At 35.5% G+C, this 123,229-nt stretch overlaps 8 protein-coding genes across 9 annotated transcripts; 4 read left to right on the forward strand and 4 right to left on the reverse strand.

Moving 5' to 3' along the window:
* Positions 1-18: 18 nt before the first annotated feature.
* LOC144450165 (RNA polymerase II-associated factor 1 homolog) lies at positions 19-13,503 on the forward strand. 2 transcript variants are annotated; one of them, XM_078140743.1, is made up of 14 exons: positions 19-190; positions 3,598-3,621; positions 4,058-4,272; positions 4,808-4,874; positions 5,397-5,498; positions 5,917-5,965; positions 6,573-6,629; positions 7,195-7,263; positions 7,584-7,687; positions 8,097-8,213; positions 8,854-8,979; positions 9,297-9,399; positions 11,404-11,587; positions 12,277-13,503. In XM_078140743.1, exons 1-14 carry the CDS (start codon positions 144-146, stop codon positions 12,549-12,551), a joined length of 1,539 nt encoding a protein of 512 aa, XP_077996869.1. In that variant the 5' UTR covers positions 19-143; the 3' UTR covers positions 12,552-13,503. The 2 variants fall into 2 exon arrangements, with proteins under 2 accessions (XP_077996869.1, XP_077996878.1); XM_078140752.1 differs by having other exon boundaries at positions 12,283-13,503.
* Positions 13,504-25,010: 11,507 nt separating this feature from the next.
* On the reverse strand, positions 25,011-29,153 carry LOC144453827 (beta-1,4-glucuronyltransferase 1-like). Its single transcript, XM_078145194.1, has 3 exons — positions 28,176-29,153; positions 26,297-26,440; positions 25,011-25,202 (listed from the first exon to the last, which is right to left on the reverse strand). Exons 1-3 carry the CDS (start codon positions 29,151-29,153, stop codon positions 25,011-25,013), a joined length of 1,314 nt encoding a protein of 437 aa, XP_078001320.1.
* A 1,185-nt stretch (positions 29,154-30,338) lies between these two features.
* On the reverse strand, positions 30,339-34,444 carry LOC144453485 (beta-1,4-glucuronyltransferase 1-like). The gene is made up of 3 exons (XM_078144795.1): positions 33,404-34,444; positions 32,143-32,280; positions 30,339-31,739 (listed from the first exon to the last, which is right to left on the reverse strand). Exons 1-3 carry the CDS (start codon positions 34,286-34,288, stop codon positions 31,566-31,568), a joined length of 1,197 nt encoding a protein of 398 aa, XP_078000921.1. The 5' UTR covers positions 34,289-34,444; the 3' UTR covers positions 30,339-31,565.
* Positions 34,445-34,747: 303 nt separating this feature from the next.
* Positions 34,748-54,302, forward strand: LOC144450223 (uncharacterized). The gene is made up of 9 exons (XM_078140818.1): positions 34,748-35,016; positions 40,816-41,031; positions 42,296-42,502; positions 42,882-43,064; positions 44,263-44,463; positions 44,783-45,016; positions 45,672-45,848; positions 46,984-47,907; positions 48,807-54,302. Exons 1-9 carry the CDS (start codon positions 34,923-34,925, stop codon positions 48,917-48,919), a joined length of 2,349 nt encoding a protein of 782 aa, XP_077996944.1. The 5' UTR covers positions 34,748-34,922; the 3' UTR covers positions 48,920-54,302.
* Positions 54,303-59,421: 5,119 nt separating this feature from the next.
* LOC144453516 (monocarboxylate transporter 2-like) lies at positions 59,422-70,267 on the reverse strand. The gene is made up of 6 exons (XM_078144829.1): positions 70,084-70,267; positions 64,920-65,216; positions 63,690-64,036; positions 61,616-61,841; positions 60,979-61,122; positions 59,422-60,384 (listed from the first exon to the last, which is right to left on the reverse strand). The coding sequence occupies exons 1-6, from the start codon at positions 70,226-70,228 to the stop codon at positions 60,161-60,163; spliced, it is 1,383 nt and encodes a 460-aa protein (XP_078000955.1). The 5' UTR covers positions 70,229-70,267; the 3' UTR covers positions 59,422-60,160.
* A 6,457-nt stretch (positions 70,268-76,724) lies between these two features.
* Positions 76,725-104,828, forward strand: LOC144446990 (RNA helicase aquarius-like). The gene is made up of 41 exons (XM_078136871.1): positions 76,725-76,841; positions 77,534-77,623; positions 77,961-78,020; positions 78,698-78,738; positions 79,179-79,260; positions 80,033-80,107; positions 80,420-80,557; positions 81,076-81,144; positions 81,448-81,548; positions 81,831-81,907; positions 83,552-83,616; positions 84,032-84,145; positions 85,073-85,186; positions 87,299-87,402; positions 88,086-88,303; positions 88,725-88,817; positions 89,233-89,281; positions 89,668-89,719; positions 90,137-90,163; positions 90,678-90,777; positions 91,159-91,326; positions 91,526-91,692; positions 92,052-92,161; positions 92,488-92,619; positions 93,384-93,527; positions 93,958-94,027; positions 94,559-94,669; positions 95,170-95,279; positions 95,928-96,063; positions 96,371-96,478; positions 96,838-96,927; positions 97,309-97,446; positions 98,139-98,210; positions 98,796-98,983; positions 99,426-99,597; positions 100,378-100,548; positions 101,181-101,266; positions 102,091-102,202; positions 102,619-102,681; positions 103,414-103,527; positions 104,009-104,828. The coding sequence occupies exons 2-41, from the start codon at positions 77,558-77,560 to the stop codon at positions 104,078-104,080; spliced, it is 4,179 nt and encodes a 1,392-aa protein (XP_077992997.1). The 5' UTR covers positions 76,725-76,841; positions 77,534-77,557; the 3' UTR covers positions 104,081-104,828.
* A 1,243-nt stretch (positions 104,829-106,071) lies between these two features.
* Positions 106,072-109,769, forward strand: LOC144446635 (holothin acyltransferase-like). The gene is made up of 4 exons (XM_078136448.1): positions 106,072-106,175; positions 106,907-107,067; positions 108,476-109,185; positions 109,659-109,769. Exons 1-4 carry the CDS (start codon positions 106,102-106,104, stop codon positions 109,767-109,769), a joined length of 1,056 nt encoding a protein of 351 aa, XP_077992574.1. The 5' UTR covers positions 106,072-106,101.
* A 2,368-nt stretch (positions 109,770-112,137) lies between these two features.
* LOC144447470 (actin, cytoplasmic-like) lies at positions 112,138-114,947 on the reverse strand. Its single transcript, XM_078137507.1, has 5 exons — positions 114,822-114,947; positions 113,768-114,007; positions 113,288-113,534; positions 112,602-112,793; positions 112,138-112,463 (listed from the first exon to the last, which is right to left on the reverse strand). The coding sequence occupies exons 1-5, from the start codon at positions 114,945-114,947 to the stop codon at positions 112,138-112,140; spliced, it is 1,131 nt and encodes a 376-aa protein (XP_077993633.1).
* Positions 114,948-123,229: the final 8,282 nt, after the last annotated feature.

A 123,229-nucleotide genomic window follows, 5' to 3' on the forward strand; every position in this document is an offset into this window, starting at 1 on the left:
AGAGTCGCCATATTGAGATTGCGCATCGTACACGCTGTGTTGTTTTCGGTTCTTATTTTTGCGGAAAACGTAGCCTTCAGACAAATTATACCAACAAACCAGCTATCTGCGCTATTTACTAGGTAGCGATCATCGGAAGAAACATGCCGCCAACAATACAAAGCGGCGATAGAAGTGATCGTGATCGGAAGTAAGTACCGTGTACCGTTTTTCGACTTTTACTTTTAAGTTTTACATGATGTGTGTCATTCGGCGAAGTCTCATCTTAAAACCCTACTTGTATGGATGTACTTTACACTTCACACAAAAGTGAGAATCGAGTCACGGACACACGCACGCCATGCACGCCATAAATAGCGCCATCTCGAGTGTCTTATTGTAAATGTACATGCATGTAGTTGTACACATTGTTTTAGTTTCATTTATTTTAATCATAGACAGGCTCCTCTGCACTGAGGGTGGATGATTTAATACAATAGGTAGATTTCTGAAAATGAAACGTTTACTTTACACTTCCTCTGTGTTTTTAAGTATGTGTAGCTTTGTATGCGTGCGTGCGTGCGCGCGCGCGCGTGTGTGTGTGTGTATATCTGTGTGTGTATGTGTGTGTGTCTCTGTGTGTGTGTGTGTATATCTGTGTGTGTGTCTGTGTGTGTGTGTATCTGTGTGTGTGTGTATCTGTGTCTGTCTGTCTGTGTGTGTGTGTGTGTGTGTGTGTGTGTGTGTGTGTGTGTAGATTAAGGAACACAATGTACAACGTTTTAGTAAAATTATAATCCATATCATATGCTGATATGAACCAATGCTAATTACTAAGTTCATCAATGTTTGTTCATGAGCTATACATAATCTTGAGTCAAAATTGCATACTACATGTAATCATGATGTAATTCAACACAAAACCAGCTATGGAAGCTGTTTTACGGGGGGTAGGACCAACTCGGCCCATTGCCAACTCGTCCCATCGCCAACTCGGCCCACGTTATTGCCAACTCGGCCCATTCACATGCCAACTCGGCCCATTTACATGCCAACTCGGCCCATTCACATGCCAACTCGGCCCATTTACATGCCAACTCGGCCCACGCACGTCATGACGAAAATGTTTGTGTCATTTAAAGCCAAGGTCTTGAGTCGATGACGTGATAATATCAAATACTAGTAATATTCATATAATCAGAGAAAAAATCCTTTGCTCCAAGCACCGACATCGGTATACTACTACTACTTGTAAAGACACTATGGATTGACATACTAGTACATATACAATGTAGATCGCATGAATTTACTGAAGGGGTTGAGGAACACAGGACTTATATCGATCAAATGAAACAGGAAAACATTAATTCTGTGTTCACTATACACGATGCATGCCATTTCCTAGTCGCGCTTGCATACAGTTTGTCGTCCCTTCGGTGTTGAGGGTACAGTAACGTAGACCCATTCACCGTCGGCAGGACGGGCTACCATTACCTATCTACATGTATTTCAATATAACAACGTGTCCGTTTGACGCACCGTTCACACCACTGATATTAACGCGATTTGACTCGCCCCTTTTTTCAACTCTCCCTAATCATGGATGTATTATCTTACTAATACATCCATGCCCCGACACGGGCTCACCCGAACATCACTATGAGAGATCGAAATTTACATGATTTTTCGCTGGTGGTGCTCCTGAGATATGTGACTGATCACAACTGCTTACGGGTTTGGAGGCGTGGTTCCGGGGTAGTCTAGTTCCATGCCCCCTTTCTGCCGGGGATAGGCGTGTCGCGCTGTTTACAGGATGTGGTACATGTGTGTCATGAAATCTTTTATGAATTGACTGTAAGATACCATTGACCTTCCGAAATGTACTACACCGTACTACCTTTTCATCTAATATGCTGAGATGAATTATCTTGTAACTGATCACAATACTGATATTCAACCAAAAAACTACACTGTTATATTGTTATTTGGGAACGGAAATAAATGTAATAGTAGTGTTTTCAGTCACGGGATTTTCTTGTCTGTGGTACAGGGAGGTGTCTACATTTCCTGTTTATTTGTGTAATTGAGAGGACGATGAGCGACGCTAATTGAGTAGGTGTTAAGTGCCAGTTGTCAAACGCCTTCATAAAACGATATACTAGTACTGTATTTTCAAGTGATGATCAAAAATTTGAAATGGGCAGACTTTTCAGTTTTCACAAACTATTATCGAGAGAAAGAACGGAAAGTGGACGAATATCATACATATGGTATTAAAAGTTTTTTTTATGTTTAAAATTGACTTCCTACGAACAAGTTATTGGCGTTTTAATAGGTTGCCGCATTTCTTATTCGGATCCGGTTCGATCCGCCGTCAATTTGTCAAGATTGTTCAATACATAAGGGAAAAGATCAATATTTCATTGTCTGAAAAAAACGAGAACAACAAAGTTCATTTAGTATGGCGGGGGGGGGGGTGTTAATTTTATATTGAAATTGTGTCAGTTTATTTTAATGCATACAGATGACTCGACCGAAGCCTGTCAATCATCCGTAGATTAGTCGGCACACCGGACAGTTCGTTTGCCTTTTGACACCATTTGCAAATGGTCAAAGTTATTCAACAACTTGACACTTTAAAGAAAAAATAAATTAACTTTACCACCAATGTTATATGAATAGTTATAAACCTTTATTTATTTTCTACGAGATAAAAGCATATTGAAATGTCTCCATCAAACAAACCGAAACAACATAATTCCAAAATAATCTGACACACTACGCTTGATCGTTTCTCATTCAACATGTAGCTACCCGATACGGGGGTCTGCTATAACAGCCTACGCGTGTCGATCGTTGCTAACTTTTAATAGTTCCAACAAACCATGGAAGTAAAAGCGCCTTGTACTTCCATGGACAGGCCAAGTTTCACGAAATACTTTAATTTCAACAGTCGTCTTCCCAACGATTAATAAAAAAAAGATCAACCCATTTTAGAGTGCATGTCGTGTCGAAGTGGGCGATACGTTAGTAATAAACGCAATCGTTTATTTCAAAGTGTTTCGGTTTTGAAGTTACAATCACATCGAGTTGTACATCTTGACTACTTAGTATTTACGAATTGACGAATAGGGGACAAAATATCTATAGTCAAGTTGGCAGAGAGTGGGCCGAGTTGGCAGAGAGTGGGCCGAGTTGGTGGGCCGAGTTGGCAGACGGTGGGCCGAGTTGGTGGGCCGAGTTGGTAGACGGTGGGCCGAGTTGGTGGGCCGAGTTGGAAATGGGCCGAGTTGGACGTGCACCGTTTTACGGTTGCCATACAAAAATAGAATGAAAGAATGAAGACAAATAAATACAGTTTAGACATATTAAAAATCATGACAAGCAAAAACATACAAACAAAAATAATTTGTTTAAATATGTGCACACTCTTTTTTTAAAATTAATATTTAGGTGAAGTAAGAAACATGTAATAAAAAATTATAATGTAATTTATGGCAATCATAAAGTTGACATTTTTAAAATTAGCTTTCAAGTTCATTGGGTGTAAAATTGATACTGTATTTTTACTCACTTCTTGAACTGAATTGTGATTTTTTTCTTACTTCTGTACGGTAGGTCCAGATTAACAGGTCCAGCAAGGTAAGACATGATACTCATATCGATGATATAAGTAAAGAATTGAAATATTGATGAAATGAGAAATGAAAAGTCATATTTATTTATGTATCCATACATTGTGTCTGTCTTAGATATTAAAACATTAATGAAATACAGAATATGCTTTTGCACTAACTGAGAAGAGTATGTCTAAGATCAAAGACATTACTTGAGTAACTCATCAACTTTGCTGATTGAAGATGAGAATAATCTGACATGATGTATTTTGAGAATGTTACATCAAATCTTTTGTACCAACTTTGTATGTAGGTATTCAGAAGACTGATATACACTTTAATTGATCAGGAACACACATATGTGTAATATTTAGAGCAAATTTGAAAAAAAGTATACTATCTCTTGGTTACATCAGTGTTCTGTTCCATTTTACATTTGATCCTAAATGTTCATATTTCAGATCTGATTTGGTATGTCGAGTGAAGTATTGTAACAACCTGCCAGATATTCCCTTTGATCCAAAATTTATCACATATCCTTTTGAACCAAACCGTTTTGTACAGTACAACGCCACATCACTGGAAAGAGCCTACAAACATGAATTATTAACAGAACATGATCTAGGAGTGACTATAGATCTGATTAATCCACTGACATATATGATAGATCCAAATGGTAAGTCTGCAAACACTACATTCATATCATCACAGCAGAACTGCTGCAACATAAAAACTCTTGAGATTCAAGTATTTCATAGCACAAAGACTTTACTACACTATCTGGCTGGGCAGTATTCTTTGACTCAGAATATTCTGGCCAAACAGTATTTCCAAGCCTGATAGCCCAATCTCTTAGCTATGTAGTTCAACATGTCATGTAAGGAAACCTGCTATTGAAAATATCCCTCTTCTCAATTAGCAACTCAACTTGAATGTCACATTTTGTAGAATTATATCTGTTTATTGACCATTTACTACTCGTTGGTTTATGACACAAGAAGTTTTCAAAATGTGTGGGCATGTGCAGAAAAGTGTGCTAGTTGCATATGACATGAATGCCTAGGACTTAGAAGATGAGATGAAAGAATTGTATTTTTACAGTGAGAAATGGCAAGTCTAGTCAGTGTTTTGAAAAGTGGTGATAAATTTAGAAGATGCCGTAATGTTTCCCATGTCCCATCTGCTCTAACTTTGTATGTTTTATGTTGTAGCTGTCCTTGATCCAGCAGATGAAAAACTTTTAGAGGAAGAAATTTCAACACCAGGAGATTCAAAAAGGTATTATGTAGTATTATATGATGATTTTACATGAATTTTGATGTTCTGTGAGGAAGTTATGAAAGAAGTCAAGCTATAGTCTTATAATTACCGGCAGATAATAAACTGTTTGGCATGACAAACGTATCAAAGCTCCATAATTCTATTGATCTGTTCCACTGACTCATTTTGTAAAGCTGATCATAAGTAAAATTTGCTACATGACTAGCTGTGTGTTGATGTAAGTGGAAATTTGGAAATTTGAAGTTTGTTGAGTGGCTTTGTGCAGAGCAATATTAAAGTTTGTCAACTCTACTAGGTTCTCAAGATATTTTAATTCCCAACAAAGTTATGGTACAAATTAACATAACAGTACACTGTGTGGAAACTATTTACCTGAATTCCTTCTTTCTATTACTGGTGTTGCCAAACCTAAGGAAAAGTATGCCCACATAAAAAAGCCGTCCTAAAAGGACCCTTCTGGCATTCAGTGTCCAGAGTGAGTGATATCAATAAGTCTTGACTCATGGTCTTTTGTTTCAGGTCAAGACAACATGCAAAGACTGTATCCTGGCTCAGGAAAACTGAATACATCTCAACAGAGTACAATAGATTTACACACAGCAGTGAGAAAGCAGAAACAAAGTAAGTGAGACACTACTATGAATCAATGACAACATATACACCCCACAGTATTAATGAGTTCCAGGTCAACTCGCAGTCATTTTGGATAATATATATATACCTGTACATAATGGTGCTATTCAGTTCTACTATTTGTAATTGCTTCTAACTTACAGACCTCAAGTCATTACCATTAATTGATTTCATATATATAGAAGAAAAATTTGCCATTGAAGCACTAAGAATAATCCATAATGAGTGATTTCTTTAAATGAGGGGGTTGGGATGCTAGCTTATCTCTTTGAAACATGGTGTGCAGCGGTCAGAATAGTTTTGAACTGATTGTCAGGTAATCTGTAAGTGTACACTTCATGTTATGTATCTATCTGTAAGTGTAGTACAGTACACTTCATGATATGTATCTATCCATATGTTACAGAGTTGGCGCTAGTTTACGGAAACAATTTGCAGATGAAGATCTTTACAGGGTGAGATATCTACATGTATTACACTCAACTTTGTGATTTGGGTATTGTAATAACACTCAACTTTGTGATTTGGGTATTGTAATAACATTCAGCTTTGTGATTTGGGTATTGTAATAACACTCAGCTTTGTGATTTGGGTATTGTAATAACACTCAGCTTTGTGATTTGGGTATTGTAATAACACTCAGCTTTGTGATTTGGGTATTGTAATAACACTCAGCTTTGTGATTTGGGTATTGTAATAACACTCAGCTTTGTGATTTGGGTATTGTAATGACACTGTTCAAAGAAAGAGTTCTGGCACTCACTCTTCTCGGATCGTATTTTGCTATTTCAAGAATTGATTGAAAGTCTTTGTACAAAAAGATTTATACTACAAATTTATCAGAGTGTATAGGAAATGCCATCAATAATTGCCAAATAAGTCACATTTTGCTATACTAGATGTTGCTTGGTATTTTCCAAGAACAAGTTAGATAAAAACACTTCCATATTAAATTCCCATAGCACACCATACCAAACTAATTTTAGATAGGTGATTGGATATATGACATGCATTTCGACAAGTTTAACTTGAATCTAACATTTTCCCTACTCCCACTTTCAGGATCGTGACAGCCAGATAGCTGCCATTGAAAAGACTTTTGATTTGGCCAAAGAACCTGTGAGTTACTTTTAAAGTTTTCATTTCCTGTATAGTAAGGATAAACTTTAATGTAAAATATTTTTTGTTGATGTACATCAGTTCTATTGATAGTTGTTTCATACTCAACCCAGTAATTAAAATTATGTGTAATGTTTTGTAAGCAATTTGTGAAATTCAACATGGAATAACAACCTATTTTTGGACAGTTGATGTAAACTGTGGTCACACATATTTAGGGGTTTCTTACTTTACAAGAGACACACAATACTTCTATCAACTGTATCCCTGTTTACACTTTCATAAAACACTTACTAAATATTGCTACTTAAGGTAGGAATTAGGTGGTTTGCTTTTGGCATAGAAATAGGAAGGTGTCCAGAAACTTGCTTGCAGCAGTCCCAATAAAGAACACCTACATACACTACATGAGGTCTCTTGAAAACATGCTTTCTATGTTGCTCCTAATGTTACATTCTGATACACCTGATGTTAGTTTTTTTCTGTGTGTAACCTGGAGTGCTACCGTAGTTATTCTGATCAACTAATTTATATATTTTACTTTTCATTTTATTTTAATTCTTAGATTCTACAACATTACAGTAAACCTAATGTGACACCAGTTGAAACATTCCCAGTATTCCCAGACTTTGACGTAAGTACAGTACTCGCAGAAAATTTGTCAAAATCAGATTCTCAAGAGGAAATATAGACCTTGTTGTATTCACATCATCAGAAGAGTATACTAAAATATTAAGATCATCACAATGTTCTATCAAATTTTAGAAATTATATCTGCACAAGTTCTGATAATATCATTTCCCAATATTGTCCTCTGCCAGATAGGAATGCATGAGGGATATTGGCTTTCTCATTGTGTCAAATATATTTCTCACATGTAGCTGACCAAAGAAAGGTATTCAAAAATATTGACTCATAACATCATAACTCTGAACATCAATGTTTTATCTGTAGAACTGGATCCATCCATGTGCTCAGGTTATTTTTGACAATGACCCAGCAGTCAAGGATAAGTCTGTTCACCATCAGCTAGAAGAAATGTCACAAGCAATGATTAGGTATGTCCTTGTCCTTGTTAGATGATTTTGTCAAGATTTCAATAGATCTTCTGGTCTGTTCTGAATCACATGATTGTCATGTGACTTAGCCTGTTGGCCAATCATCAAACTGCAGAGTGCAGAGTGGATTTTTTTTTGTGCATGGTCTTCTCTGTTGATATACCTTTTACTGGTAAATGTTACTGCATTATTTACATAAATTTTGATATGTATTGGTAGTGATTTTATTTATAAAATAGTCATTGTGTGTACAACTCCAGGGTGTAAAGGTGGTTTCATGCTCATTTATAACTATATATCCAAAAAGCATTCACTTTCAAGTTTTACCACTGGACATAGAGATAACTGATACAGTCACTTGCTGCAGTGTTACTAATACCATGATGTTGTAATCACTGTTTGTTTTCAGGGGTATGGTGGATGAAAGTGGGGAACAGTTTGTGGGTTATTTCTTACCAAATGATGAGACTAAGAGGAAGAGGAAGAGAGACTTTGAAGAGGATATAGAGTATATGCCAGAGGAAGAGTAAGTTGAACTCTCCAAGTTACAGAGTATGTGTATGGTAAAGTGTGTGTCTAATGTATCATGATTGTGTTGATTGTATGCATGTGTCCTGTGTGTATTTGTGTGCATATGCATGTGACCAATGGTGTGTGTGTGTGTGTGTGTGTGTGTGTGTGTGTGTGTGTGTGTGGATATGTGCATTCATGTGCTTGTGTCCTCTGTGTGTTTTAAATGTTCTTTGTGTGTATGGCTTTGTCTGTGTGTGTGTGTTACATTACAGTAATATAAATTGAGCCAGCAGGTACATTTATTTGTATCTCCCAGTGTGGCCAAGGCATTGTTCTGTATAAGTATGAGTATGCCCATGTATTTATCTCATTATGTTACATGTTTTCAGGGTACATTGCAAAATCACCAGTCTATAGGTTTATACATTAGTGAGTTTATCTCTGTGTTTGTCTGCCAAGTGTCTATGTACTAGTATTGATGTAATGTCTGTAGTGAGCTTTGATAGTTCTCATAACTGTACAATACAGTATGTATAGTTATATTTAGATGTAATATGTCCCATATATGTATCAATATATGGCAAGACGAGTGAGACTTGGCCCAGACAGGAAATAACTGGCTCTAATACACTACATGATTGCTTTCATCATAGGTACGAGTACAAGATGGTCCGGGAATACAATTGGAATGTGAAAAATAAAGCAACCAAAGGTTATGAAGAAAATTACTTCTTTGTGATCAGACCTGATGGTGTGTATTACAATGAATTAGAAACAAGGTAAGACTGACTATATGTATTAGCTGTCCACTTTTCTGTCAGAATATTAATTATACCATATTTGTATATGTCATTTACATGTCAGCTATGTATAATTTGACAACGTTCATATGCAAATTTTAGTGTTGGGTAAATTTAAAAATTATTTTTACTTCATATTTATTTAGAAATTTTAAAATCATGTGTGAAAGAAATTGTTTTTAAGAAGTACAGAATGTATTTGTCACATTTTAATAAGTGCGCCCTCATGTGGCAGAATTTGCAAGAACCTATTGTTTTCTTTTCCAACATATTCTTTGTCATCCCTTTTGTAACAGAGTACGACTCAGCAAGAGAAGAGCAAAGGGTACAGTAGTTGCAAGTAATTCATTGCTTGTGGTCAAACATCGTGATTTGAGTGAACAGGAAACAGGTCAACAGGTGAGTAATGCCTGCTAATCATCTACCAACTGTGACAATTGATATGCAGAGTTACTCATTACCCACAGTGTAAACAGATACTTACCAGTTACTCATTACCAACAGTGTAAACAGATACTTACCAGAGTACCTCATTGCCCACACTGTAAACAGACACTTACCAGAGTACATCATTGCCCCAGTGTAAACAGATACTTACCAGAGTACCTCATTGCCCACAGTGTAAACAGATACTTACCAGAGTACCTCATTGCCCACAGTGTACACAGATACTTACCGGAGTACCTCATTGCCCACAGTGTAAACAGATACTTACCAGAGTACCTCATTGCCCACAGTGTACACAGATACTTACCAGAGTACCTCATTGCCCACAGTGTAAACAGACACTTACCAGAGTACCTCATTGACCAGTGTAAACAGATACTTACCAGAGTACCTCATTGACCAGTGTAAACAGACACTTACCAGAGTACCTCATTGACCAGTGTAAACAGACACTTACCAGAGTACCTCATTGACCAGTGTAAACAGATACTTACCGGAGTACCTCATTGACCAGTGTAAACAGATACTTACCAGAGTACCTTATTGACCAGTGTAAACAGACACTTACCAGAGTACCTCATTGACCAGTGTAAACAGACACTTACCAGAGTACCTCATTGACCAGTGTAAACAGATACTTACCAGAGTACCTCATTGCCCACAGTGTAAACAGATACTTACCAGAGTACCTCATTGACCAGTGTAAACAGATACTTACCAGAGTACATCATTGACCACAGTGTAAACAGATACTTACCAGAGTACATCATTGACCACAGTGTAAACAGATACTTACCAGAGTACATCATTGCCCACAGTGTAAACAGATACTTACCGGAGTACCTCATTGCCCACAGTGTACACAGATACTTACCAAAGTACATCATTGCCCACAGTGTACACAGATACTTACCAGAGTACCTCATTGACCAGTGTAAACAGATACTTACCAGAGTACCTCATTGCCCACAGTGTAAACAGATACTTACCAGAGTACATCATTGCCCACAGTGTAAACAGATACTTACCAGAGTACCTCATTGCCCACAGTGTACACAGATACTTACCAAAGTACATCATTGCCCCAGTGTAAACAGACACTTACCAGAGTACCTCATTGCCCACAGTGTACACAGATACTTACCAGAGTACCTCATTGACCAGTGTAAACAGATACTTACCAGAGTACCTCATTGCCCACAGTGTACACAGATACTTACCGGAGTACCTCATTGCCCACAGTGTACACAGATACTTACCGGAGTACCTCATTGCCCACAGTGTAAACAGATACTTACCAGAGTACCTCATTGACCAGTGTAAACAGACACTTACCAGAGTACCTCATTGACCAGTGTAAACAGATACTTACCGGAGTACCTCATTGACCAGTGTAAACAGACACTTACCAGAGTACCTCATTGACCAGTGTAAACAGATACTTACCGGAGTACCTCATTGACCAGTGTAAACAGATACTTACCGGAGTACCTTATTGACCAGTTTAAACAGACACTTACCAGAGTACCTCATTGACCAGTGTAAACAGACACTTACCAGAGTACCTCATTGACCAGTGTAAACAGACACTTACCAGAGTACCTCATTGACCAGTGTACACAGATACTTACCAGAGTACCTCATTGCCCACAGTGTAAACAGATACTTACCAGAGTACCTCATTGCCCACAGTGTAAACAGATACTTACCAGAGTACCTCATTGCCCACAGTGTAAACAGATACTTACCAGAGTACCTCATTGCCCACAGTGTACACAGATACTTACCAGAGTACCTCATTGACCAGTGTAAACAGATACTTACCAGAGTACCTCATTGACCACAGTGTACACAGATACTTACCAGAGTACCTCATTGACCACAGTTTAAACAGTTATGTACCTCATTGACCACTATACTATCATCATGTCTCTATTGTATCTATTTCCTCATCAGGATGCAAGACTTACTCAGTTAGAACCAGCTGTACAAGAAGAAGAAGAACCAGAGGCAGAGGAGGAGGAGGAAGAAGGGATGGAGGAAGAAGCGGCAGCTGAAGATGAGGAGAAGGAAGGAAAAGAGGAGGAGGAGGAGGAGGCAGAAGAGGAGGAGAAGGAGAATGCTAGTGATGAGAATGAAGGTAAATAAGAGGGATTGTTTGATAGGATAAAACTAAGTTTTTAACACCATCTAAGTACTTGAGTCTGACAAAAAGCAATATAGATGATTAAATGAACTTAGCAGTTTTCAGGTCTGCTAAGCAGCATTGTTAATCCATCTATGTTGTCTTTGTCAATAATTCTATCATGCTGAGACTGGAAGTAAACCTATGAGATGTGTTGTACATATTCTACAGAAATATGTGATGCACACTACATAAACGCCATAGTTCAACTTTTTTTGCATTGTATCCTCTAATTCCAGCCTAATATATGAAGAGTAATTACAATAAGAAATGTTGAAATCCATTTGCATGCTGGGATAAAACAAACAAGTAAAAATCTTGTTGTTTCTACTGTACAATTCTAAATTTGTTTTTTAATTCTGAAGGATGAAAATGGATGTATATAGAGAATATTTATTGCTTAGTCAAGATTACTTCACACTTGGAGAAGAAACAAAACATAAAATAAATAAAGTAATACATAACAAAATGAAAGTCAGTTTTTAGAGGTTTGCTCGTCTTTTTTATCTGTCAAATATAGCACATTCATGTATGCCTTCAGTACAAACCAAGTATTATGAACCTCTCAAACGTATTTATTTGTGCATCAACATTTATACCAGCAATAAGTAACAATTGTTTTCCTTCTATTACTTGAACACCAGTTGCAGAAAGTGGAAGTGAAAAGGAAGGGTCTGGAGCAGAGGAAGAAAGAGAAAGTGGTCAAGAGGCCAATGAAGCTGGCAGTGAGAATGAGAATGAAGAAGGCAGTGGAAGTGAGAAGGGTGAAAGTAGTAGCAGTAGTAGTAGTAGTAGTAGTGGTGAGAGTGATAGTGAAAGTGAAGAGGAAAGAAGAAATGAAGAAGAAATCTTTGGAAGTGCTAGTGAAAGTGAAGATGATGATGGAGATGCCAAGAGTGAATCCGAGGATAGCGATTGAATGTAAAACATATTTATGACAGTGTGGTTCTGAAGAGAGTGATTAAATGTAAAACATATATACTGTAAGAACTTCATAGTTCATTCGTGATTCCAGTACACTCAGTATTATGGAATATTTTTAAAGATAATACTGTCAACCGAATGGTGATTTTTAATTCCATAAACTACATGTATCAAAACTGATCCTGTTTACATGTGATGAAACTGCTGTGAGTGCTGTCTACACAGTACACCACAGCCAGTAGTAAATCTGGCATGTTAGTTACCAACTTTGATGGAAATTTGGATTCAGATTCTGATTCTGATTCTGATGTAGATGGAAGATTTATTTACGCATTCATATTCAGATTCATATTGCATGTACAAATTCTGATTCAAATTGTCTGTAGTTATGCTAAGGTTCACAGTTTGCATTCCATTGCCAAGAATACATGACATTAGAGAAACTGATGTGTCACCATTGGAAGTTACAAATATAATTTATTTTATGTTCATTGTGTGGTATACAGTTCTCCCCATAGTCTGTTACTGATTAAGGTGAACAGAAATAGATATTGTCCTTTTAAATGATGACACTTGGCATACATGAAAACACTGTTTGAAGACTAATAATCCTGGGGAGAATCACAGTGTAAGATGGTGAAAGTATACTCTTCCGGTAGGTAATATATAGGACACATTTATCATATACATTGCTGTAACAGTTTACCATATTTCTATAAGCTGAATCTTACAGTCAAATTCACATAGGGAAGACTTCAGTATTTGTCTCATATCAGTAAATTGTAATCATTTTGATTAACAGAAATGTGTATATGTTTTCAAACAACATAATATATATATACTGCCGGTGTTACGTAGTACTTTATGAATGTTAGATTTGTCGTAGAATGGTGTATGATCTGTACAAAGTTTCTTACTTTCTAAATTTTCTTTTGTTGTCCAAAGATTTGTCATTCAAAACTTAAAATAAATAACTTTTGAGGAAAATATTTTCATACTCTTGTGATTTGAGTGGTTTGGATGGTTGGACTATGAAAAGATTTGTTGTGGCTGGTACTCCTGTATAACCCATACACAACAACACATATTGAAGTCAAAGGATGACAATGAGTCATACAAGATTTATTACACCATGCATGAGCCAAGTTGAACAAAAAATATGGAATATATATTCTGATCAATCTAAATCATGACAAAAAATATGGAATATATACTCTGATCAGTCTACATCATCACAAAAAATATGGAATATATACTCTGGTCAATCTACATCATGACAAAAAATATGGAATATATACTCTGGTCAATCTACATCATGACCATGCATTTCTACATCACTGGTTCTGCTGTGTTTGAAATATGAGTCAAAACGTTCAGAAATTGCCATTACTTTCCCTGATTTTGCTAGATATTACTGATGGTGGTATAATTATGTTTGCCAATATTTTTCTTTATTCAGCAAGAAAATATTCGTGACCTTATCACTACGAGTTGCTAGACAAGTAGTAACAAATGTCCCTTCGGTCATTCGTATTTTCCTTGGCTGAATGAAGAAAAATATTGGGGAATAACATCTAATTATAAGCACTGTTTTACATTCAGAATTAGTAGAGCATACAACTTCAAAATCCACATATAAACCTGTCAAAACATGTTTTCATGATAAATGGTTGGATTTATGAGGTTTATGAATTCAGGGTTTGATCACTGGATGATTACTGATCCTGTAGAAAATAAGAATATTATATCACCAAAATTATAAGCATTGTCTTTATGAGCCCTACATTGATCTTGTCAGTTTACAGATATCACTATCAATGGCTTGGATGAAATATGTTGAGGTTTCACTTCAATCAAACTAAATTGCAGTGAAAAGCTGGGGAAATTAAACTTTCTGTTTTTGGTCTGAAGACAAACAAGTATGTAAATTTATGAAAGACTTTTTTTTTTATTTTTTTTTTTTCATAGAAATATGTAATGGATGAGGCACATATATATGACATATTTTCTACTTGAGTAAGTAAGGAAGTAAATAACTGTTCTTGCATGTAGTACCTGGCCACTCTGTGAACCAAGTCATGAAAACATTTCTCCTATGGGACATGGTTAAAGACAGCTTGGTGCCACTGTAGCAGTGAAGATAACAGTAAAACATTTTGGCCAATATTGTCATCACTTGTCTATGTGGTTGGCAATACTAATAAAGCAATCAAAAAGATAAGAGTGCACTGAGACAAATTTACTGTCAGTTTCTTTGAAATATACATTGGTTATAGCGAGTACAAAAATAACTCTCATTATCACTGAAGTCTGAGTAAGTGGAACTAACAATTAAATGTCAATATTTTATTGAAAGTTCTTGTCATCATTTATTATGGATCATGCAAGGATTGAACAATTTTTCTAAAAAAAATGTTTTTGATGTACCGCTGGTAGAATTAGTCTACATATTTGTATACAGTCACAACCTGTATAATTAATGGCTGTCCATTAGTAAGTATATAATGAACAACAAATGAAAGTGAGATTACTGTGAAATGATAATGATGTTGATAGGTCTCATGAGAATTGATTAGTTGAATGGGAGCTAGTCAGCAGATAACAAGCCAAACAATAGATAGGGCTACTTTAGTAGATTGGCAGGGAAGTAGAGGGTGACAGCTGTGTAAAGAATATTCCAACATCAGTCAATTTGGTCAGCTGTGTAACTTAACTGATTAAATCTTGCAAATTTCTTTCAGGAAGAAAACTACTAAATGTAAATTGATGTAAAATAGCAGCCACTGATACCATCGATTGATATATTTGAAATTCAGCCACTCCTGGGTTTTAGACTGTATTTTATTACATGTCTGCCTTATCTTTGGATATTGGTCTCCCAGGAATCTGCTGACATTTCTGACATTTCAGACTAGATTGTAAAGGTGTATAATGAAGTAGTTTGAGTATGGAGCATTCATGCTAATTTATGCTAATTTTCAGATTGTAATTGACATATAAATAATCATAAAACATATGTTTCATATCACATACAATAGTACTTCAATAATATGTAACAAACCCTTTTATGTTCTGCTCCCCTTCCCTCCAACATTTTTAGAAAAGCCCCCCTCCCACCGAGAGTGAATCGTGATTTGTAGAAAATGAAATGAATTATATATATAATTGATATTTCATTGGTATATTAATGACTCAAATAGTACTAGTACTTTAATTATTAAAATCATGATTAAATTCAAAATATGAAGCCGACTTCCAGATATTCCTTGCTAGAATTGGCTACAATCTCAAATAGAAAGTTACAGAGCTGTATTTGATGAAAGACTGGTAATGGTATCCCAATTAACATATCTACCGGTTTTTTATAATCTCTCATCACACTGCAACACAAAATTGCACTAAATGAGAGGTATACATAGGTTCCATACAGTGGTCACTAAATGAGAGGTGTACATAGTTTCCATACAGTGGTCACTAAATGAGAGTTGTACATAGTTTCCATACAGTGGTCACTAAATGAGAGTTGTACATAGGTTCCATACAGTGGTCACTAAATGAGAGTTGTACATAGTTTCCATACAGTGGTCACTAAATGAGAGGTGTACATAGTTTCCATACAGTGGTCACTAAATGAGAGTTGTATATAGTTTCCATACAGTGGTCACTAAATGAGAGGTGTACATAGTTTCCATACAGTGGTCACTAAATGAGAGGTGTACATAGTTTCCATACAGTGGTCACTAAATGAGAGGTGTACATAGGTTCCATACAGTGGTCACTAAGTGAGAGGTGTACATAGTTTCCATACAGTGGTCACTAAATGAGAGGTGTACATAGTTCCCATACAGTGGTCACTAAGTGAGAGGTGTACATAGTTTCCACACAGTGGTCACTAAATGAGAGGTGTACATAGTTTCCATACAGTGGTCACTAAATGAGAGGTGCACATATAGTTTCCATACAGTGGTCACTAAATGAGAGGTGTACATAGGTTCCATACAGTGGTCACTAAATGAGAGTTGTACATAGTTTCCATACAGTGGTCACTAAATGAGAGGTGTACATAGTTTCCATACAGTGGTCACTAAATGAGAGGTGTACATAGTTTCCATACAGTGGTCACTAAATGAGAGGTGTACATAGTTTCCATACAGTGGTCACTAAATGAGAGGTGTACATAGTTCCCATACAGTGGTCACTAAATGAGAGGTGTACATAGTTTCCACACAGTGGTCACTAAATGAGAGGTGTACATAGGTTCCATACAGTGGTCACTAAATGAGAGGTGCACATATATAGTTTCCATACAGTGGTCACTAAATGAGAGGTGTACATAGGTTCCATACAGTGGTCACTAAATGAGAGGTGCTGTACATAGTTTCCATACAGTGGTCACTAAATGAGAGGTGTACATAGGTTCAATACAGTGGTCACTAATAGAGAGGTGTACATAGGTTCCATACAGTGGTCACTAAATGAGAGGTGCACATAGGTTCCATACAGTAGTCACTAAATGAGAGGTGTACATAGGTTCCATACAGTGTTCACTAAATGAGAGATGTACATAGTTTCCATACAGTGGTCACTAAATGAGAGGTGTACATAGTTTCCACACAGTGGTCACTAAATGAGAGGTGTACATAGGTTTCATACAGTGGTCACGAATTCAAAGTATCAAATTGTTGAGATTTAATTTCAAATATAAGAGTAAAAATGCTGTAAACAGAAAATTGTTAAATTTCAGGTTGATAATAATTATTGTGAACCCGGCTGTGAAACATTGGAAATCTAACAAACTTTGAAAGGAGAAAGCAGTTGTACAAAATATACTATTGGCAATGTGATATAGACCAAACTGGCAGAGCAATTGCTCCAGGAACAGAAATTACACATTATAATGATGTGCAAGATATTTGTTATGAAAGAAAAATAACAACCCTGACGATAGACATGTGAACATTTATTAGTTTGATGACGCAGGTGTTCATAGTTTGTTAATGGCTGCATTACAAGGTGCAATGGTGCAAGTCCATACATAGTGCATGGCATGATGTGATAATTTGTGTTATCAATATCCCCTAGAGTTAGAGAATGTAGTCATATACATCAAACTTAACTCAAAAACAAGATAAAAAATATTTGTTGTTCATAATTCAAAGAATGCCAATTGTGTTGTAGCACAACTGATTACACTAAAAGTAATCAAGTCCATGTCTCAATACTGTCTGAGAAGCATTTACTCACCTACACTGGTCAAGTTGTGATTTTGATCAAATTTATTTGTAATGTTTTTATCAGTTTGCGAGGAAAAAGTCTGAAATCTTGCATGACTGTGAAATCTGATTAAAGTTATATTATGTGAGATTTCTCAGTCAAGAGATTTCTGTCTTTTCAGTTGCAAATCCAGAAAAAAAACCATCACAAATAAATCAATCAATAAAAACCCTTGACTTAACCTGTCTATTACTCACCTTGCTGTAGTGATAACTATCATGGTTGCTAGGGATTTCCTAAATTTGGAGTGTACCCATAATTGTACTAAATTTGGCCAAAAACACTGAAATTAAACTGTTGCTATGGACATGATTATGGTTGCCAAGGTTTCTATTGATTTTTAGGAATGTCTGCAGTCCTGACTATGTATTTTCAGACACCCTTGAGAACATCCTATCGAATATTGTACCAATCTGTCTCAGTTTTTTGAGTTTTTGATCAAAAAATCACAATGAACTAAAAAAAGATATTGGATACTGGGGATGTGAATGCTTCTTAGTCTCAAAACTTAAAGGAATATCTGGCCAAAATATTTACACAAATCTGTCAAGCAGTTTCAGAGTCTTGTGACCTCAGATCACATCTCTCTAAGCCACTAGATGTCACTTTTATCTCTTTATCTTGAACAGTTGCTATGGGCATGGTCATGGTTGTTACGATATGTTGTTCTTTATCTTTAACAGTTGCTATGGGCATGGTCATGGTTGTTACGATATGTTGTTCTTTATCTTGAACAGTTGCTATGGGCATGGTCATGGTTGTTACAGTATTGCTGTTATTTATCTCAACTTAATGCACACACACACACATGCATACACACACACACATACACACACACACACACACCCACACACACACACACACACACACACACACACACACACACATATGCACACACACACACACACACATACATACACTTACACATCGAGAAACGATATGCCATGACATGTATCTCTACTCAACCGTAAGTTCAGTTAACTTATGGAAAACTGTGACATGTTCTTCTAAATTTTTAGCAAACCAATTTATTACGGATGATTCTCAGATTTATTCAATATTTGCAATATTTAACATCATATTGGTTTAATATCGGTGAAAAAATTCATCAGTTCTTATCGATATTTCAAATTTCAATAAATCTTGATTTTGAATAATTTAATGAACCGATATGAATCTTACAAATCTGACCTTTGACCTCAACTTAGAAAGGTTACTGCACATTGTCATGACAACCAGCTCTAGCAGTAATTATCTTTCATCTATTGAAATGACATATTTATGTTTGCATTATTAAACATGGGTGTCCAGTAACTGTGACAGCAATGCATTCATCAAAGTGTATTTGTCTCGTTACAAAAGTGATTACTACGACAATTCAGGCACCATTCACATACTCAATACGTACCGGAAATTTCATTTATGCTTGTAGCGACCTGTGTGTGTGTGATGAAATAGCTTTAATGGGAATACTGACAAGTCCTGAAAGAAATGCTGACAATAGTCAAATATATTTGGTCTTTGTCAGGAAATCAAGAAGAGTATAATCTCAGATAATTTGTAGAGGGCACAGTTGTCAATTTGCATAACTTTGAAAATATTTGTGTAAATTTAGTTATTTTGTTTAATGCTTAACACTCTGTTAAGAGTGTAACTAGAAAACCCACATTTACAGTGGATGGGGGGGGGGGGTGTCTTTATACTAAAGAATTGTTAAGTTTGACATCTACTTACATATAGTTGGTATATAGTGTCTCTCGTGATTAATTTCACTACCCTGTATGTAATGATTTCATTTATTTATTTACTGGCACTCACTTTAAGATCATCATTAATAATATAATTATTACACTTTGTCATCTTGAAGTATGTCATGGAATTGAAGAAAATTGCATACATTACAAAACTGACACGACCATACAATGCTAGACTTAAATTAAAACATTTTTTTATTCAGATGAAAAATCAAATAAGCTGAGTACATACAAATGTATTGTCATTGAGTCCTCTAATGGTATATGGTGTACATGACTGTATATGTAGCCCTTATCTAGAGGCTAGCCATGGCTTCCAATATCAAGATCTCTCTTTACCCCAAGAGATTGGAAGCCATGGATAATACCTAGAATAGTGCAGTCCAAGATTTAACATTATACTTTGTAATAAGATATAGTAGACAAGCCATACACTCTTCAGCCTCTACTCTGTGCCATCATTGTTTTCAATATGTATAATCAAGATCACTTTCCGGTATGGATACACAATAGGAAATAAATAGTGCAATTTGAAGTTTGCATACATGTACATATTGATTTAGAGATAGATTTTTATTAAATGTATTCAATAAAACCAATCAATTAATTGGCAATTACTAAATACTGATGACATATATGTCCGGATCTGAATATTAAAAAACCTCTCATTTAAGATATAGGACATAATTATTGTATATTTATTAGGAATACAACTTTGACTAGAGAGAGGTAGGAAAGTTTTGTCCAATAAAAAATCTTACTATATTTAACATACAAATGACAGATAAAATCAAGGCCAGAATTTAGTTACTAAAGTGCAAATCTACCATACTAAAAATGGCAAACCTGACTTGGTTTGAGTAAAATGATAAATTATCCGTAATATTAAAACTAAAGCTAAATTGTACATTCGGGTAAGAAAGAACAAAATATTATATTATTATCAGTCATACAAACACAGTGAAACAAATAAACATACCAAAATATTCAAGCAAGTACATTCCTAGATCCTTTGTATTCAACCTTTCAATATCCCTGAAAGGAACTTGTGTAGTTAACTGTGTAATCAGAAAACCATAGATATAAAATAATCTATTTTCAATACAAATCTCTTCAGCTAAAAACACAAAGTATGTTTGTCTGTAAAAGGATATTTTTATAAAATATCTCTTACAACTAAAACCTGAAAGGAAACGCAAATGATTTGTACAAAGAAGCAACCAACATACTGGCTAAGATTTGTATATTTTCCACATAGTAAAACATGGGTACAAATTCAGCATTTGTCTGTAAATTGCATAAATAGACACTCAGATGTTTTTGATAAATTTTACATATTATATCGCAAAGGCAGGTTCATATACAAAATAATGGGTCAATAAGTTTCATGATGTGATTGGTTTTTATAAAATTGTGTTTCTATATAGTATATTTGTCTGTGTATAACCCCTTAGGGATGACAAAAACCAAAACATATGGTAAATACAGATATACCTAACACAGCCAACAGAAAAACCTGTACCTTATGTTTTATTTTAAAATATTTATTTAAATATACTTTTACATCCTAATTTCAATCAGGAAGTGAAACTACATTACGATCATATCAATGGAAGTATTTTTCTCTGTGAAAGTGTCTTTTGAAAATGTAGTACTCTTTTGTGTGAGTATGGCTGGCAAGAAATGTACATATACTTATGTACTGCAAAACGAGTTGTAACAAGTAATTGATGATATCAAATTTCTGACCAAATCATAAATCTTAATTTACAACTCACAAAAGAGTAACCAATACAAGGCATTCATTTGTAAGTATTCACAGCAACTAAAAATGTGAATTGTTGTTTCAGAGAATTGAAAACAAACCCTACAGACATAAATACCAGAGTTAGTCTAGATGTTTCATCTCTTCATCCAAAGACATATTTTGAGATTCAATGCAAGGATAGCACTAGACTATTTCTGACTTGACACACTGGATGTATGGCTTGCAAAGAACACAGTCAAGCCAGACAACCAAGTCTCTGGACTAGCTTGTGATAAACAAATCCCGAGTTGCACCACAGACAAAATTTCTTACTTGTCTGTGGTTGCACAGGGCAGTAAGGATAAAGGTTTCATTAAAAAGCTGCAATCATCGGACACAATCATATTGTCTGATTAGCTTTTGCTGTACAATGGCTGTTTTTAATTTCCTGAACAAAATCAATACTTCTATTACAATCTGTATCAAGTTTTCAAATCAGGACACTGCACAACTGGAATAATATAAGATAAATAGAATATTTCTTCAAAGCCGACTATTTATGTCTGTGATTTAGATTAGATGACAGATGTGACTCTACACAGTGACATTATTATATCATGAGACACTGTACAACAAATTAGTTCTGAATACACAGTGGGCAGCAAGTCACATAGTTTCCACTGTCAACTATTTTTCTATAGTAACACCCATCTTGTGAAAACTAAGCTTTCATAGTATATGTGTGAATGGTTGTCTCAAGTTGTTATGCACGTCTGAACTTTTAACAAAGAAAACTTAGATGAGATATTCCTTGGTAGAGAAGGCAAACATAACATGGTTGAACTGCTGTAGATGCTATCTTTGATTTAGTTGGTATTGTGAACACTGTAGTATCTGGACACCAGAGCAGGGGCAAACACATTTTAGTAGCATATGGTGACATTTCATTTTGTGGTTTCCATGTCTCTGTTTTTAAAGACTAGGTGCATGTTTATCTTCATTTTTGGAATACTGTTACGAATGACATTAATTATGGATGAACTGTGTCCATTATTTTGATATCAATAGCAACTTCTAATCTTCCTCTCCCTACTCCCTACTAAATTATTCAAGTAGATCTAATGACAACTCGGTTAAAAAAGACAAATATTTACAAGAGGTCCTCTTCACCATGTTCATTCCCTGTCTTTCAAAATCAGATCAAATTCTTTAGACCTTAATCCTCTCTCTACCAGGGAATATTTGTTTGTACACAAATAACTACAAGCTGGGAAAACAGGATTAATCTGGACAGGCAAACTACACAGGGAATGGAAAAGTAAGAAATGTCCTGTGAACTGAAAAATACTTAATAATTTCATTATTAAATGTCAGTTATTTACAATGAAGAGAAATCTAAAACTGAATTGAGTTGTTTAAATGAACGTCTGTTGGGAGTTCAGTTTTCAGAGCTTTATTCAGGGAGGTTCTATTTTTAGGTTTAATCTAGTTTTTAGCAATATTTTGAGGAATATAGAGGATAAAAATGTATCAGTTTTATCAAGTGTACCTTGGGATAAAATGTATCATAAAGAGTTTCAAAAAGAAGTAAGAATTATATCTATTATTTGTTTTATCATATTCAGTATCTGTCATGTACATCTTATCATTTTTCTTTGACATTAGACAGTAAATAAACATTATCATTATTATTATTGGACTGCTACAAAAACATGGTACACGTAATTTGATCTGTCTGTGTGCACAGGTATTCTTATATCAACAACTGTGTTCCTGGGACTTGATGAATTGTCATAATTAAGTAATTAGAATAACAAGACCTAATGCAATTTACAAAATTATAACACAACAAAGTTCTCATTCATCATATTGCACTTTGGAAATCTCTTACATGTAATTTTGACATTCTATCCATTAAGGAATGAACCATTTTACTACAGGGGAGTCCATCTTTCATCTTGAGGTCTACATGACTTAATATAGGGGAGTCAATTCTAAGCCTTTTCATTGCACTCTTTGATCTATAACAATAACATAAAATTTTAGAGATGTCTCAAAATGATCAAAATGAAAAACAAAACATGATAATGAATAAAATATTAGCAGAAATTTCTATTTGACAAATATCACTGTATATTTCAACTTGCTAAACGATATCATATTTCATATTTTTGGTGTTGTAGAAGGGGGGAAGGGGATGATACCACATTTCAATGTTGTAATACCCTACAGTAAATTCAATATTGACATGTTTTAACTTTTTCTTAATGGAAAGGTGATTCATCGATTTGAAATAAAATCCTGTATACCTTTGAAAAGAAGAACTAATGGAGTCCACAAAAGACAGATGTTTTTATATCTTGTCAACTGATATCTGAAGACAAGCAGTATCAAGTCAAATAGCTGTAGGACTGAATGTACCATTTATGTGATGGGTGTAGAGGGAAGGACAGTGAGGGGTACAATAATAACATGTAAATTATTCATATGTAAAACAATCATCTAGCAATATTCTAAAACTATACTGACAAATAAACTGAACTAAACTTGTCAACTGAATTCAGTTTTATTCATAGTACTGATGTAGTAAATTTTGAGTGTTTTCTTTCCTTCCACAGAGAACAGGACAGTATGGCTTCTGGTTTACTTCAATGACAATGAGTTTCAATATTTTATTCCTTTTAACCAGCTGAGTATATCTAGACTTGAGGTCAATTTAACAGGTCAAAGAAATATAACAATGACAGCAAAATATATAAAGACAAAAGTCATTTCATGATTTTACATCACATACACATTTACTGGGACACGCAGAGTTGAAACTTGTTAATCATTCATTGTTCAATAGAGGTCCTTGCTATGAAGTGAGCACACATGCATATGTAAAACTAGGATATAGATATTTGATGACTGTTTATTTGAAGGTACAGTAATAAGCACTCAGAGGAACTTATAATCTGCTTGTATGCGATGTAAAATCTTCAGCACCCAAGTTTACAAATATGTCTTTATTTTCTGCAGTGCCATTCAACATGTTCAGTTTAAAGTAGTCTGAATAATATATCCTAATGTTTAAAAACTATTGATAGTACTCCTCAGCTATTATTTAAAACAGTCTGTAATTTGAGTATAAAATAGCAACTAAATATCAAGTTTGAAAACATGCATTGAAATAAAATAATGGTTAAAGTGTACCTGACCTTGCATTAACCATTGCCATCAACCTTACAACTTATAATTACTTTAAATCCTATGGGGCAAACTATCTTTCCCTTTGTTGGATAGAGCAGTCTAAAAAATACCAAATGGACCAACAGGCTTTTTTTTTTACCTACTGATCCTCACCATATACCACTTGTAATGCTTGTATTGAAATAGATGTTTAAAGTGATACAGGCTTATACTCAAGGAGGGATTGAAGTTTTGGCTTATATAAATGATTACACAACAGTTAAGGTATGATGAAAGACAGTCTAATCACAATACCTGTACAATGTGAGTTACTCAAGCATATAAATGTACACGCACTTCATTTTATCTCACGAATTGAGTACAAAATCATGAAAAACAGCAATACAAAACTATGTATAACTGTGATAACTTACAAACTGAGTGAGTTTCGGTTAGACTTTCTTCAGATATCGACATTTTCTAGTACTAGATAAACATGTTTGTTTTGCTAGCATCTCCTCAAGGATTCCGGATATTTGGTCTGTAATTCTTCTTTAAACTGTCTGAATAGAATTCTATTCCTTTCATTGTCTTTGTCTTTCTGTACATGAAACCCACCTGGGTTCTTGAATCCCTTGTGAAGTACAAATCCATTATCTACAATTGCAAAGTTATATCCAGCAATATGAACTTCACACACCTGGGTAAGGAAGTACAGAAAACAAATCAAATCAGTTTTGTAAAGGCTTGTGATTCAATCTTATCAGTGGCGCCATAAGTATGAGATAAAGACATTCTTTTGTTCAGAGCCAAATTTTTTCTATAGCTGTACCAGACAATCATTTTTCATTCTTCAAGTTGAATTCTTATCATAACTGGGCCTGTAACACATAGTAGTCTACACAGTAGGTTTTATTAACTAATAACTTGAAGTAGTGTGAAAAAAATTACCTACCACGTCCTCAACAAATGATCGTAGTTTAATATTTTGATTTGATTTGAAAACATATATTGCATGGAAAGAGTTGTGTACTTTTAATAGTCTTTTCTACCATAGAGATATAATACATAAATAAACCACCCAGCAAAGAAAGATTGCCATGGCTTGATAAAACCATAGACCCTCCACCAAGGTGATAAAACCAATGTATTAATACAATGAAGTCATTGTCAAAGTGTACATGCAGCCTATCTTCAAAATACAGGGATGGCTATTGAGATCAAATATGGTCCTAGAGACAAGAAAATGTTTGTAAATAACCTTGTCATTGCACAGTGTACCATCTGTATTGCAGTGTTCATTGACTTGGGCTCCGATTATTTTTGAACTTACATATTTGTTACACTGTGTCACCAAATCATTTCCATTTTGCTTACAAGATCTGTCTTTCTTATAAAGGTATGATTAAATTGATTGGACAGATTTATGTGCCATTCAAGGTTCTTTCTTGTGAAAATGAAAAAAAAAATTGCAACTTCATCTGTGAGTGCAAATACACACCAAAATCGATTTTAAAATCAAACATGCATCTATAGTTTAAAATGTCACACTTTCTCCAGACAATTCACTACCATACACAATAGTATATCTTCACACCACAATTCCCTACAGTTACTAAGTTGTCAATTGGTTAAAGATAAACAATACATTGTCCATACTTTTCTTTTTGCATAATGTTTGTTTAACTTCAAAGCTTGAAGGTGAATCTAACATCTACACAAGTACATAACATTATATTGACAATAACCAATAATGTATAAATTTGAAAATACAAAATAAAAACATTACACTACCTGACTTATTCTGTTAAAACCATACTGTTTAAATCTCTCATCATATTTTGGAATGTTTCTGTTTGCAATGTAGAATGGTTCCCATGGATCTTTCCACTCCACTTCATAGGCAATGTTTAGCTTTCTCCCTGACACAGCCGGCACCTGAAAGAAAGAAATCAGTAAAAAAATTTGATGTTAAATCAAACATCAAATACATCATTGTGATCAAAATTACTTGACTGAGGTTGACATTTGTGTATGTGGTTTTTAAAAAAGAAAGTTATTGATAAAATTCTTCCAAGAAAATAAATTCATTGTTTGAAATAGCTGACTAACATATGTGTATACCATTTCCATGTGTTTGTGTCAGTCATGTTTTGGGGAATTCGGTGATGCTCAACGGTGGTCAAACATTTTAGAGCCCTTTTTCAACTCAGATTATTGCAGACAATGTTTATATACATCACAGAAATTGTATCCTCTGAATCTAGCAAAATTGCTTCTATTAGTTGACAATTCACAGAATTTACTAATTGTGTATTCATTCTTGTACAAGGAGTCCAACTTGAAAATTCAGCTTTGCTTCTTAGCATATTATATGTATGTTGACAAGCAGTGATTGAAATGAAATTTAGTTTTCTTAATTACAAAATTGACATGCTTGAACAAGAAGTTGTAATGACATCCTCTTTGCATTCATAAGTGCAATGAGTGGTAACGAGTATATTGTTTTTTTGTAAAACAGAAATTAACGATGCCATTGCAATGCATGTGGAAGTACTGTAAGGGACATTAGTGTTATAATTGAGCTGACTTGATCAATTAAAAATGAACAACATAAAGATGGGTTTGAGCTACTTGACTAACATGCATGAAATTAACCACCTGAGACGTTGAGAAATAGGCATGCATTTCATCATTGAAGATCAAGTTCAGGTACAAGGAATTCAGGGGGAAGAAATGGTTTAATTCATTACACAGTACTATATCTTTAGCTTCACCTAGGTTAAGCTATAACTCACTCTAACACTAGCTACATCAGTACTATATCTTTAGCTTCACCTAGGCTAAGCTATAACTCACTCTAAACTAGCTACATCAGTACTTTATCTTTAGCTTCACCTAGGTTAAGCTATAACTCACTCTAACACTAGCTACATCAGTACTATATCTTTAGCTTCACCTAGGTTAAGCTATAACTCACTCTAACACTAGCTACATCAGTACTATATCTTTAGCTTCACCTAGGTTAAGCTATAACTCACTCTAACACTAGCTACATCAGTACTATATCTTTAGCTTCACCTAGGCTAAGCTATAACTCACTCTACCTCTAGCTACATCAGTACTATATCTTTAGCTTCACCTATAGGCTAAGCTATAACTCACTCTACCTCTAGCTACATCAGTACATGGCTTCTTCAGATTAGGTTTCATATACTTGGAAACCATTTGATCATTCAAACAATAAATACTTGGAAAATCTTAACAAAGGAAATATGTATCGCCTTTTGAAAGAATTTCACATGGAATTAAAATTATCTAGCCAAGAGACTCATGATTGGCTTCTAATCTAGTGATTCTATTCAACAGAATCACTAGATTTGAATGCTAAATGATGAATTTCTCAGCTAGGAATTACCAAGAAGAAAATATAGCTTGCTGCAAGTATGTCAGAACTGAGCTCTGTTTTCTGGCGTCACTAGAATACACTTAACATACCAGACAATTTATTATGGTCCTTGCTTATGCCAGACTAAGTATCCAAAACACTTCAAATTACCCAAGTCAACAGACACAGTTGTGTTGGTTGTCAAAGAAATCACTAAATCCTTCACCAAACATTAAATTCTCCATTCTATAGTACTGATGTTTTCATTTTATCATCTATACTTACATTTAGTCCTTTCCATTTTGTATAATTTGAATGTTTCTGACATTTCCAGCATAGTTCCTGATAAAACGGTCGCACATCTCCTTTATCCCACAATTCTATCAGTTCAGTCCTATACTTGGGAAAATTGGACGCATCCATGTCAATTTCAAATGCTGGCAACACATAAACCTGGTTCTGTGGTTCTTCCATGTCCCATTGCATTGTTTGTTTCTTTAGCAAGATAAACTCTGTAAATTGCACTCTTAGTTCAAGACTTGGTAGCATGTCAATATCAATAACAAAGACATAGTCAGTTCCACTGCCTTGCCATGCTACATTTCTCAGAAGGTTATTCGGATAAGGCACATCATCAACATAATTTTGATTGAAATTCTGAAAGTTTTCTACCCATTCCAATACCTCATTGCAAGGCACTTGTAAGTCCATACTATCATCATCAGTAAAGTCAAGGGATTCAGCTTTGACAGTGTCTTTCATTTCACCAAGAGGATGAACAAGATGAAATGAGACATGCTGTCTTATTGCGGGAAAACATTTCCTTAGATGTAAAATCACTAAATAGACTGATTTCATTTTCGGTTTAGGTGAAAATATTGCGACTGAGATCGGTCCTATCCACCTTTCCGCTAAAACTTGCAAGTGATGAAGATTGTTCACTGAACATTGTGTTACTATAGTAACATCATCTTTCCTGCTCGTCTTCTGCTTGGCGATGTTTTCACTCGAGATGAGAAACCTAAGTACTTGATAGTTACCGCTTGAATCAAGACCCAGGGAAAGCCTACGCGGACGATGCAATGCCCTTTTCAGTGAAATGGGAGGCTTCGGTTTCTGCACCTTGCTTTGTTTAGTCCGTGTCTCCACGAGGGATAGTAGAAAAAGGTGTACGACTTGTAAAAGAACGATAGCCGTAACAAGCACCACGATCAGGCGTGTTGTTGAACATTGTTGTCGAACAAACCTGCAGAAACCTGCCATTATCGATGATCACGTACACAATGCAAAGTGACTTCTCGTACATCACCGTCTTCAAAACCACGCTCTTTCATCATCTGCATAATTGTTCTGAGTTTCAATTCATATGAAAACATTGCAGACAGCACTCACTCTGATCCGAGGCCTCGTTTGCGAGGTCATTTTAGGACTTCCGCTTAACTGACACATGCGCACTTTGTTTAGTGTGACTCAGAGTTTGACCGTGATGACAGACAAGTAAGAAATTTGCGTATTTGGGTTCAAAATTGCAATTTTACAACACACAGCCTACAATATATTAGAATTGCATGTATGTTGGTTTCTTCTGGCGAATGTCTTTTAATATTACAACTCGCCTGCTAAAACATGAATGGAGCTAGCGGCGCGTCGTGAAAACAAATGTTTTGATAGTCTCTTCAATACTCTATAGATGGCGCTGTTTCACAAATTAACTTGCAGGAGTGCATTAATTGTACATTTAATTTTCCGAGAGGGAGGGTTTTCGGGAGGGGGCGTCAAATTTTCTCAATGAGTGCATTCTGAAAACAGCAGCCTCATTCGTAATATATACCGGTCAGAAAACACTGAGCATATGAATACAGTAATTTTGCCATCAGAGAGGCTAATTGAGTATCAATTCAAAATATGATGTGCTTGTTTAAATTTTAATAAAACTATATTTGAACAAGTTCCTTTCATTTCAAGGTTCTACTGGAATACTCATAGTGTTGCACATGGAGGTCAGTCCTCATTTCCAAATCAGAATTTATTTGATTCATGTAGCAGACACATAATCTTCTGGATACATGGATTCAAACTGGTAGGGTTTGATTGTGTCTGCAGTATGCCATTCTTACAAGCCAGAGCACATATTCTGCTGGAGGAATATGAAATATGAAGGTAGATACGTTTCGTTCAGTGTCGTAAAGAGACCTGTGGTTTAGGATGTTGCTGAGTATGCTAATGAAACAGTACTAGAAAAATTGACTTTAAGTATACTCTAAACTATTCCATTGACAATTTCAACCATACTCTAATTTTTTGTTGTTGATTTTATCATTATCATAGGGTGGGGTTGGGTGGGGGATGTCATAAAACCAAAGGGACAAACTTGGTGCACTGAATAAATTACTGTAATGATATCATCTGAATGTGATTGCATCATCTCTTTAATTCCAATAGTCCCAAAAGCTAAAAAAATTAATAAATCTGCCAAAATATTTACATACATGTGAGTCTCTTGTACATGTATTTGAAAACCACTACTTTGTTCATGTATGACAAAATAATCTGAAGGAAGACAAAGATTTATACATACTTGTCAATAAAATCTACGACTCCTTCCATTCTTTGCTCCTACTAGACTGTTGACAGTATTTTGTGCCTTTTTTGCTACATTTTACCTAAAACTGAAGTCCTTGCCTTGCCCCAATCTGGGGCAATACTATAACCACGTACTGATAACAAAAGCGAGTGCCTTTCAGTTAATTTTAGTATTCAGTGCTATGTAGCGAGGTGACGACTTTGTTTTAGATGAAACGTAGCAAAAAAGGGCACAAACAACTGTCAACAGTCTATGTCGATTGTAAAATGACATGTTTTAGTACTATTTAGTGACCTCTTAATGTATGAGACCAGAAAGAAATTGAACTCTTCGTAGAAAACACTGTCCCCTCAAAAACTTTACTTGTGTGTGATGAATGCATGAAATAAATGCATGTATTTCCCTTGTTCTTTATCTAATATGCCCAAGATTAAACAAAAAATTGTCACCCTTAAATACCAGTGCCTGCAATATGCACAAAATAGCTTAATTTTGGTACTTGACCCTGAAGGTTAAGGTGAAGGTTTTCTGTCAATATTTTTGAAAAATATATTGCCTTCCAACAGTTCGAGACTGTTGTGCAAGCTGCCATTTTTGAAACTGATAACAAAGTTGTTGTTCTTATGCAGATACAAATGACGGACATCATCATTATATACACATCTAAAATAAATTACTAATTTCAGAACATAGTGTGTTTTTGAAAATTACAGCATATTAAACATCACACCAAATATGTTTGTATGTACACTGTGGTGACACTACTTCTATGTTAACTTAACCTTTCTAAAGACCCCTTTAAAGAAGTCTATCTGTACGCATTATTGAGTTTATTTAAAATAATTTGTATTTTTTTTTTAAATTGTAAATAAAAGAATTCTGCTCATTATATAATTTGAATAAACTCTGAAAAAAAATATATTTAAATATTTTAAAATCATAGTGAAGTGTTTATGTTGGTTCTAGAAAAGTTCAGGAAATTGTCCTAATCCTGACATGCTATCATTTTGTAAACCTTATCACCAAAGCTTAACCTGCTAACAATGTATAAAAGGATGATAAATTGCCCCCAGTTCTTTAAAGGCTGCAGTTTATGAACAACTTCTTAATGACTGAGGGTAGACTCTCTTTAACTTTTCTTCAAATTCTTTGAGCTGGAATTGATCTCTTCCTCTGTTGTCTTCTGGCCTCTTAGTGCCACTGTGTAAAGCAAATGCACTGTCCAACACTGCAAACTGAAAACCTGCCACATGTAATTCACATACCTGTAATAAAGAATATCAAATATATATTTCCATTATGACCCATGTCATGCATATCCAGCAGTCATAGCATCAAATTCAATTTTTGTTCCAAACACAAACTTGAAAATTGTACCTGAAATTTTTGACTGCACACATCAGTCTTTGTCAACAGTTTGTCAGTTTCCAGGAAGTTTGTACTGACAAATTGTTGACAAAGACTGAAGTGTGCAGTCAAAAATATCAGGTACAATTTTCAAGTTTGTGTTTGGAACAAAAGATTAATTCGATACTATGGTTTACAACACATACAGATGAATTTTAAATTGAAGATCCAAAAGTCATGTTTACCCCTAGGGTGCAATGAATAGGACTGTATACACAGTCAGTCGATTGTTTCTACTCTTGCATCATGTGGTATACTTACATGACTGCTTCTACCCTTGTTGATATCATTGAAGTTTTCATCAAATTTTGGGATATCTCGACTTGCAATAAAATAAGCGTGCCATGGGCTCTGTCCCTTCATCTCAAATGCTACTTCTAGATAAAGGCTTGATGTACTCTGATTGAAAAGTGAATGAAGAGGTACACAAAACAAACATTTTAGCTGAATAATACTTCCTTAGAAAATCTTGTTGTCAGCAGTGCATATCACAGTTAATAATTATATAGCCTAAAGACTTAGAGTATCTAGCAATCCAATACAACATACAGCAAGACCATGACAACTCTGTAGGCTAATTGTAATACAAACAGGTAATTATTACAGTAACATTGCTAGGACCATTGCTGTGATTACATTGCAAGGACTTAAGCCAGATAGCCAAGTCCCTGGGTAAAATATTTCTGGGATCAGCATAATAGCATATATGGATGTTAGTAGAGCATTCACAGTCTATTTTGAACCCAAAATATATCCACAACCTGTGTGTTTTATGGCAAAGATATTGTGCAAATTTGAATGGTGGCTCTAGATACAACACTGACACAAGTCCCTTGGGAGGATACTATAACAACTGTGAAAATAAAAAAAAAGAAAGATGAAAACATTTTCTTTCCAGAAATTCAATAAAGATTATGGGACAAAAATTCTCCCATTCTTTTCTTTTTACTTTATAAAAAACTTATTTTGCACCATGTCATTTTTTTCATGGTGTTTTTATTTGTTCACATGGAGCTGGCAAAAAAAAATGTCTGTGATGGAGAAAATGACAAGGATAAGATTCCAAAGTGTATAGGGATTCCAATAGAGTACAGGGGTTGAGAACAGCTACATCTGCAGGTTATTTGTTGGATTCTGTGTGGTCAGGGGTTATAGAGAAACTGACTTTTGCACCTTAGACTTACATTCTTTAAAGAGGCACACAGTGCACCACTCCAGGAAATGAAGACATTTGTGTAAATGTTGTAGTCAGTCATTTTATGATTTTACATTACTTAAATTATGTGCGACAATTGACTTTCAGTTAACTGGACACCAACAATTTTAGCCAAGAATACATGCTCATGACTGGTAGCATTTCATTTTTGTTCCCCAGGACAGCATGAATTCCAGGTTAAAACCTGTTAATATGTATACTACAAACTTGAAAGTGGTAACTTATTCTAAAATCACAAAGGAACCCTCCTAACATTTTACATACAACATGACTACAAAAATAAGCAAACATTCTAAATAAAAATACCTGAAAATTTGTCCATTGTGTATAATTTACAAATGAACCATGGGGTTTGACAGAGTTTTTCTTCAATAAATCAAGAACTTCAGCTTTATACTTTGGCGGGGTGGAAATATATTCATCATCCAAGTCAAAATCTGGGATAACAAAGACCATGTGATGATTCACTTCTTGATTTTCTTGCTGTCTCACTATGAATGCTTTGAAACTTTGTTCAAGTTCTCCACTCGGCATCATATCTATATTGAGTGTAAAGATATAGTCAGTTATGCTTTCCTTCCATGCAATATTTTGTAAAAGACTGCTTGGGTAGGAAGCATCTTTGGTTGTGATATTTTGATCGATTAAGTTATCAGTCAAGTCAAGAACCATACTACAAGGAACTTTGAGCTCCATTTCAGGAACCATATCTGAACCGTCAATGGCATCATCTGGTTTGATATTGGCTGGAATGATGATGTGAAATGATGCATGTTGTTTTATCAGTGGGAAACATCTTCTGAAATTTGCTATGGTACTTAATAGAGTTGTAACATCACTAGTGAGAACTGCAACAGACACTGGTGCATTCCATCTCTCTACGAGGGTTGGCAAGTGATGAAGTTCATGCAGAGTAGAATGTGTTGCGATGGTGACATCATCTCTCTTCACTTGGTTCCAGGTGATAGCTTCACTTGTAACTAGATAACTTTGTACTTTGTATTGACCTGTTGAGTAAAGGATGGCGCCAGCGATTCCTCTGTGATGTTTTGGTAAGGTTTTTAGTTTAACATCTTCTTCTACGTGTGAATCAATAATACTTGCCAGCTGGCGAACTACAACAACTGCCAGCACTACCAATACAACTGTCTTCACGGAGCATTTTCGTAAAGGAATAAATTTCAAACTCATTATTAATTTTGATTAATCTTACTGTGCAACTCGAACGAAAAATTAGAGTACATGCACAAGATAGTTACATGGTTGCACAAACGATTGTGCGCTGACATATCGGTTTTAGTCTGGTCATGGAAGGAAATGTACTTAGGTCTGTTACAGTGATGTCAATCTGTGCAGTGTGAGCTAAATTTAACTAACGGCATATGTAACTTCCGGGTTATCTTTACGCATGCGCAGAAGATAGTATAACTAATACTAATTTCTCTTAATATCACATAATATCTGGCTCTTTTAAAGCAATTCTCACAACTTTTATTAAGCATTTGTTCATTTAATTTGGTTGAACTAATATTTTAATAAATACCAAGACATTAATATTGATGATTCATTTTAAGTATGTGCAATACTAATTAATCCATAGAGGCCTTGCTGATGACGTCACATTACACCTGATCCGACTTTCACCTGAGCACAACGAAAACGGAGTGCTGTGGTTGAGATGATAAATCTGTGACTTTACAGCGAAATTCATTCATTGAACGACTGGGATAGGTTCATTTTTACAACATTTATCATTCGAGGTGTACATTCCATTGTATTCCGTTTCTTTACGACAGCGAAGCGTGATTTTTAAGGAAGTAAACAAATGTGTCCTCGCCTGTTGTTCAGCGTTCACTTTCAGCTCTGGACGACACTGCTTTGGTTGTCAATACTTTGTCACGGACAGTACTACGGTGAAGGTATGTTACCATGTATTTGAAAATATTGAAGTCTAGTACTTTCAGATTTAGCAATTTCCAACCTACCCTTGCGCATGGACCGAGTTGATCAAAACAAACACAACCACTAGTCTAGTAACGTGTTGCAACGTGCTAGTTTATGTACTTCCATGGGCAAATTAACCATTCATATGCAGTAGTAGGCGTATAGTGTATGTCACTATGTGTGTACACATATGTTCACTGGGGGTAATTTGGCAATTTCTTCTTTGTGAATCCATCTTGACATATCATTATCACGGTAGTTTTGAAAATGGTGATTTTAGGAAAGGTATTCCTCTCTCAAAGTTGTCAAAGTTGAGATTGGATATGGGTTCACTGACACAATCTTAATCACTATTTTCCTTTCAAATTCAATGATGGTGGTGGACATCTTATATAGTGTGATGTAATCTATTGTGTAACGGTACATGTGAAGTCCTGCTTGCACAAGGAGGAAGGAATCATGTTATACGACATCATTTTCACCGTTTTTCTCGTCAATTCAAGTTCACCAGCACGAGCTGCTCTACAAGCAGGACTATCTTCACCCATTACATACATGCCACAAGAGGTTAAAACATTCCCAAGGCAGATTCAATTGATCTGATATGTTGTAAATCTGAGCATGTAATGATGTATGAATTCTGAGAATCTAATTTATTTAGTGCAGTGGTTGTGAATACACAGAAGTAGGAAGTCATGAACTACATTTGTCTGTTAATGTGTACGATTATCTCCTCATTATCCCGCCCGTAGAGTTGTCTCGGTGTTACTACTTGTACTAGTATCTCAAAAAGCTCTCTACACTTATACCGTTTGTACTGAGAGCTTCTTTAGATAGTAACACCAAAACAAATCTATGGGCTACCTGATATCCAGTAGTCTAGATGTTGTTCACAGCATAAAATGGCTCTTTAAAGGCTTACTCCGCATATAAATATGGGTCGCATTAATATGAAGCACATTATGCTAGATGACTTTGACATGTAACACACTCACAGAGTACCCATGAACTGCTGTTTTAGAGAGTATTACAGATTTTTTTTTATCTCCTAATGTTGGAGTACGGTACATGTATTATGAATATACAGGAATTTGCCGAAAGAAATCTCTCACTGTATTTTCAAAACTAGTTGTGTGTTTTGGGGACTGTACTCGAGAAAATGTTTGCTTGATATACGTTGGGAAGTGTCAGACACAGACCTTGGTTTGAAAATTAGAACTTGTACAGATGATTTGATACCACAGGTAGCATCTAGACCAGATATCTAGAGACATCTTCAATTATTCTTCTTCACAGCATTGCATCACATATATGTGTATTGTTATAAAGCTGTGTCCCATTGAAAGCAAGATGTTGTTTTACATTAACACAGGAAGGAAAACCTGTTTTTGACTGATAAGGGATGTTGAATGTCCTGTTCAGTGTTGCAATAGTCATTTAAAATATTAATTTTCTGGTATTTTCCTATGATTTGTGTCTTGGGACAAAGGGTAAATTACTCTCTTAACATTCTAATGCTGTTTATAAGAGTTAAAGACTTCAAAGTATGACTGAATGTGGTTTTCAGTAGTTCATGATTATTTTGTTATATAATTTATAGTGTTCAATTCTCCCTGTCAACTAACATATCTTTTATTAGTCTAGTTCCTGACGGACCGTATTCCGTACTACATTTGTACGTTATCTTCATACTGTACCGGCTAGTCAATCATGTTACTCAAGGCATTAATTATGGTTCAACCCATGGTGGGCGAAGCGCAAACGGCACATGTCAGTAGTAATCCGTCACAAATTGACAGGCTGTCGTCATCGTTCTCATGTTTCTAGGATCTAGGACTGATATGATATGCAAATGTCCAACCAGGACTCCACCTGCAGTCTGTTTAAAATAAAATAATGTGGGGACGCGACAACGTCATCATGTTTATATGAATGCTGTAGGAGGAGCACAGAATTCTGTGCGAGGGTAACAGTATTGATTAGATGGTATACAGGGGTGAACAAATCCACTGGGTCCGGGACTAGCGATTTTTTTGGGCGGACCACACAAATTTTACCTTGTCTGCTCTGTCGGACCAGTACCTTACTGTTAATAACTATGTTAAAAAGTCATCTGAATATACAGATTCATAGGCAAGATTTAACATTTGACATTAGCGGGACCTGGGACCACTAATTCTTTCAGCAGGACCACTGGATTTTTTAAGGCACTGGTCTGGGGACCACCAGTTCACAAAATGATTTGTTCACCCCTGGTATAGTATGAAGATAACGTAGTATGCAATACAGTCTCTCAGGAACTAGACTAATCTTTTTAGTGCCTGAAGGGGACTATAGCATTACAATGGGCTCTGTCTGTCTGTGTATGCATCCATCCATAATATGTAATTTCTCAGACAGGTGATATCTGATTTCTTTCAAACCTGGTACAAAGGTGATATGTCATATGGGAGATATGCATGTCACTCAGTTTTTGTGATATATGTAAATTTGACCGAATGGTGGCCATATTTGGAGGTAAAAATCAATATTTGCAGTATAACTAGAAAACCGTAATACACAGACACTCCATTCAAGTGCCTACCCCTATTATCAAGTACAAGCTTTCTTTTTAAAACGTGACCATGACCCAGGTTCATTTATCAAAATCTATCCAGTTCTTGCCTATCACAGACACTTTTTCATATTTATTTGTTTCCAGTTTCTTTTAAATCATGTCCACAAGTAATGAAATAATGTAATGAAATAAAAATGCAAACACAATTAGATAAAAATGCAAACAAAATGAGAGGTTGAAATAAAAATGTGAACTCAATTAGATAAAAATGGAGACAAAATGGGAGAATAAAATGAAAATGTAAACTAAAAATAATGTTAAGACGTGTTTTGGCACTAATCTCACCTCATAAAATATACACAAGACGTCAAGGAGTACTTTAGTGCTCATATCACTTTTTATATCAGGGTCAATATTACATATATTGTAGTATTTATTTATTGCCACTAAATGTCTTTTAACAGTGAATCATGTCACTATTCAATCACATTGAAGTGAAGTGCAAGTATTTGAGAGGACTGTGTCTTCTACAAATATTCAGTAAGATTTGTTTTTGTGTGTACTACCTGGTTTCTTGGATTCCATTTTGGTAATTTTATGTGTAAAACAAAAACTGCCTGTAGTTTCATTGATTGCTAGTTCTAGAATTATGTCCATAAAAGGAAAGGGGAAATTTTGTTGACTTGTATTTGATGAAAACTGAAGTAGCTAGTTGTTTCAATATCTTCACTGTGTATGGTTTCATTAAATTGCTGTCAATTTAAAAAAAAAAATTAAATGGATTTTGATGCGTCTGATTAAACTATTATTTTTGAGACTTGTGAGCTGAAGTTGACAAGAAGTTTGAATCCTTTCTGCAGGATATGAGAATGAAAAGGGGTGGTGTATGAATAAAATGACTCATCATACATACTGTTTTGACCAGGGTTTGACATAAAAAAAAGTCATTGTTTCTAGTTCTGAGTATTATAGTAGACTGGTGGGTGTATCTCAAACAGGCAAACAGTAATGAAGACATTAAATCAATACCTTTGTATTGTAAACACTATAACCATTGATATGTATCAAATATTTTTAGTGGCAAACTCCTAAAGAGGTACATGTAATGATGTTAGTGTGAAGGACCCCCCAGATTGGACATTTAGAATTTTTGGACCTTCCATATAATCTGTTTGAGTAAACTGCCTTTCCATATCAGCAGGCACACTTAGGGGGTAATCAGATATTCCTCTTTAGTCGCATGATAATATTGATATGCAAAATTTCACTTTTACAAAAATATGTATGTTTTAAAGTCAGTAGTGTTGGATACATTGTTTCTTATTGGATACATTGTTTCTTATTTTTGTGCAGCTTTGGACAAGGATTAGAATTTAGTTAAAAACTGTTAACTGGTTGTTTGGCCAGAACAAAAGAATGAGCCCATGTAATCCTAACACCAATGGAATGACCCAGGATTGAAACATAGCCCTTTAATATAATAACTAAATCTACCTGAACTCCCCACCATGTAAGATATGATGTGTGCCACCCTATAATTAGTCAACACTCATGATTTGAGAGGCCTTATAGGGCTGAACAACATAGTCTACCCACCCACAATGTACATGTATTGGAATGATTTGAGAGGTCTTATAGGACTGAACAACAACATACAGTCTACCCACCACCAATAACATACATGTACAGTTTACCCACCAACAATGTACTGTACATGTATTGAAATGATTTGAGAGGTCTTATAGGACTGAACAGCAACATACAGTCTACCCACCACCAATAACATACAGTCTACTCACCACCAACATACAGTCTACCCACCACCAACAACATACAGTCTACCCACCAACAAGATACATGTATTGAAATGATATGAGAGGCCTTATAGGACTGAACAACAACATATAGTCTACCCACCACCAACAACATACAGTCTACCCACCACCAATAACATACAGTCTACTCACCACCAACATACAGTCTACCCACCACCAACAACATACAGTCTACCCACCAACAAGATACATGTATTGAAATGATATGAGAGGCCTTATAGGACTGAACAACAACATATAGTCTACCCACCACCAACATACAGTCTACCCACCACCAATAACATACAGTCTACTCACCAACAAGATACATGTATTGAAATGATATGAGAGGCCTTATAGGACTGAACAACAGCATACAGTCTACCCACCACCAACAACATACAGTCTACCCACCAACAAGATACGTTTATTCAAATGATGATCTTTGGAGATTTCTTGATTTCACCCTCGGTTATTGTTGTTGCAAAAATGCAGTATTTTGTCAAACGATAGGGCCCTCTGTGGTCAGTGTTTCATATTTTAAAGTTTCATTTGTGCACGCTCACATACATTCATAGTGAAATAAAAATGTATCCTATGCGAAGGACTTGATATCCTGTAATATGATTAATACGAATGTTAAAGATTAGTCTAGTTTCTGATAACCATGTTCCACTTTTACACTACATTATCTTCACACAATACGTCTAGTCAATGTCGTTATTCTCGTACAGAATTATGTGCTCCCCCCAACAGCATTAATATAAACGTGATGACATTGTGTCCCCATGTGATTTTAGCTTCAGTAGACAGGAGGTGGAGTTCATATTTTACATATCATATCAGTCCTAGAAAGGTCAACAACATTTGACCTTTGATTTCCCACAGTGCATAGTCAACAACTCACAACTATAGGCATCACAAGGTGTGTGTGTATGTGTGTGTTTGTGTGTGTGTGTGTGTGTGTGTGTGTGTGTGTGTGTGTGTGTGTGTGTGTGTGTGTGTGTGTGTGTGTGTGTGTGTGTGTGTGTGTGTGACTTAAAGTCAAAAAATGCCTGACTGATTGCCTTGAGATTTGGTGGAGACATTACTTTGGGTGTCTTGATGAAACATTGTTCAAATTAAAATGATCCAATCAGGGGTTTCAAGTTACGTTTACTGTCAACAAAAGTTGGTGTTCTCCAATGGAAGTCCATGAGGTATAAATGCTACGTAACCACTTGGCTAAAGTTCATGTTATGTTCCATTATCCTGTTGAGATGTTTTCATGTTTGAAGTGTGTTTCTCTCACTGCATGTGTATGTCAGATATTGGATTTCAGTAGTGCACATTCCCATGGCATTGGCAGTATTTTTGAAATCTCTGTCACAGCCTAAATTACCTTATGGTGGATTGTTTTACAGTGACAACTGAAGTATCAGTGAGGAGTGTACACTGTCAAGACCCAGGTATTCCTGACCATGCCATCCGTACACCACCAGAGGGGATAGGCACTTTCTACCTTGGTGCAAAAGTACATTACAGCTGTGAAGATGGGTACAGATTGAAAGGTTCAACTACTTTGGAGTGTATTGATGGTGGTGCATGGTTCTCTGATGATGAAAATCCATCATGCATTTGTAAGTAATCAATCACAGAATTGCAAGAATACACTCACCTTTCTTATGTTTTGTGGAGAAAAGTTTGTCTGTATAAGAAATTGTGTCTAGCATTTTATACGTGTTATGATGTCTTTCAGTGTTATTGGTACAATAGAATCCAAGTAAACGTTAAGCCCAAAAGAACAACTAGCATTGGAATGAACAAGTAACTATAGGATTCCCATTCATTGATGAAGCAAAGTAGTATGATTAGATATACTTTACTTGATCTTGTATAATGCCCCATTCAATAGAGAGCATGTGCAAATAGTTGCAATGCCATCACATCCAAATACCTGATGACAAATAGTTGCAATGTGTGCACATCTAAATACCTGATGACAAATAGTTGCAATGCCTTCACATCTAAATACCTGATGACAAATAGTTGCAATGCGTGCACATCTAAATACCTGATGACAAATAGTTGCAATGCCTTCACATCCAAATACCTGATGACAGTTATTAGAGGTTGTTAAAACATAGATGAATTCTGTTATATCCTTAAAGATGCGTATCATACTCTATAATGAAAAGTTCGGGGACTTCCTTTCCCATAACACAATTTTCTACATGTTTCAATTTAATCCTGGGAAACCATATAACATGTAATCATAGTTGTGCACATTTAGGTTTTTTACAAAAACAGTCAACCACGTGGTGATAATAAGCATAACAGTACTAATAAAGTTCAGTAGTGCTGTAGGCATGGTGTGGTGTCTGTCTGTCTGTCTGTCTGTCTGTCTGTCTGTCTGTCTGTCTGTCTGTCTATCAGTCTATCTGACTGTGGATGATGTGTGTGGGTGAACAACCTAAGCTGAAAAACCACCGGACCGATTGCCTTAGTATTTGGTGGGAACATTACTTGTGGTGTGTAGTTTGGAAATTGTTCAAAGCAAAATGATCACATCAAAGGTGTGTGATTTGGTCAAAACTCTGAAACACCAAAACTATAGAGTAGATTAGTCCAAAATTTGGTGGGAACATTCTTTTGTGTGTTTAGATTAAGAATTGTCCATCACATCAGTGATATGCAAATTAGGTCTAAAAATGTGTCTTTTTTGTCAAAAATATATAATTCCAAAAGTACTGAGCAGATTGGGCTAAAATTTAATGTGGATGCATCTGGGGATACGTAGATGAAGGTGTATTCACCAATTAAAAGCAGTTGGTGTTGCTATGAACTAGAAGTCAATTCTTTTGTCATGTGAATCTTGATACAATTAAAATTTGATTTTTACAGCTAACCAGCCTTGTCTCATCAACATAATTGAAAATGCCAATTTTGCTAGCAATGACTTCACAGATGGGTCTCACAGAAGTGGTGTCAAAGCAGGAGGCGTTGTGTCTATCTCATGTGATACAGGCTTCTACTTGTCTGATCAAACCTTGAGCCAAAATGTGTGTGGAAAGAATGGCAAGTGGGCATATGTATGGCCACAATGTATTGGTAAGATATGCTCACAGTTATTTCATTTAGCTTGTATATATTCTTTTAGCACAGTAGTACCAACAACCATGGATCTTTAAGTCCAGTTCTTGTCTTTTTTCAGGACCAGATAGATTTGAGTAGTGCTTGGGTACATATTTGGATTCCACTCACTACAGTGTAACCAGCAGAGTAGTAGATATAGTGATCTGAAGAATCAAACACAATATGTTGTCTAATGTCAATTTGTGATAGGTACAAGTATCAAAGTCACAAATATATAACATATACCAAAAAATCACAAAAGGTATATTGGTTATCAATAGCTTATCTGAATCCTTATGAAGTTTACTTTTTATATTTGGCATATTCACCTCTTCATTTTACCAATGTACAACAGGTCTGTGCCCGCCTCCTCCCTCTATTGAGAATGGTTATTATACTGTAAATGGGGGTCATATGGAAAACCAGTATAAAGCTGAAGCTATCCTGTCCTACATGTGTTCAAGGGGTTACTCTTTGGTTGGAGACTCCAAACGTGTATGTTCTCAGGGCAGGTGGCAGGGTCAACAACCTTCATGTGGTAAGGAATTGTCAATTTCTACAATTTATTTGGTTGAATAGTTATAATGGCTGGATTTGAATCTGGTGTTTGCAAGTCTGAGCCTTGCCTCCCAGGGAGTTGAGAAAGTATCAAGGGCAATTGTGGCATTACAGGTCTATACAAGGGTTAATAATTGTAAAGCTCTTTTAGCACAGTGTTTGAAAGTGCTATATACAAACTACCATTATTATATATAGGAGTTTTTGGAATATGTTGTCCTTGAAGGACATTATCACTGTTACACAACACAGACATAACTCTCTATACCTATTTGTTGTCATTTTTAGTAGTAACTAAGTAAAATATGGATGCTCATTTTAATCACAAAATGCTTCATAGCATAGATGTAATAATTGAAACCCAGTTGAGATGTAACTAATTTACTCTAAGTGTTACACATATACGTGTAGGTAAAAACCCAAACCTTAGGTGTGTACATGTTCCATTCAAGTGATTTACCAGTTGATGGACACTTTCATTGTTATTAATTACATGTTTACTTAATGTGATATGATAACAACAGCCCAATTTCATTGATGGTTATGTAGATACTTTGCCCATAAAGTGGATTTATAGTTAATCTGAAAAAGTGTCATGCCAAAAAAAAAGATAAAAAGTTTGAAAGATGATATGAGCTGAAGAGAAACATTACTGTGCCTCTTTATAAATCCTACCACATCAAGTTTATTAGTCTGCTCAAGGTTGAACTTGGACTGTGTCATTATATGAAAGGGGTGGCTGTCCATATATTCCCTTCAAGTACAATATGCTACCATGGTAATGCTTCACTGAAGTATGTTGGCAAATGCTGACAAGCTGTTTTATCCACATTTGCGAAATGTAACCATCAAATCTTATTCTTGAATGATACTGATACAATATAGTGACATATTCAGTACTGAAGGCTGAACTTTTACTTTCTGATGTATTTTATTGCATGAAAAACAGCCCATGTAGTATCATGTGGTTGTAGAACATTCACCAAGTCTATGCATCACATGGTGTGTCCTTTTATGGGTGTGGTAACAAATGCTACACTTAGAGATACTTTGTTGTTTGTATTCCGCCTTACTTTTGCTTATATCAGTAACATAGAGCTCAAATAGCAACAAATCTTTCAATCGCCAAACATCTGTAAGATGTAAACATAATGAAGGATTTCATACCATGCACACAGAGCAAGACTGCAATGAAGAACCTCCTGCTATTGAAAATGGTGACTACATACTACATGGTGAACTTGGAGATGGAGTGAATGGATATCGCAGTAGCACTGAGGCCACATATCACTGTGATCCTGGTTATATGATAAATATAAATATTTTCAAATCACTGGTCTGTAGCAATGGTGAATGGGTAGGAGAACAACCAACATGCTGTAAGTTGATATCTATAATTGACGATAAACTGATTCAAATGCCTACATTCAGACTCGTGAAAAGAATGTGAAACAATCTACTGGCCCTTTCCATTGTAACACCTTTGCACTTGATGATAGAAGTTAAGGTGAAGTTTTCTATCTTGTAAGTTCTAGCATAAGAAAACATACACTAAATTAAATAGACTATGAAAATGTGTAAAGTATGTCTTTGGAAAGGTAGTGATACATGGTAGGTGGAATGTTCTGTAAACTAAACAGCGCCCTCTGTTGCTGTACAGTTTTCTGATGAGATGATATACTATGTTCGTCATTTCAGCTGCAAGTTGTGATATGCCACCAACTATTCCACATGGCTACATCTTGGGCATTATGCAGTCACCATTTCCAGTGTCAGGTGTAGTCACCTATTCCTGTGATCCGGATTACTATATTCAGGGCTGTGACCAACAAGCCTTCTTCATCACCAACACTGTATGTCAAAGGGAATGTCTTGCATCCAGTACATGGTCTGGTAGTTTGCCAGTATGTGTTGCACTTGAACCTCAAGTTGGTATGTATAACATGAATTTAGGGCTGCTGTTGTTGTCTGATGACATTTTCATATACAGAAGTTTGAAGTTAGAATCAAGCTGTTTTTAATACATGTTGAATTTATAACAGTCTTTTGCAAATCTAAACCTTAAAAAATATATGGCTGATTCATATTTTGAAATATAGCATTTGTTATTAGTTTACCTTAAATATTTTGTTTGATTCCATTATGTGCCAGCATAGAAAGAAAACTATGATAAATGATTTACAGTGATAATTGTTGCTGATGATGGAATAGTGGCTCCGATTACCATCACCATGATGTGTACTTGGTCTCATATATATATAGTCTTGTTTTTTCCCCAGAACACACTATTAAGGACACTAAGCCCCTTTTGTAATTTCTGAATTAAGGAAATAAAAGAAAATCACTATGAAAACAAATTCAAAACAGCCACCAGACTATAGACCCTCTTTTTCTGGTCACCAACAGACAACGTCTGGCAATTTTGTCATCTTAGCCCTCTTTTGAAAAATTTCTCGAGAAAAGAATTTATAATGTCTAGCACTTAGTATTTAGGAACAAGTGTTTTCATTTCTATAAAGTTTAAGTAGATAGTCAGCGTCATAGCTCTTCAGATTTTCAATGACTTTCTCATGCTCTCTTGTTTTAGCTTATTGTGATGATCCAGGTGAGCCTGAACATGGTAAAAGGTGTTGTCAGGACAAATTTGAACCTGGTGACAAAGTTAGTTTCTATTGTGATGAGGGCTTCACTAGAACAGGCTCTCCTGAAAGAATTTGTTCCCAGGATGGCACTTGGACAGGGTCACCAGCATCATGTTTTCCAGGTGAGACACTGATATGAAGCATGTTGGCAACTTTCTCTATGTTTTGTATTTGTGCATCAAGAATAGTGTAAAATCACAAATATTTCAAATTGAACTTTTTGACTAGCATCTGTTAAATGTTAAATGCTTGTACAGTCATCATGAAATGGAAGCTTTGTAACAAATAATGATGGACAGAGTTGTCAATTGACACCAGTCAAATTAGCCATGTTGGACAGAGTTGTCAATTGTCACCAATCAAATTAGCCATGTTGGACAGAGTTGTCAATTGTCACCAATCAAATTAGCCATGTTGGACAGAGTTGTCAATTGTCACCAATCAAATTAGCCATGTTGGACAGAGTTGTCAATTGTCACCAATCAAATTAGCCATGTTGGACATTGTTGTCAATTGTCACCAATCAAATTAGCCATGTTGGACAGAGTTGTCAATTGTCACCAGTCAAATTAGCCATGTTGGACATTGTTGTCAATTGTCACCAATCAAATTAGCCATGTTGGGCAGAGTTGTCAATTGTCACCAATCAAATTAGCCATGTTGGACATTGTTGTCAATTGTCACCAATCAAATTAGCCATGTTGGACAGAGTTGTCAATTGTCACCAATCAAATTAGCCATGTTGGACAGAGTTGTCAATTGTCACCAATCAAATTAGCCATGTTGGACATTGTTGTCAATTGTCACCAATCAAATTAGTCATGTTGGACAGAGTTGTCAATTGTCACCAGTCAAATTAGCCATGTTGGACATTGTTGTCAATTGTCACCAATCAAATTAGCCATGTTGGACAGAGTTGTCAATTGTCACCAATCAAATTAGCCATGTTGGACAGAGTTGTCAATTGTCACCAATCAAATTAGCCATGTTGGACAGAGTTGTCAATTGTCACCAATCAAATTAGCCATGTTGGACATTGTTGTCAATTGTCACCAATCAAATTAGTCATGTTGGACAGAGTTGTCAATTGTCACCAGTCAAATTAGCCATGTTGGGTAATGTTGAATACACAATAGTACTTAAATATTTAAAAATTAATGTTAAATTAGTGATACTAGTAGGAACTGTAAATGAGATGAGGTGGAAATCTTTCATCATTCTTCAAATCTTGATAACTGATATGTTTTTACTTTGCAGTGAGCTCTAATGTTGTCACATCAGAACCACAGTCAGAAGGTATCTTCCTCACCAATACAACACTGACTATCGTCATAGCTACAACAGGGACCATACTTGGGGTGCTTATCATCATAATACTTCTCAGCTTGAAGAAATGTCATTATCGTAACCGACGTTTGAGTCGCTCTCTCCCAATGCACCACTCACACAGACGTTCTCACTTGATGAGTCCAACAGACATAGACAGAGTTGCTCTTATTGCTTATGCTAATGGTTTAGAAGTTGTATTACCGTCTTATGAAGAAGCTACAGCAGAAGAACGTCCAGCTCGTCCACCATCCTTTTCTGAATCTTTTGAGCCAAGTGATAATAATAACAGCAACAGCAATGTAGAGCAGAATAATATTCCACCTCAAAATCCACCACAAAATCCACCACAAAGTACTACCTGTAATTCTTCATCTCAGACTAGTCCACCACAAACTCTATCACCAGATCCTCCACCCCGTACTTCATCACAGACTCGAAATCTGTTGTCACAATTTCGTAGGTTGCCACGAATACCAAGAAGCTTACGCATAGGACCTCCACCACCTCTCAGTATGTTCATGGATCAAAGAGAACACCAAGAACTGTCAACAAGTGATGGATATAGAAATACCAGAAACCAGAACTCAGAAGTGGGAGTGCAAAGACAAAATACTGCTAACGAACCTTCTAATGAACAAGCTGAGATAGATTGTCTGAATGTTGAGTTTAGAGTGACAGATACAGCTGCTTTGTTGCAGCTAGAAAATGAGATATCACGCATGAATGCTGAACAGAGTACAGAGACAACACAAGACAGGCTTGATAACCAGGGTGTTAGCAATGATGATGATGATGATGTTGAGATGTTAACAGACCTGACTGAAGAGGAAGCAGACAAGACTGTATCAACAGGTCAGTAGGTTTGGTGTCTATGTAAGTACAACAAAATGCAAGCACAAAATATGCAAAGCTTTGAACTAATTTTGAATAAGCATTGTAATCACAAGGCCAAAAAATCTAATGTCATCTGTTGTCTTTTCACTCACTATGAAGAAAAAGGAATGACATGACAATTTTCACATAATCTTTTTGTGAACTTTCTGACAGCAATTCAGGGATGGCGCTCTTTCATGAATCATCTTTATTTCATCATTTCAATTTGATATGTTGTATAATTCATCACACATTGGAGTTTCATTGTCCTCATGAATATTTGATATTAAAATGACTCTTGGTCAAATAACTTTAAGGCTAGGCATTTGTTTTCCTGGTTAAATTTAATCGCATCTGATGCATCTCAACAATTGTGAAAATAGCTTGCTAATAGTAATAGGATTATGAATCTCATAGTGTTACCTGGAGGAATCTAATGTTTTTGTTAAGTGGCAGTAAGCAGGTAAAATCTAACTAAAATCCACTATCATTTCACTGGGCTACCCCACCAAATTATGGGACAATGTATTGTAAACCATACCAGTTATATCATATTGCATCTTTCTGTTAACAGGGTTCCCTAACTTGGCAAAAAAACACGTGGCAGCCTTGTGTGCACCCTTCTAGAATATCTCCACTGAGCAAATGTTGAGATAAGATGGTTGTCTTTAGTTTATGCTCAGTTGTCAAAACTTAAATAAAATAGCATAAAACGTCATTTCTTAGAACATCCTTACAAGATGTTGAATATAACAAGATGTATGATGTGTTGTCAAGGTAACAAGATCTTGGATTGGTTGTAAATTATCTGATATGACTTTGAAAATATAATTTGCTTGATCTAACTCCTCACCCCTTTACGTATGTATTTTTTACAGACCAAAATGTGACAACAGGTACTGACAATATTCCAGTTACTGATAGAACCTCAACAGAAACTGAAGACGACAGCAACCAGGTCGAAGTACCCCAATCACCAGGACTAAACTAACAACTGAAAGTACTTTTGTTTTTAGATTTTATGATACTTATTAACTGTATCTAGTGAATATGTTAATCAGCCATCATATGTATGTTTTAGTATTACCTTGGACAACCTACTACAGATTGCATATCATTTATAGTTACATACTGCAATCTGATGTAAACTAGAATTTGGCTTGTTTCCAACTCATATTTTGTATTTTCTTGCCAGTGCTCATACAAAGTGTTAACATCCCAATGCAAAGTTTCTTCTCATTTTCATACTTTAAAGTCTCAAGTAGCTTTAACTGCTCATTTTCGTTTGTTAATTTTTGCCCATTGCAAAATACATCACACCTTCTCTTGAAATTGTCAGTCTTACTATGTACACTAGCTTTATGTCTCTAAACAAGTTATAAATAAGGTACAGACCATAATTTTGTGTTTGTTAACAAATGTTAGATTTGTTGGATGTTGATAGGGTTTAATCACTACGCAATCATACATACATAAAAGTTAGTACAAGATGTTTAAATTATGAAAGTAAATATAGAAGAGGAATTCTGAAATACTGCTAGACTCCTCCAGCTATTCTGCTTGCTTTAGAAATAACTGGTCACCACTGAGGGCGCTAGACATGTACTCATCACCTTTCAGCTTTATTTGGCAACCCCCAAAGTGCGGATCAAGGTCTTTCTATAAGACTATAGGCTTTAACCTATCACACACAAGCCAAAGTCATAAACTTTAAACACTCTTATATCATGCTTTGATAACTTGAATAGTATGATTTCCACTCTTATATCATGCTTTGATAACTTGAATAGTATGATTTCCACTCTTATATCATGCTTTGATAACTTGAATAGTATGATTTCCATGCAGAGTATCTTTCTTTGTACCATGCTGTATTAAAGTGTCTTGACACAATAGATTGAAATGTCAGTGCCAACAAGTTGATGTATGTCAGATATCCATAACTAATGTTCAACATCAAAATACGTCATTTCTATTGATGTATCTTTGAAATAATATATGGACATAAAATAAGTGCCAACTATGACTACGTATGTACATAAAACTGGTTTACATCAATTTTAAATTTCCATACAAAGTTCAACTGAATGTTTTGATTTGTACTTTTCATTTGTCAACATGTGTAGATACTGAGATCAATTGAGTACCTATAGACTATTAGGTATCTATTTTGTGTAGAAAAATGTCAACTTGTAGCTTTGTATGTCATTTTGACAGAGATGTTACTAGAGCAACAAGATTTACAGAGATTTTAAGAAAAGCTTTAGATATAATCTATAAGCATTAGGACATTTGAAACTAGCATACTAGAAATACTTGAGAGATTTCAAACTTGACATGACACTTCATATCATAGTTTCATAGAGTCACTTTATACATAGGTAGACTATTATCTAGTATGGTGTATGTTATCAAAGTAATAGCATCAAGACATGACACTAGACACTAGTTACCCTGGTGAACTTGTTGGATGATGCAACTATGTAAAAGGTGGGTTAGGAATATGTCCTATTCTGTTTATGAGAAAGATAAAAGATTGTATAGTTTTACCACTGGGGGTGCTGTTCCACAGATTTTGATCAGATGCATGGACCAGAATCATTCAGTACTATGCATGGATTAGTCTGAAAATCATCCGTTACTAATCTTTCATGACAACTTTTGGTAACATTCTTGGTTTTCCTTCAGTTTTCAATTGTTTTAAGTTTTAGTCACAAGTAGCCATGTCATTGTGCTTGGTACTGCTATGATCATTCTGGCTGGCATACATGATGAAAAGTTTAACCCTTATATTTCCCAATCTGTGCTGCCCTTATGCTGTATTGTTTAAAAATGACGATGAAGTGGAATATAGCCAACTGCTAGCTTTCAAGTTATCTGAATATCTCTCAGGATGTGAAAACACAAATTTAACTGTTTAGTGCAAATTTTCACAAATAGTACAGGTCACAAAATCTTCTGTTTATGTTCAGATGGTGATAGTATTGGAGGAAACTGAAACGAAAAAAAAATCAAGGAGGCAAATTTATTCAGTATTTTGAAAATTGGTCATGTAATCAGTTATTTCATAAATGATACTGCAGTAATTTAGATGATTAGAAAATTATTATTCAGAAGTTTCATTCAACAAAATATTAATTTGATGAAAAATACTGAAATATTAACGCAAAATCATTTGTGTGTCAATCATACCATGGTGTAGTTATATTGTAACTTGAATAGAAACATAGCTTTCAGTAGCATTGAATTGAACTAAACTTGTTCTGTATGTATTGATGTTACTTATCCTTTTGCATACTGTACTACACAGTACGTAGCTATGAATTGGACACCCCTTCCATCTCCAATCTTTATCAGTGCAATATTAGTAAGACACAGAATCATGAGAATGACATGCTGTATTGTAACATTTGTAAGACCCTAAATTAAACCCACTACAATGCATGGGAATATTATAATTTATAGCAGTGCTGTATTGTAACATTTGTAAGACCAAAAATTAAACCCACTACAATGCATGGGAATATAATAATGTATAGCAGATGCTGCTGCAAGTAGTTATCATAATATGGCTAATCTTCATGTATCCAATAATTAGTGCCAACAGTGTGAGTTGCCAGGAGATAAAAACATTGTATCTGTACCACTCAGCACCATCCGGCCTCAGTTGCCAAGAACAAGTGTCATTCATTCACCCAACTCCCCCCTATATAGCATGGCTCAAAGGTTGTTATAAGATACACCTACCTCTTGTACATCATGATTTCAATTATCTCATTATCATTACATTTTCCTCATAACCACGCATATACCATGCTACTGCCACGTAGCTTCATTTGTTTCTAAAGTTTGACTTTTGTACTTCTTCAACTAACATTTAACTAATAACTGGCTAATCATTACTCCACAAATTTATCATTTCAGTACTCACTAGCTTTGGCTACATTGTAAAATGACATTGATATGTTTCTAATAGATACTACTGGTGGTAAGAAATCATCTCTTTACTGCCATCTCACTTGATGAGAAATCGTGAACCAAAATTTGTTCATGCAAATGAGTAAACCTGCAACTGTTTGAATGATGTAAGTGATGTATAAGTAGCATCCTAAGCTGACAAATATACCATATTTGGACATTATCGATACGTAACTGCTCTCCAGTAAACACTAACTTATCATCAGGAAAAATTGTCTTGATTCATTAAAACAAAGACATGATGTTAATGACTATGTGGGTGGCTTCGGTTGAATTTGAAATTTCATTTGAGTAACCTCATTGAACTAGATGTAAAGAGAGATTTGATGCCATGAATAGCTTCTAGACTATACTCCTCATGAAATCACCGACATTTATAAACATTTGCCCATCAAAATTTTTTTGTACAATTTTATTATCCAACCTTAGTTAACAACTGAAAGATGCTGTTACACTGTACTTTGGTGATTCCAAGTATTCTACACTTTATGAGCACTCAGGACTAAAATTTGACTGTGCTTGGGTTGTATGGCTTTACATGTACATAGCAGTTTAACTTGAATTGCTATTTTTCAGTGTTTCACACACACTGTTTGGTTATCAAGAGGCTTTGGTATTGTTTTGTTTATATTCAGATATTTACTCTTGTTTTGTATGTTTACTTGTTTGTAAATAGAGACGTTAACATGATATTAATTTGTATAATGATTTATTTATGTGAAGCTGAGAGGATGGTAATACACCAACAAATTATTATCACTACTCAGCAGTCAATATACCAAATATATGAATTTGTTATTATTATCATAACTACTTCTACATCAACAATTAGTTTTCTGCCTGTGCCACCTGCTAAGGTTTGTCTGTAACTAAAACCATGTACAAATGAAAGAGCTTGATTAGTTTTGTTGTGTACAATGTAAGTTACTTTGTTTTGTTGACCTGCAGAGTAGTCAGACTATATATCTCACCAACACATTCTAGTCCAGGATGGAGGAGCTGAGTATAGGTTACAACATTTTAACTTGTCCATTTTGTACAGACTGCTTTAAATGTCAATCAAAGTGTATAACAGGGTAACAGAGTATCTTCTGATAGTTTTATTGACATTTAGGTTTGTTTTACTGCCAAAAGATGTGTAATTGTCCCAATAATACTTCAGGTGTACTTGTCAATCTACCGAATGAGAAGTTTATCAGAGTAGATGTGACAGGGTGAAAGACTATCTTTATGACAGTTGTATTAATGGTTTTGTTATACTGCCAAAAATATACCTAATTGTCTCCACAATACTTGAGATGTGGTTAGTCAATCATACAAACTGACAGGCTTATCACACTAAGTAACAGGGTAAAACAATACCCTTTGATAGATTGCTTTGTTATGCAGCCAAAAATATACCTAACTGTCCCCATTATACTTGAGATGTGCTTGTCAATCAAATACAGAGTGACATGTTTACCAAATAGTCAATGTTGGTGACTTCATGTCCCCTGCTCTGGATATGGTCCAGACATACATCTATGGTTTGGAGACACACTCACCATGTACCAATTGACTCAGCTCTAAGTTTATCAGCTAGAACCAGCTTGACCATGTCAGTGACCAAAAAGAAATATTGAGGACAAAGTATTATATAGTGTATTTGGTCCAGAACCTGTCCATAGTTAGTTTGCAGTCAGGTGAAGGATGTCCTTAGTACTTTGCTCTCTATTCTAGCTGTTTGAACTATATTCTGTTTTGAGAAGAATTGTTGATACTAATTTAGGAGGGATTTAGTCTGGTGCACAAATCATGAACTTACGATTAAAGGTGATTGGGTCACATTTCATGCTAGTTATTCATTTATCGGTTAACTTGTTATTCTAAAAAAATATATCTATTTGTTCAGATATGTCAGCCTAACATGATGTTTCTTATCTTGTTATTTGAGAGCATCATGTTTTTGGGGTCTTTTTTTATGTTTGTAAATTATCCAGTTTACTATGGCCTAGTGGCCAATTACTTACAAGTTTAGAGAAATGCTGCTATCCTTTGATTATAGCTTTAGATATCCATTCATTATTTGCAGAAAATGACTTCTTTCTGTATGAAATGTGCATGTACACAAGGACAAACCATTAAGTGGATAATTTTAGCTTTGACTTCAAGTGTAAACTCAATCTATCTAGTTTTGCCAATGTCTCAGACTTAGTAATATCTAGCACCATTACTCATAGCTTGAGGTGTCGAGACTCTCACCTGCCTTGAGATAGTCTGATGTTGATTCACTTGATATTGTAACCTCAGTTATTGCTATATATTATCCTAATCAAAAACAAATTTAAAGGAGAAAGGAGCCACATGAATGAAATATTTACATTTTACAAGGAAAAGACAAATAAATGAAGATAATGTTGCAGCATAAAAGAATGTCACTTGTGTTTGTTTACTCTTGGATACACACATATGCACACACACACATGCACACACACATGCACACACACACACACACACGTACACACACAATACATACATACATACATACATACATATGTACATACATACATACATACATACACACACACATACGTACGTACGTACGTACGTACGTACGTACATACACATACATACATACATACATACATACATACATACACACACATACATACATACATACATACATACATACACACATACATACACACACATACATACATACATACATACATACATACATACATATGTACATTGGAATGTCACATTTGAATCTCAGTCAATGAGACAGACTACGCTTGCTTTATCTTGAACTATGCTTTGCTTGGTTTATTCATGATTAGATTAGTGGTGTTAGTCCCCTGTAACTTTGGAAGTAGTGACGTCACCAGGATCCACCACCAAAGTGAACTGAAATCTCAGTTTATACAGAAGTCACAGAGAACCAGTGTGAACCCCCCCCCGATTGTGAAATTACTTTCGATTATGTTTTACTCATAAAAATAGTTCACGTATCATGGTGTAACCTTTGCTGTGTTCGACAGACACTGACAGCTTAGTGTACTAAGCTTATCATAAAGTGTAACAGATGTTGGTAACATTCGGCCATAGGAGAGTACAAAATGATTGCTATCTGCTATCACCTCTCAGCAGATTGAATCACTGGGATCGGACCCAGGGGTAAATTGTTATTTTGTTCGCAAAATAAAATGTACACACATGTGCTTGTAGTTATAGATGTTGGAGGAGATTCTTTCCCAAACGTCTGTGTTGTAACTCAACATTTACCATATATGAATTAAATATCGAAATATCTCTAAATTATATTCTGCCCACGTAAAAATATTCACAATATTGCATAACCCTCTAGATATTAACTCCATAAATCAAAATGGCAGGAATCCCATCGATTTAAAATTTAAAACTTGAAATTAGAACATTTAATTACACACATACTCGCCAATTTGAAGCACATGCATTTCGACACGACAACACTTGACATGAATATCGTTGAATGGTTGTTTTTTCAGGTGAATGAGAGGTCAGCCCAGCCCAGCAGATGAATCGAACCATTAGCCAGTTAACTGGCGTGATTTGTGACTACTCGAAAATACCTATGTAGCTACCCTTGCTTCATCTATTGGAGTGAATGGAGTTCATATTTTTACATAGAAATACACCTAGCATAATAACCCCAGCTCTTATGAGTCTTAACAAGTTTTCACGTTTGAAAATTTCAAAATACCACTGTGGCCCTGTAGACTGCAGGGAGGAGGAGGGAATGTGAGAGTAATCGATACTTCTACAGACAAAATTGTAGATCTTTCCAGCTTTTGATCGTCCTTGACAACATGTAGTAAAGTCACCTGTTGGGTGCTTCACGGTATCCGCCCACTTTTGTATGTCACGGCACACAGTGGACTTCAGAGTGGACTTGATAAAATTGGGACACCGGTTGCATCAACAAGTTTTGCAAGGACATGTTTTTTTATAGATCACTCGAAAACATATAAAACTATGTCGATATGTCGCATTTGTTGAAATTATGATAACCCTGGCACAGTTTCTCATGACTTTGAATATATGTTTTAAACTTTAACTATTGCATCAATCAACAGGTGTTTTCACACTCCCTGGTTGATCTCACATCGTCCCATATCATTCTGATCCACTGACATTTCGATGTGAACTTATAGCTTTGAACTACGACTATACCCAGTACTGTGATCTTCAAGTTGAAAGTATCTGTTAAAGAAATTGTTGCTGATGATGGATACGAATATCGACTTGATGCATTATTTGATCAGATTTGGGCAGTGAGAATTTTGTGACTCATTCTGCATTGCATTACTGTCATTTTGCTTTCTTTCAAATTTGGTGTGTTTTGATAGTCTCATTCCTATATGCATGTACCTATGTCGTCTTTGTTATACCTGGTAATGCATTACACTCTGGATTTCTTTTTACAATAATAATTTTAATTCTCATCTCAGACCTTTCACGGTGTTACCTTCGAATTCTGTAAATTGGCTGTTAGTATGTTAAATTCCGATTTGAGCTCCCATGATGCTTAGTATGACAGATTGGCAATTCTATAAATAGACATGTGTCATCTTTTATATAATTGAATACTGAAGTCGCATGACTGAAACAAGATAACTATAACTGTTATTGAAATCAACTGATTATTGTAGAACTCAATGTTATCAATTTATAGATGCTTATGCTACCAGATCTCGTGAGTAGCACATGACCTCTTGAGCTGAATCACGTGATTCTCAATACCTGTACATACTGGGGTATAGTTTTCACTGGTAACGGCTGGCCGTTTAACAGTATATGGATTGTAACAGTTCAGACAGATTAGCCACTTATTTTGATTTCCCATTTACACTTGTCTAGATACTCGTTTATTTAGTTATCTATTTATCAGCAAGTTTTGCAGCCGAAGATAAAAATGTAGCTATTTTTTTGGTTGGTTGGTTGGTTGGTTGGTTGGTTGGTTGGTTGGTTGGTTGGCTGGTTGGCTGGTTGGCTGGCTAGCTGGATGACTGACTGACTGACTGACTGACTGACTGACTGACTGACTGACTGGATTGATTGATTGATTGATTGATTGATTGATTGATTGATTGATTGATTGATTGATTGATTGATTGATTGATATGCATGAGTGAGTCGTTTACAGATTTGGAGAATGATAAAACATCCAAGGACAATGATTTATTAAATGAGTCGAGAAGTGTTCTAGAACAATGGATTTTACTACCATGCTATTAATGCCATCAAAATGTCCTCAATACGGAAATTGGTCTCTGATTAAATATGTGTCTGTATGTGTGTTTATGTGAGTGTATTTGTGTGTGTGTGTGTATGTGTGTATGTATGTGTGTGTGTGTGTGTGTGTGTGTGTGTGCGCTTGCGTGCGTGCGTGCGCGTTTGTTCAACATTTCACATGAAATCAAACTAATTTTGCTGAAAAACATAAACATTTCACAAAGAGTACAGACAGAAAATAATTTTGGTATTTTCTCTCAATAACAAGCGTTTATTTCAAAATCCATGACACTGTCAGCTTCACCCATTGTATTTGAACTATAAATACCAAACGTTAATGAAGAAGTGCATGATTCCGACAAAATGCAAAGTCGGTGTGTATCTGAGTACCAAGACACTGCATATCTCAGTCAGAGATACCGTGTAATATAGTCCTGGTCTTCACAATTACTAGTATTTGTGCCAGTGGGACGGGGAAACATGTTGTAGGCCCACGTCTAGTTTTGAATACAGCTATGCTGTGGTGAGATCACACATGGGTTCGATTCAAAGTATTTACACCCCAGTACAATTACTTTCTAATATTTGCAAGTTTTATGAAAATATGATAGTTAAATAACATAAACATCTCATAGCGTTATTAAAAACTTTCTGACAGCATACTACAGATGAAATATGTTCCTATCAGAAGTTAATATTAATAGAAAATATCTGTTAATAAAAAGTAATAATATGTAAATTTCAGTATAATGTAGGCAGTACCTAGTACAAAGGTCACACACTGTGCGTTTCTAATTCTTCAACTAATGTTTTGAGTTACTAACTCAAGTAATATGGTGTACGGGATGACACCTGTTTTAGGACAGAGTCAGTGTACACATAATACAGGCTGATAACCAAAGCCTGCCTAGGTGTCTACGTATCGACCTTTTTATCTACTACCTGAGATCCATATGCAATAAATTTGAGAAATTTGTAACAATTTCAGTGAAACCTTATTGCCATTGTGTGAATGAAATACAGAGTTACAGTAAAGTGGCAAATCGTTTTGACAATAACAACATAATGCTGGATAACGGCCTAATACTAATAGTAATACAATCATGTACATCTAACTAAATGTGCAGATGATACACTACCATCTCTCTCTCTATCTCTATCTCTCTCTCTCTCTCTCTCTCTCTCTCTCTCTCTCTCTCTCTCTCTCTCTCTCTCTCTCTCTCTCTCTCCTGACATTTGACAAGATATCACAGATAATTTATACAAATCGATGGAATTACTTCACTTGCTTACAAATACTCGTGTCAGAATTGAATGCTACTAGTAACATCGTATGATCACCACCAATTAACATGTCATTAACATAAATCACATTTACATACCATACAAATATTAAAAGAATTTCCTTCTTATCACGTGATTACCATCTATATGTGTTTACCACATAAAATCCAATTCAACAGGTGTTTGTAAATTGTGATAGAGAATTACATGTAATGTATCACGCACGGTCTACAAATGCTTTACGTGCAGACTGACACGATCACGGAAAACAACATACACATTGACATACCAGTCACCTTCAAATCAAGGTGTAAAATCGCAAATGACAAGCAAATTTATCTTATTTAAAGCAGTTATTGTTTGTGAATTTCAATCTTTAAAACATATTATTTCACATTCAATCCTAATACATTTCTGGCATTAATAGAGAAAACTCCACCTTTAGTTAATGTGTTCTAATCATAGAGGTATGAACTCTCATTGTGAACTTTAACCCCACGGGAGTATTCTGCTTTGAACCGTGTAACTATCAATCATTAGAAAACCCCTGATATAGCTTGTAAACAATGTGACCTGTGTTTAATATAAATACAGAATAGTGCAACTGTGTAAGATTTGGTTTAGAATTGCAATGCTAATACAAATATTATAAATAATGGATGTCATGTATATTTTACCTGCATAATATATCCAGTTGAACTTGAACAACTTCATCATTATCCCTGAACCAATATGTCAAAAATAATAGGAATGTTATATTCATGTTAGAAACGAGCTTGTAAGTATTGCATTTTCTCTATTGCGCAAAATTAAAACAAGAGTTTGTCTGTATACATTGCGGATCTGTAATTCCGGATTTTTTACGAAGCGGAATTACAGATCCGCGATGTATTCACAATAGTGAAGAGAGAAGCGGAATGACACAGATCCGCGATCACGTGAGTCAATATCTGCCCTAAGTATTCCACCCTTAAAGAAAAACAGTAGACTATCAAACGAAAGAACGAACAGTACAAAAATAAAGAGCAAGGATCCTTGTTTCGAACTGATACTATAAATAGAATTACAGGTAATGGAAACTTACAAGGAATAAAATAGTACAATTCACATTCATGACAAAATCATGTGAAAACGATGTCGGATAAAACAACTATTAGTAATGTCAGTACTCGTTAAATACATAGCGGTTTTCTTGTTGACTCTTGCTATCTTCTGGCTCGATAACACCTCCGCACGTGCTAGCACTGTTCACGGCCAATGGCACAAAAACCGAGTCACAGTCAAAGGCTAACTCGATTCTCCTCCACGTTTCTCTACTACACAGTGCGAAGGAAAGAATAATTTGTCTATATCTTTCAGTTTTTTTGTCAACTTAATGGTCGGATTAAATCTTTTCTGATACTAATTTTAGTATAGTATTTGCAAGATGTACATGTGGTATACTAATATCACTTTTACTGAGAAAAGGGTGACCCTTGAAGGTAGTTAACTATATAACATCATATAATAAAGTATTGCATTTTCTCTTGTTTTAAAATTCATATGTAATGTTTTGTTTTGGCTTTGAGTCTTGGTGAACAGCTTTGGCCGTTTTCCCTTATCGACTCGGACATGCGCATTAACTTCTCGATGAAAAACAGTCTTTTTTCCGATCGAGTTTACGTCAATTCACCTCTTCAGAGCGTTTATACTTTATATCTGTTTTCAGGTGCTATGGCTACACGGATGATAGCACATCGTAAACATACAACACTTCGGGAGTATCATCGGTAAGCATAGACACTTCTGTTGAACTGGAATGAATACTCAAGGCTTTCGGGTTCCAGTCTTTTCTTCTTTGCAAGATGGGTATCACCACAAAAGCAATGGCGGCAACGACACACAAACTTCCCCCGATGTAGAAAGCAATGGTGAATGATTCCGTTTGGTCAAAAGCAGCACCTGCGATTAACGAACACAAATATTAGGATTTACTTTTTACAATAACTTGCGAATTACCCTGTTCCGACATATGACCCATTTTTTTATTTCACCTCTGTCCGTCCGTCCGTCCGTCCGTCCGTCCATCTGTCTGTATGTCTGTCTGTCTGTCTGTCTGTCTGTCTGTCTGTCTGTCTGTCTGTCTGTCTGTCTGTCTGTCTGTCTGTCTGTCTGTCTGTCTGTCTGTTTGTTCAATCTATTTGCTCTTATATGTCTGTCTGTCTGTCTGTCTGTCTGTCTGTCTGTCTGTCTGTCTGTCCGTCCGTCCGTCCGTCCGTCCGTCCGTCCGTCCGTCCGTCCGTCCGTCTGTCTGTCTGTATACTTTGAGAACAAAACTTTAAGACATGCATGGCTCGCTAAAATACAAATATACAGAGATGTATATAAATACGTCAACAGAGATGTACATAAAAGTCTTTAAATTGTAGGGAAGGAAGAACTCAAGTGGCGGCTTGACTCACAAATAACCAGTGAACAGTTCCATTATGCACATCACTGAATCCTCATACCAGATAAACATCTTTTTAACAAGAAGTAAAACGCAGTCCCGCTTACCTGCTATACTAGGACCGACCATAATACCAATACCGGCAGCAACCATGGTTAGAGTCCAAGCTTCGGCCAAAAGTTTACCACCAAACAAATCCATACAGGCTTTGAACAACATAGCGTTTACTATGCCGACGAAAAAGCCAAAACCTGCAATACAGTGGGAATTGTTTACCAATGTTAATTACTCCAGATATAAAATTGTTGTTCACGTATACGACAAGTCCCTGCATTTTTAAAAATGCATTTGTAAAGATATTTATTCTGTAACTATTCTTTTTCTTTAACTTTTTTGGCACATTGTCACAGAAATCGTGGAAATATGCAATGTTTACAAAGTGATGTTAGGCCCTACTATACTCGAGATGTTGAGGCAAGGTGATTAAACTTCCTGCGAATTTCCTGCGAATTCAATGAGCTGAACGTTCTTTTGTTTTTATACGTCTCATACTCAAAATCATACCATGGAAATATTTATTTTTCATCTATTGTGAGCAGATATACATTAACTATATGTCATTAATTTTCATTTACATGTAGCGTTACAATTCAGTGTATTAAATGCTATAATTTCAGTTTATCCGAAAACACCGTTGCATGACCGTGGGGGGGGGGGGGGGGTGGGGGTGGGGGGTTAACATACCTGTTCCGAAAACGATCATTCCTGTAAATGAACTCATAAAAAGTAAACTGAAGATGCCAAGCGCCATCACAGCTGATGACAGCGCATAGACGTAGACAATGTGGAATGGTAAACGATCTCCAAACAAGCCAGCACTGGTACGACCAATCAGATCTGTTATTCCCATGGCTGTAAGAACCAAAGTACCGCGGAATTCCGGAATGCCTATTGTAGTCATAAATTTTATCTGAAAGAGGATAATTTCGGTTAGTTCTTTGCTTCAACTATTGTTTTCGTCCTTACAACAACACATTCATGGCGCGATATGAATACCTGCTATCGGTATAACATTTACGTATTGTATTGACTTTGGTGACATTAAAATGATTTCTGCAACATATATTCCGAAGATAACAAGAGGATTAAATGACAAATGAATAAACATTTTAAAATGTATGCAAATATGCCTAGCAACAAGACTATGCCCATAGCAACAGCCAAATGATCACGTATATTGCTAAGACTAATAATATCAGGAATTCATACACAAATTAACAAAAACATACAAAAATGTATGCAAATACATCTAACAACATGAACACGCCCATAGCAACAGCCAAATGATCGCGTATATCGCAAAGATAGCAGCATGGTTGGATAGGCAACTGGATAGTCATTCAGCAAATGAACACCTATTGTTAGCATGGGCTAGCATTGGCTAGCATATGGATAAACATTTTTAAAAACGGTAAAGTTGTGCTACAATGCCATTGGCGGTATTTTTATACGATGTGACTGTAGATTCGTGGAGAAATATGTTTGATCCAAAACTATTCAAATTATCATAATGTGATAGGAGTAAAACTTGGAGGCAAAATTATGTACATTATACATTAATGGGGCTGTTCAGAAATAGGCCGATACTACTCTAATCACAAAGTTCCATTTAGACGAATCTATGATCGATACCATAGCAGACTTGATTAGATTATAACGGTACTTTTCTCACTTTTGTGTCATGCCTATCTCAGACAAATATAAGCATATCATCTTACTCATCAGGTTTTGTTTGATTTCGATACGTGTTGTAGCATATCAAGGCCACACGATACATTAGTCTGATTATGATTAAAGATTACCCAATTATGAATAGTCAATAACATCGAAAAAAAGTTGGGAACGTTTTAGATTTTGAGATTCTAATACACTCGATTTGTAACCTAGTACTACACTGTGTCGTAATGTACCTGTATGTGTATACATGGATTGGACTGAAGTGTCTTGTCGTGGGTAGGATTCATGCTTAACTTTCTTTTCAAGTTGAAACTTACGGGAAGGAGGAATTTGGAGTTTTGATCTAGTTTTCAAACACATGGATGCTATCTAAAGTAAATTATCTACTGTGACGTATCACGGAAAAGGGATAAACATGGAAGATTTCCTTGCATAATAATTATGATGACACTTATCTAGAATGTGATTTTAACATTTGTTTGGGGCTTCAGACCACCATAGAGGCCTGAGATAGCGGGTTTAATGGTTTTGTGTCCCTTGAAATACAGTAGAAACACAGTTGGGTGGAATATGTGTACGTATGTACCACGATAGCGGTCTGAGATACAGAAGTACCCTATCTGTTGAATACAATCTCCGATATCTTGACAGTCGTCAACGTTTCTGATATTACATGCATTGTGTATGTACTGCTGTGTATCGCCGGTTGCAAAGAATTCGTCTACAGACAGTAAACATTTATGAAGATCTCTCATACAACAAACTTAGTACTGTGTCATCACTAGACAGCCATACACATCGTAAATCGTCGTCAGATACAATGTATCTCCTTCGTGGTTCAAACTATATCGTGATTAGTCGCGATAACCGTAGTTGTTTAAAAATAGTGCAAACAATAGTGAGTTCGTGCAGAGAAGGTAAATAATATACGCAATGTAAGATTGATATAGATAATTTGTCTAATCTGTGACGTCATAGCGAAATATATTATATGTAACAATAACGTATTTGGAAAGATATTATTCGACGTCAGAACTGTGGAACTGCGTAAAACACGATAGTGTGACAAACAAATACTTACCATATTAATGAACGGAAATATCAAAGACAAGTTGAGGAAGACATTTCCCATTAACCACAACAATATTCCAGGTGCTTTAAAAGTCTTTGAAAATGATTTAATATATTGCCTAAAAGTGTGTTTTTGTTCGATATTGGCAGCTTCTTTTTGTCTCTGTAAAGCTTCTTTTTCCTCTTTAGTGGCCTCTAAGTGTTTCCAATTTCTGTTCCAGGACTCGGGTGCTGGTCTGAAAGTAGCTGTACACAAAATGCCTAGTACGAATAACATCCCACTAAGAATTCGGAACGTGTTTCGCCAACCCAAATTTTCACATAAAACCTCAACTGTTGGATTCAGAATAAGTGAGCCTGAGGAGAATAGATAAAAGATTATAATTTAAAATAAACTTTCGTTTTGTTTCTTAGCATTCATTAGCATCTCCAATCGTGATTCCAGTTATATCTTGCACACCTCAAATAATCGTATCAATCAATCAATCAATCAATCAATCAATCAATCAGTCAGTCAGTCAGTCAGTCAGTCAGTCAGTCAGTCAGTCAGTCAGTCAGTCAGTCAGTCAGTCAGTCAGTCAGTCAGTCAGTCAGTCAGTCAGTCAACCAACCAACCAACCATACAATCAATCAATCAATCAATCAATCAATCAATCAATCAATCAATCAATCAATCAATCAATCAATCAATCAATCAATCAATCAATCAATCAATCAATCAATCAATCAATCAATCAATCAATCAATCAATCAATCAACCAACCAACCAACCAACCAACCAACCAACCAACCAACCAACCAACCAACCAACCAACTAACCAACCAACCAACCAACCAACCAGTTACAATTCGAAATGTGAATGAGGAGTTTAGAATGTTCGTATAGTTTCTAAAGCAACATATATATATTAATATACACATATTGATATGCTGAAAACATAATGCTATACACTATCATACATACATTTGTCCTTTCGTTGCGTTATAACTGATTCGTGTTTTCCAATGTTCCATCACAAAATACTATCACTTTCAAGAGTATTATGACGTCACAAGTTTATGAGTAAGACAACGCTATAATTGCTCAGTACTTTGTCATTCACCATTGTAAAATAGCTCGACTTTTTACGGCTACAGTGGAATACGTTCCTTCAAGTGTTGAAAAAAACTACTCCCACTCACGAACATAATTAGAATTCTAACTACAGGTTAAGTATATTTAGTAACCATGGTAACCTACCTACGCTCCATCCCAGAGTGGCAAAACATGTCGCCCTTGCACTGTTTTTATTTGGAAAATAATCACTTATCAAGTTCAAAGAGGCATTGTCAAAAAAGTTTGATCCCACTCCGTAAACAACACTGTATGTAATGAAGAGGAAAGTTGGATTTGGGACGAAGGAAGAGGAAAGCAAGCCAATACAGGACATGATAACACCGCTAAAGACGACCTTTCTGTGTCCAAATCGTTTGAATAAACCAGTGGATATTGGTGAAGCAAAGAAAAACATTCCGAAGGCCACCGAGCCGATCCATCCTGCGAAGTAAAGAAATTTAAAATAATGTTTGAAATATGAAAATAAAAAAATTATATAATTTTGTCGAATCAGTAAGTGATTCAAGGCAACATGTAAATTTCATTCTGTATTTGATAGGTCAGTGCTTGTGTTAGCTAACCGACATACATGTTTGACGATTTGCCTACTGATCCAACTGACAAAGAGCTGAGACCGATCATATCGGTACTAGCCTTGAATGACAAAGAGCTGCGGTTTTCCTGCGGTTTGTGGATACCAAGATAGAAGTCTACTTGATGAGTGTGCACACAGAGACACAACAAATACAGTTACTATTGTTCAAGATACTATTGGTTTGAAATCACGTATGAAAACTCGTTCGAAAAAAAATCATATTCCGTACTTAATAGACCCTGGAGTGAACGTTCGCTACAAGGTCGATGATTATACTATCAAAACCCAGCTTGTCATATATAATAGTGGCGAGAACAGTCTACATGTATGTTCGTTTCAACGCATCGTGTTACATCGTGTAATTTTAAAAAATACTCCATTTACAATATAGAATTGAATTCTATGGCGGTGCTGGTGCTGGTGGTATTGGAGGGGGGGGGGGGTCATCCATTTCATTGATCACAGGTATACAAGAATAGCGTTAATGGATCTGTTATATGTACAAGTGCCAAAATCTCTTCAAAATTTAGTTTCTCTCGCTCTATCAGAATAAATTAAAATACATGTAAGGCGAAAACAACAATCGTGTGTTTCCGATTACATGGCCTTAGAAAATAGGGTAGGTCGGGGTTTTATTTTATTTTATTTTATCTTTTTAATTGTTTGTCTGTTTGAAAAATATTGCTCCACTCAAAAACAAACAAACTGTCGGTCAGAATACATATGCTGTGATAATTTGATGAAATATGTACAGGCATCGCTGGGTCAGGAACACAAACGTTCATGAAAGTCAAGAAGACAAAGATTTTCTTATCTTATTGTTTTAAATGTTTAAAGAATGTTTAGGGTCAGAGGCTTAAACTAGGGTCGGTCGGGTTATCCGATATTCACTTTTGTTATTTGACATAATGTACCGAAATTGATCAACAGGCGGCTTATGAACTTTTCATTCCAACATTATGATGTGTACATTTACCATAATGTCATACATGTATAAAAACATTACTATATCTCTACATGGGAGATTTCATCCTTGAGTGACGACAGAAAAACCTTTCATCTCAATATTACCTTCACTGATATCACGATAAAGGTAATGATATTAATTTTTTGAGGCATAACAAACTAACAACGTGTATATATAACAATGTGCAGTTGCGAAATATGATGCACGTTGATTTGGAGACTTAAGTAAGTTAAACATTCATTGGTTTGTCTATCACACCCTACCAAGGTCAGTCGCGGCGATTAGTCTTTCATCTTAATTAGTAGACATGCATCGCTGTTAATTAATTTTACTAATGATAAATTGTCAACAAGTACACTTTGCTCGCTTTGTTCAATGGCACAGTTAATACTGTTGTTGGCATCACTTTTATCAATGCACTCTCTGCGGTGCCTGGATTATATGCAATGCTGTCACGATATGATATGCAAGATGGGGCAAACAGAGACGGGCAATCTTGCTTGTATGGGTGGTGGATACATAGAATATAACGTTACGAATCGAATATGGTGATGTTACTACTTTTACACCATCTTGCTTGTATGGATGAATACAAAAAATACTTGGTTACTAATTATGCTGCCAGTATATAGAGAAAAAATTCCCTTTTCTTGTATCAAGTGAACATAGTATATGGAGCAGACACGTATAACTATTCGTAGCAACATTATTCGACAGTTCGTATCCATCGCTAATACAAATCCGCAATCCAGACAACACTTCGCGTCCCCCGTGGAAGCAAGTAAGCTTACAATGTTCTTATACGTCTCAAACTGCATATCAAAGTTCATCTGACCCTTTGTCTGTGTACGGGGTCTGTAACTTTGTCGGTTGCAACTATGCGTATGTCGTTGAAGTTTATATTTTTATATACACCCTTTTTATGGCGCTACATTTTATGACAAACAATAAGGGACTCGTTAAAATACCCTCTCACAATTATGACGCATCGACGAACCTCTCGCCTACGTGGGATGTTCCGTTCATTGTATGCAAATATCGTACGACTAGGACTCCGAGTTGTTTTTCACTTTCCGCATACCCAGGGTATTACTCGTAAATGTATTGTTGGTAACAAGGTCACGCTTAGTTTGATTATTCCTTGTATAATATGCAGTCGAAGTTGAAAAAGTCTTTGTACAAAACTCGTGTGCGTGTGTTACGTTAATACCACTATAAAGGACAAGTTCATTGTGCACAAGTACTGTATTTTCTATCGTGTGATATATATGATTCGTTTAATACATGGCATCCACTGAACTTTTAATAAGTCTATAATTATACCGGTACACTGAATATTGTAGAGCAGTGTCTAAGTTTTATTTAGTTATGTCTTTTTATCTATATATAAATATAACATTTATTATGAAGACACCACAATGCCATGTGAACAGCATAGACATTTGACCTTTGACCTGTATTCTCCGTCACTCAGACTGCAGAGTAGAGACAGGCGACATGCAAATAAAAGGTGATAGTCAGATATATCACCTTTGTTCTTATTTAGTGCTGGATAAGGGAGACAAATCCACACGAGGTTAATATTTTGTCACCACTATGGCAGTTGTCATGTCAACTCACATCTACATTTTTGTAACTGAATCGTTGGATGGGAGGGGGTCGGGGAAGCGCTTTAATATGTCAACTGAATCAACTTTTGTAGGAACGTTGATTTTATTTTCCGATTTGAATGATTTATGTAAAACTATCCAATATGTGTATAAAAGAATGACGAAATAACTTGGTTTGGTGAACAATTTGTTATTTCATATAAACATAGAAAATTACGCAATCAACAGTACTAGCACATCCACGTGAATCGTGAATCGTGAATCTACTCTTCATTTTCACCAGCTTTAATAGTCTGCACAAAGTGCTTGGTGGTAGCTAAAGAACATGCCGAGGAATAACAACACACTACATGTATACTAGGTGTCACATTATATTCATATTCAACAGAAAATGTAATACTTAAAAATCCCTAAACTTAAACACAAAAGTATTAATGTGTGGGTGATTTCTCGGTACATTAAACTCTAGTCCTGCTTGCAGACGATATACGGGACGCAAGCTGGGCTAATTAAACTCAGAAATGAAGACTAGGATACCATCTATAACTCATTAGTGACTGGTAGCAACAGTGAGTTCAACGCTCCTTTACAGGGCCCTCCTTTAAATTTCAAGAAGCGAAAAACAAAGCTTGGTTCTTTCACGCAGCGAAGGCATGACCTTTTCAAAGGATCGAGTCGATATACAGGGACTACAATGCTTACAACATGCAACATACCGTTTGCGCAAGCGCGTTTAACATTACTTGCAGACAGCATACTTAACATTACTATTCTACAATGGGTGTATAAAGTAGGTTGCGGGAATAACCCACGACGTACACAACAAAGAACTTTGAATATAGAGGAATGATGCAATACTCCCAACAAACGGTCGTCAATAACCGGGATTAATAACTGGACTGTATCGTAACCCAAGCCGTGCATAATGGTCCAGTCTTTTAATAGTAATACTTTCAAATGGCGCTAAACACCAAACAAATTGTAGTACATCAGTCGTTACGTTAAAGTACATGTAGAAAATGGAATGATGAAAATAAATAATTTACAACATTACATTGGGAATAATTTTATGACGTAAAAGGGGATATATTGAAATGTGCATAAAGATTGTCTTGCCGCTCGGGAGTGAGTTGGTGATATTTTTCAGAACTTGAAGAACACGCGTAAGCGCGCCACAACTTTGAATCGTCTTTGGTTTTCCACAAAAGTTGAAACTGTTTGTCATGAATAGTTAATACAAATTTGTCATCACCATCTATATAATAAAAACACTTTTATGTGTTAAGTCACATGCTAATTTACGTTTTGACATAGTAGTTTACGGATATGTTTTTCTAACCATCGATCATACATCGCAGTCAGCTATCAGTGGTTCAATATTGATGGCGATGACCATTCGAATATCCACTAATTTTGTTTGTCGTGTACAGTGTGTGTTCTTCGTTCAGATATTCAAATTGCAGAGAAGAGCAAATACTGCAATCAGGTTCACGTATCGGGCTGGGGTTAAAGGTTCCTATCGCATGCTTATAGTTATCAGAATTTGATAGTTAGTCGATGACAGATGTCACAAGTTGAAATCGCGTAATGAAATCATCATGGATGAAATGAAAACCCGGAGCAAGTTAGTGGAATACATTATTTTACTAGATTTACAAGTCAAATACGGCATATAGTATAGCAACAGTAAATTACAGAGACGTTACGTTCCGATCAAAATGAATCCAATATATTAAATTCAATTGTATGGTATTTTTTTCAAATTTACGAAAGTCGATGTTTTTTAATTGACCATGGAAGACCTTACAAAAACAACATCGGACAATAGGTCCACACCCTTGAATTTGACCTCTAGTATGTTCGTAGCCAAATCCACCCGTATAGTGAAAATCTCTACAATTCGCTTTTCCTTTGTCACAGCTGTGCAAAAAAGTTCGTTCTATCTCTGAGCTCTATGAAACCCAAAAATATAACAAATCTAATGACAAACAAAAACAAAAATTGCAAAATTGAAGGATAACTTGGGGTCATCACTGAGAACAAAAACATTTTTCAGGGTTGTTTATGCGAAAGTCCACATTAACATACAATGTGAATAAAGTAATTTAATTATAACAGCATAACGTTTAAACTGACCTGTTTCGAAATCGCTAATGTCATACTCTTCTTGCAGCTTAACAAATATTACTCCAAATGAACTTGGGATTCCGGTAAATGGTATACACAGTACAAACGTACAGAAAGTCACTAGCCAGCCCCACTTGTTCTTGACCTCTACCATTTTCGCAATTTTGTGTCGCCGTTAGTTCGTCCCGTTCGCTCGGCGTTTGACTGTACGATCTCAGTGACAAACAACGGACACAATCAGCTATCAGCTGACGCACAGCTGGGTATTTAATATAAATCAGTCACATGGCTAGGCCTGACCAATTAGAATACAGCAGTGGGCGTTGCCTGGCCATTGTTCTCTCAGACGCGTTGATAAGGTATTGACTGTAGTGCTAATAATGAATACAACGGGCTTGCCTAGCAGTTGTTTCGCAATCAGCTGCAGGTCGAAAATAGCAACAGCATCAGAATTATTCCATCATCATAGGATAGAGAAGTGAAACTGCGTTAATTTTTAAAGGTACAGAGTTTATGCAATCATAGAATTACAGTAAGTGCCATCCAATGCAAAGAAATCATAACAACATATTCAAATGAATGGTGTGACATCATTAGTTGCATATTAATAAGATTACATCAATTTAACATAAACAGTTGTTGTCTCCTGGATACCATAAATTGTGACGTGAGGGACGGGAAAAATGGACCATTATAATTATGGGGTGAGATCACCGCCAAATGAGTAAATATGATTTTGTTATATTGCATCATGAAATCCCTGTTATATCATTTTTATTATTATTTAGTAGTTATTTCAACAGTAATTCATAAAATTATCATCATTTTATCATTATTTATGAGCAAATGAACAACAACAACAACAACAACAACAACAACAATAATAATAATCATAATAATAACAATAACAACGAATCACTGTCTGTTTACTATTTGCCCCAATCAATTCTAGACTATATGACGTGTACGACGCGAAATACAAAATGAAATAGCTCTTTATTTCGGTATTACATGTAAGATAAGTCGACAAATTAATTACTTCATGCTGATTTCAACCATCAACAATATTAAAGTTTGTCTTATCATCGGTAGTACATGTAAAATCATGACAAATAGTCAGAAGATGCCAGACACGCTGTTATATATTTAAGCTGACTTTGAGTCTAATAGTGAATGAGATGAACTTGAAATGCATAATAAGAAGTAAAATAAATGCAAATGTATTTAAAAAGGAAATATGAAGAGAATGATTTCATTAAGCCTGAAGAAGTCTGTCTTAGGGGAGCATATAAACCCACATAACAACAAAGTTCTGAGAAAGCACTTCCATATAAATGTCTGTTTACTCGCTGTTTTATTATTCTTATAAACAACGTAGTTTAAAAGCTTATAGTTCCTCTTTGCAAACGTTGACAGGTGACATATACTGTGTACCAAATTTTTTATTAGTTAGTACATATATAGTCATGATATTGATAGTTGATTGATTGCATATATAATAATTGAATTCAGTATACTTCGTCATTAACTTCGACCAGGTTTCACCGTAAAGACGACCGAACATAGAATCCCCAGCGATATTGATGACCAAACACTCTTTGTGTAGTCGTACTCTCAGTAGAAATGATGACATCAGAAATTGACTGAACGTTTATGATTTTGATCTTGATTGTTTTTGTTCATAATTTCTACGAAAACCGAAAGATTGTGCATGTATAGTACTGATAATCCAAACAATTGGTGATTTAAAATATGTCTGAAGTTGAAAGTTATTGCCAGGTATTGAACTCAAGGAAATGACATTTTATTAATGGACACTACGTCATTGTTTTGCAATATTAAATACTGACGAGTCACCGAAAAAAAAATAGTTAAACGAGAAATGAACTACAACTAAACAGTATAAAATGAACTTTGGTTAATTTCACGTCGGTTGATATAAGTCAACTACCTACGTTGTCTTAAAACTGGTAGGAACTCTTTACAGAAACGGAAGAATAATATTAAACTTCTTTTGCGACAGCAAAACAATTTAAATTGCTTGCAAAAATGGTATGTGTATCTTCAGTTTGACAAATGTGGATGTGATTTTGAAATAAAATATAAATTGAACCAACGTTCCTATTAGGACATTGTATATGTTGTAACTAGCGATCCAGCCCAGAGCTACATATTTATAACTTATGAAGATTCCTTTGAATATCACTAATATCATTTTATCATGAAGGAAAACATGGGTCCATATTATATATAAATAAGAATTTGAAAATTTCCAAATATTACTAACGATAGCATTATGAAACATGACCGTTCTCGCGTGTCGTAAAGTCATCGTCGTAAACCACTGCCTCTTTTACGTCACCGTCCATAACAGCTTTGGTTTGCGAAATCGAGAATGCGTAAAGGAGATGAGGCGACGTAATGACTGGTACTACACAAAGAAGGCCACGACTTGACTACTGGTAAACAAACAAGGTCACACCGATCCATCACTCTCCACTTTAATAAACTGATCAACATGACTATAAAAAGAAGTTTTGTATACTGCTGTCTAGTACATATGTATGTTAAGTATTTACAATTTTGTGAAATCAGTTCTCTGTGACGGGAATATTAATCCTAGTCTTGATGACATGCTGTCGAATAACAGGTGGTTCTGTATTTCACTCTTTGCCTGTATATAAGATAATACAATTACCATGTTCAAAACAAGTTTTACATAACACTGACTGAAATCACCATATCAAAGCACTTGCATAGTTTGGTATGTTGTTGATGTCACTATTGTGACCTTCCACTTATAACTTGCTGTACCGATTTTTAAAATGCAAGATCCTTTAACAATCGTAAAATATTAGACACACCAGTTGGGAAATTTGAAGAGTCGAATCAATGTTGGTTTATTTGTATCGAAGGTTTCCTTCCTCCATTATCCGCATGTCTAGATATAGGAAAGGGAATAGTTTACAACTGTACTGTAATATTTGCTGGTTTTGTTTTCCAAACTCCAACTTACGAATGTCAAAATAAAGTAGAACCTAATGATTTCTGTATGAAGTAGGTTGTCCACAAAATGCGCACCATACACATGGCGACCATTAGACGTACTAGTGAAGATACCGATAGCAGTACCACAGATAAAATTTGCCTCAGAGTCAAATTTTGACGGTGCGGTGTATAATGTAAGCATTGACTTTTACTAGTAAAATGCCAGTATCATCGAAGAATGAATCACCGGGCATTGTTCTAGGCGTATCGCTGAAGTTTAGCAAGGTCGTAGGTAACATTATCCTAATATCCTATCACGTGACTTAAATACTTTAATGTCCTCAAGGACGTGGAAAGATTGTGCAACTTCAGCTAACGTGGTAGGCAACGTGCTTTCTTTTATCTTTCACATCGCTTCGTCTAGATTAAACAACGAGAGAGGTACGGTATTGTCATTTTTCTCACTAACACCCATTGTGGGTAACGAACAGCCCAAATCACCTACACTGAGTCCAGGCTAAGAAATACATGTAATATACATTTGAATCAAAATCGACGATACATGCCACACAAACACCAAGAAAATCAAGATACCAAAGACAGTTTGTTGATTCACCAATCATGCCATTTGATTAGATATCAAACACGAACGTACATATCCTAATTAACGTGGACATCTCCGGGTGTGGATATACTTCCTGGTGTGAACAGTACGATGCTGCGATGGCTGACCTAGCAGTGACATTAAGTTTTGGTAAATTAAAGACTCTATTATTATGTCAAGGGCGAATTGAGGTTATGACGCATATGTCCAAGGCCGGGTATCCCCCGACTACACTTCCTCCAAGAATCAGTGGTAAAGATTGTTCTCGTACCACAGGGGACCCAGGAACCGTGTGACAAACAAAACAAAACAAAACAAAACAAATAAATAAATAAATAAATAAATAAATAAATAAATAATTAAACTATCAAATAAATGACACATGAACAAGCAAACGAACGACAAGTATAGGGACAAATAAAATAATTAAATAAACTAGCAAATAAACAGATACTCGTTGGGGTATACGAGATATGTTTTTTGTACCCATCACTATAAAAAACATAGTTTCAACCAATATTTGAAGATAGATTGATAAATTCACTGATGTTGATATCATATCACTGAGTTGTTGATCATCATTTCCATTGCATACGAACATTTTGAGTAGTAAACTACAATGTAAACTACCAGCATTACATTGTATGTTTTGAACCGGCTAAATTTATTATCAAGTATTAGCATTTCAAGTACACACTAGAAATGTATTCTGAATAGTTCAAGGATAATGGGAGGTTGAAGGTACATGTATTAAATCGTGGTCTCGTGGGGCGATGGACTTTACTGCATCTCCGAATGAGTGACACGAATCTATATTGGCACACTATGTTGTTGAAAATATTACCCCTTATTGGTGAATCTATATTTGGCACACTCTGTTGTTTGTTTGTTTGTTTGTTTGTTTGTTTGTTTGTTTGTTTGTTTGTTTGTTTGTCTGTTTGTTTGTTTGTCTGTCTGTCTGTCTGTCTGTCTGTCTGTCTGTCTGTCTGTCTGTCTGTCTGTCTGTCTGTCTGTCTGTCTGTCTGTCTGTCTGTCTGTCTGTCTGTCTGTTTATTTATTTATTTATTTATGTGCAAACCAGGTACCCATATAGTGTCTATGGCCCAGGAGTGTTATGTAAGAGGTTTTTTATTCAAAGGTTTAAATGTATCTGACATACAATGAAAACATTTCAAGATACTCTTAAAGTTAATTTGTCCTTGTTGGTAAGGCATTGAACTTCGATTTATGAAAACAACGAATCACCTTGAATGTACATGGTAGTAGTTCTAGGTTATCGATTTCGACATTCAATTAGCATCTGTATTGTGTCTTTTACATTGTGTCATATTATCTTAAGTGCTTTACCAGGGTTTGTCTTTTTGCAATTACCGTATAGAGACGTGTTTTAGCGTGTCTTATAGGGGCTTCACACCTGGAAATTTAGTCCGCTCTAAATCACTAAAGACGATAGTTCGTTGTTATTACATGGGGTACAAATTTTCTATGTTTACAACCTGTTGACAAAGTTACTTGAACGCCGCCCTCAACCACGTCCAACAACATTATTTAAGGAGATGGATGCTGGACAATAAATTTATGTTAAATTTTAAAAGGGTAAGATATCAATACTAAATGTGAGAAACCAAGAGAAACTGAAAAAAAAAACTTCCATTGATCGTTCCCGTTCCACGTTTTCCTATTAGGGAGAAAATGAGTTTTCCGGGAAACGTACGTTCTATGATAAAATCATGATCAAGATAAGGAAAATCTTAATTAAATCGTGAGTTTGTTCCCATCGAGCTTTGGTCTCGAGGCTGTGAGTGGAGGTGTAAATAGTAACGATACCGTACAGGAACTAGACTAATCGAGCCATAGTCTAGAGGCGCTACCTGTGGCTTCACAATTGTTGTGGAGAAGGATTCAAAAACACGGATATCTTCTTAGTCTAGTGCTATCCGTGCATCGATCTCAAGATCTCTCTTTATGGGTGAAGAAAGTATTTGATACCACGTGTTGCATCTACAAAGTTTGTAAAAAAAATCATTAGACACTGAAGGGTTTGCAATCATGACATTCCAATCTTTCAAGCATTTGAGAAACATGTTTGTTTCCAGCACCAAAACATGTATTGTCAAAAAACATTTCGTTTTATACAAAGGCGTTTCTTTTCTAGTTGAATACATGCCTCAGGATGGAATACTTATCACTGAGGTGACAACTACGTTTATGGAAGATACGGTAATACAAAAATGTGCTAAAATACATCCCACGGGATATTGTATACGTATGTACAAACAAAAAAGATTGGAAGGCTTTCCATAAAAACTGTACAATATGCTATAGACTGGCACAAGTCCCTTGGGAGACTTAATTGTTTGGTTCCGGTTATCCGACCCCACCTAGTTTTTCATTGCCGATCCTAAACTTCGTTTTACGTATTCGATAACAAAATAATAAAATCGCGAAAATGGTGAAGTCTTGTGAGTAACAGCGGATGTGGAAACTTACATCAACTTAAAACGACAATATAAAACTGTAATGGTTGTACATTTGACCATATGGGAAACAACAGAAAACACAACCACTATACCTGAAGTAGAGACTCACACGTAATTCTTTTAATCTACCTACCCCACCTATTCTAAGATGAGCTTAATCGGAAGCATTCAATTTTTTAGGCCTTATCTTCAAATGTTTTGGGTTTGTTATTCAGTTTTAGATTTTTAAAGTAAGGAAAACTCAACCTATATACTCTATATATATATATATCATATAGCATTTATGAGCTTTACTAGTCATCTCTGAAGAGTTATACACATTCACCCAACTATTTCACAATCACTCACTCAGGTTATCATTTTACACAAAAGAACACAGTTATGATTTAATTTTTTTTTTCAAATAAAGAATGAAAAATATCCGGAGACTCTAAATGACATTGTACTACATCATCCACATCATCACTTTATCATTTATGACTGTAGAGGGCGGACTGCAAGCACCCCCTAAAACGTCCATGTAAAACGTCATATTAACGTATTGAGGCCCTTTAGCTTCAGGTATCATTGATCCAAAATGGCGACGTCCTGTGTCCATGTGTACGTATGTTTCTGGTAAAGTTTGCATTATTCGTAGCCATCCAGACCGTGATTATCCCTTGTGGTGTAGCAGTATCGAGAAAGGTTTCTCAAAGGTAAAGGAATCACTTCTTTCCAGTGAAAACATGCACGCAATATTAACTACCAAGTAACTTTAAGACCACGTTTGTCAAATTGTAATTTGTTGACATGGACCGTTAGGACGGAGTCTTTGTGATGAATTCTAATATTATTTGTTCGTCAACTGGTGCCATTCGTAGAATTTCCACCATCAACATACACTGTGATGATCAACGAAAGTAACAGATTTTGATTTATGTATAGTTTACTGGCTTTGCAATGGGAACATCATAAATTGAACTGTGGACTACAAAAAGGGAGATGTGTTTTTTTCGTCGAGTCAAAACAACTTCAGCAAGATGTACAGAAGAAGCGTGTGTCGTAATGTTGACGGTACGACTATGATATTGCAACGTCGGTAAATGCAATCATGGATGTATTAGTGAGATATATCCATGATGCAATCAATACGGGGACACTTGACATGTACATCAGTGTCCACTCATAGCAGACGATGCAAATCAACCTTTGCTGAACGACTTCAAACCTTTCTAGCTAGTTGCTGAGTATGAATATAATTTATAAATGTTCATTGTAAAGCTGTTCGCTAATTCACACACCCACCCTTGCCAAAATAACGTAGGTATTATCTGTCCTACAAGTCAAACCAAACAATAGATACAGATATTAAAGCTAACTTAAAAGTTATATATGTTCATTTTTCCAGGTGACTGTGCAGTGACAGAAAAAAATGAGTGGTTCCAAACGAGCAGCAGCTCCCACAGTACAACAGATTAATGCTGATGTCCTGACCCAGGTATTCATTATTGTATGCTAGTTATTTGGTCACTTTTTGATAGTAGGACCATTAATTTGTGAGAATAGGTCAGGATTCTAAAATTTTCTAATTTAGTAGTCAATGTGAGTTCTGAAAATGTGAGATGAAACACTTGAATACTTGAACACTTGAAAATCAAAATTAAGAAATAAAAGCAAAACTTGAAAAAGAAAATTTACTGCAATTGAGTTGTGAACTGTTACATTGCTTTTCATTGGACAAAGTATTGGTGTAACAGAATCTGCTCCATTACATGTTCATATACACGTTATATACAAATTACTACTCCAAAAACTTTAATGTTAATATTTTACAGCTTGCCAGTAACTATTGGGCTCCACACAGCAATCTGCCGAGGAAACCCTTTGATGTAAAGGTAAGTATATGATGTTACTGACATCACATTCTGTGTTGACTTTGAACATGACAGATTGTTTGACATTACCAAAAGTAGGAGCAGATGTGGGATATTCAAAAACTGGTATTAAATGGAAAGGAGACAAACTCACACAATACCGTAGGTTTTCCTGTGTCACATGAGAATGCTGAGTGTATTCACTCAACCAATGAAAATGTGTAATCAGCCGAAATGCATGGGTACCCAGTACTTCAGAGCGCTCTGTTCAAAAAGAGTAGGAGCACAGAGTGCAGCCAACAATGTTATCGTTATTGTTTGGTTCTCTTTCTTTCAATTTCGAACATTGAGTGTTATATTGTAAGACCGATTCTGGTTGGCTACTCGTAAGTACAAGATTGGGTTCGGGAAGACCTATGGTATTGTGTCAGATTATGTAACGAGCACTTGTAAAAGAACAAATGACAGTAAAGGTAACAGCTAAAAAGAAATCGCGATGTGTACACTTCATTGAATTTTAATCAGAATGGATGCCCTCAGGCATCAGCTAACCCCTTCTAATAGAAGGCATGGAAAGTTTTATTTGATCAATATTGACTTCTGTAAGTAATTTTACATTAATTTCTTTGGTTTAAAATATTACAATAAATATCTTCTTTAGCTAATCATAGTCTTGTAATCTGTTTCTGTATCAACAGGTCATTGAAGATATTTACAGAAAAGAACTGCTTGGCTCAAAGTGAGTAGGTTGTATGCAGACACTATAAATACAAATGCTACATTATTGCATCATTGTTCATTTAATTCTTAGACAGCAAAATAGCTTCTTACTTATACAATATCCATTTTTGTCATCATTGAGGGCCGAGTATAGATTGCAAAATGTGGTTATGCAAATTACGTGATAATTATTGTATGGAATAGGGTGAGATGATAACAGATTAAATTCTCTATCTACCAAGATTGGGGGTGGGGGTGGGGGTGGGGGTATGGGGTATTTGGTTGTAAATTATCTGTCTACCAGGGAGTGATGTGTTTGTACACAAATAACTACAAGTTGAACAAAACTGGATTATGTCATTGCATAGACTGTGATTATTATATTTCATTGATTGACTCTCATGTGTGATTATCACTGGAAATGAATTTTAACTACCTTTGAAACACTATGTATTTCAGATTTGCCATAAGGAGAGTAATGTTACTGGAGTTTAGTCAGTATCTGGAAAACTATCTTTGGCCAAATTTTCAACCAGAAAAGGTCAGTATTTGGAGTAATTAATTTTGTTCTACTTTTCCCAGTTGCTGTAGAAACAGTTTCTATTCGAATAAAAATTCAGATTTTAGATATGAAATGTGATGTGTTTACATCATGATGACATCAAATATGATGCTTTGATAATGTTTTGGTAAGCTGTATGTGTGTGTGTGTGTGTGTGTGTGTGTGTGTGTGTGTGTGTGTGTGTGTGTGTGTGTGTGTGTGTATGCATGTGTATATGAGTTTGTCCATGGAGGTGGTGTATTGCATATTGTAAGTATATTACAAATGTTTGAAAGAATATTTAGCTTTCAAGCCACTTTGTGCAAGTACATATTTTTTAAACTCTCTCAAATGTACACAGGTTCAAATTTTGAATATATCCCAAACTAAACCCACTGAGACTAAACCAACGTATTACTGAAATGATTAAAGTCATGTCATGAATTGTCCTTTCTTTTCATTATGGAGAGATTGTCTTGTTTATTTTACTTTCCTGAACTGATAGTTGAAGTCTTTGAATGTAACGTTCAACCATAGACCCTCCGTTGGTGGATGGTAGTAGTGTTCAACCATAGACCCTCCGTTGGTGGATGGTAGTAGTGTTCAACCATAGACCCTCCGTTGGTGGATGGTAGTAGTGTTCAACCATAGACCCTCCGTTGATGGAGGGTAGTATGATTCAACCTTTAATGATGTGCAAGATCAACAGTTGAAATCATATCTTCTAAACCAAATGTTATTTAACTTGTTTTTTTTGTTTTTTTTGGTGCAGTCATCACAAGCACACTGTCTCAGTATTGCTGTTATGATCAATGAAAAATTCAGAGAGAAAGTACCAGCATGGCAGGTAAGTTACCAAGGTTACCTGCACAATATTCTCATTAAGAGTTTATTTACCCTGGCTAGAAATGTCAGTAAATACATGTCATTGTCTTATAAAGGAGTGCAAGCAGAAGTGAATGGTAAATGGAGAGTCACTAAATATCTTACAGCTAGTCTAACCCAACACCTGATATGAATGGTAAATGGAAAGTCACTAAATATCTTACAGCTAGTCTAACCCAACACCTGATATGAATGGTAAATAAATGGGGCATTGAAATCAACATCCCTGTTGTTCTATAACAATAATGCATATTTACTATTGTTTTCTTTTCAGGTCTTTAAAAACAATCCTGAACACTTCCCTGCTTTCTTCAGGAAAGTTTTAGAGTTAAGCCTTGCAGAAGAAAGTGTGATATCAATAAGAGAAAAAGCCCTACTCCTTACGTTTATCATACACTGTTTTAACAGTCTGGTAAGTCAATTTTTTGTACATACCGAGTCATTCCCAACTGGCATGATTTGATCACCACTAACTATTTCACAACTTCACTAATTACTAGTCCTGTCATAAAATGGTGAATGAAGTATTGGGTCATATCTAACATCAAGGTAGAGGATGTAAGTTCAAATCTGTTCACATTGCACTGCTGGTGATACATCAAGAGTGGATTGCCTTGCACTGCAGATGATACATCAAGAGTGGATTGTATAGATGTAATATTGATAAATGTAAATCAGACAAGATCACCTCTATGGATTATACTAGGAAAGACTGGAATTTATCTGTTTCGACATCTTCTGCAAAGTCTTCCTTTATTCATTAATCCATTATTTTATTGTAGTGACTGCAATAGAGAGGGCTAAGAATCAACACAATTTCTAAATATTTATACTATCTTAAATTAACTTGTGATAGTGGAAAAATTCTTTAAAATAGAAAAGTCATGTGTTACATTTCTTAGTACGTTTTCTCCATATTCCTTTCTATAGGAGGAAGATCTGATCAGGGAGCAAGTGCAAAGGCTACTGTCCTTGGCCATGTGGAAGTGTCTCTTACCAGTAAGTTGTCTTGGCAACATAGGAGCTTTATAGAGAACTGTCAAACCCAATAGTTAATATGTTTCACAAAAAATTCATAGTTGATAAATTATAAACTGATTCAACCAGTCTGATGCAACAAGTCAAAAATGAAGATATTGCATAAGAATTCATACATTTGTGTAATCCAACATAGTTTTACATTTATTTTGTCTTTTGATCCAAAGGAAAGTTATTAAAACTGTCACTTTAAACTTTATTAAACGACTGCAACCAACAAGAGACTGAAAAGATTAAAGAACTACATGTCTTTGATATTCACAGGGTAGATTAGAACAAGAACTAAAGGCCAACTCAAAGTACAAGAAGTTTTGGGGTATTATCAAGAAAAATGATGGCAAAACAGATGAAAAAACATTGGCAAGGTAAGACTGACAGTGAAGTTATTTGCTATCTTTTATTGAAATATTCAATTCTTGAATTTGTGATGCTACCTCATGTCAAGTACAGTATTAGTACATATAATAGTATTAATAGTAATGCAAGTATTTGTTTATGAAGTACTGACTAAACTTAGTACATGAAATATTAATGCAAGTATTTGTTTATGAAGTACTGAGTAAACTTAGTACATGAAATATTAATACAAGTATTTGTCTATGTAGTACTGACTAAGTTTGGAACTTTTCTTTACATCCTATTTGCAGGTTAGATTTTGAAAGACATTTTATGTCGAGGCTGATAGATAATTTCTTTTCCATTCTGAATTCCATTCCACAAACTGGTAAGTCTATTAGCTGTATGTCTGTCTGTGCATTCATTGCAAGGAATCCTCACGCCAGCCTTCATCCTTCCAGTATTACCAGGGGTCGTAGTAATGACTGTATATAGCATGTGAATCCCCAATCCACCCTTTATCCTTCTAGTATTACCAGGGATCGTGGAAATGACTATATAAGTGAATCCCCACCCCACCCTACATCCTTCCAGTATTACCACTACCAGGGGGCCATAGTAATGACAGTATATCTCAGGTGTTCAGATCCCTATATTTGTGCTTTTTTTCAAACAATGCAATTCTGTCTGAAATGTAGACTGTGTGTGCTATAAACTCCTACCCTAGCAGTACATCTAGAGGATATTAAACTTACAGCATTTATTCCTCTTTCTCCCTAGAGGGTATTTGTTTGTACACAAGTATGAACTAAGTACAAATTAGTCCTCTTTCTCCCTAGAGGGTACTTGTTTGTACACAACTAAGTACAAGTTGGCCCTCCCTAGGGGGTATTTGTTTGTACACAACTAAGTACAAGTTGGTCCTCATTCTCCCTAGGGGGTATTTGTTTGTACACAACTAAGTACAAGTTGGTCCTCATTCTCCCTAGGGGGTATTTGTTTGTACACAACTAAGTACAAGTTGGTCCTCATTCTCCCTAGGGGGTATTTGTTTGTACACAACTAAGTACAAGTTGGTCCTCATTCTCCCTAGGGGGTATTTGTTTGTACACAACTAAGTACAAGTTGGTCCTCATTCTCCCTAGGGGGTATTTGTTTGTACACAACTAAGTACAAGTTGGTCCTCATTCTCCCTAGGGGGTATTTGTTTGTACACAACTAAGTACAAGTTGGTCCTCATTCTCCCTAGGGGGTATTTGTTTGTACACAACTAAGTACAAGTTGGTCCTCATTCTCCCTAGGGGGTATTTGTTTGTACACAACTAAGTACAAGTTGGTCCTCTTTCTCCATAGGGGTATTTGTTTGTACACAAGTATGAACTAAATACAAATTAGTCCTCATTCTCCCTAGGGGGTATTTGTTTGTACACAACTAAGTACAAGTTGGTCCTCTTTCTCCCTAGGGGGTATTTGTTTGTACACAAGTATGAACTAAGTACAAATTGGTCCTCTTTCTCCCTAGAGGGTATTTGTTTGTACACAACTAAGTACAAGTTGGTCCTCTTTCTCCCTAGGGGGTATTTGTTTGTACACAAGTATGAACTAATTACAAATTGGTCCTCTTTCTCCCTAGAGGGTATTTGTTTGTACACAACTAAGTACAAGTTGGTCCTCATTCTCCCTAGGGGGTATTTGTTTGTACGCAATTAAGTACAAGTTAATCCTCTTTCTCCCTAGAAGTATTTGTTTGTACACAACTAAGTACAAGTTGGCCCTCCCTAGAGGGTATTTATTTGTACACAACTAAGTACAAGTTGCCCCTCCCTAGGGGGTATTTATTTGTACACAACTAAGTACAAGTTGCCCCTCCCTAGGGGGTATTTATTTGTACACAACTAATTATAAGTATACTTTGGGAGAAAAAGGATTAAGTAATGACAATTTGTATTCTATAAAGCCAGACATTAAAACTAAAAGGTTGATCACCAGCTCTAAAATGTTGTTTACTATTACTAATCTTTGTCATTCACAGGTGATGTCTCACAGCAAAAAGTTCACTACTGTGAGAGATTCCTTGAACTGATGATTGACATGGAAGTAAGAAAACACAAATTAAAACTCAGATACAAACGTAGACATAAAAAGTCTTCTAGAACTCACAGATCCATCAAATTTGATTTTTAAATTTTGATTGAAAGTAGGAGAAAAATGGTTTGAGGAGAAATACTCCCAGAAGTTTTATTGATATCGGTTGATTAGGATAAATAGAGATAAAGTGACGTTTTTGGAATTTAGTTTGAAGTGACTATGTAGAGATGAGATACATATTTCAGGTACTGGAAATTTGTTGAATGTTATAACTTATATACTGCCACCAAATGTGTCATTTGCTGTTTTATTGTAAACTTATACATTATAAAGTTTGTCACGTGTAGAATTTTAAGAGCGTTTAAGATTTTATGGAGAGGAAATGTAAGTCGCAACTGACATGCTTTGTATTGGTCTCTTATAGTCCTTGTTACCAGCTAGGAGATTTTTCAATGCTGTCTTGGACAATGCTCACTTGGTTGTCAAATGTCGACTTAGCAAACTGGCAAAGAGAAAAGAAGGCAAACTCTTTACACAGGTAATTATTGTATCATCTGTTGCACTCTCACTCACTTTCCTCAAAAGATAGCCACAGGGAACACTGCAAGAACTCACTCGCTTTCCTCAAAATATAGCCACAGGGAACACTGCAAGAACTCACTCGCTTTCCTCAAAATATAGCCACAGGGAACACTGCAAGCACTCACTTGCTTCCCTCAAAAGATAGCCACAGGAAACACTGCAAACACTCATGCAATGCCAGAATATGTCATGCTAACACTGACACATCATGGTGTACTGTTTTATCGGCCAGACAGTCAAAGCCTTTGATAGAAACTTGATTTTTATTTTAAAAAAACCACACACAATTATGTGTACTATTTGATTAACTGAATAACTGAATGGTTTTATTACTTGAGCTGTATGATTATCTGAACATATTAGTTTGAATTATCTCCTTGTGTGTCTACTGATAAAGTAAATCTAACACACTTCAATACTGTATACTTTTGGTTAAGACTTATGTACTGATGTTTTATCATAAATAGAATTGCAGTCAAATGGTCAATGCTTTAAGTTAGAACAAGAACTATAAACAAATCATAATTTGAAATTTTATCTTGTATTTATAGCCCACTGTAATGTAATGTAATGGAATGGAATGTAATGTGGTGCAGTATGATACAACATGTGGTGTGATGTACTTTTAGATTAGTATTTTGTAGTGTGGTTATTGTAATGTAATGGAATATAATGTTACAATAGTAAGCAACACAATACATTTTTGTTAAATGCCATGTATGAAAACAAATAAGGGGAGTGGGGAATAGTCCAAATAACAAGAAAATCAGAACATGTGAAATAAAAAAAGTAAAATGGAATAAGATATTTGCAGTCATATGTTTATTTGTGTGATAGCATGTATACATGTATGCAACTATTGTCTTCTGTTATTCACCATCAGTTGCTGGACTCCCTAAAGTTTTATGCTGGTTTTGAGATTGATGAGAGGACAGGTGAGGCCCTGACAGACCATGATATGACCAATGTCCACTATGATAGGATAACATCACTTCAGGTAAGTACAGTGTAGCCATGATATGACCAATGTCCACTATGATAGGATAACATCACTTCAGGTAAGTACAGTGTAGCCATGATATGACTAATGTCCACTATGATAGGATAACATCACTTCAGGTAAGTACAGTGTAGCCATGATATGACCAATGTCCACTATGATAGGATAACATCACTTCAGGTAAGTACAGTGTAGCCATGATATGACCAATGTCCACTATGATAGGATAACATCACTTCAGGTAAGTACAGTGTAGCCATGATATGACCAATGTCCACTATGATAGGATAACATCACTTCAGGTAAGTACAGTGTAGCCATGATATGACCAATGTCTACTATGATAGGATAACATCACTTCAGGTAAGTACAGTGTAGCCATGATATGACCAATGTCCACTATGATATGATAACATCACTTCAGGTAAGTACAGTGTAGCTATGATATGACCAATGTCCACTACGATAGGATAACATCACTTCAGGTAAGTACAGTGTAGCTATGATATGACCAATGTCCACTACGATAGGATAACATCACTTCAGGTAAGTACAGTGTAGCTATGATATGACCAATGTCCACTATGATAGGATAACATCACTTCAGGTAAGTACAGTGTAGCCATGATATGACCAATGTCCACTATGATAGGATAACATCACTTCAGGTAAGTACAGTGTAGCCATGATATGACTAATGTCCACTATGATAGGATAACATCACTTCAGGTAAGTACAGTGTAGCCATGATATGACCAATGTCCACTATGTTAGGATAACATCACTTCAGGTAAGTACAGTGTAGCCATGATATGACCAATGTCCACTATGTTAGAATAACATCACTTCAGGTAAGTACAGTGTAGCCATGATATGACCAATGTCCACTATGATAGGATAACATCACTTCAGGTAAGTACAGTGTAGCCATGATATGACCAATGTCCACTATGATAGGATAACTTCACTTCAGGTAAGTACAGTGTAGCCATGATATGACCAATGTCCACTATGATAGGATAACATCACTTCAGGTAAGTACAGTGTAGTCATGATATGACCAATGTCCACTATGATAGGATAACATCACTTCAGGTAAGTACAGTGTAGCCATGATATGACCAATGTCCACTATGTTAGGATAACATCACTTCAGGTAAGTACAGTGTAGCTATGATATGACCAATGTCCACTACGATAGGATAACATCACTTCAGGTAAGTACAGTGTAGCTATGATATGACCAATGTCCACTACGATAGGATAACATCACTTCAGGTAAGTACAGTGTAGCTATGATATGACCAATGTCCACTATGATAGGATAACATCACTTCAGGTAAGTACAGTGTAGCCATGATATGACCAATGTCCACTATGATAGGATAACATCACTTCAGGTAAGTACAGTGTAGTCATGATATGACCAATGTCCACTATGTTAGGATAACATCACTTCAGGTAAGTACAGTGTAGCCATGATATGACTAATGTCCACTATGATAGGATAACATCACTTCAGGTAAGTACAGTGTAGCCATGATATGACCAATGTCCACTACGTTAGGATAACATCACTTCAGGTAAGTACAGTGTAGCCATGATATGACTAATGTCCACTATGATAGGATAACATCACTTCAGGTAAGTACAGTGTAGCCATGATATGACCAATGTCCACTATGATAGGATAACATCACTTCAGGTAAGTACAGTGTAGCCATGATATGACCAATGTCCACTATGATAGGATAACATCACTTCAGGTAAGTACAGTGTAGCCATGATATGACCAATGTCCACTATGATAGGATAACATCACTTCAGGTAAGTACAGTGTAGTCATGATATGACCAATGTCCACTATGATAGGATAACATCACTTCAGGTAAGTACAGTGTAGCCATGATATGACCAATGTCCACTATGATAGGATAACATCACTTCAGGTAAGTACAGTGTAGCCATGATATGACCAATGTCCACTATGTTAGAATAACATCACTTCAGGTAAGTACAGTGAAAAACTGGAAATGCAACACTTCAGAATGACATGATCTGATGTGTTACCATCATTCAAACCATTTCTCGTGCATTTGATTTTTACAGAGAGGAGCTTTCAAATACTTTCCAGAACTAAAGAAGTTTTCTATGGCCAATGTTGGCAGTATCGATACAAGGAAGAAATTACAGGCTCATTTTGAACCACTAAGGTGAGTGATTGATTGAGTTAAGGAGTGAGTGAGTCAGTGAGCTAGTGAGTGAGTGAGTCAAGGAGTCAGTGAGTGAGTGAGCGAGTGAGTGAGTGAGTGAATATGTGAGTGAGGGAGGGCAGGAGGGAGGAAGGGTGGGTGGATGAATGAGTCAGTCAGTGAGTCAGTCAGGGAATAAATAAAAGAAGTGAGAGAGTGATTCAGTTGGCCCGTTATAATATACCGTAGACGTTATAATATACCCTATGTACAATGCAGGAAGTTCATATCTTGACCTCAGAACCAAACAATCTAATTATCTTGGAAATCAATTTTGGCCAAGAAGTTCCTGTTCCATCAAAATAATTACATGAATTCGCTCGGGATAGTACATTTCATATGATGTAGACGTAGAAATTCAGCATTCCACATTGCTTTGAATATCTTATAATAGTCTGTGGAATGTAAACTACAGCTTGTTGGTAGAGTTAAACTAGTATTTTATAAACTGTAGCAGCTTGTACACAGAAACCATCTTTACAAACTACAGTCATCATAGAATGTTTAGAAAATATGAAAAATACTAGGATCTATATAAGCCTAAGGACATGTATTTTGTAAATGAACTGACTGTTTAATAATACTGACAATGTTTTCATTATCAAATGACTTTCTGATATTGATATTTCTGTCTAATTTTTCAGCACAGAGAAACTGCATGAGATTGCAGCCTACCTTCACCTGGTTCCTCCTGTTGAATCTGGTGAAAATTTTGATAACGAGTTCCTGTTAGAGTTGTTAGTTTCCAGACATGAACGCAGACCCTCACAGCTTGAAGCATTGAATCAGATGCCGTTATATCCCACAGAAGAAATACTATGGGATGAAAACATAGTACCCACAGAATACTTCTCTGGGGAGGGTATGTGTAATCTCTTATAATTAGGATATAGAAACATTTGTCAGATAGACTTATAAAAAAAAGTTGGTCCTTAACAAAAGAATGATCCAGGACTCATGGTTCCACTGATAAGATAAACCAAGCTAAACCAAGACTAGGGAATTCAAACATTAGGGTTTACAGTAGATTTAGGTCTACAAAATATCGTTTGATTTGTTGATTTATGTAGGTGTGTTTGACATTATGAAAAAGGATAAAGATTTGGAGAAAAAAAGGAGAATCAGCAATTTATTACTGTTGACTATTTACTTCAGTATTTAATCTATGATCACCTTACACATATTACTTTCATTTGACATTGATCATTGTGTTCATGTACAAATTTGTTTACACAATGTTTTGGAAGATTCATACAATGTGATATTGATATTTTGTCTTACAGACTGTCTAGCTCTTCAAAAGCTGAATCTTCAGTTCCTCACCCTTCATGATTATCTGTTAAGAAACTTTAATTTATTCAGACTAGAATCAACATGTAAGTCAACATTTTACTTGTGTACACTCTTTGTTTGTATATATGTCATTCAAATGAACTGGTCTGGCAAAACATCATGGAATATGTTATCCTCTCCCCCTCCAGCAACTCCTGTCCCCATCAACCTACAAAACAACTTATATTTTGGTGACAGTGTACATGTTTTATATACAAAGTATATTGCAAATCTACTATCAGGTGATTCCACTAGGAGGTCACCTGACCAAACGGTATTACATCATTACACTGATGACGTCTGAGTGATTCGGATGAAAGCTACATAATCGCTTCAAAAACTAGATTCCAATAAGGTAACTTTACTATTACTTTGTACTATAGTGTAAGTGTTCATGTATTTAGAGTTTACAAATCTTGTATGCTTTGTGTCTTATTTACCAACTTCATATTTTCTCAGATGAAATTCGCCAAGATATCGAGGACTCTGTAAGCAGAATGAAACCATGGTAAGAAAGTAAACAATTTTGATAATATATAAAGGATGTAGATATTGGTCATTGATTATTTCATTAGCAACACAGCTGTAATTATATAATAAATGGACAAAATAATGTAAAGTTTAATGTTTACCAAAATGATTATTGAAATTTTATTTGAGATACATTTCACATCATACACTTATCCACAAAATAGTAATTTTGTTAAAATTAGACAGACCTACTTCATTTCTACTTATTTTGACTTATTTCAACATTAGTGATACATAGAATATCTGAAGAAACAGTCAGCAAAAGACATCAGAAAAAAGTCAATGTGAAAATATTACTTTAATTAAATAAAATTGGGCATAGTTTGTTATACTTTCTAATTCATGTGTGACTTCATGTTATAGGCAAGCTGAAGATGGCAACACTATATTTGGAGGCTGGGCCAGAATGGCTTTGGTAAGTAATAACATAAAGACTGTTTGTGTATCGTGAAATGGGTCGCATACCAATGACATCATTAGCATAATATAGTCTTTAAGTACATGAAATCTGTTAGAAATTACTTGTTGAGGATTTTTGCATGAATTTCCTACTACTATGCACAAGATGTAAATTTCATATGTACTCTAGTAAAAATGATAGTTCATTTTTGGATTATACTGAAACATTTATCATTGTGGGTACTCCTTATCATTCATTACTTGTTTTTACAAATGATGAGGAATGCCCCTTAAAATCTATAGGAGAAAATAAAACACAAACACACAATTCTTCAACATAGAAATGATGTGATGAATTTCTACAGTAGAATGTATTTTCAATTGGTGTGTGTACTATTGTTTAAAATGTATTCTTTATTTTTCATTCACACAGCCTATAACAGCTTTTTCAGTTGTAGAGGTAAGTTTTTCTCTAGAGCTAGAGCTAAATTGTCATTAACATAGACCTAGGGTAGGCTGCTGTTTTGTTGGTTTTTGCCTATGGTATAGTTGATCATGATTGTTTGTATAAACAGAAAAGGGCCAATATGAAGTTTAGGAAAAAATGACACTACTGACATTGAGGAGATATGCAAACTATTCAAATTAGTACAAATGAGATGTACTATAAAATTAAATTGTTTGCAAGTTTTAAAAAAAATAATCCTTTATTCAAAGTATATACTGTACCAGCAAAGCTGTTCGATAGGCTATACATCTCTCAAAATGTTATTATTTTAAGTAACTTGTAAATTTCAACACATGTTCACTTGATCCACTTCAGATTTAGAACTAAACATGTTTCAACCATTTGTCCTTCAGTGTCAAAACTAGATTTGACAGAATGATCCAAATTTAGTCATAAAATAGCTGAATGTGATGTAAAGTTTGTATTCATGGTTACATAGAGCTTTACTATCTTTTCATCAACACAGGTTGCTAAGCCAAATATTGGTGAGAATCATCCGTCTCAGGTCAGAGCTGATATTACTGTGACTTTGAACTTGAGAGAAGCTATCAAGGCTGAATGGGAAGGTGAGCAAGAACATTCATTTCATACATTGTATGTATGTCTTGCTGTACAAGTAGATAGTGTGTTCTGTAACGAATTTTGATGGTGCAGGTCTAAATGATAAAAAGTGGAGGTTTTCTTGTGAGTCACCATATAGTAATGGATAGAGGAACATCAAATGTTGGTGTCATCATAAGGCTGTAAGTCAAAGGTGGTGGGTCTAAATTGACTTACAGGGCAGGCACATTGACTGTAGACTTTATCAGGGTCAAAATACATGCATCATATTATTAAGGAGAATTTTGTTTATCGTTAGAAAAGATCTCACCTTCAATAAATGCTAGGTAAGAAACTGAAAAATTGAGAATTGTCTGAGTTTTATATTTGTATGGTTTTCATTGTAGGCATGAGAAAACATGATGTTGCTTTCCTAGTAACTGTCAGACCAACAAGGTCATATGGTACCAAATACAGTGAGAAGGAACCATTCATTCCACAGGTAGGGTTGTCCTATGTCAGAGGGTGTGAAATTGAAGGCCTTCTAGGAGAGAACGGTGAAGTCATTGAAGAAGGTGAGTGCTATAATAGAATTTGTAATGTCCAGGAACACGTCAGGAATATATTCAAAGAGGATGATTATGATTCAGATGGAGTTAATATGATCTGCCATGTGACACTGAGTATTTCATAATGAATTCACCATGTTTTACAGAAAGTATATATATATTTAGTAGTTTTTAAATATTCAAATTTCACCTCTGTACATTTCAGGTATTGAACCTAGGCCAGAGTTGAAAGGTGAAGTACGTACATATCGTGTTTGGCTTGATCCAAATCAGTATCAACAAGACATGTCTAAGACTGCCACTGGTGCTGAAGACGTCTATGAATCATTTAATATCATAATGAGAAGAAAACCTAAAGAGAATAATTTCAAGGTATTTAATTTATCTTTTGTATTTTTTTATTTCAGTGGCAGAGATTTGATTACCATGGCAACATAAAGTGTAGATATTTGTAGATAAAGAATAATCACTTTGAAATAATGAAAAATTCAACTTAGTATGGAAACAATGATGGTCAAAGTGGTTGAAGCAGGCCTAGTTACCTGATTTCTGATTTTACTTGAAATTCTGCCTTCAGTACATTACATATCAAGAGCATAGGCTGAATGGATAAATGAATCTGTTTTTAATGATAATCAGATTTATGAAGTCTATTCATACGGAATCTGTGCATACAGTTTGATATTTACGATGATGTAGGTCTACTAAAAACTACCTTGATATCTACACAGGCTGTTCTTGAAACCATTCGTGATTTGATGAATACAGAATGTGTTGTACCTGACTGGTTGCATGATATTATACTGGGATATGGTGACCCAGGGGCAGCACACTATACCAAGTAAGTAGATATGTAACATTTTAATGCAGGGCAGCCGTAGCACACTATACAGTAAGTACATACATGACAATGTATTCAAGAACAACACACTGTACAAAATAACTACAAACATGATATTTAACCAGGAATAGCTCACTATACAAAGTAAATACAAGCATAACATTATACTCAAGAACAGCACATTATACAAAATAAGTACATATGATATGTGATAATGTAGTTATTTGTACTTATACAAACAATGTACAAACATGGCATTGTACCAAGATTTGATTCAGTGATGATAACAGATTTAATTATGATTTTTTCATGTGACTCATCAACAGAATGGATACATCAGTTTTGACATTAGACTTTGTGGATACCTTCCTTGATATCAATCACCTGAAAGCTAGTTTTCCTGACCATGAAATCAAGGTGACAACAGACAACCCAGCACTACAGAAACCACCATTCAAGTGAGTATGGATTGTCATTTTAGGTGTATTGTGTTTTCAGATGATTTCATGCTTTGTACCTTTGGAAAAATCACATATAAAGAGTACTTTAACTTGGATTTTATATTCATGGAAAAGGGCCATAATTTTAAACACATTCCAAGCGAAGATGAAATGTTGGCAAAGTCTTTGGTCCACAAGCCAAGGACAGTTTCTTATGGAGTAATTCATTCTATTGAGTATTAAATGCAATGTAGTCTTAAGATTTTTGGCATGATATAGATATATTAATGACAGGACAACATAGATAGTATATCGTATTCATAAGCGTATCGTCTAAAGAAAGACAGTTTTTGGTTTGTGGATCAAAGTGATAAAAAGTTGGTCATCTCATGAATCACTACATAGTAAGAGATAGGGGACACCAAATACTAGATGGTACACTGATCATATTTAAAGCATAGTGTAAGTGTGGAGTTGTAAATCTAAGGCTGTCTTTATCACTTATAGATGCAATCACAGACAATGAAGGGGTCAACATCTATCATGATAAAATATAAATGGATTAATGTAATCAAAAACTTCTGATGTTTTGGAAAGTCTGAAATGTAGATAACCACTAGTAGACTGCCCTCTAGTGACCAATGATGACTATCTGTATTAGATGATTCACATCCCGAAGAAGGCTTTTTTTAGCAGTTAATCTCTTGTACCAATACATGTATGAATTAACTGTCACTGTAATTGATAACCATTAACCTCTAATACCAATTAATTTGCCACAGAGTGATCTTCCCTGCTAAGACATCTGGCACCAAGAGGAAACATGGCGAGGATGCAGAGTCTGAAGATAAAGGCAAGATACAGCTGACAGTTGAACCATATGTTATCCCAAATAGAGGACCATATCCATTCAACCAACCTAAAAAGTAAGTACAGCATTACAGTTTTGTAAGTTAAATGAAACAAGAAGCTTTATCACTGTTAAGCTATATAATCACTTTTGTAGAAATCTGTAACCTATAGAACAATGTTATTTTAAATATTAATTTTTATAACATGTCTTTTCAATCAGCATTATAAACTGTATTGGTTTTATTACCATGTGTGTTTTTACTATTAGTCATTTTTAGCCATTTTGTCACTATTTAACCAGCGTGTTGTTTATGTTGTAAATTATTTTTTAAAGACATTTTTTGTTTTTGTTTTTAATTTTGACCTTTTGTATACTTTATGTGAAGTTGAATATTACAGAATAGAAACCTTCTAAGGTGCTTTAGAAAATGAATAAACTTTAAATTTTTGAATGATTCTTAAACAGAATTTAAGTTTTACTTGATATTTTCTTGTTATTTTCAGGAATACAATACCTTTCACATCTACCCAAATAGAAGCCATCAGAGCCGGTATGCAGCCAGGGTTGACAATGGTAGGTAGAGTAAAAGATGAACTTTGTGAATCAAAAGAACACTGTTGATGCAAAGTTCATCATACACTTTTTGTCAAACGTTTCCTACATTCAAATATATTAAGGTTTATTTTAAAAGTAAACTTTATTAATTAAATTAATCAAAATAAGATTTGGAAATTGAAATATGGTCACTACTTGTATAGCACCCAAGTGTCCTAGTCTTAAAACAGTAGGAAACCAGGGTACCCGGGGGGAAAACCCGAGTTGTTTTGTAGGGTCAAACCGAGTTTCACCCTTCTTTACCTGCAAGTCTGAGAAATTTTTACTCATTCCCAGCCAACTCTGGGCGGGTTCAAACCCAAACTGCAGTGGTAAGAGGCACACAAGCTATCTGATTGGCTACCGACAACAACATGGTGCCCTATCTGTATGATGATTGTTTTACCCATACTAGCATACAAGAATCACCATTCAATAATTAGGAATGGCTGCTACAATAAATACTGTGTATTCTATATTGAAACTGTTCATCTCTGTTCTCAAATTCAGGTTGTTGGACCACCTGGTACTGGTAAAACTGACGTAGCTGTACAGATCATCTCAAACATCTACCATAATTTCCCAGAACAGAGAACTCTAATTGTGACTCATTCTAACCAGGTAAGATTTCCAGCGGAACACCTAGAACTTTTGATGAAACTGTTTTAACTGTATATCAATCAAATTAGGTAATAATCGCATAGAATTACAGAGGAAAAATATTGACCTTTGCCTTACCAATATTAGGTGAGAAATTTAGATGATAAAGTTTGACTCATAATCAATTCAAATAAGATACAAATACAATTCAGTCCAAGAATAATGCCCTTTAACCTGCTCAAAATAGGTAAGATGCCCTTTAACCTGCTCAAAGTAGGTTAAATTCCCTTTAACCTGCTCAAAGTACGTACGATGCCCTTTAACCTACTCAAAGTACGTAAGATGCCCTTTAACCTGCTCAAAGTATGTAAGATGCCCTTTAACCTGCTCAAAGTAGATAAGATCTTTTTTCTCAAACATTGTGTTGATCATCATCAGTCAAGTATTATGTCAAATATTGAACTTTATGTATATGATAGAAAATGACATTTTAATGACATTTTAATGACATACTCTTGCAGGCACTGAATCAGTTGTTTGAGAAAATCATGGCATTGGATATTGATGAAAGACATTTACTACGTCTTGGACATGGTGAAGAATCTCTGGAGACAGAAAAAGACTTCTCCAGGTACAGTTCCTTACCTTCCATCTTTGAATGGATATGTGCAAATATAAACAAATGATATTGACATTTACAATGTACTATTGTGTGTATTTTTTACTAGCTATAGTGTACATCTCAAGGTTATTATAGGAAGTGTGCTTAACCATAGCTTAATATGCTATTGGGTGCCTTGCTAAAGTTGTTCACAAACTTCACACTACCATGCATTCACCTTCCTCCACAAGGCATATGCCATGTTATCATAGACAGGCTATTCTCAACACAGTTGAAGTTACAAGTTTATCTATCAACAAGTTGAACATTTGTTTTGCTAAGAAGTCAGATTTGTCAGACTCAAAAAGAGGACTTGGAACCTAAGGGAGTAATTTGTACGTATTTCACAAGGGGTAAATACCAAATGTTACTACTGCAGGGAAGCTATTAGTTCCCAAATACCCATTGCCATACAGCAGAACTGATCTAGCAAGACAGTGGCTGTTACTTTGTGATTCTAGGAATTACAGACTGCTCAATATCAAGTCACTCAATGAACAGTTTGTTGAATATCAGATTTGAAAGAGTGAAATTAAAGTGGGATTAGTGTGAAAACATATGTTAAAATGATTCTATGTATATCTGACCTGAGATTCGACATGATTTTGACTGTTTCAGGTATGGTAGAGTTAACTTTGTGTTGGGCAGAAGATTAGAACTACTGAAAGAGGTTGCCAGGTTACAAGAAAGTTTAGGAGTACATGGTGATGTGTCCTACACATGTGAAACAGCTGGTCACTTCTTTTTATATCAGGTAAGAACTCTTTTAGACTAAATAACTGTTACATTATGTTTTTCAGCTTAAATTGGCCTAAGAGGAGTAGGCCAGTGTGTGATGGTGCAATGACATGGCATATCTTACAGACTAGAAATCACTGAATGGCTACAATTTTCTCAATTAATGGGAAGCTTATATCACCAGTCTAAAATTCAACAAGTTTAAAGGATTTTCATTTAAGGTTTTGTTTATTAATCACAATAATTCTTAAAGTTACTATATTAAAAATAACGTGTTGATTAAATAGGGATATGTGTTCTAATATTCTTATTATGTATTGTAGGTTTTATCCCGATGGGAGAAATACTTGAGTAAAGTTAAAGGCAAAACTGATGTTACACCAATCAAAGAAGAGTTTCCATTTGAACAGTTTTTTGCCAATGCACCACAGGTAAGGCTGTAATTGATGTAAAAGAGGAACCTCAGTCCTAGAATTGATACCCTGTAAATGTATGCATGTACCGGTATATATATACCAATAGGTTTGTGTAAATGTATACATGTATAGACATATTTATTGGAATTTTATGCCTGGTATGAGGCTGAAGGGGACTGAGTTCTGGTTTTAACTGCTTGGCAGCATTTAGCACTAACATTGGCAGGCATCAATATGTCTTAACCAGTTGTAATATACAGTGACATCATACAGCATGTGTTGCATAGTTACTGATAAATGACTTTAAGCCAAATATTTTGAATGTAGACTGAATACTAGATTCACATTAACTTGTGGTCTTGTTTTGTTTTCAGCCGATATTTCATGGAAGAACGTATGATGAAGACATGGAAATTGCAGAAGGCTGCTTCAGACATATCAAGAAAATATTCACAGAGTTAGAGGTACCCCAGTTTTATATGTACCCCATAGTACCGGGGGTAGAAATTGTATTGGGTCTCATGAAGGAAGTGTCTTGGTCAATTTGACTTGCTTAAGGACTTTGAAGTACACATTTAGCAGCTCAGAATTACAATCAATATTATATCAGAGAATGTCTTTTAGATTAATTTCATCAGGATAAATTCATCTGAAAGTAAGGCTTGACCTGTAATATGCCTAACAGGTTGAAGAAGTTAATATTAATGTCATTCTTTTTAAAAAATGAAAACAGTTGTGAAATAATGAAGTAAATTTTGGCACTGTATGATATTGAAGAACTTTTACTTGATATTATTTGACATGGAATGTGAAATGACACTTACTCACCTCTTTATTGTGTTCAGGAATTCCGTGCCTTTGAGTTATTACGTAGTGGAGCTGACAGATCCAAGTATTTATTGATTAAAGAAGCCAAGATCATTGCCATGACCTGTACTCATGCTGCTTTAAAACGAAGAGATCTTGTAGAAGTTGGTTTCAAGGTAAACTTTAGAACTAACATTTTAGAGTTTCATTCTTATTGTAATCCTTCCCCACCGCTCACACCTCTTTCTCCTACTTCCCCAACCTCTTCCCCTACACCCTCAGGCACACCTTCCCCTACCCCCTCACACCACTTTCCCCTACCTCCGCACCTCTTCCCCTACACCCTCAGAAATGCCTTTCCCTAGTACCCCTCACACCTCTACCATACCTCCCAACACCTCTTCCCCACCCCTTCACACACTACTTTTTCCCCACCACTTTCCCCTATCTCCATGTCTTTCTTCCTACCTCCCCCAAGTCTATGCTGTGACTTATAATCAGTGACCATTGTAATTGGACCATGTTTTATATATGACCTGATGTGTGATTGAAACTGTGTTTAAAACATAATGGTATTATGTTCCTTCAAAATATAAATTTCTAGTTTATTTTATCATAGAACTGCAGAAACTCAGATGAATAAAATAAAGTAATATTGATAGAAGTGTCAATGACAAGTACAGTAAAGAGAATTTACTGGTTTAAAGTCACGATCAAAAACTGACTTCATTGTCACACATACTGACATGAAACTTCCAGTATTCTTTGTCTGTTGACATGTACGTAACTCACTGTGTAAACTCCTAACTCACTGTGTAAACTCCTGTATATAATCATTGATCTATGCTATTTCATACACTTTTTGCAGTATGACAACATTTTAATGGAGGAGTCAGCCCAAATCCTGGAAATAGAAACATTTATTCCTCTCTTACTTCAGGTAAGACCTTAAAACACTCTTGACAGATTTCATTGTTGTCAAGTAAAATGGTAGATACCGGTATAAACTTCACTCAAATACTGAACTAAAAAGAGAGAGAATAACCATCCTGGAACGCTCTCTACCTGTTGAAAATGTATAAAAGATTTTTCCATCATCAGTTTTTGTCAGGAATGTTCATTGTCGACATTGTGCAGTGCTTTGATCATATTGTTGAAAGTAACTTTATAGTAGAGTTATTATGGGCAAAATGTATATTGTGTCTGAAATTTTTAGAAATGGCTTTAATATCAAAACTTTCGGTTTAGAAATCTAGAGACTTTTGTTTCTGACAATATAGCATACTGTGTACATCAGAGCAAACTACAAATAAGGTTTATTATCATATATGTTTATATTTGAATCAATCAACAATCAATCAGTCAGTCATGTTTAATGAAATAAACTAAATATTAATCATAAAACGGTATATAAAATGTATTTTGAAATAAAATTTCAAATGGAAAATCGCTGTATTTGAACCATAAAGAGTCAGTGTAAAACACAAATGCTGTAAGATATTGATTTAGACTATCTTACTTTCAGAATCCAGAGGATGGATTCAGTCGATTAAAACGCTGGATAATGATAGGAGATCACCACCAGTTACCTCCTGTTATTAAGAATATGGCCTTCCAGAAATTCTCCAACATGGAGCAGTCTTTGTTTACACGTCTTGTCAGACTAGGGGTACCCACTGTTGATCTAGATGCACAGGGACGTGCTAGAGCTAGGTGAGTGACTAAGATATCCTGTGAACCTTCCCTATATTTGCAGGGGAGGATGTCATAGGAAATTAACAAATTGCAATGTAACATGTGTGTGACTTAAATGATTGTCAACTACATAATGACATTTGTCCATAGCCATAATGACATTATGATAGTAGAAGTTTAACATAAAATACTGACCAATTTTAAGTTACTCTATGCTATGATTGAGATAAAATGACGTGACATTCACAGACTCAAGTAGAATAGAGGGATCTGGCCCGCTATTGATAAAAATAAGCCACATAGAAAGGAAAAGAGAAGACAAAATTGTGTTTCATTTTGTTCTTATTCATTTTTCACAGAGTAACATTTCATGCATTGTTTCAGGTAACACACTAATTTCTATTGTATATCACTTTAATATAAATAAATAATGTATTGCTTGTATTCTATTCACCTCCAGTATCTGTAACTTGTACAATTGGAGATACAATAAACTTGGAAACCTGCCTCACGTCATGCTGTGGCCAGAATTCCGCATGGGAAATCCTGGATTTCAGTTCGATTTCCAGTTGATCAATGTAGAGGATTTCAATGGAATTGGAGAATCCGAACCAAATCCATACTTTTTCCAGGTAAGTTGACTATAAACCACAAACAATGTTCTCACCTGAACTTTAGGATCCAGCTATGGTAGAGTAACAACTACCGTAGAAGTACTCTCATTGAAGACAGGCTTATTGGTAAGACATGAATTCCATTGATACTGTTGTCTTGGTAACCATACCTCTCTATGCATACTCAATTGTCATAGGCTGGTTACTTCAGCATACACAAACAAGCTAAGTATTGAGATTTTTGTTTAGGAAAGTCTATTGTGAGGAGAATGTTTTGTCCTAAGTATTGTAAGATGAATTGTTCACCGTTGAGATGTAATGATTCTTATTTGACCTGGATAAGATTCATAAGTGTGTTATGGGAATGTTGTTGTACGATGACTAAGCCAAAGATTCTTCAGTTATAGCATGAAAGTATGTGGGTTATACTTCCATGGTTATAGTCTATGAAATGTTTAATGAAAACATTGCTTCTAAGTGATGTTGTCCTTATGGAAAAAACATAACACAGATCTGAATACTGCTATCCAAGAAAACATTGAGAGTAAATTCATCATAGATTGACATTTTACTGCTAATACAATCTTCATACACTTTGATTGTTTGTGAACAGTAACTTTCCACGAGATGTTTATGCAGTACATGTCCAGATAAAGACAAGCAAAGTCAACTATTTACAGTAATATTGAAAGTTTCTAAGTATGTATATAAGTTGATCTTTATGTAAATATTTGAAACCAAAATAATTTTACATTTGGCTTTCTATAAATTGTTGGTTGTGCCTTCTTTTTTAAACAGAATTTAGCAGAGGCAGAGTATGTTGTGGCATTGTTCATGTACATGAGACTACTAGGTTACCCTGCAGACAAGATTAGTATATTGACTACCTACAATGGACAGAAACATTTGATAAGAGATGTTATCAATCAGAGATGTGGAGATAATCCAATGATTGGTAGACCAAGTAAGGTAAGTAACAATGTAATGCTGTGTGATGGTTGGTTGATTGATTACTCTTTTGCCATCCATCCATATTGGTTCTCTGTTTACCTGTGCTGATGAAAATGTTCCACTTTGAAGGTAGAATGTGCCTCATGGATCAATTTTCCTAAAAATCTAAATTCTTCTAATGTCTCCAAATTTTCCATATCAAAGCTTTTTCCTGATGCTTTTTCCTGATATTATAAACAGAAATTTATGAGTTCACTGTCTTGTTTTGAAGAAATATCAATCTTAAAGTACATTTAATATGTCAAAACACAGTATTTGGTGGCCATTTTGGATTCAAAAATAGGTTGCTTTTTATATCATTTTGATGTCTATTTAAACAATTTGCATGGTGACTCATGATTTACTTCCTGATTTTCACTGAAAATTTGTTTGACTTTCCTTGAACAAAGTAACAGCAAAAAGTGTATGTTTATACTGTGTTAAGTTACAGCTTTCATGCCACTGTGTTTGAGGAGGATTTTTTCTGATTACAACTTGACATGTTTATATATGATCAAATCAATAATTTGGTGTGAATCCTGAATAATGCAATTGGATGCAAAATAATTTTACTTCATTAGTTATTTTCTCATCAATTTCTTAACTTAAAGGTTACTACAGTAGATCGTTTCCAGGGGCAACAAAATGACTACATATTATTGTCCTTGGTGAGGACAAGAGCTGTTGGCCATCTAAGGTGAGTTATACAAACATGTAATCAAGACAGTTGTACACACAGTAGTTGCCAAACCTTTTTACAACAACTAAACTTGGTAAACTAAAGATTGATATTACTTGAATTTTTTTGTGTGGTTATTGTCAAGATATGTCAATAATATCAAATCTAGCCATTCCTTCCTAGTTTGACACTTTCCTGTATTTCTTAACAAGATTTGTAGAATATTTACAACCAGCGACATGCAAACATTTACAAGCGGCACTTGTTACAAAAAGGGCAAGTAAATAAATGAATTGTAACACTTTGCACAGCATGTTGGAATTACAGAGACCTGTATTACGTTTCATGGTTTGATAAGAACAGTTTTACGGCCTCTTTAGGTGTACATGAAATGCAGAGCAATTTGAAATTTGTCTGTTACGGTGAACTGGTCATAAAACTGTTCTGATCAAATGATGAATGTAATACAAGTCTTAGTCTGTAGTTCCAACATGCTGTGCAAAGTGCTATTAATTCAATTCATTTGATTACTTTCCCTGCTTGTAACAGGTTCTGCTTGTAAATGCTTGCCTGTCACTGGTTGTAACAGGTTCTGCTTGTAAATGCTTGCCTGTCACTGGTTGTAATGAGTTCCACTTGTAAATGCTTGCCTGTCACTGGTTGTAACAGGTTCTGCTGTAAATACTTGCCTGTCACTGCTTGTATTTAATCCAATAGTACATCAACCTCTGTTCTGAATGTAGAGTGAATATAAGAGAAACAGTCAAACCGACTACAATAAACCTGTTTGTAACTATATTTCCTAAATGTGAATAACCAAATACTTTCTATCTTGACAACAGAGATGTGAGGAGATTGGTTGTTGCTATGTCAAGAGCCAGACTTGGTCTCTATGCAGTAGCCAGAGTTTCACTCTTCCAGAATTGTTATGAACTTTCACCAGCTTTCAATCAGGTATTGCAATATAAGTTCTCAAATTTTTGAATAAGGGAAATCTTTTCTGCTGTTCATACACTGGTTTATTAATTTTTAACCCTTTAGCAGCCATTGTCAGTAACAGTGATTTTATTTTAAAAATTGACTAACAATAACCATCATGTCAAACATGGTAATTATGACACATTTTGAAAAAAAAAAAATAACTGTGTTTTTAAACAAATGAAACAGGAAGTTCATGGATTTCTGTCGTAAATTTTTACAACATAATTTTGGACACATGGATTTTAAGCTTTGACACAATTATTATGCAAAACACATATGACCTCACTTCACATCTTGGAATTGATGGTATAATTATCATAAGATTAATTATTTTGAGACAAGAAAATGATGACTATGAAATAATACCATTATATCTCCTGACTTTCCAGTTAATGCAGAGACCATTACAGTTGCATTTAATACCTAGCGAATCATATCCACCTACAAGAAAGGTAAGTTTGATTATCATAAGCCATTCTGTATGTTGTCAATATATAGGTTTATGTGTGAAAATGATATGTAATTCTGAGTGTTATAATAATCCCCTTGTCTGAATTGTTGCTCCTTTAAAATGGAATATCCCATGTCTGAATTGCCTCCTCCTTGAAAATGGAATATCCCATGTCTGAATTGCTCTTCTTTGAAATATGGAATATGGATATTTGGAGAAGCAATATTATTTGTACTGTGTAATTAGTTAGAATATCAATGTCAATATCAATTGCAATACTCTATCCTCATAATATAGTTTCAAGTATGTTTATGCACTGGAAATTCCAATACATGATATATATATATACATGACTCTGATAATTGAGGCTTTGGTTTACTAAGATAGACTACATAAGCTACATAAAACTGTTGTTGTTCAATGTGGTAGGTGACACAAGTGGTTGATGGTGGTTCCTCTGTTGTGTGATGCTAATCACCCTGTTGATCAAGATAGTGTAAACATTGGAAGTCCCAAAACAGTACACTGCATGTTTATGGAACTAGCTTTCAGAGAGCCCCATCCTACTGAGACTATAATTAAACCAACATCCATTCAATAGCTTATCACTATCGTCTCAACTTGTTGTGACATGATACTTTTAGTTTGTGTCTATCTTTGAAAACAGAAAACTCAGTTACCAGAGTACTAACGTTTTAACAATTCAAAATGTCAATATATTTTTCTCTGACAGGTAACTGATCCTGTAAGGTCACCACCCTTGGTTGTACAAAACATGCCTCACATGGCACAGTTTGTCTATAACCTCTACAAAGACAAAATGCGTATGATGTCTGGCAGACGTATGGTAAGTTGTCGTCAGACAATATATAACCAAGTTGCCTTGTTTTGTGTTTAAGAAAATGAAAGGACTTGAAGCAACCATATATTTTCTCAGTGAATCTTTGCTGGATGGATTAATTTTGTTGTAGTAAAGCTGTTTGACTATTAAGGTTGATGATTGTACAAAGATCATAGGCACTCATGATCAGAATTTTAGAAAAAAAAGTGTCTAGAAAAGGTTGGATTACTGCCTTGATGCTTTTAGTTTGTAGAGTTCAGAAAGTATATTTGTACATTATTGTCAGTTGGGCAAGAGAGAGGAGAAAATTATCTTTATACATCTACTCTGTTTAGTAATAAAAATATACATGCACTTTATTTTCACTGCCATATTATGATGACTTTATTATGAAAAAAGGAAATAAATAAAATGAAATGATCTCTTAAAGCTATGTTTATTCAAATGGATCTGTATCTGACAGTGTATGTGCCATTCTTCATTGCAGGATTCAATGCCATCACTACGACCTCCAGCCATGGAAAGGAGATCCAGAGATGGGACCACAGATGGAAAGTAGGAATCAACCAGGATTCAATGCCATCTCTACGACCTCCAGCCATGGAAAGGAGATCCAGAAATGGGACCACAGATGGAAAGTAGGAATCAACCAGGAATAAATGCCATCTCTACGACCACCAGCCATGGAAAGGAGATCCAGAGATGGGACCACAGATGGAAAGTAGGAATCAACCAGGAATAAATGCCATCTCTACGACCACCAGCCATGGAAAGGAGATCCAGAGAGGGAACCACAGATGGAAAGTAGGAATCAACCAGGAATAAATGCCATCTCTACGACCACCAGCTATGGAAAGGAGATCCAGAAATGGGACCACAGAGGGAAAATAAAAAGCAACTAGAAAAAGTTATTTCTCTCAACAACAATTGTGGAAGGTTGAGTGGCAGATGATATGTTTTCTGTTACCAATTCATCTTTTTCTCCTTCTTGAAATTCTTTGGACACATATACTTTTGACAAGACTTTGAAAGCATTCATATTATTGTAATGTAAACATATTTGCCAGGAGTTTCTTTTGAAAAGGTGTTATTGTACTGTGAATGAATATAAAGTTTTATAGAGATATTTTTGTAAACCTAGATGAAAAGAGAGTTGAATTTCAGAGTATGAATTCCTTATCGATCAGTACAATAAACGAGACAGTTTTAGTATTGGGGTTGTGAAATTTTTACAACATTAGCATATAGTCAAGAAATTCAATGTGAAGAGAAATGTTCTGTGTGCTGTAAATGCATCTAGCTTTTCCTGTCAATAAACTTATACAACTTTCATTTTGAAGATTATGATGTGTATGTATATGTGTATGTATGTATGTATGTATGTATGTATGTATGTGTGTGTGTGTGTGTGTGTGTGTGTGTGTGTGTGACTTATTTCCTGTCAAGAGAGGGTGCTGTATGCATTCCTTCACAATACAATACATTAGTAATTTTTCATACAGACAATGCACACAGGCAAAAGAATTTTAAAAAACATCCTTTGCTTGCTCTTATTGTCCCATTCAGTTTATACAAATGTATTTGGACCCTTCATATAACATAGTATAGCAAGTTCCTGATACAATTCAATAATTATTCAATTATAAGATGGGTCCTGTTTTCTGCAACCAACCAACCAACCAACCATCCATCCATGGCAATCGTCCATGTTTAAGAAAGGCGATTTTCTTCAAGCATAGCGCATATAAATTTCTATTATAATTATTGTTGTTATTATTATTATTATTTATGGACTCTGGTACCCTACTCTGAAATTAGTAAAATATTAAAGTGAAATTTCTCTGTATTATAATTGAGACGTGATGTTCGCTCTGAGGCAGCACATGGAATGAAAGTGAAAGCAGCCAAGTACCAACTTTTTCTAAATGATGGTCGTCACATTTTCCGAGAAATGACGCATGTCATGACTCTTCACTAGAAATACGTGATGACGTCACAATAAACACAGGTACTTGTACACCGGAATATTTCGTTGAATGGAATCATCGGAATAAAAGAATCGCGTAAATGTAGATAATTAATTATAATAATAATGTTAGTTTTTATATAGCACTTTCCCACTTTGTGCTCAAAGCACTTGACAATTATTACCCCTGGCACGGATCTATAGCAACACAACGGCCCTTTATACTTCCTCAACTCCCTGGGGGAGCATACAATCCATTGCAGCCTCTATAAGTGCATAGGATTAAAGCATTCACATTGCAACCTCTATCCTACCAGGTCCTCAATTATACAGCTGGGTTGACCGAGGGACAGTCGTGGTTCAAATTTTGCCCAAGACACTATTTCCGAGGTCACCTGATGGTGACGGATCAACTCGTCCCAATTTCAACTCGCCCCATTTCCAACTCGCTTGAAGTTTACTTTAAAATTTGTATCAAGACGAAGTGATACACTCTGAACTATATTTCGGCACACGAGTGCCTGTGTGTGTAACCATGGATATATTATTGAGATATAAATAGATCAATCGTGGAACATAGAAAGTGTTTTATATTATCATGTGAACTATGAACTATGAACTATGAACTAATTGTTCGAAAACATTTGTGTACTTGGTTTTCAACTTCAACAGCGGCGATGGCGTCCAGGTAAGTTTCGTATATATTGTGCGGGTGACCTAGTCTGCTAGACCTCGGATGTTCTTCCGATACGATACAGCACACTACCGAACATCGCTACCGAGGATGGAACAAACACAGGCATTTGTTTCCCGAGTTATGTCTCAGAATATTTCTGTCAGAATACAATACAATGGTGATAATGTTGTTAATATTGACGTATTTAGCCAACTATATATGAAAGGGGTAAAATTACACTTGTTTCTGTGATCGCACAGGTTCACTCACTGCGTGTCTTCTTTCGCAGTTCTTAGTACTAGTTCAAAGTGAAAACTGTTCATGTCTCGTTTCATTGGTTATGATCCCGGGCTATACTATGTCGACCTACTTTCCTGACGTGTAACTCATAGGGGCTCACAACCCCCCCCCCCCCATTTGGATAGTGCTAATTTGATCACATAAAACATACAAATACCTGAATATGTTAAAATGGATTTCAAACCTACTTCAACCCCCTACACGTATTTCTACAATCGTCATGAACAACTAGGCCAACCAGCCTTTCCTCTTGCAGTTCACAGTAATCTATGGTGTGATGAATGCCACCATTTAATAGTTTATTTTTGCCTTTCGTACGTACAGCTCTCGCTAGCTCTTTGTTATTGTGAACCTTGTATACATGCACAAACTTGTAAGCTTACCATAGAAAAATGTCTATGCTTGTACAAACTAATATTTCCATTATTAATACCGAATAACAGCTTCCGTATTCGACATGCCAGTATTGAAGATATGAGGACTATAGGGGATCTGATAGCAGACGAAGGCTGGACGTTCCCAGTAGAAAGACTAGAGATTTTATACAAGATAGATCCTAATGGGTTCTATGTAGCTGAGAACATAGATAATAAGGAAGTTATGGGTAAGCACTTTCAAGATGTGATACCTGGGGCATATTTTCCAATTTCTTTTGACTAGATTAATTTTAAAATGTGATGTTAGTTTACTACTAAAACTTTATCAATTATTGAATATCAAGATGAACCATTAATCATGAGATGTGGTCATTTTACCTTCCGTAAGGGAAGGTTATGTAATGCTTTTGTCTGTCTGTCTGTCTGTCTGTCTGTCTGTCTGTCTGTCTGTCTGTCTGTCTGTCTGTCTGTCTGTCTGTCTGTCTGTCTGTCTGTCTGCCTGCCTGCCTGCCTGCCTGCCTGCCTGCCTGCCTGCCTGCCTGCCTGCCTGCCTGTCTGTCTGTCTGTCTGTCTGTCTGTCTGTCTGTCTGTCTCAAAAACTATACTCCGTCAATCCTGGTGAAACTTGCTACACATCTTCCTCATGGTAAACATTTTAAGCATATTGATGAGTCGTTTACATAATGAACGATTTTCATTACATTAGACTATATCTAAAAGATGAAATATTTAAATTCTATATAATTTGGTACATACACTTAGTAATCTGGATAGTTATTGATATCTGAACAATGCAGTCTGCATGCAGCATAATGCAATTTGTACATACAGCGGTAATAACAATTTGAAAGTACACGTGTACCATGTACTATAAACATTTTTTTATCTAATTTTTAATTTGAATAAAAACATAGCATAATTAATGATTATTGGCAATTAAGCAGTATCTGAAGAATGCAATCTTCAAATTTCATATAATTTGATACATACATCTATGATAACAGAGCCCACATGTTTAATGTCGCTGAATGCACGTTTCAAATTTCATATGACTTGGTGCATACAATGAGGATTACAAAAATAATGCACATGCCCTATATCTGAACAATATATATTTCAAATTTCATATAATTTGGTATATAAGTTGGTGATAACAAAAAATTGGCCGAATAGATATTGGGTATGTATTTTGGAATTTTAATTAGTGAAACTACTTTACTGTGGTTTTCTTCTTTGAATGAAAGTGAAATAACCTAGATGAAGTCCATGTCTGCAACACAATAAATTGACGAAAACGAAAAAATAGGAAATATTGGGGGGGGGGGGGGGGGGTAAATTATTGAGCTACAAATACAGGCCCGATCTATGTTGTTTGGCATTATTTTTCAAGTAGCAAAACACAGTAAATTTGTTTTATTAATTCAAAATCCAAAATTAATATCATTTTCCGGTCCATATTCAGTGGCCACTTTAATGCATGGCAACTAACGGCATATGTATACATTCGTTCTCCTTATAATATCTGTTTAGAGTTTACAAATGAATGAACATGCTGACAGCAATGATTGTTTAGGTTTTTTTGTATAGTTTTATTCATCTCTCTCATTCTGTGCACTGTTCTCATTTGATGTCCAGGTACAGCATATGTGATGAACTACTCCGAAAACCTGGCATGGCTTGGTCTGACGGTGACCAAAAAATATTATCGGAAGCAGGGAGTCCAGAAAGAGCTCTTCAAACGATGCATTGAACATGCTGGTGAACGAAATATTGGTCTGGATGCCGCTGGTTTACATAGAAGTGACGTGTTCATAAAGATGGGATTTATGTGTATTGATTTTAAATTGCGTATCTACCGGGGTAATGTTGATCACATAAAATATGCACCAGGTAACTTGCTTGGGAATATCAAAGTTGTAAAGGTCGACGAAGTGCCGTTCGCAAATTTAGTTTCATACGATTCTACGATTTGTAAATTCAACAGACCACAATTTCTGCAGTTCTGGGTTAACGGTAAAGATGTCTTCACATTTGTTGCCATTGACAACAATGGAAGTGATCAAATTTTCGGCTATGGTATTGTATTTCCCGTCCGTCCTTTAGTCGATGACAGAAAGTATTTCGCGCTAGGTCCATTTTATGCAGAAAATCCTGATATAGCTAAAGCGTTGCTAAGTTCTTTGATTCGTTCTCTTCCATTGGGATCCACAGTCCAACTTCACGTACCTCAAATCAATACGTCGGCTGTAGACATATTCAGAGAGTATGGCTTCGACGAAATATTAGAGTTAACCCGTCACTACACTAAATACACTATTAAACTACCTTATGACAAAGTGTATTGTGTAAGTTCGGCATATGCTACGTTTGTATAGCCCAACTTTGAAATTGGTCTAATTAGTGTTTTGAGCATGACTTTTGAGGAGACTTCGTCGTTAACTTTACGATGATCAATACATTGAGTATAAATTGATTGTAAAACCTGACAATGTGTATATTTTGTATTGTCACTGAATCAATTCAATATGCTAATAATGCTACGAACATGTATGTACTTTCAGCGACTTTCGGGTCCTCTGGTCCCTATAAATATAAAGAACTCATTTTTTTCTTTTTTTTTCAAAGGTATCTGAAACTATCTTTTTATTCATAGTATCACAAGGAAGGTATAATTCAAGATCAATCGAATTAATAGTGATATAATGGTTTCCATGTTACCATTATTAGTGAAATTGAATAGAGATTTTAATCCAACTTAATTTTTGGTAAAAAAAACACCTCAGGCTGATAAAATGAATTATTTGTTTGTCCATACCAGTGTGGCGAGCTTCTTGAGATAATAGCACCAAGACAAGTTTCTGAGTCATTTAAAGTTGGTCATTTGTTGTCTTTACTTTCCTGTTCATTACAAATTATCATGTTTCCATAAATTTTATAAACACTAACAACTAATAATTTTATTCCATATAACATTCTAAAAGAAATGGAAAATAAAGATACACTGCAACGAATTATCAGAATATTTGATGAGTATGTTGTGTCTGTACACAGTTAGCTCGGATTGGATGTAGACTTTCCATATTCTGTGTTTGATTGTTTTCACCGTAGCGCAATGATAGATAGATATATAGACAGACAGACAGACAGTCAGACAGACAGACAGACAGACAGACAGACAGACAGATAGATAGATAGATAGACAGACAGATATACAGATATATAGACAGACAGACAGCCAGACAGACAGACAGATAGATAGATAGATAGATAGATAGATAGATAGATAGATATATAGACAGACAGACAGACAGACAGACAGACAGACAGACAGATAGATAGATAGACAGACATATATATAGATAGATAGACAGACAGACAGCCAGACAGACAGACAGATAGATAGATAGATAGACAGACAGACAGACAGACAGACAGACAGATAGATAGACAGACAGACAGATAGATAGATAGACAGATAGATAGATAGACAGACAGACATACAGATATACAGATAGATAGATAGATAGATAGATAGACAGACAGACAGATATACATATAGATAGACAGACAGACAGACAGACAGACAGACAGACAGACAGACAGACAGACAGACAGACAGACAGATAGATAGATAGATAGATAGATATACAGACAGACAGACAGACAGATATACAGATAGATAGACAGACAGACAGATAGATAGATAGACAGACAGACAGATATACAGATAGATAGATAGACAGACAGACAGATATATAGATAGATAGATAGACAGACAGACAGACAGACAGACAGACAGACAGACAGACAGACAGATAGATAGATAGATAGATAGAGAGATAGATAGATAGATAGATAGATAGATAGATAGATAGATACTATAGATAGATAGTCAGATAGGTAGATTGATAGATAGAAGCCTCATAAACCCCCACAGAAACTCAGATAATTAACTTCGCGCTCGTGAAAAAGGTCCTTATGAGTTGATCGGTGCATATTTCTTGTAGAGTTTATAGTGCATTGCCAATAAATCAATAGTTAGTGCTGGTCATGTGATGGTCATGTGATACGCAATATTCACCAGTTCACCATTCACATGTTTCAAAAAGAAGCGTTCACCATTTCCAATTCATCAATCTGATAGACTGGTCTTGTCGGCACCGTCAGAGAAAGTGTCAAACGCGTGCCATTTAGTTTAGCCTACCTGTAGACTTGAAGGACCATTGAAACTACACTATTCTGCTATCATAACTGACATTTTAATTTTCGATGTCCTTCAAAAATCAAAATGTCAGTTAGGATAGCGGAATAGTGTAGTAGCGATAGGCCTTCAAGTCTACAGGTAGGCTACTTTTAGTTACCCGTTATAATTGGAGACAACTGTAAGATTTTTGTATGTGTAATAGTTGTAGAGTCACACTAAGGTGGTAGTAATTTGTAAGTCACTGGAAAAATTTCATCCATCCATCCATTTATTTATTTATTTATTTATTTATTTATTTATTTATTTATTTATTTATTTATTTATTCATTTATTTATTTATTTATTTATTCATTCATTTATTTATTTATTTAATCATTCATTCATTCATTCATTCATTCTATGTCGAACTCCCAAACTGCTTCCGCCACGGTACTATTCTACAATCCACTGTTACAGTAATATAAATCAAAAGTCTATTAGATGCCCACCCTTGTAAGCTGTTGACAAGAAAAGGACAATAATTATCGTTAATGTCAATATGTTTTATTTGAATAAATACGCTTGAATGTCATGGTGACTAAACACCAAATCATGGCAAGTGATAAAAACCACAGTCCAAATATGACTGAAAACTTGAAATTTATATCATCTTAATTCAGTAAATAACAACGTATTGCGATGTGCAGTCATTTTCATTAAATGACAGTAGCTTACACATTTAAATCTAACACTTCTTTCTTATGTATCGTAGAATAAATACGATATGAAATAACAGTACGAAAACAACATTGATTTTAGGCAGATTGGTCATCAATATCGGAAATCAATAATCAACTTTGCAGTAATAAAATAGATAAAAATGTAAGTTTCTCGTATTAAATAAACTAACTGCTTGAAAACATACATTGACTATAAACTTGCAGGTCTATGCAGGTCTTAAAAAATAAATTTAAAGTAATTAATTTGTCAAGCGATCAACGCTTTACTTGTAATAATTGTAAATACAAATATAAAATGTTCTATCTGAGTCCATCCGTCTCCCAATTGTAAATGTCACGGCCAATGTGTCTGTCAGGATGCAAAGAAAGATTCCTTAAAAACATTTTCTGTGAACAATACCAGGACCAGATTCATCGTATTCTTGTTTGCTGATCCACATCTGTTGGAAGGTTGACAGTGATGCTAAGATGGAGCCACCAATCCATACAGAGTATTTACGTTCTGGTGAGGCAATGATCTTGATCTTCATGGTACTTGGTGCCAAAGAAGTCATTTCCTTTTGTAGTCTGTCAGCAAGGCCTGGATACATACTGGAACCACCTGACAACACGGTGTTAGCGTATAGATCTCTACGGATGTCGATGTCACACTTCATAATACTGTTGTACAAGGTCTCATGTATACCAGCACTCTCCATACCTGTTAACAAATCAAAAACAATTTCTTGAAGGACTACATACTTCTATAGCATTTACGGGGTCAAATTATCTCCTAGCGCTTTGACATGCTTTATGATAAATGCAAAGACAATTTATATGAAGGTAAACGTTTCCTTACCCAATAATGCCGGTTTAAATAAAACTTCAGGTGTGCGGAACCTTTCGTTGCCAATGGTGATAACGTTACCGTCTGGTAGTTCGTAACTTTTCTCCAATGATGAACTGCTGGTGGCAACTTGTAATTCTTTCTCATAGTCTACGGCTGTGTAACAGAGCTTCTCTTTGATGCCACGAACGATTTCTCTTTCAGCTACGGAGTTAAAGATATGAATTAAATAAGTTTATATGAAATCATTATGTATATGATGTTTACCAAAACCGATTCCCATATAGGAGGTAGATATGTAATCAAGATTCATAAGAATCGATGCAGCAGTTTCTGAGAAATCGTGCATTCTATTACATACATACATACATACATACATACATACATACATACATACATACATACATACATACATACATACATACATACATACATACATACACACACACACACATACGCACGCACGCACACACACACACATACATACATACATACATACATACATACATACATACATACATACATACATACATACATACATACATACATACATACATACTATGACATTATCCTTCCTTATCGATGGTAAAGTTGTGTTAATAAAATGAAAACAAAATACAAAAACAGTATTAATTATACTTGCTTCTACTTCTAAAGTTAAGAATTACATTCAACAACAACTATCACACCAAACTAACCTGTAGTAACGAAACGGTGTCCCCTTTCACTTAATATCCCCATGAGATAGTGAGTAAGATCACGACCAGCCAAGTCTAGTCGAAGAATAGCATGTGGAAGAGAATAGCCTTCGTATATTGGTACAACGTGTGAAACACCGTCACCGCTATCCATCACAATACCAGTGGTACGACCAGATGAGTACAGAGACAGCACGGCTTGGATTGACACGTACACAGCTGGTGTGTTGAATGTTTCAAACATAATCTAGGAGAACGAGAAACGAAAACCGGTTCAGAACATTGTGACAAATACTTAAGAATAAACATCTTATATAAGTCATGTATTCTTTGACGATGCCACATGAAAAGGAAACATTTAGAAGATATGAACAACTATGATATGAACTGAACCTCAGACCACTAAGAGACTGAACTAATTACAAGTCATGTATACGTCCCGAAATTTATGCCAGAGTGATATGATTCAAACTGACTCACCTGTGTCATCTTTTCTCTATTTGCTTTCGGGTTAAGTGGTGCTTCTGTCAATAGAACTGGATGTTCTTCTGGTGCAACTCGCAACTCGTTATAGAATGTGTGATGCCAGATCTTTTCCATGTCGTCCCAGTTTGTCACAATGCCATGTTCAATAGGATATTTTAGAGTAAGTATACCTCTCTTGCTTTGCGCTTCGTCACCGATGTAACTGTCTTTGTGTCCCATGCCGACCATAACAGTCTAGATGAATTAAATAAAGTAAAATAATTCATACATTCTACCAGTACGAACCAAAACGGAACGAAATGAGTGTTATGAAACACTTTTACAAGTTCATGTAGCTAGACTAAGTTTAGATTAGTTTAGAATTATAGAACACTGGGAGCCAACTATATGTCCAATAAATAGCAACCGCATGAACATCTCAGTCAAAGAAATGCGCACAATTGTGTTTTGTAAGTCCCAATGTTATGTAATTGTCTCTTGCATTTGAGACATTTTAATTATAGGACTGAATGTTTTGTTACCAAACATTGGATATCATCTGACTGGTGTCCGATTTTTGAGAACTGTTTGATATTGGACTCCATTGTTGGAACAATATGTTTGTTCATGAAGAATTACTACTTGTTTTGAACTCTTCTTGTTTGTTTTGTGTTGTTTATATTTCATATTATTTGCCTGCGTTGCTTGTTTAAATATTGAAGTGAACAGTAATATTATTTGCAATGTCCATTTTTTTGTATAGATATGATATTTCATGGTCATTTCATGTACATATATATGTTATGTTATTTCCATGGACATATTTTGGAGTTTTCAGTTCACGTGAATGTTATACCCAATGATTGGGTGTTGTTGAGAACTCAGCTGTTATTTCACTTTCTTGCACAAACGGTTCAGTATGATTGGTTTGGTTAGATATTAACTTACAGAAGAATGGTGGCCAGATTGCATTCAGCGTGAGACCTCTGATCCATTTTACATTGTAAATCATGATGCTTGAATTCGATTTTAATTGTTTCCAATAGATAACTAAAACTCTTCAACTTACCTGGTATCTTGGCCTGCCAACGATGGATGGAAACACAGCACGGGGAGCATCATCACCGGCAAACCCAGCCTTACACATACCAGACCCATTGTCCACAACTAAAGCAGCAGTATCTTCGTTCATCATTGTTGTAGTTTGTATTATTTACGTATTAGAATATTGATACGGACTGGTAGAAGTACCTGTATGAGAGCAAATATGCAACATAAATACAATCTGCCTGAACTAATAAACTTTGTAAACGCCAATATATTGACTTCTGGAATAGTAAGGTGTATATACTCTGATATTACCACCATGGCCGATTGTGTATTACACAATCGGCCATGGTGGTAATATCAAAGTCTATTTTGATAAAACGCTATAACTGATACTTACAAAGATTTTCGTCTGACCGCTTGGTCACGGTGTAGTCTCTTGCTGACGGTTTTCAAAGTATGAACAGTTGTATCCAAGTCACCTACTTTTATACCTGTGGTCGCTTTTGTGTTTTTTCGATGATGTTAACTTTCAAACATGCACAGCGATGACTCATGACCAATGGCCTCATTTCATATTGAGTCTCCCTATGTCACGTGACACTCTGAATAATCATGATTTTCCATGCAGACAATGTTGTGATCACCTATAGTATAGGTATATGTATTTTCCCTATAATATTTATGTGTAGTTAAACTGCCCTATAAGGAAAAAAATAATCAGTTAATGTCGAAAAACACACTAAAAATATTGATCGTCATGATTTGTTATGATCATCATTATTCATTTACAGTGACCTAAATCCACAAAAATATATATGTGTGTGTGTGTGTGTGTGTGTGTCTGTCTGTCTGTCTGTCTGTCTGTCTGTCTGTCTGTCTGTTTGTCTATATGTGTGTCAGTATTTTCGCGATCGCTTTTGGTAATACATGTAAAAGTCCGATGAAAACAGGTTATCTGAATCTACGTTCACAGCATATCATTTACTAGGCCATGCGTATAGGATAAGTTGATATCACTGTCAAAAGAGAAGTGAAATAAGAACTAAACCGTGTGTCAGTTCTGTCTACTTTATATGATAAAGGAGTTGATTAATTTCAAATGTGAGAATAGGAAATTACAAACAAGAGTAAAATATTAAGTTACATTAATGATACTTTATTCCACTTCAATTCAGCAAATCTACCATAGAGTGTCATTTACGATTTGTCAATTCAAGTTCAAGATCAAGTCCATGTGATAGTCTTCCTTACATTTTTTTCAACAAATTCATTTCAGTAAATTCATGATACGCCATAATTATATGTCTTGTATTTCAACTTTGCTAATCAACGAGAATAATACACGTACGTGTGTGTCCACCTGGTACTGCCGTCTGTTTTAATTTAGTTTGGCCGTTTGTGCATCTAGGCATGATATTATTTTGTGCAAGACCTCAGTCTTCCTTGTAACATGTGTGAGGAATGGTCAAACTGAAAATCATGGTACACTCACGGTTTGTCACACTCTTTGGCTATTTGATATCAACAGGTGGTCATAGTCTAAAGTTGACAATGACGTACGTACGTTAACTATGCTATGGTGAGTCATCATAATGCAGGTCAGAGGTCACGTCGGACAAATACGCAAGAGTGTCGCTGTTCTTCTTATCTGGATGAACTTGTAACTTTCTAGATTGGAGTGTGGATTTACATCTGGGAATCAGTGTTACCGGGTATGTTCACAGTCTGTAAAGAAAAAAGTTGATGATTTATTTCAGGCGGTTAGGACTATTATGTATATGTTTTTTTCTTCCCAAAGTGATATACACAATCTTGTAGTTTGCGGCCTGGGTTTGCGGCATGGTCATTCGACTAAGAGATTGGTCGTTGGTTCTGCCATGGAAGTATACTTCCATGGTTCTGCTTATGTAAACCACTCACTAAATATACCACAACTAACAAGGTACAACAATGGTTGTAGCGGGTGATTACATAATCATGGTGAACGAAAACAACAACGGATCTTTCAGTCTAGTTATTGCAGTGAGCATTTATTATTCAAAACACAAATATACAAGAGAAAAGGAGAACGTGTGAATGTGGCCAGAATATTCTTTGAATGGATACATGTATTGGCCTTATTTCACACCAATGTAAGGAAAAAACCGTGTAAAAGCCATTGTAATGTCCACATCCAATCAGGCTGGCAATAAAGAAACTTTGGCCTTCGTCAAGGCCAAGGTCGAGGTAACCAGTGTGTGAAAATAACTGCTCATCATACAATAAGGACCAACAGATATTAGGTAGACTGTCGACAGTCTAGGTATTAGGTAGCAAAAACTGTTGGTCTTATTAGAAATGTTTTGGTCTTTAAAAATGTATAGTAAATACATCTTATTTACTATACATTTAAAATTTAAAAAATCATACAGATTGTTTCGAGTGCCTGTGATTTATGACCTGTACGTATCTACAGCTACCCCCACCCCCTGGCCCAAAGATCAAAGGAATAATAAATATACTAGACCGTAATGACGTCATCGGTCCGGGCTTAACTTATCAGCTTTTGCTTTGGGGAAAGGGCGATTAGATCGCGTCCACAACGGTTGATCTGTCAGTCTTAAATATACACCGTATAATAAAATAAAATAATAGAAGTACAGAGTATCAGTCTGTTGGTACGCCGAAACGGGGCGCCCTCACACGTCGGTCGACCCCTTTCAGAGGGATAGGGTTGCGTTGATGCTAATATTTTTCTACATTACACTTTTTTGAAAGCTTCAGCACATACGTTCGAAATACTGATCATGACGCCACACACTATATGCTCAGAACTAATACACAAACAAGTGCGTGGCAGTAGCATAGGAACTCCACCTTCTCCAGAAATTGCCGACGGCTCAGAGTCCCACAATAGCATATTATAGGGGAGCAAAACCCCAAAAAGAAATTGACTGATGTTGTCTTTAATATACTACATGTCAAAAGGGGAACCACGCCAAACAACGAGAAATTACTCGACATGTTGGTATCTTTATCCGAAGAATCAAATAATTAATTAAAAGCACACACACTGTTCACTCGTGAGAAAATCACACTCGACTGATGATAAAACACACTTAGACAAGAACTTGTGAGCGATGATTGGTGTTGGTAAAATTTAGATATAACATTGAATAAAAGCTATATTAAATACGAAATTCAATCGGTCGTAAGATCCGACAAGGTCCGACAGTTCAGCAAAAAAGCGTTAATTTCTCACGTTACTAGTTACCATGGTAACATACAGATAAACTCATGGTAAGACAATGTGACCTATGTTGTGACAGGTAAGGTCGCCAGGTTTCATCGAGGTAAATATTGCTATTAGAGGTGAAACAACGAGGAATCAAAATTGATGCAACATGTCTGTTTAGGGAACGAGCATAATTTACGTGGGGCAGAGGAGAAAAACTGTTGTTTAGTTTCAAACGAATCAATAACAAAAGTTTACAATTAACCATAGAACCTCCACCAACAGAGGGTCTATGAATTAACTAAGACAAACAATACAAAAAAATAATTGTTGTTTTAGTTTTAAAAACATTATACAGAATTCTATTTCACAATCAATCATATGAACACCATAACCGACATTCGGTTTGTCAAAAACTACTCATTAAACAGACTCAAACACAGAAAAAACTTTCTGCATAAGGTTGATTCGAAGAACCGTAGAGGGCACCCTTGCAACCTAGTAATTATACAGGAGTTTTCTATTCGAAGAATGTAAACACGACACGTTTATAGTATGGATTTCTAATTTTAGATTGGCTTGATCAAATTCCATGTAAACTAAAGCTCAACACCATATCTTTATGTTCTGTATGCCCATATTTAGTCCATCACTCATAGTCATACGTAAACACAACTATTAAATCAAACTATTGTGTTTCAATATATACTAGTATGTGGGGAGGAACCAGATACATGTACATGCAAAGACTGGACATGATGCAATGATTACTCGTGTTTACCAACTTTATTTACAAATCGTTTCCTGTACGTACAACAAAACACTTTTTACACATTTAATAGCTTACAATGACGGACTTGATCTATGTTGTTTGACATAGTTTTTATTAATTTAAAAACAAACATTTCTCATTCGCATGGTCACTTTAAGTTATTGGCCGATCATCAAAAATGGTTGTTTATACAAATAATCTTCATAGGGGATTTAACAGATCTAGCAGTAATCAGTTCTTGCTACATCCATACGACATACATACATACATACATACATACATACATACATACATACATACATACATACATACAGACAGACAGACAGACAGACAGACAGACAGACAGACAGACAGACAGACAAAGCTTTAACACAACCTTCCCGTTCTGGAACGTAGTCTATCAGCTGCCTCACTTAGCACCCCAACCCCTCCCTCCGACTAAATGCAATCCATGATAAGGTACACACGACGTACATTCCAAAATCACAATTCACAACAACATAGTTCAATAACATGAATTATGTACACGGAGCTTGCATACATCACAGACAAGGGAAAACATGCACTTTCTTGCAACGACTGATTGACGTGAGGTCAATTGGTCAGCTGTACTGTGCGCACAGCATATTTTGAAGATCACGCCCTCTTGAGGGTAACCTGGGAAGGCAACACTGCACTTCGCGGAAAAGATACAAAAAGTGGTTGAATACCGATCAATAAAGCTATGAACATTTGCAAGCATTTTAACAAGATTGTTGATTACTTAAAGGACACTGCAATAAGTTAATTATTTAAAAGAAGTGGTTCTAATTACTTATCCTAGGAGAATAACAAATTTCTTTGTCATTGTAAGCACTATTCTATTGCTAACGTGATACGTTGTCAGGCTGTATGTTTCTATACTGCGTATACACACATCCGTCAACATAAATCGTTTGGTAAATTACTGCACTTTGTACCTTGACGTACTGTTAAAATAAAACGTTTTTTTTTTTCACTGCTGGTTATGCACATAAGTATAAAAAAATCTCCTCGAGCAAAACTGGAAATTTCTTTTTATGCGTATGCGCTATCGTTTGCGAAAATACGGCCGCGGGATACACCGCACTATTCTGTATGACAAACCATCCCTTATGAGGCCGTGGGGTTCTTACAAACTGTGTGACTGAAACTTGCAGTCAGAAGGTATATTTGAGAGGTGCCGCTAATGTATACTAAATACGTTCCTTGTTATAGCATGGTTGATAACTATTTCTTTTCAGTAGTTTGCGGCAAGGCGAATATAACGTTCTAATTTGTTATTAGCAATGGTTGATAACTTTTCTTTTCAGTGGTTTGCGGCAAGGCGAACGATAACGGTATGATTTGTTATAGCATGGTTGATAATTATTTCTTTTCAGTGGTTTGCAGTATGAGAAATTTAAAGGTGATTTGAAAATTACCCAAATAAACGAAGTGGCTTCGGAATCGAAGAATAAATGGGTATCCTTTATTTCGTTGTTGTACTATTTTTCTGGCGATAAACGTGTCTACAGACACTACACAGCCCGACGATCAACCTCGTACTAGTAAATGCAAAGCGTATAGTTTTACTGGCATCCTGCAATTTACTCGGTATATGGATACCACTTCACTAATACCACTCATTTTGGAAGTATAAGTTTTACTTCTATATTGTATTCTTTTGTTGTTGTTCTGTTGGCGAATGAAAATGGGACTTTACATTTGTCTACTGCCAACAATGACACTACAATCAGTTTTTTTTTCCGGCATTTGAAATCTGAAAATAAATGTAAACAGTTGGCGAATGAAAATGGGACTTTACATTTGTCTACTGCCAACAATGACACTACAATCAGTTTTTTTCCGGCATTTGAAATCTGAAAATAAATGTAAACAGTTGGCGAATGAAAATGGGACTTTACATTTGTCTACTGCCAACAATGACACTACAATCATTTTTTCCGGCATTTGAAATCTAAAAATAAATGTAAACAGCAAGAATTACATTTACAGAATGGTGTTACTGTTTGAACTCCTTTGCGATTAGTATCACGAGATCCAATAATAATTATCACTTTAACATTTGGGATGAATTGTAACAGCGTTATTAATTGTTATTACATCCATGTACAAATATTGTTTGTCTGTTTTTTTTACAAAAGGATGCCATATATAGACTCTATTCTAATAGTCTAAGATAAGCGATTGTAAATGTAATTCTAGTTGCAATGGTTGTCTTTATTACAAAAAAGAATGTAGACAAAAATCTTAGTTAAAGAAATGTTACAACTTTATATTTCAACTTGGTTCGCTAAGATGTTAGAATACTGTAGCAGAGATGGTCCTATGTCTGCAGTCATGGTTATTAGTTGGAACCATTACCTAGTATTTTTTATTTGCTTACTTATTAAAAAAAACTCGTACGAGAGAAAATGATAATTTAAACATCAGATAAAGAAATTGCAAAATATCGCATTTCATTTTTCTAACACTTTCATATTTTGCATAATGAAAGAAACGCAAGGGGTGCATGATATTTATTACCTTGCTCTTGGTCCAAACAAGATACGGATAAGAATGGTAAAAAAATACATTTGGTGAGTTCAATTTGTAATAGTCCCTGCTCCAATACCAGTGATTATCGCTACAAGTATATTTGGTAGGTTCAAACTTGAACTTGTCACGTGACACGTTTGTAGTCAGACTAGACAAGGTCACAAACAAGATCAACCGCTCAACTAGCCTAGGACAGTCTATTACACAGCACACATTCTAAACTTTTACTTTCTGTAGAACTTGACTTTATTTGTATGATTTCAAGTATAGAAAAAAATAATCACCATGAGCTGCATACAATGTTGTTGACAATCCCTAAATACATTGGTGTACGTTTCCTTTCATTTTCTTCCTTTCCTCAAGTCTCTTTCTTTCCCTCCTCCCCTCTCCCTTTCAATTCTTCTTCAGTCTCTAACCAAATATTTGATACACTCTAGGAGATTTAACTATTCATTGATAGATATACTATTTTTATATTTCTCATTCCAATTTCCGAATGACAATGCACTCTTCAATTAACATATCATTTCTAGCCAAACTTAACCTCAGTCCTTTTCTGAAATAGAATTTTGCAAAACTTATTATTTCAATCATGATATTTATGAAATAGTAATTCAGATGTCATAGATAGCAGCTGCAGGGGAGACGTAAACTTTCCCCCTGCAGCTGCCTGACATCACTATCTTGTCTCACCTCTGGCCATCTGATTTTCAATTATATTTTCTCTTGTTGTAATCAAAGCCCGGAAAATGACTAACGCAATGTGTCATAAAAAGACCGAATATTTCACGTTTAAAAAGGTGAAAAGAGACTGATTGCATTGATGTCTCCAGGGAACTGACAAGAGTTGGACACTGAAAAGGCAATTAATTTGTGATCAGTGCCAGCGTCAAGTGATGTAAAGAAAAGTATGGCCACCTGGGAAAGCAACAATCGAAGTTGCACACAATCACAAAGTAATGAGGCTCCCTAGGGCCGAATCTGTTCACCATTCTTACAGGTGGACTTCATTTAGTAATCCCTCGATGACTGATTGGCAGAAAAAGAATCCACTGTCTAATACAGTCTTTCGATTTTGAAGCTCCTGGCATTGAAATTAAAAACCTTAAAATTCAAAGAATATTTAGACAAACTTCCTCTTTAGTTCGTTATCGTGAACTCAAATGTGATTTTGGTAATCACCATTTAGTGTTTATGCGTTCCTTTAAAACGTCCATTCTTTACCTTTTATTGATGATAGGCAATGTTTGCATAGAATGCACTTTGGATACCTCAAATCACAACCAGGACTTTAACTACTTCACACGGAACCATGATGTCTGCATAACTATTGGTTTTGCATAGATTTTTTTAGCCTGAACAATATTATTTCGAACTAAAAATAAACAGATTTAATGAAAAGATGTGTTTGTACGTTTATTCTTGTCTGTCTGTCTGTCTGTCTGTCTGTCTGTCTGTCTGTCTGTCTGTCTGTCTGTCTGTCTGTCTGTCTGTCTGTCTGTCTGTCTGTCTGTCTGTCTGTCTGTCTGTTTAACTTTTATGTACTTAATTTTACCAATGCTTTTTTTTTCTTTAATTTTTTAACTGTAATTGTTCAGCGCTTTTGAATATTTGTTTTTAAAATAGAAAGGGCGCTATAGAAAATAAATGTAAAATGTAAATATGTATGTATGTATGTATGTATGTATGTATGTATGTATGTATGTATGTATGTATGTATGTATGTATGTATGTATGTATGTATGTATGTATGTATGTATGTATGTATGTATGTATGTATGTATGTATGTATGTATGTATGTATGTATGTATGCATGCATGTATGTATGTATGTGTGCGTATAATATGAGTCTGTTTCTTCCCCACTCTCCTATACAATCAA

Source organism: Glandiceps talaboti, chromosome 2, assembly GCF_964340395.1.
Source record: "Glandiceps talaboti chromosome 2, keGlaTala1.1, whole genome shotgun sequence".
NCBI lineage: Eukaryota > Metazoa > Hemichordata > Enteropneusta > Spengelidae > Glandiceps > Glandiceps talaboti.

Excerpts from the sequence above, each read along its gene's own strand:
- LOC144450165 (XM_078140743.1), top strand. The coding sequence starts at position 144 with ATGCCGCCAACAATACAAAGCGGCGATAGAAGTGATCGTGATCGGAA. Across the intron at positions 4,875-5,396 it reads ACACCAGGAGATTCAAAAAG|GTCAAGACAACATGCAAAGA; the intron begins GTATTATGTAGT and ends CTTTTGTTTCAG. Across the intron at positions 5,499-5,916 it reads AGTGAGAAAGCAGAAACAAA|AGTTGGCGCTAGTTTACGGA; the intron begins GTAAGTGAGACA and ends CATATGTTACAG.
- LOC144453827 (XM_078145194.1), bottom strand. The coding sequence starts at position 29,153 with ATGGCAGGTTTCTGCAGGTTTGTTCGACAACAATGTTCAACAACACGC. Across the intron at positions 26,441-28,175 it reads CAAAATGGAAAGGACTAAAT|GTGCCGGCTGTGTCAGGGAG; the intron begins GTAAGTATAGAT and ends TCTTTCTTTCAG. Across the intron at positions 25,203-26,296 it reads GTTTTAACAGAATAAGTCAG|GTGTGTGAAGTTCATATTGC; the intron begins GTAGTGTAATGT and ends TTCCTTACCCAG.
- LOC144453485 (XM_078144795.1), bottom strand. The coding sequence starts at position 34,288 with ATGAGTTTGAAATTTATTCCTTTACGAAAATGCTCCGTGAAGACAGTT. Across the intron at positions 32,281-33,403 it reads CACAATGGACAAATTTTCAG|AGTACATCAAGCCTTTATCT; the intron begins GTATTTTTATTT and ends CTTTTCAATCAG. Across the intron at positions 31,740-32,142 it reads ACAAGGGTAGAAGCAGTCAT|GTATGTGAATTACATGTGGC; the intron begins GTAAGTATACCA and ends TCTTTATTACAG.
- LOC144450223 (XM_078140818.1), top strand. The coding sequence starts at position 34,923 with ATGTGTCCTCGCCTGTTGTTCAGCGTTCACTTTCAGCTCTGGACGACA. Across the intron at positions 43,065-44,262 it reads GGGTCAACAACCTTCATGTG|AGCAAGACTGCAATGAAGAA; the intron begins GTAAGGAATTGT and ends CCATGCACACAG. Across the intron at positions 45,017-45,671 it reads TGCACTTGAACCTCAAGTTG|CTTATTGTGATGATCCAGGT; the intron begins GTATGTATAACA and ends CTCTTGTTTTAG.
- LOC144453516 (XM_078144829.1), bottom strand. The coding sequence starts at position 70,228 with ATGGTAGAGGTCAAGAACAAGTGGGGCTGGCTAGTGACTTTCTGTACG. Across the intron at positions 61,842-63,689 it reads TATTTCCGTTCATTAATATG|ATAAAATTTATGACTACAAT; the intron begins GTAAGTATTTGT and ends ATCCTCTTTCAG. Across the intron at positions 60,385-60,978 it reads GGTCGGTCCTAGTATAGCAG|GTGCTGCTTTTGACCAAACG; the intron begins GTAAGCGGGACT and ends CGTTAATCGCAG.
- LOC144446990 (XM_078136871.1), top strand. The coding sequence starts at position 77,558 with ATGAGTGGTTCCAAACGAGCAGCAGCTCCCACAGTACAACAGATTAAT. Across the intron at positions 84,146-85,072 it reads AAGGCAAACTCTTTACACAG|TTGCTGGACTCCCTAAAGTT; the intron begins GTAATTATTGTA and ends ATTCACCATCAG. Across the intron at positions 96,479-96,837 it reads TTTTTGCCAATGCACCACAG|CCGATATTTCATGGAAGAAC; the intron begins GTAAGGCTGTAA and ends TTTTGTTTTCAG.
- LOC144446635 (XM_078136448.1), top strand. The coding sequence starts at position 106,102 with ATGAACTATGAACTAATTGTTCGAAAACATTTGTGTACTTGGTTTTCA. Across the intron at positions 107,068-108,475 it reads AGATAATAAGGAAGTTATGG|GTACAGCATATGTGATGAAC; the intron begins GTAAGCACTTTC and ends TTTGATGTCCAG. Across the intron at positions 109,186-109,658 it reads CTTATGACAAAGTGTATTGT|TGTGGCGAGCTTCTTGAGAT; the intron begins GTAAGTTCGGCA and ends TGTCCATACCAG.
- LOC144447470 (XM_078137507.1), bottom strand. The coding sequence starts at position 114,947 with ATGATGAACGAAGATACTGCTGCTTTAGTTGTGGACAATGGGTCTGGT. Across the intron at positions 114,008-114,821 it reads TTGGCAGGCCAAGATACCAG|ACTGTTATGGTCGGCATGGG; the intron begins GTAAGTTGAAGA and ends TAATTCATCTAG. Across the intron at positions 112,464-112,601 it reads ATTTAAACCGGCATTATTGG|GTATGGAGAGTGCTGGTATA; the intron begins GTAAGGAAACGT and ends ATTTGTTAACAG.